This window comes from Staurois parvus, unplaced genomic scaffold (assembly GCF_062004578.1).
Source record: "Staurois parvus isolate SC_StPar_1 unplaced genomic scaffold, SC_StPar_1.0 ptg000467l, whole genome shotgun sequence".
Lineage (NCBI taxonomy): Eukaryota > Metazoa > Chordata > Amphibia > Anura > Ranidae > Staurois > Staurois parvus.
Genome location: NW_028318263.1, coordinates 4,225 through 131,009, shown reverse-complemented (window position 1 = coordinate 131,009; position 126,785 = coordinate 4,225). Strand labels below are relative to the sequence as shown.

The 126,785-nt window shown below is 45.0% G+C and overlaps 2 protein-coding genes across 3 annotated transcripts in view; both read right to left on the bottom strand.

The window, feature by feature from the left end:
* Positions 1-26,966: 26,966 nt before the first annotated feature.
* Positions 26,967-114,225, bottom strand: CCDC13 (coiled-coil domain containing 13). Of its 2 annotated transcripts, none has more exons than XM_089689023.1 (15): positions 114,154-114,225; positions 110,850-111,064; positions 99,121-99,269; positions 96,831-96,973; positions 88,383-88,472; positions 85,108-85,224; positions 80,455-80,559; positions 80,183-80,341; positions 65,702-65,878; positions 61,672-61,878; positions 51,761-51,897; positions 48,508-48,594; positions 39,213-39,469; positions 32,912-33,014; positions 26,967-28,097 (listed from the first exon to the last, which is right to left on the bottom strand). In XM_089689023.1, exons 2-15 carry the CDS (start codon positions 111,056-111,058, stop codon positions 27,932-27,934), a joined length of 2,106 nt encoding a protein of 701 aa, XP_089545149.1. In that variant the 5' UTR covers positions 111,059-111,064; positions 114,154-114,225; the 3' UTR covers positions 26,967-27,931. The 2 variants fall into 2 exon arrangements, with proteins under 2 accessions (XP_089545149.1, XP_089545150.1); XM_089689024.1 differs by having other exon boundaries at positions 48,508-48,591.
* Positions 114,226-124,628: 10,403 nt separating this feature from the next.
* The window catches only part of LOC149452736 (HIG1 domain family member 1A, mitochondrial-like), a 3,504-nt gene continuing 1,347 nt past the window's right edge, over positions 124,629-126,785 (bottom strand). The window contains exon 2 of the mRNA XM_089689022.1: positions 124,629-125,278. Coding sequence (XP_089545148.1) covers positions 125,229-125,278 — 50 coding nt within the window. The 3' untranslated portion in view covers positions 124,629-125,228. The remainder of the gene's footprint in view (positions 125,279-126,785) is intronic.

The window sequence follows — 126,785 nt, the reverse complement described above, 5'->3', positions numbered from 1 at the left end:
CTGTGTCCGCTCTGCTTATGCACCGCTGTTCTGACTGAACTACAAGACTATAAACTTTGTCTCCAGCAATGTATACAGCTGTACGACGTGGTGTTAAATTTATTCCTTGCATCGGGTCAGACAGTTTAACTCAATGAATAAAGTCACATGTTGAGGAAGTCAGATGAGGAAACCCATTTGAATGTACCGTTTAATGGAGAATAATCATAGGTAGAAAAACGTTAATGTTGTAAGCCTCGTGGAAAGATGCATTCAGGTAGACAGGATACACTGCAATGATTACAGAGAGAGGCAGGCGGGAGGAGTATACACAAGTACGGTGAGAGAAAGAACTCAGCTTAAACAGAAGGAGACAGCTTGAAGACACAGAGCAATAATAAACAAGTAATGGTCACAGAGAAATAATAATAAATCAAATAGTGTAACACAACAACCACCTTGTGCACAATAAAACTCTTATCAGAGCGAGAGGACTCTTTGTAGCAACAAAGGAGTGAAATTAACTTGTGTATCCGTGCGGTCTCTGCTTGGGATAATGAGCCTCCTCTGGATTCCACTACATCCACATTGGTGCCTCATCCACCGACAGGAGATATTCTGTTTCAATATTTTTATTAGGAAAGTTTTGTTTTTAAGAATATAACAAGCTCAAAATACGCCCTCGCAGGGGCAGAGCAGAACAATAACACATAAACAGAGACATCCTGCTGACTTGTATTAGTCAAAAAATGAAATGTCCAATGACATCAAGAAGGGACGGCAAAAAACCGAACCAAATAGCAGCAGTAATCCAACATAATATCGGAAAAGAAGAGAAAAGAAAAAAGGTTAGAAAAAATAAAACAAAAGGGAATCAGAAAGAAAACATGAAAGAAAGGAAACTAGAGGGATCACGGATCCGGGGCTATCACAGGCAGCAACTATAGGAGGCCAAAACTAGTAGGAGGCAAGGATGGCAAGGAATAACGTATCCAAGGTTCCCAAACCTTAAGGAATCTTGGATGAGAATCATGAAGAATGCTAAACATCTGTTCACTGAACAACATAGCATTCATCCGGGTCTTCACCCCCTGGAAGACTACCAAAGGGGTTCTCCAAGCTTGAGCTATAGCACGTTTGGCCAAAATGAATAGGTAGGATGCCAATTTCTGCTGAGACCTAGACAGACCCAAAATGGTGCAATGCAGGATGGCCACCTTTGCATCCCTACGGACCGTAATATGAAATAGCGTTTGTAGCAAACCAAAAACCCTAGACCCGAAGCCTATCAATCGCGGGCACGGCCACCAAATGTGCAAGACGTCCCCACGTAGACCACAGTTCCGGAAACACCTATCTCCGCCAATTGGATTAAAGTGAGCAGTCCGAGCCGGGACCCAGTACCACCGCAGTAGAACTTTGTAGGCTGCCTCAAGAGTGACTGTATTGAATGAACCAGGGGAGGACGGACAACTCATGGGGCCCCTGGGCAATAGGGGATCATGGGGCCCCTGTGTCCTTGCCCAAACTCAAAAAAGCCTATGAAAAAGGTACCAGGGGCATCTCATGGGGCCCCCTACTGACCCCGGGCCCTAATGGTCAGTCCGCCCCTGGAATGAACATTTCGCCACCATCCCCCAGGCCCTACGCCAATCCTCCGCCACAATCGAGACACCCAGATCTCGCTCCCATTGACGACAGGAGATATTCAACCATAACACAGGAAGAGAGCCAAGGGAGCCACATAGCGTAAAACCATATAGTAAATTTTATTAAAAAATACTAACCACTTCCAAAGTTAATAAAGAATATGCACTTATCTATAATAAACCAGTCCCAGGAATCAGACGAGCCGCCTCCTGATTGTGAGGTGCGTGATGACGTCACAACCTATAGCTCCTCCCTACGCGTTTCACCATATCTGACGTCATCGGAGGTGTGGCCAGATATATTTATATCTGCTACACAATTGATACTGATTGGTGTGCCAGCTGCTTGCCAGGCTTTTTCAGTGCAATTTCTCCTTTAGGTTTCATTAACATGAAAAAAATTGCAACTGCCGCCATTTTATTCCTCAGGGCCTCTGCTTTCAAAACATAGATCATTGTTTTGGGGGGTTAAATTTATTTTCTAGCAAAAGTTGAAAAAAAAAATTGTACCAATAGATAAGTGGTAAACTATGTTCTGGTTGGTGGAAACTACCTGCACATTTTTAATGAAAAAAAAAATATCAAAATAAAAAAATCTTTATAAATATTCCAGTTCTGTCTGCAAAACAGATTTGGCCGCAATGTTCTCACAAAAGGTGATAAGAGATTGCTTGAAAGAACTTGATAAATAAATGGAAGCGATGGAATTTATTGATTTTTTTTTTCCATGAGAACGGACAGCTATGTATCAATTCTGAGCTTTCATAAATAGCCATTGAATTCTATTCTGATGGCACATCCACTACAGTCTCATGACATGGGGGGGGGGGACATCTGCTAAAACATGCAACCACATGAAAGCTATTTTAGACGTGGGGGGAGGGGAGGGGGGGCACCTGTCCTGGCAATCACTTACTCTCTTGTCTTTTATTTAGGGAATCCCAAAGTGTACTACAACCTCAGATTCCCTTCCTTAACCCCTTACACCTCCCTTCTTGCAGCCCTTTAACTGGGGGGGCAGGAGGGACTTCCTGATCCCGTGATTACTGTGATTGGCTGTCAGATGATTGAGAGCTCATCCCGCCAGCTCATGATCATAACCAGGAGCTCTCTGTGTCAGCTCATTCACTGTGCTGGGAAACCTCAACCGCCATGGCTGTGTGGGTATCAAAGCCCAACCCCCTTACCGCTGCACAGGGGAGTCCCTAGGGTTGGTGTCACCCGGTGCGATAACACTTGGTGACACCCCCTCCAATGATCCCCGCAGAATGGATCGGATCTGTGTGACACCTACCGCACGGGGTGACACCGTACCCGCTCCACGAAAAGGTAAGTTGTAAAGCAAGCCGACGATCCCCGCAGGATAGATGGGATCTGCGGATTGGGGAGCATAATGGATCGGACTCCAATCCATTATGCTCAATCCACAGATCCCATCTATCCTGCGGGGATCGTCGGCTTGCTTTACAACTTACCTTTTCGTGGAGCGGGTACGGTGTCACCCTTTATAGGTTGCATGCTGACGATCCCCGCAGGATGGATGGGATCTGCGGATTGGGGAGCATAATGGATCGGACTCTGATCCATTATGCTCAATCCGCAGATGAGATCCATCCTGCGGGGATCGTCAGCATGCAACCTATACGGGGTGACACTCAATCTGCGGATTGAGCATGATGGATCAGACTCTGATCCATTATGCTCAATCCGCAGATCCGATCCATCCTGCGGGGATCGTCGGCTTGCTTTACAACTTACCTTTTCGTGGAGCGGGTACGGTGTCACCCAGTGCGGTAGGTGTCACCCGGTGTGGTGCGCACCCCCCCTGCACCTGCCTAGGGATGCCACTGCCGCTGCATGTGGTTGGCAAGAGGTTAAAACTGAACAATGGGCAAAAGGCTCTGTTGTGTTACCTGACAAATGATTTGTATTTCTATTCATCCAGTCCTGAGATGTACACAGCTCTGCCACACAGCTCAGCCTTATCTGGCAGGGCAGGAGACCTCTGATGCAGTTCAGTAGCACTTACAGGTCTTGTCAAATCCCCAGCCTGTGAATGGACAGTGAAAGGAGAAGTAGTAAACTGATGAGCTCATCTCTCTGCTCTCCTCCTATCAGCAAGTTCCTTGCACTGCAGCACAACTGATAGGCTCCTTGTACTGCTTCTCCCACTCTCATTCTGAGGTCTGCTGTAAAAGGACTGCTCCAAAGTCAAATTCAGGTAATTACACCGCTTGCATTAAAATAATAATGATGGCGTATGATTGAATACAGAGCTGCATTCAAATATTTTCTTCTATCTGTCTGGAGTTCAGCTTTAATGAAGTCTTGCTGATTTTTCACCCTGCAGCGCCCACTCACCCCCTGGCATCGCATCTACGGCCATCTTGGCAGCCGAGGGAACAGATAAACGGGGCTTGAATTGTGTACAGAACAGAGAACAATGTATCACACTGTCAGTGGACCGCTTTGCGGAGGATCTTGTATTTCCAAGTGACAAAAGCCAACACAATCATTGTAATGTGGGCCGCAGCATGTGAAACGGCACAGCTCACCGAGAACAGACAGAACATTGTGCCGGATGGTAACCACATCTCCGGAATAGAGAGGATCCGTATCCACCGCTGAGATTGTCTGAACATCAACCAGAGACTTCCTCCAATTACACCAGAATTGTACCAAACCAATCACACAAGGAAAACTCTGTTCAGGTCAACATAATAGTAACCAAGCTATTCTCTGTACAGACAGACCTGGATTCTGTCAGTGTCTTCCATGCTGATGATAGATAATAGATAGATAGATAGATAGATAGATAGATAGATAGATAGATAGATAGATAATAGATAGATAGATAGATAGATAGATAGATGGATAGATGGATAGATGGATAGATGGATAGATGGATAGATGGATAGATGGATAGATGGATAGATGGATAGATGGATAGATAGATAGATAGATAGATAGATAGATAGATAGATAGATAGATAGATAGATAAATGCGTATTTGCTCCCCTGCACACAGAAATGATCGGTCTAATAATCGAATGTTCGGTGTATTGTAACACTGAGAGACAGAATAGCAACAACAAATTCAGCAGAAATGCATGTCTAACAAATGATGACTGATCTGCATGTTCATGAGGGAAATAAGGATTTGATCCCCTTCACAAAACATGACTTAGTACTTGGTGGCAAATCCCTTGTTGGCAATCACAGAGGTCAGATGTTTCCTGTAGTTGGCCCCCAGGTTCGCACACATCTCAGGAGGGATTTTGGCCCACTCCGCTTGGCAGATCCTCTCCAAGTCCTTAAGATTTAGTGGCTGACATTTGGCAACTCAAACTTTCAGCTCCCTCCACAGATTTTCAATCGGATTAAGGTCTGGAGACTGGCTAGGCCACTCCAGGACCTTAATGTGCTTCTTCTGGAGCCGCTCCTTTGTTGCCTTGGCCGTGTGTTTTGGGTCATTGTCATGCTGGAACACCCATCCATGACCCATTTTCAATGCCCTGGCTGAGGGAAGAAGGTTCTCACCCAAGATTTGACAGTACATTGCCCCATCCATCATCCCTTTGTTGCGGGGCAGTTGTCCTGTCCCCTTAGCAAAAAAACCCCCCCAAAGCAGAATGTTTCCACCACCATGTTTCACAGTTGGGATGGTGTTCTTGGGGTCATAGGCAGCATTCCTCCTCCTCCAAACACGGCGAGTTGAGTTGATGCCAAAGAGCTCGATTTTGGTCTCATCTGACCACAACACTTTCAACCAGTCCTCCTCTGCATCATACAGATGTTCAGTGGCAACTTCAGATGGGCCTGGACATGTGCTTTCTTGAGCAGAGGGACCTTGCGGGCACTGCAGGATTTCAGTCCTTGTCGGCGTAGTGTGTTACCAATTGTTTTCTTGGTGACTGCAGTCCCAGCTGCCTGGAGATCATTGACAAGATCCTCACGTGTAGTTCTGGGATGATCCCTCACTGTTCTCATGATCATTGACACTCCACGAGGTGAGATCTTGCACGGTGCACCAGACCAAGGGAGACTGACACTTGTTTTGTGTTTCTTCCATTTGTGAATGATTGCACCAACTGTTGTCACCTTCTCACCAAGCTGCTTGGCCATAGTTTGGTAGCCCAGTCCAGCCTTGTGTAGGTCTACCATCTTGTCCCTGACATCCTTGGACAGCTCTTTGGTCTTTGCCATGGTGGAGTTTGGAATCTGATGGTTTGATTGCTCCTGTGGACAGGTGTCTTTTATACAGGTAACACAATGAGATTAGCAGCACTCCCTTTAAGAGACTGCTTCTAATCTCAGCTTGTTACCTGTATGAAAGACACCTGGTAGCCAGAAATCCTGCTGAATGATAGGGGATCAAATACTTATTTCCCTCATGAACATGCAGATCAGTCATCATTTGTTAGACGCATTTCTGCTGAATTTGTTGTTGCTATTCTGTCTCTCAGTGTTACAATACACCGAACATTCGATTTTTAGACATTATTTCTTTGTGAGGGGCGAACATTCAACATCAGCAGGGGAGGAAATACTTATTTGCTTTACTGTAGATAGATAGATAGATAGATAGATAGACAGACAGACAGACAGACAAGAGGTTCCATTAGGGAGGGTTAGGATTCCATGGAGTATTAGTGTTAGGGTTCAGGCAGGGAATGTTAGGGTTACAGGGTTTAATGTAAAGGTCAATGTGTATTATAGGGAGGGTTAGTGTTAGGATTAAATGGGTGTTAGTCTTACAGGGAGTATTAGTGTTAGGATTCAGTTATTGAAGGTTGCTGTTACAAGAATAGTTCATGGAAAGGTTGGTATGAGGATTATAGGGAGTGTTATGATTACACGGAGGATTAGTGTTGGCGGTATGGATACTGGGATTTTTTTTTTCACTAGTAATGGCGGTGATCAGCAACTTATAGCGGGTCTGCGGCGAACATTCTGACACTGGGGGGGGAACTGACTTGGTGTCACTGACATCCTCAGTGCTAAAAAAAAGTACTGACACTGTACTAATGGCACTGGGCAGGAAGGGGCAGCTCAGCTCCCCCTGCCCCTCCTTACCAGCAATGACTGAGTGGCTCAGCTCCCCCTGCTCCTCCTTCCCAGCAATGACTGAGCAGCTAAATTCCCCCAGCTCCTCCTTCCCAGCAATGACTGAGTGGCTCAGCTCCCCCTGCTCCTCCTTCCCAGCAATGACTGAGTGGCTCAGCTCCCCCTGCTCCTCCTTCCCAGCAATGACTGAGCAGTTTAGCTCCCCCTGCTCCTCTTTCCCAGCAATGACTGAGCGACTCAGCTCCCCCTGCTCCTCCTTCCCAGCAATGACTGGGCAGTTCAGCTCCCCCTGCCCCTCCTTCCCAGCAATGACTGGGCAGCTCAGCTCCCCCTGCTCCTCCTTTCCAACAATGACTGGGCAGCTCAGCTTCCCCTGCTCCTCCTTTCCAACAATGACTGGGCAGCTCAGCTCCCCCTGCTCCTCCTTCCCAGCAATGACTGAGCAGCTCAGCTCCCCCTGCTCCTCCTTCCCAGCAATGACTGAGCAGCTCAGCTCCCCCTGCTCCTCCTTCCCAGCAATGACTGAGCAGCTCAGCTCCCCCTGCTCCTCCTTCCCAGCAATGACTGGGCAGCTCAGCTCCCCCTGCTCCTCCTTCCCAGCAGTGACTCCACAGCCTAATAATGCAAACACAGAGCAAGATTTCTGGAATAAAAAGCAGAGAGAACAGACAATTGTGCTCTTCTAACCTTGTTGTAACAGTTTGGTGAAGACCCTTCTCTGTTCCACCATGACTGTGCTGCGTACAAAGCCAGCTTCATAAAGACATTGTTTGTCCAGTTTGGTGTGGAGGAACTCGAATGTCCCACACAGAGCCCTAAACTCAACCCTACTGAACATCTTTGTATTGGAACGCCGATTGTGAGCCGGGTCTTCTCATCCAAGATCAGTAAAACTGATACAAATGAGCGCAGAGAGGCCACTCCAGGTGGAAACATGTGATTAGTTAATCATGAACTCACCACTGCTGCCTTGTTAATCATATGCATGATGAAGAGAACTGGAAAAAAAGGCACTGTGGAAAATGCTCTCAGACAAGCACCTTAGTGAAGGTGCATCTTTCAAATCACCATCCCAGATTAATAAAATGTCGTCAATATAGCACCCAAAAAAAACAATATATTTGGCAAAGGGGTTGTTTACTTGTATATATTGTTTCTCCCAAAAGCCCATTGTGAGATTGGCGTAACAAGGGGTGAAATTCGCTCCCATCGCAGTCCCTTTAGTTTGCAAGTAAAATTGGTCAAGGAATGTAAAATAATTATGGGTAAGGCAAAATTATGTACATTCAATAATAAATTTGGCTTGGGTGGAGTTGATAGAACTTTCAGAAGATAAGAAATATTGAAGAGCCTGTAGGCCTATGTGGTGGGGGATTGATGTGTATAAGGAAGTTACATCAAGTGATGCCCAATGATACCCATGTTTCCACTGGTAATGGCTGAGGATTTCTATCACATGACTGGAGTCTCTGATGTATGACGGCAATTGTACAACTAGTGGTTGGAGGAAATAGTCAATGTATTTGGAAAGGCCATTAGTAAAACTATTGGTGCTTGCAATTATAGGACGGCCAGGGGGATGTGTAGTAGATTTGTGTATTTTTGGCAAATGATAAAAATATGGAGTACTACAAATAGGGGGAAGGAGGAAAGACTTTTCTCTCTTATTAATTACACTATCATTATAGCATTCTCTGATCTCAGCTCCCCTCAGAGCAGACGGGCCGTCCATTGGAGTCACACTGTCCACTTCAGGCTGGTCAATTTTATTATATTTGCTACTTTGTCTCACCCAATAAAGATGCACCTTCACTAAGGTGCTTGTCTGAGAGCATTTTCCACAGCGCCTTTTTTTTCCAGTTCTCTTCATCCAAGATCAGTACCTGACCTCACAAATGGACACCAATTCCCACAGACACCCTACAAAATCTAGCAGAATGGAGCCTGGTATGGCCAAAAAGGAAAGCCAACTCCTTATTTATGACATCAATTTTGGAATGGGATGTCCAGCAAGCCTAAATAGGTGTGATGGTCAGGTGCTAACAAATCCTTGAACATATATTGAGAAGCTCTTTGGGCTCATTCACACTCTGGATCGGGAGGGGAGGAGGTCTCCTCCAATTTGATCATCGTATGACAGGACAACACTAAGCCCTGGATCTCTCTCCAGTTTAGTCCCATATAGGAGTACCCACTAGCTATTTCATTTATTATGTTATAAACCGATTGTGACCACTAGATTGACATCAATGAAAGTGCATGGATGTCTTGTAACCCTTTCACTTAGTTATCTACGAAACGTGTTGACCGCGACTTTCTATCTGTGAAACGGGACATTAACCTGTATAGGTGGTCTTTGTCACAAAAAAAGGAATACTGTATTGAGAAAACTATGTGATTCTTTTAAAATTTTGTATGTGACCAAATATTTTATATACCTATTTGTTGAATCTGCACTCACCGACCACTTTATTAGGTACACCTTGCTGGTGCCAAGAAATTATCCTTCACACCATTACACCACCACCATCCATGAACTGTTGATACAAGGCAGGATGGATCCACCACACCATCACCACCATCCATGAACCGTTGATACAAGGCAGGATGGATCCACCACACCATGACACCACCAACACCAGCCTGAACCATTGATACAAGGCAGGATGGATCCACCACACCATGACACCACCACCACCATCCATGAACCTTTGATACAAGGCAGGATGGATCCACCACACCATGACACCACCACCACCAGCCTGAACCATTGATACAAGGCAGGATGGATCCACCACACCATGACACCACCACCACCATCCATGAATCGTTGATACAAGGCAGGATGGATCCATGCTTTCATGTTGTTTATGACAAATTCTGACCCTACCAGCTGAATGTCACAGCAACCAGTCTGCCCATTCTCCTCTGACATCAACAAAGTTCAAAGTCACTTAAATCCTCTTTCTTCCCCATTACGATGCTTGGTTTGAACTTCAGGAAGTCGTCTTCACCACGTCTAGATGCTTAAATTCATTGAGTTGCTGCCGTGTGCTTGGCTGATTAGAAATATGTGTTACCAAGCAATTGAAGAGGTCTACCTAACAAAGAGGCCGATGAGTGTACATCTCTGGATGCCATCCTAGGAAGTCCCTGATTTTTACCTTGTAGCAATTTGTTGATTTGGGATGATGGCACTCTAGGTCTTTTGTCCATTGTCAAGCTGCCTCCCTCTTCTCTATTTCTTTTTGAATTTTTGGCCATGTAGTGTGGCTGTGTTTACTCTTGCAATGTCTATCATTCTCCTAGATAGATGGTAGGTTAGGTAAATTTAGATATTAGCTCTATTGTAATCGGTTGAGCTGCTTGTGAATATTTTGGTCTGTTCTGTATCTCACTGGTTGCTGGGTTGATCAGGGGCGGACTGACCATTTGCAAAACTCGGGCACTGCCCGAGGGCCCGGAGTCAGTAGGGGGCCCCATGAGATGCCCCTGGTACCTTTTTCATAGGATTTTTTGAGTTTGGGCAAGGACACAGGGGCTCCATTGTCCCCTATTGCCCGGGGACCCCATGAGTTGTCAGTCCGCCCCTGGGGTTGACTGCTTCCCCCTGCCTTGTGGAGGGTTCTGGAAAGTAGTGGGTTAGGAGAGTTAAATCAGCATCTGAATATTTATGCAGTCCGAGCCAATCTTTGGAGGAGGTGCCCAGATGGTGGGTGGGAGGGAGCATAAATATTATGAGGCCTGGAACAGAAGGTGTCTTGTCCAGGAGGACGAAATCCCAGACTGAACTGCTGCTGCCCTATTGGGCAGTCCAACTGTGTTTTTCTACTGTTCATCAAGGTCCCAGCTATGCTAGCTGGGGGACCTACTCTACTGAACTCTACTGGAGCTGACCGAGGGATTTTGTTTTTGGGATCTGGTGAGCAGAATTCACAGGAAAGGTGAAGATACTGAAAGGAGGTATTCAATTATCCAAAGACATTAGTGAGTACAGACCAGTGTGTGAGATCCCAGTGACTGTGTGCTACTACTATCCCTCTTATATCAGAGTCAGCCTGTACTGAAAGTGCTACTAAACCCACAACAGTACAATCAGTCTGTAGATGCAGGAAAGCATGCTTGTTATACTTACTGTGAAACCTAAGGGGTTAATCATCCGCACTGTATAAAATGGCTGTTTGATCCTCTCTTCTCTGATCCTCCCCTTCTTCTACTGTCCCCAATCCATCTGCTGATAGAACAGAGCCTTGGAGGTAAGCTGCGCATGCTCCGTTTGATGTGTATAGCTAGAGAGTTCTCTTTTTCTTTTATTGGGAAGGTGCATGTGATCAGCACAGGGCCAATCAGCATTGTCCAGACAGAGGGTCAGGGGTTATGCAGCCTCATAGAACAATAAGGGGAAGATGAAAACTCCTCCAAGCTTTAACCAGTGCTCAGCTGGGCACTGATAGAAGTCACAAGACTGTTATATACTGCTGATGAGAAAAGGTATTTAACAGTTTATATTTACTAAAATAATTGCATTTCCATGTTCTTTGGATTGTGGAAGACCAGATATAGTGAATGCAGGGCCCTGGGAGGGGGGATATAGTGAATGCAGGGTCCTGGGAGAGCGGATATAGTGAATGCAAGGTCCAGGGAGACCGGATATAGTGAATGAAGGGTCTGGGGAGAGCGGATATAGTGAATGCAAGGTCTGGGGAGACCGGATATAGTGAATGCAAGGTCCGGGGAGAGCGGATATAGTGAATGCTGGGCCCGGGGAGAGCGGATATAGTGAATGCAGGGTCCGGGGAGAGTGGATATAGTGAATGCAGGGTCCTGGGAGAGCGGATATAGAGAGCGGATATAGTGATTGCAGGGTCCTGGGAGAGCGGATATAGTGAATGCAGGGTCCTGGGAGAGCGGATATAGTGAATGCAGGTTCCGGGGAGAGTGAATATAGTGAATGCAGGGTCCGAGGAGAGCAGATATAGTGAAATCAGGGTCCGGGGAGAGCAGATATAGTGAATGCAGGGTCCTGGGAGAGTGTATAAAGTGAATGCAGGGTCCAGGGAGACCAGATATAGTGAATGCAGGGTCCTGGGAGACCGTATATAGTGAATGCAGGGTCCGGGGAGAGCGGATATAGTGAATGCAGGGTCTGGGGAGACCAAATATAGTGAATGCAGGGTCTGAGGAGAGCGGATATAGTGAATGCAGGGTCTGTGGAGAGGGGATATAGTATATGCAGGGTCCTGGGACAGCGAATATAGTGAATGCAGAGTCCGGGGAGAAGGGATATAGTGAATGCAGGGTCCGGGGAGAGCGGATATATTGAATGCAGGGTCCGGGGAGAAGGGATATAGTGAATGCAGGGTCCGGGGAGACCAGATATAGTGAATGCAGGGTCCGGGGAGAGCGGATATAGTGAATGCAGGGTCCGGGGAGAGCGGATATAGTGAATGCAGGGTCCGGGGAGAGCGGATATAGTGAATGCAGGGTCCAGGGAGAAGGGATATAGTGAATTCAGGATCCTGGGTATAGTAACACTTTAAAGAGGAATTTCTTCATGGTGTCCCTGTGTAGCTCAGCCCATTATTCGCTACTGCAAGAACTGTGCTCAGAATCTCCAAGAGGAAGATAGGTGTCCTGAAGTTACTACTTCCCATTGCTGGAGTATCCCACAGTTACCCTGCACCCATCCAACTTCAAGTTGCTTTCAATAAAGCAAGAAAAAGAATACCCCTAGACTGATCACTGAGCTGGAGGAGTGACTGAGACGTGTTAGAACACCTATTGGGGAAACAACCTCGGGACCAAATCAGCAGACCCTAATGGGGGTGAGCACTAAAAATGTGTGATGATCACAGAAATCTGAAGGTTTTAAAGGATAAGTTTACCTTTTGGAGAAAAATAATAAACACACACTTTTTTTGCAGGTAAAAAAATGTGCATTTATTATTTTTGTCTACAGGAGCCTGGAACGCATTGCACCAGCGATCAGTAGATCGTTGATGCCATGCAGGTCTCCTGCAGACCTGTCAGGATATCTGCTTGGCCGTACAGACGTCCATGAATGAGTGACGTGTCCGTGTGGGCGGAGCCCTGTATGGCCACGCTGTTTTCAAATTTGATAGTATGTGGAAATTTCTCCCCGTAGTATCTGTCGGGGGGGGGGGGGGGGGCAGCGGGCCGAGGCCACGGCTGCAGCTATGGAAACATGTTACATGTTCCATCCTAAAAACAGGTGGAACACGTAACATGTTCCCAAAGGTGAACTTATCCTTCAAGCTGGAATCCCCTGTAATACAGCTTTTTTGTCTACCTGATCCTAACACATCTCTGACTCTTCATATCATTTCCATAAAAGTGCAGGAGAGACAGCGAATCGGCCCGAGGCAAGTTCACGTTCATTCCTAATTTCCCTTTTTATTGTCAGACTTTGTGAAATACAAGGGAGCCATTGTCAGTTTATGTTACGGAAAATGATTTATGGCTCCCTGTGTTCTGTAGTCAATAATCTGGTGTTATGCGGCATACATACACAATTATATTATCAGGAAAGTAAATGCATACCTGCTTATTTTGAAGAAACAGTCTTACAAAGGGGCGGGGTTTACTGAAATGGGTGGCACTTTGTTCAAATATGAGTTTAATGGGAGACATTGTGCCTTTGCCTATTCACTGCCTGCAGTCTAACCCCCACCTGCCCTTTGCCCCCTGATATGTATACTTATCACACAAAGCCTCCTGCACCACCATAGCCCTCAATAAACGAGCAGGCCTGTTCTACCTCCCCGCACCACCAAAGCCCTCAATAACCGAGCAGGCCTGTTCTAGCTCCCCGCACCACCAAAGCCCTCAATAACCGAGCAGGCCTGTTCTAGCTCCCCGCACCACCAAAGCCCTCAATAACCGAGCAGGCCTGTTCTACCTCCCCGCACCACCAAAGCCCTCAATAACAGAGCAGGCCTGTTCTACCTCCCCGCACCACCAAAGCCCTCAATAACCGAGCAGGCCTGTTCTACCTCCCCGCACCACCAAAGCCCTCAATAACCGAGCAGGCCTGTTCTACCTCCCCGCACCACCAAAGCCCTCAATAACCGAGCAGGCCTGTTCTACCTCCCCGCACCACCAAAGCCCTCAATAACCGAGCAGGCCTGTTCTACCTCCCCGCACCACCAAAGCCCTCAATAACCGAGCAGGCCTGTTCTAGCTCCCCGCACCACCAAAGCCCTCAATAACCGAGCAGGCCTGTTCTACCTCCCCGCACCGCCAAAGCCCTCAATAACCGAGCAGGCCTGTTCTACCTCCCCGCACCGCCAAAGCCCTCAATAACCGAGCAGGCCTGTTCTACCTCCCCGCACCGCCAAAGCCCTCAATAACCGAGCAGGCCTGTTCTACCTCCCCGCACCACCAAAGCCCTCAATAACCGAGCAGGCCTGTTCTACCTCCCCGCACCGCCAAAGCCCTCAATAACCGAGCAGGCCTGTTCTACCTCCCCGCACCGCCAAAGCCCTCAATAACCGAGCAGGCCTGTTCTACCTCCCCGCACCGCCATAGCCCTCAATAATCGAGCAGGCCTGTTCTACCTCCCCGCACTGCCATAGCCCTCAATAACCGAGCAGGCCTGTTCTACCTCCCTGCACCACCAAAGCCCTCAATAACCGAGCAGGCCTGTTCTACCTCCCCGCACCACCAAAGCCCTCAATAACCGAGCAGGCCTGTCCTACCTCCCCGCACCACCAAAGCCCTCAATAACCGAGCAGGCCTGTTCTAGCTCCCCGCACCACCAAAGCCCTCAATAACCGAGCAGGCCTGTTCTACCTCCCCGCACCACCAAAGCCCTCAATAACCGAGCAGGCCTGTTCTACCTCCCCACACCACCAAAGCCCTCAATAACCGAGCAGGCCTGTTCTAGCTCCCCGCACCACCAAAGTCCTCAATAACCGAGCAGGCCTGTTCTACCTCCCCGCACCACCAAAGCCCTCAATAACCGAGCAGGCCTGTTCTACCTCCCCACACCACCAAAGCCCTCAATAACCGAGCAGGCCTGTTCTACTTCCCTGCGCCACCAAAGCCCTCAATAACCGAGCAGGCCTGTTCTACCTCCCCGCACTGCCATAGCCCTCAATAATCGAGCAGGCCTGTTCTACCTCCCCGCACTGCCATAGCCTTCAATAACCGAGCAGGCCTGTTCTACCTCCCTGCACCACCAAAGCCCTCAATAACCGAGCAGGCCTGTTCTACCTCCCCGCACTGCCATAGCCCTCAATAATCGAGCAGGCCTGTTCTACCTCCCCGCACCACCAAAGCCCTCAATAACCGAGCAGGCCTGTTCTACCTCCCCGCACTGCCATAGCCCTCAATAACCGAGCAGGCCTGTTCTACCTCCCTGCACCACCAAAGCCCTCAATAACCGAGCAGGCCTGTTCTACCTCCCCGCACTGCCATAGCCCTCTATAACCGAGCAGGCCTGTTCTACCTCCCCGCACTGCTATAGCCCTCAATAACCGAGCAGGCCTGTTCCATCTTGTGGGAATGTCAGAGCTAATAATAACCAAGCCAGCCTACTCTACCTTCTTGAATTACCAGAGCTCTCAACAACAATGTGGGCCCACTCTGCCTCCCTGCACCGACAGAACCCTCAATAACAGAGTGGGCCCATTTAACCTTCCAGCACCGCTGGAGCCCTCAATAATGGAATGGGTCCACTCCACCTCCCTGCATAACTGGAGTCCTCAACAAAAAAGTGGGCTCAATCTGCCTCTTTGAACCATTCAGAGCCCTCAACAACAGCATGGATACATTCAACCTTCCGGCACCACAGGATCCCTCAATAACAGAGTGGGCCCATTTAACCTTCCAGCACCGCTGGAGCCCTCAATAATGGAATGGACCCATTCCACTTCCCTACACAACTTGGAGCTATTAATAACTGAATGGGCCCACTTCACCTTCCTGCATAACTGGAGTCCTCAACAAAAGAGTGGGCTCACTCTGCCTCTTTGCACCATCCAGAGCCATTCACAACACTGCCCCTAACTACCTTACCAACCTGATTTCCAGGTACCACCCTACCCGTACCCTTCGCTCTTCACAGGAGCTCCTTCTATCTTGCTCCCTGGTCTCCTCCTCCCACGCATGATTGCAAGACTTCTCCAGGTCCTCCTCCATCCTCTAGAACTCACTACCCCAATCCATCAGACTGTCACCTTCCCTCCTCACCTTCAGGCGCTCTCTGAAAACCCACCTCTTCGGGGAAGCCTACCCCACCCTCACCTAACAGCCGCTCTCCTTCATTCCTCCTACCACTCCATCCCCCACAGCCGTTTCCTCCTGTACCACTACCCCCTCCCTCCTAGATTGTACGCTCGAAAGAGTAGGGCCCTCTAACCCCTCGTGTGCTGTTTGTTGTTGCTGTACTGTTTCATGTATTGTCCCCCCCTCTATTGTACAGCGCTGAGCAAACCCTTTGGCGCTATATAAACTCGATGTAATAATAATAATAATAACTGGAGTCCTCAACAAAAGAGTGGGATCACTCTGCCTCTTTGCACCATCCAGAACCCTCAACAACAGCGTGGACACATTCAACCTTCCCGCACCACAGGATCCCTCAAAATATTTTTTAAATTATATATTTTTTAAAATATATTCTGCAGATTTTTTTTAACATATAAAAAAGTCATTTTAACATATATTTTTACATGTGTTTGTAATTGCATTCCAAGAAAGTAGATTTGTAAATGTAAATTTTTAAAGACGTACAGTATATTTGAAATGTATTTTTAAAAATATTTTTCATATATTTTGTAATAAAAACGCATTTCAACATGCAGTGTGTATATATATATATATATTTATTGAAATATATTGAATACGGCCAAAATTGTAGTATTTTAAATACATGGCAATATATTTGGGAAGAATATTTTTACAATATATTTCAAATATATTTTTCTTCCATGTGGGTTGCTTCACAGAAGACCCCTGACGCCTTCACCTGCCTGGCATGGACCCCTGCTCTGCTGCTAGCAAGACCTACATGCATTCATGCTACTCTGCCCTCCTGCTTCTTTGTTCACATTACCAGGGGCCCCAAGTCAGAGGTGTATGAGGGGCCTTACTCATCATATCAGGCTCTGCTACCAGGTACGTGATAACTGAGCCAAAAATAAAGTGTGAAACGAAAATGGAGAGGTTTTATTTAGAATGTAATTAACATGTTGACGGGGGCAGGGAGGCCAAAATATCAGCAAATTAAACTTTAAATTAAAATATTTGTAGATGTTTGTATATGAAATTGACATTTATCCCAACACAGGAACACCAGTGCTGAGATGTCTGTTTTGTAAGTGGAAGGTGACTTTGCTCGGATTAAGGATCGGCCTCCTAATTCCGCAGACAGCAGGTGCGGGTACAGAGAGTGGAGGTCCGAGCCCGGCCCCAGTAACTGTACACCCCTCCTGGCTCAGAGGAGCCTTAATATAGAGTGTGGAAGGGATCGGTTACACATCTAAATTCGTAGTCACCACTGTCTGCTGCTCTCCTTGAGAATGGCAGAGCATTTAAAGTGAACCTGTCACAACCTTGGGCAATTCAAACTGAGCCTAGCCTGAAAAAAGACTACTAAGTGGAGTTCACCATTGATTACAATTCTAAGTCAAACCATCAGTAGATCCTACAGCTATAGGTAGATGAAGTGAAATGCAAAATGTGTCCGTTCGGAGCTTTGTACTTTTGTCCCCTCCCACTTTCCAGGTCTTCCTATTGGTCATTCAGCTTGGCCCCCACATTAATGAACCAATAACTAGGACCATATGGTCTTATGCGTTAAAGGCCAAACTCCATCAAAATAAAAGTGCTTGCACAGCTGGTTTCACACTGATCCATTCTTCTGCTTTTGCGGAATGAAATGCGTGACCATGTATTCCTAAGGAACTCTTCACACTGATCCATTCTTCTTCCATGGAACGAAACATGTGACCATGTATTCCTAAGGAACTCTTCACACTGATCCATTCTTCTTCCATGGAACGACATGTGTGACCATGTATTCCTAAGGAACTCTTCACACTGATTCATTCTTCTTCCATGGAACGAAACGTGTGACCATGTATTCCTAAGGAACTCTTCACACTGATCCATTCTTCTTCCATGGAACGAAACGTGTGACCATGTATTCCTATGGGACTCTTCACACTGATTCATTCTTCTTCCACGGAACGAAACGTGTGACCATGTATTCCTAAGGAACTCTTCACACTGATCCATTCTTCTTCCATGGAACGAAATGTGTTACCATGTATTCCTATGGGACTCTTCACACTGATCCATTCTTCTTCCACGGAACGAAACGTGTGACCATGTATTCCTAAGGAACTCTTCACACTGATCCATTCTTCTTCCATGGAACGAAATGTGTTACCATGTATTTCTATGGGACTCTTCACACTGATCCATTCTTCTTCCACGGAACGAAACGTGTGACCATGTATTTCTATGGAACTCTTCACACTCATCCATTCTTCTTCCATGGAACGAAACGTGTGACCATGTATTCCTATGGAACTCTTCACATTTATCCATTCTTCTTCCACGGGACGAAACGTGTGACCATGTATTCCTATGGGACTCTTCACACTGATCCATTCTTCCATGGAATGAAACGTGTGACCATGTATTCCTGAGGAACTCTTCATACTGATCCATTCTTCTTCCATGGAACGAAACGTGTGACCATGTATTCCTATGGGACTCTTCACACTGATCCATTCTTCCTCCACGGAATGAAACGCGTGACCATGTATTCCTATCGGACTCTTCACACTGATCCATTCTTCTTCCACGTAACGAAATGTGTGACCATGTATTCCTATCGGACTCTTCACACTGATCCATTCTTCTTCCGCTTTTATGGAGCGAAACGTGTGACCATGTATTCCTATGGGACTCTTCACACTGATCCATTCTTCTTCCATGGAACGAAATGTGTGACCATGTATTCCTATGGGACTCTTCACACTGATCCATTCTTCTTCCATGGAACGAAACGTGTGACTATGTATTCCTATGGGACTCTTCACACTGATCCATTCTTCTTCCATGGAACGAAACGTGTGACCATGTATTCCTATCGGACTCTTCACACTGATCCATTCTTCTTCCACGTAACGAAACGTGTGACCATGTATTCCTATCGGACTCTTCACACTGATCCATTCTTCTTCCGCTTTTATGGAACGAAACGTGTGACCATGTATTCCTATGGAACTCTTCACACTGATCCATTCTTCTTCCATGGAACGAAACGTGTGACCATGTATTCCTATCGGACTCTTCACACTGATCCATTCTTCTTCCACGTAACGAAACGTGTGACCATGTATTCCTATCGGACTCTTCACACTGATCCATTCTTCTTCCGCTTTTATGGAACGAAACGTGTGACCATGTATTCCTATGGAACTCTTCACACTGATCCATTCTTCTTCCATGGAACGAAACGTGTGACTATGTATTCCTATGGGACTCTTCACACTGATCCATTCTTCTTCCATGGAACGAAACGTGTGACCATGTATTCCTATGGGACTCTTCACACTGATCCATTCTTCCATGGAACAAAAAGTGTGACCATGTATTCCTGAGGAACTCTTCATACTGATCCATTCTTCTTCCACGGAACGAAACGTGTGACCATGTATTTCTATGGAACTCTTCACACTGATCCATTCTTCTGCTTTTGCGGAACGAAACATGTGACCATGTATGCCTATGGGACTCTTCACACTGATCCATTCTTCTTCCATGGAACGAAACATGTGACCATGTATTCCTATGGGGCTCTTCACACTGATCCATTCTTCTTCCACGGAACGAAACGTGTGACCATGTATTCCTATGGGACTCTTCACACTGATCCATTCTTCTTCCACGGAACGAAACGTGTGACCATGTATTCCTATGGGACTCTTCACAATGATCCATTCTTCTTCCTTGGAACGAAATGGTGTGACCATGTATTCCTATGGAACTCTTCACACTGATCCATTCTTCTTCCACGGAACAAAACGTGTGACCATGTATTCCTATGGAACTCTTCACACTGATCAATTCTTCTTCCACGGAACGAAACATGTGACAATGTATTCCTATGGGACTCTTCACACTGATCCATTCTTCCTCCACGGAATGAAACGCGTGACCATGTATTCCTATCGGACTCTTCACACTGATCCATTCTTCTTCCACGTAACGAAACGTGTGACCATGTATTTCTATCGGACTTTTCACACTGATCCATTCTTCTTCCGCTTTTATGGAACGAAACGTGTGACCATGTATTCCTATGGGACTCTTCACACTGATCCATTCTTCTTCCATGGAACGAAACGTGTGACTATGTATTCCTATGGGACTCTTCACACTGATCCATTCTTCTTCCATGGAACGAAATGTGTGACCATGTATTCCTATGGGACTCTTCACACTGATCCATTCTTCTTCCATGGAACGAAACGTGTGACTATGTATTCCTATGGGACTCTTCACACTGATCCATTCTTCTTCCATGGAACGAAACGTGTGACCATGTATTCCTATGGGACTCTTCACACTGATCCATTCTTCCATGGAACAAAAAGTGTGACCATGTATTCCTGAGGAACTCTTCATACTGATCCATTCTTCTTCCACGGAACGAAACATGTGACCATGTATTTCTATGGAACTCTTCACACTGATCCATTCTTCTGCTTTTGCGGAACGAAACGTGTGACCATGTATGCCTATGGGACTCTTCACACTGATCCATTCTTCTTCCATGGAACGAAACATGTGACCATGTATTCCTATGGGGCTCTTCACACTGATCCATTCTTCTTCCATGGAACGAAACGTGTGACCATGTATTCCTATGGGACTCTTCACACTGATCCATTCTTCTTCCACGGAACGAAACGTGTGACCATGTATTCCTATGGGACTCTTCACACTGATCCATTCTTCTTCCACGGAACGAAACGTGTGACCATGTATTCCTATGGGACTCTTCACACTGATCAATTCTTCTTCCACGGAACGAAACATGTGACCATGTATTCCTATGGGACTCTTCACACTGATCCATTCTTCTTCCGCTTTTGTGGAATGAAACGCGTGACCATGTATCCCTATGGAACTCTTCACACTGATTCTTTGTGGGTGCATATTTTTTAAATCCTGCTTGCTTCATTTGTGGAAATCAATGAAAAACACAGCAAAAATGCATCAAAAAGGCACCTGCATATGACCACCCTCATGGTTCATGAGAAAATGTCGAGTGTCCTCAAAGATTCTCACCCTAGGTTCCTGAAAATTTGGAATCCTTGGTAGTCTTATGTTCCCAAATCAAGCTTGGGTACTTACCACTGTAAGGGGGGTTCTTGCCTACAGGTTCACTTGTCTCTAACTCTTCATTCTCTACTCTTTTCTCTAAGTGTACTTCTTTTCCCCTTGGCTTTCAGCTATGTTGTCTCCTCCCCCCCTTTTTTTTTATTCTTTTTTTTTTCATCCCTCCCTAGTCACTTATTGCTTTGCCCACAGCCCTCCGCCTAGATTTACCACTGCTGGGTATTTCACTCAGGTGTACATTACCCTATTTGGGGCACTCCTTGTTGACGGCTACTCTGTATATGTGTTGACTTTTTGTATTGTATATCTGACAGTTGGTCCCCTGCGAGGGACCTCATTACCTGAATGTCTGTACCTTGTTATTTTTACAAAAAAAGAAAACTAATAAAAAGTATTCTGCCAGAAAAATGTACCTGCGGTGTATTTTTGGGTCACATTCCTGTAAAAATGCAGTAAAAATGCAGCAAAATCACAGTTAAAAAAAAAAAGTGTTTTTGGTACACACACACACGTGTTATACTTACCTGCTCTGTGCAATGGTTTTACACAGAGCAGTTCCAATCCGCCTCTTCTTGGGTCCCCCACCGGCGTTCCTGGCCCCTCGCCCCTGCTGAATGCCCCCAGAGCAAGCTGCTTGTGTGCTCGCTCCTGAGCCGCCTCTGTGCGTCTAAGAGACGAGGGACCTCATTTCCTGAATGTTTGTACCTTCCTATTTTTACAAAAAAGAAAAAAAACTAATAAAAATGATTGTGCCAGAAAAATGAAGAATTTTTGGGTCACATTCCTGTAAAAATGCAGTGAAAATGCAGCAAAATCAAGGTTTAAAAAAAAAAAAAAAAAAGTGTTTTTTCTATAGATACACACATATACACACACACACATATATATATATAGAGAGAGAGAGAGAGAGAGAGTTGCTTATTGCTTTCCCCACAGCCCTCCGCCTAGATTTACCACTGTTGGGTATATATATACAGTGGGGATCGAAAGTTTGGGCACCCCAGCTAAAAATTTGTATTAATGTGCATAAAGAAGCCAAAGAAAGATGGAAAAATCTCTAAAGGGCATCAAATTACAGATTAGACATTCTTATAATATGTCAACAAAAGTTAGATTTTATTTCCATCATTTACACTTTCAAAATAACAGAAAACAAAAAAATGGCGTCTGCAAAAGTTTGGGCACCCTGCAGAATTTATAGCATGCACTGCCCCCTTTGCAAAGCTGAGACCTGCCAGTGTCATGGATTGTTCTCAATCATCGTCTGGGAAGACCAGGTGATGTCAATCTCAAAGGTTTTAAATGCCCAGACTCATCTGACCTTGCCCCAACAATCAGCACCATGGGTTCTTCTAAGCAGTTGTCTAGAAAACTGAAACTGAAAATAGTTGACACTCACAAAGCTGGAGAAGACTATAAGAAGATAGCACAGCATTTTCAGATGTCAATATCCTCTGTTCGGAATGTAATTAAGAAATGGCAGTCATCAGGAACAGTGGAAGTTAAAGCAAGATCTGGACGAACAAGAAAAATATCAGACAGAACAGCTCGCAGGATTGTGAGAAAAACTATTCAAAACCCACGTTTGACTGCACGATCCCTCCAGAAAGATCTGGCAGACACTGGAGTTGTGGTACCCTATTCCACTATAAAGAGATACTTGTACAAATATGGTCTTCATGGAAGAGTCATCAGAAGAAAACCTCTTCTACGTCCTGACCACAAAAATCATCGTTTGAACTTTGCAAATGAACATATAGACAAGCCTGATGCATTTTGGAAACAAGTTCTATGGACCGATGAGGTTAAAATTGAACTTTTTGGCCGGAATGAGCAAAGGTACGTTTGGAGAAGAAGGGGCACAGAATTTAATGAAAAGAACCTCTGTCCAACTGTTAAGCATGGGGTTGGATCAATCATGCTTTGGGGTTGTGTTGCAGCCAATGGCACAGGGAACATCTCACGAGTAGAAGGAAAAATGGATTCAATAAAATTTCAGCAAATTTTGGATGGTAACTTGATGCCATCTGTGAAAAAGCTGAAGTTAAAGAGAGGATGGCTTCTACAAATGGATAATGATCCTAAACACACCTCGAAATCCACGGGGGATTACATCAAGAGGCGTAAACTGAAGGTTTTGCCATGGCCTTCACAATCTCCTGACCTCAACATAATTGAAAATCTATGGATAGACCTTAAAAGAGCCGTGCGTGACAGACAGCCCAGAAATCTCAAAGAACTGGAAGACTTTTGTAAGGAAGAATGGGCAAAGATACCTCAAACAAGAACTGAAAGACTCTTGGCTGGCTACAAAAAGCGTTTACAAGCTGTGATACTTGCCAAAGGGGGCAGTACAAGATATTAACTCTGCAGGGGGCCCAAACTTTTGTAGACGCCATTTTTTTGTTTTCTGTTATTTTGAAAGTGTAAATGATGGAAATAAAATCTAACTTTTGTTGACATATTATAAGAATGTCTAATCTGTAATTTGATGCCTTTTGGAGATTTTTCCATCTTTCCTTGGCTTCTTTATGCACATTAATACAAATTTTTAGCTGGGGTGCCCAAACTTTCGATCCCCACTGTATATATATATATATATGTTATACTTGTCTGCTCTGTGCAATGGTTCTGCACAGAGCAGCTCCAATCCGCCTCTTCTCTGGTCCCCCACCGGCGCTCCTGGCCCCTTGCCCCTGCTGAATGCCCCCAGAGCAAGCTGCTTGCTCTGGGAGCACTCGTGTGTGCTCGCTCCTGAGCCGCCTCTGTGCGTCTAAGAGACACACAGAGCGAGGCTCGGCCCCACCCTCTGCTCCCTCCTCACTGGTTGTGACTGACAGCAGCAAGAACCAATGACGTCAATGAGGCGGTAGAGACCCTGGAGAGCAGGGGTGGACTGACCATTTGGAAACTCGGGCACTGCCCGAGGGCCCGGGGTCAGTAGGGGGCCCCATGAGATGCCCCTGGTACCTTTTTCATAGGCTTTTTTGAGTTTGGGCAAGGACACAGGGGCCCCATGATCCCCTATTGCCCGGGGGCCCCATGAGTTGTCAGTCCGCCCCTGCTGGAGAGCCTCTACTCCCGTGCACAGCGTTGGATCAGGATCAGGCTCAGGCTCAGATGAGTATTGGAGGGGAAGGAGCTGCACATAGAATGCATGAAGGTAAAAAAAAAACCCTTCAGGCTTTAGAACAAAACTCCTTTATGTCTAGGGGATGGTAAATAGATAACTTGAGCTACTTACACTCCCCCATGCTCCAGCAATGGACTATGGGCTATGGACCCTGCATTAGTCATGATGTCATGACTTAGATCTCCGAAGTTCAGGGGAGGTGAAGCTGCAGAGCTTGGTCTAACAGCATAGAGGAAACTGCAGATCAGGTAAGTAGAAGTGCTTTTCCAAATCCCACAGATGTTAATGAAAAGTTAACCCTTGCAGTCCAGCTGCAGCCTCACTGTATGGCATCAGCTTACTGGGGTTCAGCTTTAAAGTGGTTCTAAAGGCAGAAGGTTTTAGAACGCATTAAGGTAAAAATCCTACCCCCTCCCACTCGGTTTTGAGCATTTCCGGTTTCAGAGCTGTCATTCCCCCGCTGCTGTGCCTGAGGAAGCAGCTAATCAAGTACGATCTGTGCTTGATCATCTGCAGTGGAGACATTGTGGCTCTAATAGACCCAGGAAGTCTCCATAACGAGGACCAATCACCAGCCCAAAGCTATCACATAGGGGCTTGTTAGCAGCCTTGTCATACTAAAAAATTAAAGTTTAAAATATAAAAATTATAACATGGATTATAATCTAGATATTTTATACATAGCACATTGGCGCACTATGGACCAATGCAACTATGTATATACAGTACCATACCTGGCCGATGCCCCTGGAGGATGCTAAGCATTCGCTGATGACAGTGGAGTGTGTGATGTCACTGTCCCATCATCTCGTCCAATCAGAGAATGCTTTGTTCTGGGGGTTTGAAATAATTTTATACAAAAATACAGATGTGCAAAAAATGGCCAAAATGCACTAGAGGTGAGCTAGTTAAACCCACAAGTAAAAACCCACAGTAAAACGCAGTCTCTATATGTAGTAAAGCATGCTTGTTATACTCACTGTGGAACCTAAGGGGTTAATCCTCTGCAATGTGTAAAAACCCAGTTTGATCCTGACTTTTCTGATCCTCCCCTTCTTCCAGTGTCCCCTCTTATCTCCTGATAAGACATCTCGTGTGGTGTCACTCTGCACATGCTCAGTTTGGTGTGTATTGCTAGAGAGTTTTTTTTTCCTTGGGAGAGTGCATGTGATCAGCACAGGGCCAATCAGCACTGTCCAGACAGAGGTCAGGGGTTCTGCATCCTCCTGGAGCAAAATAAAAGCTCCTCCTACAAGCTTTAACCAGTGCTCTGCTGGATACTGATAGAAGTCACAAGACTGCAATATACTGCTGATGAGAAAAGGTATTTAGCAGTTTATATTTACTAATATAATTGCTCTTCCATATTCTGTGTACTGTGGGAGATCAGATATAATGAATGCAGGGTCCGGGGAGAGCGGATATAGTGAATGCAGGGTCCGGGGAGACCAGATATAGTGAATGCAGGGTCCGGGGAGAGCGGATATAGTGAATACAGGGTCCGGGAAGAGCGGATATAGTGAATTCAAGGTCTGGGGAGACCGGATATAGTGAATGCAGGGTCCAGAGAGACCAGATATAGTAAATGCAGGGTCCAGGGAGACCAGATATAGTGAATGCAGGGTCCGGGGAGAGCGGATATAGTGAATGCAGGGTCCGGGGAGAGCGGATATAGTGAATGCGGAGTCCGGGGAGAGCAGATATAGTGAATGTGGGGTCCGGGGAGAGCGGATATAGTGAATGCAGGGTCCGGGGAGACCAGATATAGTGAATGCGGGGTACTGGAAGACCGGATATAGTGAATGCAGGGTTCGGGGAGAACGGATATAGTGAATGCAGGGTCCAGAGAGACCAGATATAGTGAATGCAGGGTCCAGGGAGACCAGATATAGTGAATGCAGGGTCCGGGGAGAGCGGATATAGTGAATACAGGGTCCGGGAAGAGCGGATATAGTGAATGCAGGGTCCGGGGAGAACGGATATAGTGAATGCAGGGTCCAGAGAGACCAGATATAGTGAATGCAGGGTCCAGGGAGACCAGATATAGTGAATGCGGGGTCCGGGGAGAGCGGATATAGTGAATGCGGAGTCCGGGGAGAGCTGATATAGTGAATGTGGGGTCCGGGGAGAGCGGATATAGTGAATGCGGGGTCTGGGGAGACAAGATATAGGGAATGCAGGGTCCGGGGAGAGTGGATATAGTGAATGCAGGGTCTGGGGAGTCCGTATATAGTGAATGCAGGGTCTGGGGAGAGTGGATATAGTGAATGCAGTGTCCGGGGAGAGCGGATATAGTGAATGCAGGGTCCGGGGAGACCGGATATAGTGAATGCAGTGTCCGGGGAGAGCGGATATAGTGAATGCAGGGTCCGGGGAGAGCGGATATAGTGAATGCGGGGTCCGGGGAGAGCGGATATAGTGAATGCAGGGTCCGGGGAGAGCGGATATAGTGAATGCAGGGTCCTGGGTTTAGTAACACTTTAAAGGACAACTTGTGGCAACCAATCAGAATGCATCTTTCACTAGTCTGACCACAGTAAACTGAAAACAGATTGGCTGCTGTGGACTACTACACTTTTCTCTGTACATTGTTTTACTAAATAATCTGAATTATGATCTACTTTTTACATTCGTGAAATTTACAAACCAGCATCATATAATGGTCACTGTGTGCGGCGACAAGCGGGCCTGCGTCTCTAAAACTTACTTTTAATTTTGCATCTCTTTTACTCTAGTAAATAAAGGGACATTGTATCTGTTTTTTAATTTTTTTTATTTAAATACATGTTTTAATGACCTGAGTTTCATCACATCGTCACATCAGAATGGACTAAGATGTAATATATTTTTTCCATTAGAATGTTCTTTGACTCTGCTGGTATCATTGGGACATGAACAACAAGGTCTTCACATTCCCTAACTGCAGCACGATTCTCCTGGGGCTGCTGTGAGCTGCATTGTGCATCTGGCAGTTACAAGCAGGCGAGTGCAGCAACAACGTCTTCTGTATCCACGCAGGCTGTAATGAACTACCTGGAAGTGTTGAAGTTTTCCGGTTCAGAATTGCTTGGCATGTGAGCATAGAGGAAGCAATAAAAACTGCTGCAGGCATGTGAGGGCAACTCTAGACACGTGTTTTATTAAGTGCCGAGTCACTTTAAGTCACTATGAAAGCTTGACCTCTCCTTTATTATTTATTTATTTCAGGTACTTATATAGCGCCGTCAATTTACGCAGCGCTTTACATATATATTGTACATTCACATCAGTCCCTAACCCTCAAGGGGTGTACAATCTAAGGTCCCTAACTCACATTCATACATACACATACTAGGGCCAATATAGACAGGAGCCAATTAACCTACCAGCATGGAGTGTTGGAGGAAACCGGAGTACCCGGAGGAAACCCACGCAGGCACAGGGAGAACATGCAAACTCCAGGCAGGTGGTGCCGTGGCTGGGATTCAAACCAACGACCCGAGTACTGCCAGGCGGAAGTGCTAACCATTTATGCGCACTTCAACCAATCACAACAGGAGGATGCAGCAATATGCTGTTGGATCACATCTGCTAGATGAGGGTACCTCCAGAAAACCCGGTGTACCCAAAGTGCTTCTGTTGTGCTGACAACCTTCTGAGAGCCCATTGGTGGAAAGTTCTCTGCATGTGGCTATCCCCAACCAACCACCGCATGCCATGGGTGCAGCTGTCTGCGGAGACATTAGAGGGCGCCACGTTCCTGCTTGTGTTGGCGCAGAGCTTGTAGGAAGATCTGCTTCACCTGTGCCATCATCTCATTGTAGAGTTTCAGGTCATCCTCCTTCGTTTTCAAGGCGCTCTTTAGAGCCGATTTCAGAGCTTCGTTTTCATCTACTTTTATTTCCAGCCTGAAATGTCGAGGCGATATTCAAAATGAGAGAAATGGGTAAAGGCAGAGCAGCGGTATCCACAGCACGCTGAAGTGAGCATTGCATAAGAACTACAAAAAATTCCAAAAACAACCTCCTGCGCTTAAATGGAATCCTATCCTTCAAAAGCTGCCGACACCAAACTTATACCCAAGTAAGTGAATGATCAATTCAAATAAATAGTGTAGCGCTAATAATACTAACAAATTACGTGTTAAAATGCACAAACTCTATATACATCCCCTACATATATATATCCGAGGTGATAAATCAATACATAAATAATAAAATAGTAGTGTCATACGTGAATTCCCTCACGGGGAATATTTAGTGAAAAAAGTGACAAACACACTCCTATTTGCACATTGTGAAACAATATGTATACTGGTGCACAAAATTAGTGAACAAATAATCAATTCAAAAAGTCCAAAATGATATAATAATAATAATACGATAATTTGTGATGATCCTCACACTTCACTCTTCATGCAAGAATATATAATGTGCCGTATACGTGGTACACACGTGCCAATCCTTTACCAGCCAAAATACCCCCTCGCCTCCTTCATTAGACCCCACAGGGTCAACACGCTTTGAGGATCAAGTGATCCTATCAGAATGGATCCCTCTCAGGCTTTCCCCTCACGTCTCCAGCCTCCAACAGACTAACAGCCAGATCCTCACAGGATCATGATAAGATACAAGCAGAGACCCTCCATAGTGCAACCGGTTTTTATTGCATCAAATTTAAAACGACAATAAGTATTACACTCACATTTGCCCACGAGTTTTCCAGCTTTTTACCACATGCTATGGGTGTACTGCATGGGTGTACTCAACAGGGTGATCCAATATGGCCCCCACGCCGGAAATGACGTCACCGGAAGCTCCTCCCCACGTACCGACGCGTTGCGCCATGCCCACCTCGTGACTTCATCAGGGTCCCTGATATATTCTTGTATGAAGAGTGAAGTGTGAGGATCATCACAAATTATCGTATTACTATTATTATATCATTTTGGACTTTTTTGTCAAGGTCCTACCTTTTCCCTGAGGTTATGTTACTCCATGTGCTGGCGTCCATCTTGGATTCTGCTGTGCATGGTGGGAATCCTTTTATGCCTTCAGGTCTCTGTGGTCCATCCCCCAGAGGGGTGTGGCTGATGACATATAAGCCTGTGGCCCGCACATGCTCTTTGCACTTGTGTCTTGTGTCTTGGTGTTGCTATTACTCTGTTCTGAGTCTCGTGACTCTCCTAGTATCTGATTCGGCTTGTGACTTGACTATTCTTTGTATTCTCCTTTGATCTGACCCTCTGTTGCTGAACCCGGCTTGTGACCTGTGATTCTCGTCTGCTGTCCTGTACTGTTTTGTCCTGTTGTTGTTGACCCGGCTTGTCTGACTACTCTTTTGTCTCTTCCACCAGCTACACGCCATTGGCGGCGGCCATTACCGCAACTGAGGTGTCTCGGGGGCCGCGACCTGGTTCCTGGCTGCGTCAAGTCCATCCCCACCATCAGGGGCCCTGATGAAGGGCAGCCTGGGACTTAGACTCCGCGCCCTGAGGGACTTCGGTCTGTGGGTGGTGGTTGTCGTCAGCCAGTGCGTTACATTGTTAGGCCTGCCTGTCCGTTCATCGGCCCCTGCCCTGACATTTTTGAATTGATTATTTGTTCACTAATTTTGTGCACCAGTATACATGTTGTTTCACAATGTGCAAATAGGAGTGTGTTTGTCACTTTTTTCACTAAATATTCCCCGTGAGGGAATTCACGTATGACACAACTATTTTATTATTTATGTATTGATTTATCGCCTCGGATATATATATATGTAGGGGATGTATATAGAGTTTGTGCATTTTAACATGTAATTTGTTAGTATTATTAGCGCTACACTATTTATTTTAATTGCATAAGAACTGCAATCATTTATTTATTTATTGTTTTTATTTTTTATTTTAGGATTCCACTCCCCCCCCCCCCCCATCCTATATGGAAAATAAAATATTGCCAAACTCTGCTTACCTTCTCTATGCTCCAGCAGCCACTGGCTTCCTGCTTGGTCCAGCACCTCCTCAGACTTGCCCATTTCCTGTGAGCCCAGTCTGCACTTCCAGGGGGCATATCATCAAGCAGGCTGGGCTCACAGAACTTTAGGACTGAGCGGCACTCATGCTTCATTACAAGGGCACGGCTTCATCCTAGAAAAATGCCCCCACACATAAGCGGAGTAAGAAGCAGGAGCTGCAGTGATGTCAAGAGATGGGCTACATGCAGGAAAAAGGTAGGTACAGGGTTTCTGTTTTTTCTTAAATTAAAAAGGCGAGCGGATGATTCGGAAGATGGGAGAGGTAGGTGGTGGGTGACAGGCTGAAGTTGTGCTTTACGGCGCCTGACCCAGCTTTTTTCTTGCAGTATTGGTTGGTCACTGACCAGCCCTCAGCCTGCTGATTGGACGATGAAAGAGAAAAAAGCACACTGATAAAGTCATCATTCTGCTACAAGAATGGAGTGATAGGGGAGGGAAAGAAGAGTGAGCTTGTGCTCCTGGGGGAACGGGCATTAACGTGAACCTGAATGGGCAAAGCACAAAATGGCTTTTTTATTACAAAACGACCCGCACTGCAATTTTATATTATATTACAGTTCACAGCAAAGGGTGTTTAGCTTTCAGACTTTCTACATAAATTAAATTTGGTATGGACCTGTAGCACAGGGGAGGAGTCACTGCTGTGACTTACCCTAGGTTCACATCTGTGCGGGTGGTGCCGCTGCGGATCCGCACCACCCGCACAGAGAATTGCGGTTCCATGGGCGGGTGGCATTAGTTCTAATGGCATGCCGCCCACACTGGAAAACGCAACCGTACTGGGAACCGGGAGCGTTTTCCAAAGAAGTGCAGGGACTCCCTGCGTGTCACGGGCACGGGAGTCCATTCAAATGAATGGGCTCTCGTGCCTGTGCAAAACTCGTCTCGCACTGCCGCATAGGTGTGAACCGGGGGTAAGCTGTGTGTGTAATCTTAGCTTCAGGTTCCATCTCAGTGAAAAGGTCCCCTACTGCAAGGTACCCCCCTCCTCCTCCCTAAAGTGCTAATGTTTGCTAATGTCTTCTAAACGCCTTTCTCCTGGTATGAGAAAAAAATGCTCCTAAAGCCACGTTTTTGTAAACACGTTTAGACCCGTTTAGGCGCATCAAGCGCTTGAGAGTTAATTCATTCCATTGGCCAGAATATTTATTTATTCTATCCACTGAAATGAACTCAAGTGCTAAATGCACCTAGCGATAACGCGCGTTTAGACGCAATTATGTGCATCGGCATTTTTTAGCAGCAAAATGCTGCTCTCCTGAATGCACTGGCCCCGGTATGTTTTTCTGCTTTGAAATACCTATGTGTGCATGGACACATAGGGGTTGATTTACTAAAGGTAAAGTGACTGTGCACTTTGCAAGTGCAGTTGTTCCAGAGCTTAGTAAATGAGAGGGAGCTCTGCTGACTTCTATTATCCAATCATGAGCAAGCAAAAATGCTGTTTTTTTATGTTGCTTGCATGTGATTGGGTATTTTTTGCCTCATTTACCAAGCTCTGGAGCAACTGCACTTGCAAAGTGCACAGACTATTCGACTTTACTAAATCAACCCCATAGACTAACCTGGAGGGGCGTTTATAAAGAAAAAAACCCCAAAAAAAGGTCAAAAAACACTCTTAAAAGTGCATGAGGCCTAAAAGTACCTGTAAGTGGGAAATAGATAATATATTACTTTTCCTTGACTTCCTCCCACAGCGGCTAGGCGAAGGTGACGTCATCCTGCTTCTGGCCATATCTCTTGGAATTCTGAGTAGCACAAATCTTGTAGCACAGTGCAGGGTTATCTTCTCCTACTCAACATTCTCCAAGATCTGGGCAGAAGCAGGATGACGTCACCCCCGCCTAAGCACTGCAGGGGGAATTTGGGGAAAGGCAAGTATATTATCTGTGATGGGAGTCACTTTGGGTGCGGGACCCATGGAACACAGCTCACTTTAGAAAGGTGGGGAGACCCCTGTCTCAGCTCCCCATATCCCTATTATGTGTAAGTCACCCTGTGCCTGTTAGGGGTACAGGATGATCTGTTCTAATATTGGGGTAGGGGGGTTAATTGTTTAATGCCATGTGGTTGCATCCCATTGTTCTATTGTGTGTCTTGCTTGGGAGCAAACTATTATGGGATGTATGTGTTTATGTGTATTAGCTTAGTGGGAGGGTGTCTCCAGCAGTCCTCCCTCCTGATGGGACTGTCTCCTGGTGTGAAGATTGAATACCTGTGTGTCTCTTGTTGCTAAGTGTAGATTGCCCCGCCCTGTGACATTATGCAGGGAGGGGGGATTGCCCCCTGAGTGTATAAAAAGCCAGTTCGAGTTTCAAATAAAGAGTTCCATGTTCAGACAGACTGGTGTTGTCTAGTCTTGTTTGGTTGGCTGTGGTGTCTGTGGTCGGTGTTCGGACGGGGAAGCGGTATTATAACGGAAGTACCCAAGCGCAGACTGGGTCGGTTTCGTTACATTATCTATCCCTCCCCCCCCCACAGGTGAAGTGGAAGATTCGCTTGAAGCTATTCCATTCTGTAAAGAAAAGGCTCATTCATATGCAAAAAGGTTAAAAAAAGAAACCTTTTTAAAAGTTATTTTTCTGAGACCTAAACATAATAAAAAAGAAAATATCTAAAATATCTAGAATACATTCCCTTCACAACGTCACAGCATGAGCCCCAGAAACACAGACGGTGACGTAGCGGAGAGTGGACTTACTTTATGCTGAGTTCCTCAAGTTGCGTCTCCAGTGGCACACTGGAGGATGAATCGGAGATTTCATTGAAATTCAGAAAGAGTCGGGAGTTGCTGAGCGACTGTCCTGTGGAGAGAAAATTGGCTGTAATTCACAGGGAGCATTCAGTATATACAGGAGCGAGTAGACAATGGACACGGAGATTGCACACAAGGCAGCCTGTTACTTAAAGGGTACCTCCACTTTTGTGAGAAAAAAATTGCAAATAAAAAAAAAAAAATAGAGTGTAAACATTCAATTACAATATGATTTGTGTAACAATTGTAATCAAAAATGACCTTTCCTTTTCAATCTGCAGCTCTGTAATTTTCTGTAAAATACTATGCAATATATCAGCCTGGAGGCTTTCTGTACATGTATGGCATACAGAACGCCCCCCAGAAATGTCATTTCCTGCTTGTGTGATTGGCTCACTGATTTTCCCAGAAGTCTGCTCTAAGATACAAATCTGATTTTGTGCATCCCCTGCAACAAAAATGTCATTTCTGGTGAGATACTTCCAAAGAGAAATCAAGCCTTGAAGGGATGCAGACCCTGTCACTTTCCTCATTAGATCCCTGCAGGTGCAGCAGCTGATTGATAATTACAAAGTCACTCCCATAGAGATGGACTCAGACAAATAGCGATTTCTGCAGAACAACAAAAGGTAGGAATCTGCAACAAAGTTTGTTAAAATCCCTGCAATGTACACAGATCACCCAGAGAGGGAGATTTTTTTTTCTCAACAAAAGTGGAGTTACTCTTTAAAGTGAACCTGTTGGATATACCAGAGTTTTCGGATTCCCTAAACCTGGCCCCAGGGGCGGACTGACAACTCATGGGGCCCCCGGGCAATAGGGGACCATGGGGCCCCTGTGTCCTTGCCCAAACTCAAAAAAGCCTATGAAAAAGGTACCAGGGGTATCTCATGGGGCCCCCTACTGACCCCGGGCCCTCGGGCAGTGCCCGAGTTTCCAAATGGTCAGTCCGCCCCTGCCTGGCCCCATGCAGATCTGTCAGAACAATACCATTTACCGTCCATGTACTGTGAGGGCCCAAATAAGCCACCCACTGAGATTATATCAAGTTAGTCGGATCTCTGCCTCTAACCGCCTAATGAATGAGCAAAACAATGGAGGTTATTTACTAAAACCGGAGAGTGAAAAACTTGGTGCAGCTCTGCATAGAGACCAATCAGCTTCCAGGTTTTATTGCCAAAGTTTAATTAAACAAGCTGAAGTTAGAAGCTGATTGGCTCCCAGATTCTGCACTCTCCAATTTTTCTTCCACAATTAATTTAAAGGCTAAGTTCGCCTATACAGAAAAAATAAAAATGCATTTATTTTTGCTGGGAAAAGTGCATTTGTTATTTTTTCCAGCAGGAGCCGGGAAAGCATTGCACTTGCGATCAGTAGATCATGAGTGCAATGTCAGACTCCTGTAAACGTGTCCTCCGACTTTCAGCCCGTAACTCTGTAGGGGCTTTCTGTTTGTAACCCAAAGGACATTTTAGTGGACTATACAGTTCCTTTGGAAAAGTCTTCACACCCCTTGAAATTTTCCACATTATGTTGTGTTACAACCAAAAACGTCAATGTATATTATTGGGATTTGATGTGATAGATCAACACAAAGTGGCACATAATTGTGAAATGGAAGGAAAATGAGAAATGGTTTTCAACATTTTTTTACAAATAAATATCTGAAAAGTGTGCGTTCATTTGTATTCAGCCCCCTTTACTATGATACCCCTAAGTAAAATCTAGTTTAACTAATTGCCTTCAGAAGTCACCTAATTAATAAATAGAGTCCACCTGTGTGTAATTTAATCTCAGTATAAATCCAGCTGTTCTGTGAAGCCCTCAGAAGTTTGTTAGAGAACATTAGTGAACAAACAGCATCATGAAGGTCAAGGAACACAGCAGACAGGTCAGGGATAAAGTTGTGAAATTTAATACCGGGTTAGGTTATAAAAACATCTCACTGTTCAATCCATCACCCGAAAATGGAAAAAGTATGGCACAACTGCAAGATTTACCAGGACATGGCCGTCCACCTTAACTGACAGGCCGGGCAAGGAGAACATTCATCAGAGAAGCAGCCAAGAGGCCCATGAGAACTCTGGAGGAGCTGCAGAGATCCATAGCTCAGGTGGGAGAATCTGTCCACAGGACAACTATTAGTCGTGCACTCCACAAATCTGACCTTTATGGAAGAGTGGCAAGAAGAAAGTCCTTGTTGGAAGAAAGCCATTAGAAGTCCTGTTTGCAGTTTGTGAGAAGCCATGTGGGGGACACAGCAAACATGTGGAAGATGGGGCTCTGGTCAGAGGAGACTAAAACGGAACTTTTTTGGCCTAAAAGCAAAATGCTATGTGTGGTAAAACTAACATTGCACATCACCCTGAACACACCATCCCCACCGTGAAACATGGTGGTGGCAACATCATATTGTGGGGTTGCTTTTCTTTAGCAGGGACAGGGAAGCTGGTCAGAGTTGATGGGAAGATGGATGGGGCCAAATACAGGGCAATCTTAGAAGAAAACCTGTTAGAGTCTGCAAAAGACTTGAGGTTGGGGCGGAGGTTCACCTTCCAGCATAACAACGACCTCAAACATACAGCCAGAACTACAATGAAATTGTTAAGATCAGGGGTCTCCAAACTTTTGAAACAAGGGGCCAATTTACTGCCCTTCATATATTAGGGGGGCCGGACTGTGGCCAGCGAGAGTCGAAAATGCCTTGGTGGTCAGTGGGAGTAAAAAAATTACATCTCTTGTGCCATTTGGAGGAATAGTGCCCCATGTTTGGTACTAGTAATAGGAATAGTTCCCCATCATTGGTATCAGTGGGAGGAATAGTGCCCCATCACTGGTGTCAGTTGGAGGAAAATTCCCCCATCATTGTTATCAGTTGGAGGAATAGTGCCCCATCATCAGTGTCAGTGAGAGTAGTGTCCCATCATTGGTATCAGTGGGGGGAATAGTGTCCCATCATTGGTGTCAGTGGGGGGAATAGTGTCCCATCATTGGTGTCAGTGGGAGGAATAGTGCCCCATCATTGGTATCAGTAGGAGGAATAGTGCCCCATCATTGGTGTCAGTGGGAGGAATAGTGCCCCATCATTGGTGTCAGTGGGAGGAATAGTGCCCCATCATTGGTGTCAGTGGGAGGAATAGTGCCCCATCATTGGTGTCAGTGGGAGGAATAGTGTCCTATTTTTGGTGTCAGTGGAAAGACTAGTGTCTCATATTAGTGGAAGAAGTAGTGCTCCAAGGGCCAGATAAAGGCAAGCAAAGGGCCACATCCGGCCCGGGGGCTGCAATTTAGAGACCTGTGGTTTAGATCAAATCATATTCATGTGTCAGAATGGCTCAGTCATATTCCAGACATAAATCCAATTGAGAATCTATGGCCAGACCTGAAAATTGCTGTTCCCAGATGCTTTCCATCCAATCTGACAGAGCTTGAGCGATTCTGCAAAGAAGAATGGGCAGAAATGTCCTTCTCTAGATGTGCAAAGCTGGTAGAGACAACCCCAAAAAGACTTGCAGCTGGAATTGCCGCGAAAGGGGGTCCTACAAAGTATTGATTGCGGGGGGCTGAATAAAAATGTACGCCGCACTTTTCACAAATGTATTTGTAAAAAAATTTAAAAACCATTTCTGATCTTCCTTCCACTTCACAATTATGTGCCACTTTGTGTTGGTCGATCACATCAAATCCCTATAAAATAAATTTACGTTTTTGGTTGTAACATGACAAAATGTGGAAAATTTCAAGTGGTATGAATACTTTTTCAAGGCGCTGTAGTGTATCCATTCACAGGAAACTATGAATGAATGATGTGGCTGTGTGGGTGGAGTCGCTCACAGCCATGCTCTTTTCAAAAGGTGAAAGCGGGTGCGGGGAGAAGGACTCACACCCACTGGCACAGAGTAAGGGGGGAGAGGTGGCAGGAGTTGGAATGGGAGGGTAAGAGGGATTGGGGGAGAGGCGGCAGGAGTTGGAATGGGAGGGTAAGGGGGATTGGGAGAGAGACGGCAGGAGTGGAAATGGGAGGGTAAGGGGGATCGGGGGAGAGGTGGCAGGAGTTGGAATGGGAGGGTAAGGGGGATCGGGGGAGAGGCGGCAGAAGTTGGAATGGGAGTGTAAGGGGGATCGGGGGAGAGGTGGCAGGAGTTGGAATGGGAGGGTAAGGGGGAACGGGGGAGAGGCGGCAGGAGTTGGAATGGGAGTGTAAGGGGGATCGGGGGAGAGGTGGCAGGAGTTGGAATGGGAGGGTAAGGGGGATCGGGGGAGAGGCGGCAGAAGTTGGAATGGGAGTGTAAGGGGGATCGGGGGAGAGGTGGCAGGAGTTGGAATGGGAGGGTAAGGGGGATCGGGGGAGAGGCGGCAGAAGTTGGAATGGGAGTGTAAGGGGGATCGGGGGAGAGGTGGCAGGAGTTGGAATGGGAGGGTAAGGGGGAACGGGGGAGAGGCGGCAGGAGTTGGAATGGGAGGGTAAGGGGGATTGGGGGAGAGGTGGCAGGAGTTGGAATGGGAGGGTAAGGGGGATCGGGGGAGAGGCGGCAGAAGTTGGAATGGGAGGGTAAGGGGGATCGGGGGAGAGGCGGCAGAAGTTGGAATGGGAGGGTAAGAGGGAACGGGGGAGAGACAGCAGGAGTTGGAATGGGAGGGTAAGGGGGATCGGGGGAGAGGTGGCAGGAGTTGGAACGGGAGGGTAAGGGGGAACGGGGGAGAGGTGGCAGAAGTTGGAATGGGAGGGTAAGAGGGATTGGGGGAGAGGTGGCAGGAGTTGGAATGGGAGGGTAAGAGGGATTGGGGGAGAGGTGGCAGGAGTTGGAATGGGAGGGTAAGAGGGATTGGGGGAGAGGTGGCAGGAGTTGGAATGGGAGGGTAAGGGGGATCGGGGGAGAGGTGGCAGGAGTTGGAATGGGAGGGTAAGAGGGATTGGGGGAGAGGTGGCAGGAGTTGGAATGGGAGGGTAAGAGGGATTGGGGGAGAGGTGGCAGGAGTTGGAATGGGAGGGTAAGGGGGATCGGGGGAGAGGTGGCAGGAGTTGGAATGGGAGGGTAAGGGGGAACGGGGGAGAGGCGGCAGGAGTTGGAATGGGAGGGTAAGGGGGATCGGGGGAGAGGTGGCAGGAGTTGGAATGGGAGGGTAAGGGGGATCGGGGGAGAGGTGGCAGGAGTTGGAATGGGAGGGTAAGAGGGATTGGGGGAGAGGTGGCAGGAGTTGGAATGGGAGGGTAAGGGGGATCGGGGGAGAGGTGGCAGGAGTTGGAATGGGAGGGTAAGGGGGAACGGGGGAGAGGCGGCAGGAGTTGGAATGGGTTCCATGTTTCATCCTTAAATATGGGTGGAATGTGTAACATGTTCTGAAGGTTATTATCCTTTAAAGAGGATCTTGCCTATTAAATTTGAAGTTCGATCTGCTTATATTTTACATTCTCTGCTTCTTCCCTGTCACGTCAACAACATGCTAGAAATTTTAAATAAAACATTTCTAATTTTAGACTCATCAACAGATCTCTATGCAATGCAGGCGATTCCTGGCTGGTGGCCACTCTCTAAGTTGAAATGCAAGTCCTCTGCTTCTACTCCTCCCCCCCCCCCACTACCCCTGCAGCAGTAATCTCCTGGTGCTGCGGGAGCTATTACAGCTGCTGGGCTGCTCATAGACACCAGCTATGCCCACCATAAGCACCGAAAGATTACCGCTGCAGGGAGATGGGTCTGATTTCAACTAAGACAGCAGCCACCAGCACAAGGGACACGTCTAATGCAATGTAAGTACAGTCCCTTGTGCTGATTAAATTTTTTTTTATTAAACTTGGCTTTAAGTTGTTTAAAGCGAACTTTTTGAAAGTAAAAATCCTGCCTAACAGAAGATGCCGCAAGGTTCCACCCTTCAGAAGGAAACCCTGCCCACTTATTACCCTCCTATCCAGTCAGAGTGACTTAGTGGGGAATTAGGGCGCAGTGATAGCGGGGTGATGAATACGAAGAGCTTACATCTACGAGAAATAACCAGAGTCGAGTATCTGGCTGCTCAAGAAATTGGAACCCTTAGCAACAAAGTGAAACCAATATCAGAGGAGAGGATCCCACTGGCTCTTCAGAGCAGGCACCTCCAATGACTGACTCTTAGGCAGGAACTCAAACTAGTGACAGGTTCTCTTTAATGATCAATGATGAGAAGTTGAGTTCTTTTGTTTTGAGTGAAGCAGAGGTAAGAACAGCAACCAACAACCATGTCAGGGCCCACCACTGGGCTGTCATACCGGCTTTGCCACGAGCAGACATCTTTTGGGTGGCACCATTCTTCGCGGCGTCCATCTTTGTCTTCTCCAGCTGTTGCTCCAGGTGAACGCAGCGTCTCCTCTCTTCCTGCAAAACCTTCTCAGCTTCCAGGACCTTCGTGTTGCTCTCCTCCGCCCTCCTCTGCAGAACTGACACCAGCTCCATCAGCCGATCCCTTTCCACCTCAGCGGCCTGACACAGCGCCCTGTACTCCGCGTTCTGCGCCCGCAGTTCCGAGCTGTCGCACACAGGGCAGGAAACTTAGAACATGCAGCAATGTACATACAGTCATGGCACCATTCAGAACCAGGCTTCTAGATTTCAGTCCAGTTTATGACTGCATTCCCCCTTGTACAGGTCACCCTAAGGCAGGGGTGGGCAACTGTGGCCCTCTAGCTGTTGGTGAACTACAAGTCCCATCATGCCTCTGCCTTTGGGAGTCATGCTTGTAACTGTCAGTTTTGCAATGCCTCATGGGACTTGTAGTTCTACAACAGCTGGAGGGACACAGTTGCCCAGCCCTGCCCTAAGGCAATATTAAACCAAAAATGTAATCAATTGCAGCTTACCAATCATCAGATGTGGCGGCGACTGTGTTAGTTTTCTTTTTTTCTGTCCTCACCTGGTGATTTAACCAGTAACACACCTGCATTAGAGCGCCCCCACTCTGGATGAAGGAGCACTGGAGGCACCTTTGGAGAGCACCATTGCCAGTTTGGGAGGAGGGGCATGTTGGATGGACTAGCAGATTCAAATACACTACCAAATTGAAGGCAAACTCCAGTTCACACTTTATATTTAGTTACAGCAAACAGTTTTTTTCCTTTGGGGATAAAGTTTTTACAAAAATAAATAAACATGATCATTGTAAGCACCCGTCACTGCTAAATGGTTTTTCTCATCTCTGTAAACTGATCCATCTGCAGGTCAGCATGTTCTTTTGAAAAACAACAGACTTACTGGCCAGATCACCAGATGAAAATAGAAGAAAGAAAGCCAAAGAAAGAAAACTAATGCAAACGCCACATCTAAGAATTGGTAAGCTGCAAAATAATAAAAATGTACTTTTGGGTTTATTATTATTATTATTATACAGTATTTATAAAGCGCCAATAGTTGGCTCAGCGCTGTACATTACAGAGGGGGACAGAACATGTGACAGAACAATACCAATACAATGCAAAACATGAGGGGATCGAGGGCCCTGCTCTTTGGAGCTTACAATCTAGGAGGGAGGGGATGGTGGCACAGGAGGGGATAGCTGTGGGGGATGGAGTGGTGGGAAGAGTGGAGGAGGTCGGCAAGTTAGCAGGGGGTGGGGTAGGCTTCCCTGAAGAGATGGGTTTTCAGGGTGCGCCTAAATAACCACTTTAAAGCAAACCTCATAGTCACATGGTTGGTAAGGTTGAATATAGACCCCAGTCCATCCAGCTCAACCTATGTGGGTGTGTGCTCATGTCAAAAATCATATCCCTGTATATTGTGTTCAGGAAGATACCCATCTAAGAGTTTTTTCATTAAACTATCAATACGTCCCACTGATACCACCAATTGTGGAAGGGAGTTCCACATCCTCAGCACTCTGACAGTAAAAAAGCCTCTACACAGTTTGAGGTGAACCCGCTGCTCCTCCAGTTTCATTAAGTGGCCCCATGTCTGATTATACTCCCTTAGACTGAATAGTCTATTCCCTATACTAGAATCACCATTGAGGTATTTGTATATCGCTTTCATATTCCTTCTCAAGCGTCTCTTGTCCAGGGAGAATAAGTTTAAAGTGTTACTAAACCCCCAACAGTGCAATCAGTCTGTAGATGCAGGAAAGCATGCTTGTTATACTCACTGTGGAACCTAAGGGGTTAATCCTCCGCATTGTGTATAAAGGCTGTTTAATCCTGACTTCTGGGATCTTCCCCTTCTTCTACTCCTCAATCCATCTGCTGTTAGAATAGAGCCTTGGGGGGTGCTGCACATGCTCAGTTTGGTGTGTATTGCTAGAGAGATTTATTTTTTTTTTCTTGAGAGAATGCATGGGATCAACACAGGGCCAATCAGCACTGTCCAGACAGAGGGTCAGGGATTATGCAGCCTCAAAAGACATTGACAGAAGAATGAAAACTCCTTCTACAAGCTTTACCAGTGCTAAGTTGGACACTGATAGAAGTAACAAAACTGCTCTAACTGATGATGAGAAAAGGTATTTAACAGTTTATATTTACTGAAATAATTTAATTTCCATGTTCTGTGTACTGTGGGAGACCGGATATAGTGAATGCAGGGTCCAGGGAGAGCGGATATAGTGAATGCAGGGTCCGGGGAGAGCGGATATAGTGAATGCAGGGTCTGGGGAGAGTGGATATAGTGAATGCAGGGTCCGGGGAGAGCGGATATAGTGAATGCAGGGTCCGGGGAGACCGGATATAGTGAATGCAGGGTCCGGGGAGAGCGGATATAGTGAATGCAGGGTCCGGGGAGAGCGGATATAGTGAATGCAGGGTCCGGGGAGACCAGATATAGTGAATGCAGGGTCCTGGGAAAGCGGATATAGTGAATGCAGGGTCCAGGGAGACCGGATATAGTGAATGCAGGGTCCGGGGAGAGCGGATATAGTGAATGCGGGGTCCGGGGAGAGCGGATATAGTGAATGCAGGGTCCGAGGAGAGCGGATATAGTGAATGCGGGGTCCGGGGAGAGCGGATATAGTGAATGCAGGGTCTAGGGAGAGCGGATATAGTGAATGCAGGGTACAGGGAGACCGGATATAGTGAATGCAGGGTCCGGGGAGACCAGATATAGTGAATTCAGGGTCCGGGGAGACCGGATATAGTGAATGCGGGGTCCGGGGAGAGAGGATATAGTGAATGCGGGGTCCGGGGAGAGCGGATATAGTGAATGCAGGGTCCGGGGAGACCGGATATAGTGAATGCAGGGTCCGGGGAGACCAGATATAGTGAATTCAGGGTCCGGGGAGACCGGATATAGTGAATGCGGGGTCCGGGGAGAGAGGATATAGTGAATGCGGGGTCCGGGGAGAGCGGATATAGTGAATGCAGGGTCCGGGGAGACCGGATATAGTGAATGCGGGGTCCGGGGAGACCGGATATAGTGAATGCAGGGTCCGGGGAGACCAGATATAGTGAATTCAGGGTCCGGGGAGACCGGATATAGTGAATGCGGGGTCCGGGGAGAGAGGATATAGTGAATGCGGGGTCCGGGGAGAGCGGATATAGTGAATGCAGGGTCCGGGGAGACCGGATATAGTGAATGCAGGGTCTGGGGAGACCGGATATAGTGAATGCAGGGTCCTGGGAAAGCGGATATAGTGAATGCAGGGTTCGGGGAGACAGGATATAGTGAATGCAGGGTCCGGGAGAGCGGATATAGTGAATGCAGGGTCCGGGGAGACCGAATATAGTGAATGCAGGGTCCGGGGAGAGCGGATATAGTGAATGCAGGGTCCTGGGAAAGCGGATATAGTGAATGCAGGGTTCGGGGAGACAGGATATAGTGAATGCAGGGTCCGGGAGAGCGGATATAGTGAATGCAGGGTCCGGGGAGACCGAATATAGTGAATGCAGGGTCTGGGGAGACCGGATATAGTGAATGCAGGGTCCGGGGAGACCAGATATAGTGAATTCAGGGTCCGGGGAGACCGGATATAGTGAATGCGGGGTCCGGGGAGAGAGGATATAGTGAATGCGGGGTCTGGGGAGAGCGGATATAGTGAATGCAGGGTCCGGGGAGACCGGATATAGTGAATGCACGGTCCGGGGAGACCGGATATAATGAATGCAGTGTCCGGGGAGAGTGGATATAGTGAATGCAGGGTCCGGGGAGACCGGATATAGTGAATGCAGGGTCCGAGGAGACCGGATATAGTGAATGCGGGGTCCGGGGAGACCGGATATAGTGAATGCAGGGTCCGGGGAGACTGGATATAGTGAATGCAGGGTCCGGGGAGACCGGATATAGTGAATGCAGGGTCCGAGGAGACCGGATATAGTGAATGCAGGGTCCGGGGAGAGTGGATATAGTGAATGCAGGGTCCGGGGAGAGTGGATATAGTGAATGCAGGGTCCGGGGAGAGTGGATATAGTGAATGCAGGGTCCGGGGAGAGTGGATATAGTGAATGCAGGGTCCGGGGAGAGTGGATATAGTGAATGCAGGGTCCGGGGAGAGTGGATATAGTGAATGCAGGGTCCGGGGTTTAGTAACACTTTAATGTTTATAATCATTACTTGTAACTGAGGTCATCCAGTCCCCTTATAAAGTTTGTTGGCCTTCTCTGGACTCTTTCCAATTCTTCCCATGGACTGATGACCAGAACTGGATGGCATACTCCAGATGTGGCAGAAGCAGAGTTTTACAGTGTCAGGAATATTGTCTTATCTCTGGAGTAAATACCCTTTTATATGCATGCTAATATTCTTCTAGCTTTGCTTGCTGCAGCTTGGCGTTGCATGCCGTTCCCTCCCATGGCAAATAGCAGTTCTGCATTTTAGCCAGAACCCCCCCCCCCCCCCCCAACACAAAGACAAACCATTCACCCAAAATGAAAATTCAAATCTCCACCCTGGCCTCCTGTGAGGCATGATTAACGCCACCGTTTCCCGGCAGAGTTGGAAGCTGGAGATCCTGCAAGAGTGCACACCTATCCATTGCAAGACTGTATTTTCATGGGATTTTGAGCTCCCAGCTCTTTATGGCCCCTTTCATAAGAGTGGACTCCGCTCAGTGGGGGATCTGTCCGCTGATTACCGCTTAGCAGGCAGATGACAGGTCTGTGTCTGCTCCGCTTATGCAGAGCGGATACAGACACAGCCCGCTTTCCTCTATGGGCGGTCGGATGTAAACAGACTCCGTTAGCGGCCAGAAAAGCATCTGATCAGATCGATCTGTGTCTGATTGGCTGCATTGGAGGCCAGGGGAGAGATTTGGGGTCTAATAGATCTCAGATCTCTCCACAAAAATTATGTGCATCCCTTGTGAAAGCAATAAAGTTGATAGAAAAAAATTAAAGAGACAGCGTAAAACAAAATTTCAAATAAAAATAATGTAAGTGCCCCCCCCCCCCCGTGTAAATGCATACGCAATTCCCATGCGCATATGTAAATGGAGATCGCACCACACTTATCGTCACGAACGTCAGAGCGAGATCAATAATTCTATTTCCAGACCCCCATGTGTAACTCTGAACTGGTAACCTGTAAAGGCTTTTAAAGCTTCGCCTATGGAGATAGGTACCAATTTTAAAGCTTGACATGTTTGGTATCCATTTACTCGGAATCTTTTATATTTTAACAAAAAAATAGATATTATATAGTGTTTTTGTGCAATAAAGTTTACTTTTTCCCCAAAAAAGAATTGCATTTGAAAAACCACTGCGCAAATACCATGTGACAAAAAAAATGGCAGCACCCACCATTTTATTCTCTAGGGTCTCTGCCAAAAATATATATAATATTGGGGGTTTTAAGTCATTTTCTAGCAAAACAATTATTATTTTTACATGTAAGAGAGAAATGTCAGAAATTGCCTGGTAGGGAAGTACTTAAAGCGGAGTTCCACCCAAAAGTGGAAGGTCCGCTTGTTTGCCTCCTCCAGGGCCATGGATAAGGGGTTACCACTGGTCCTCCTGTACGGGGCTCAAACTAGCAGGGGGGCCCAAGCAGCTGGGTGAATCGGATGTGGGCAGAGAGGGTGATCTGCACAGCAGAGGGGAGGGGGGCAATTGATGGAACTGATCTCCTGTATGGCTCTCTGCAGCACCTCCTGGTGCACCATACATTTCCCCATACTGCCCAAGTCCCCCCCCCATAATGCTGTCGGCTTCTCTCCTTCCCAGCTGCAAACACACTGTAGGATCCTTAGGATGAAGAATGGGGGAAGGGTCCACAAATATGTCACATTTACCAGCCACTTGCTTTCCTGAATGAATACGAGTGATTAGCACCAATCACTCACTGTGTTCATTCATAACTGAAGCATAGTAAACTGTGTTTATTTGGTTGACCTGTCACCTTGGCTGTATGGGGCCCCGTAGTTTCTGACAGCAGCCCTGACCTCCTCCCCCCCTTCACTGACATATTTGGCACCTTTTGGTGGGGGAGTGGGTACCTGTCAAAACTTCGGGCTCAGTTGGCCCCCCCTCCTTCCTCCCACCGTCTCCTGGGAACTTTCACAGGTCCCAAAAGACTGCCGGACCAATGAGGAGGTGCAGCGCGACTTGCGCATGCACAGTGGGCTCCCAGCTATGTAAGTGTGTTAATTAAAAGGTAGTAGCTACAAAAACTGTAGCTGTTGACTTTTAATAAACACAAAAATGGCTGGAACTCCACTTTAAATGTGACAGTGGCTGCGAAGGAAAAGAACCCTTGCCCACTGTCGTGGAGAAGGGGGGCTCAGGGGGTGCTGGAAAATGCTACATGTTACACCCTAAGGGCCAGTTCACACCAGTATGCAGTGCGGGAAACCCATGCTCTGGGCATGTTTCCCACACCGCGTTCAAAACGCACTGCACTTGTGATCTGCAGTGGGTGTCAGTATCAAATTAACACCTGGATTGTGCACAGGTTGCAAACGCAACGCATTAGACTGCACCGGATAACAGGACACAATCCAGTTCCTGTGCGTTTTATAAAGTAATTTCAGCCCATTCAAATAAATAGGGTGAAATTGCACTGCACCTAGATTGTGTACGAATCACGCAGGAACACACAGCACATTCTTGTGCGATTCATGGTTTGAACCGGCCCTAAACACGGGTGTACCATACTCCTTTAATGTGCATTTGTTGCCTAAATTCCTTAAACAACTCCATCGCTGTTTGACCCCTTTGTGTCCGGGGCAATTTTTACAATTTTCACACACAGGTTCAAATCTACATTTTTTCTTACATAATAATTAGAACCCCCAAACATTATATATTTTCTGAAAGAAGAGGCCCTGGAGAATAAAATGGTAGCAGCTGCATTTATTTATGTTGCATGACATCTGCAGAGTTGTTTATCAAACGCATATTTCTAGGAAAAATATAATATAATACATTTTAATGCACAGTAACACACTATAATACCCAGATGTTGGTAAAATATAAAAGATGAGGTTGCGTAGAGTAAATAGGTACCCAACATACCAAGCCTTGTGTGCGCCCGTGTTCCTGGGTTTAGATACACTTCAATCGATCATGAATACTGCTGCCAGATTCATCCACCTTACTAACCATTCCGTTTCAGCCATCCCTCTCTGCCAATCCCTCCACTGACCTCCACTCAGTGTGCTCCACCCCTCTCTGCCAATCCCTCCACTGGCCTCCATTAAGTGTCCTCCACCCCTCTCTGCCAATCCCTCCACTGGCCTCCATTCAGTGTCCTCCACCCCTCTCTGCCAATCCCTCCACTGGCCTCCATTCAGTGTCCTCCACCCCTCTCTGCCAATCCCTCCACTGGCCTCCATTCAGTGTCCTCCACCCCTCTCTGCCAATCCCTCCACTGGCCTCCATTCAGTGTCATCCACCCCTCTCTGCCAATCCATCCACTGGCCTCCATTCAGTGTCCTCCACCCCTCTCTGCCAATCCCTCCACTGGCCTCCACTCAGTGTCCTCCATCCCTCTCTGCCAATCCCTCCACTGACCTCCACTCAGTGTCCTCCATCCCTCTCTGCCAATCCCTCCACTGGCCTCCACCCCTCTCTGCCAATCCCTCCACTGGCCTCCATTCAGTGTCTTCCATCCCTCTCTGCCAATCCCTCCACTGACCTCCACTGAGTGTCCTCCATCCCTCTCTGCCAAACCCTCCACTGGCCTCCACCCCTCTCTGCCAATCCCTCCACTGGCCTCCACTCAGTGTCCTCCATCCCTCTCTGCCAATCCCTCCACTGGCCTCCACTCAGTGTCCTCCACCCCTCTCTGCCAATCCCTCCACTGGCCTCCATTCAGTGTCCTCCATCCCTCTCTGACAATCCCTCCAATGGCCTCCACTCAGTGTCCTCCATCCCTCTCTGCCAATCCCTCCACTGGCCTCCACCCCTCTCTGCCAATCCCTCCACTGGCCTCCACTCAGTGTCCTCCATCCCTCTCTGCCAATCCCTCCACTGGCCTCCACTCAGTGTCCTCCACCCCTCTCTGCCAATCCCTCCACTGGCCTCCATTCAGTGTCCTCCATCCCTCTCTGCCAATCCCTCCAATGGCCTCCACTCAGTGTCCTCCACCCCTCTTTGTCAATCCCTCCACTGGCTTCCCATTTCCCAAAGGATAAAATTCAAAACATTACCAATAACATATAAAGCCGTTTATAACTGCCCCAAATTACATCACCGATCTTGTCTCCAAATATCACCCAAACCATACTCTCCGCCCCTCACAAGACCTCCTGCTCTCTAGCTCCCTTGTCTCCTCCTCCCATGCTCGTCTCCAGGACTTCTCCAGAGCTTCCCACATCCTCTGGAACTCTCTACCCCAGTTTATCAGACTATCGCCTACTCTGCTCACTTTTAGGCGATCTCTGAAAACCTCTCTCTTCAGGGAAGCCTATCCTGCCCTCAGCTAATAATGGAATCTTCTATTCCTCCTACCAGTCCATCCCCCACAGTTACTACCTTTTGTACCACTAGCCCCTCCCTCCTAGATTGTAAGCTCCCAGGATCAGGGCCCTCCTATCCTTCTTGTATAGAACTGTATTGTTGCTGTATTGTCTCTCACTATATTGTAAAGCGCTGAGCAAACTGTTTGCGCTATATAAATCCTGTATAATAATAATAATATATAAATCCTGTATAATAATAATATATATAAATCCTGTATAATAATAATAATAATATATATAAATCCTGTGTAATAATATTAATATATAAATCCTGTATAATAATAATATATATAAATCCTGTATAATAATAATATATATAAATCCTGTATAATAATAATAATATATAAATCCTGTATAATAATAATATATATAAATCCTGTATAATAATAATAATAATATATAAATCCTGTATAATAATAATATATATAAATCCTGTATAATAATAATAATAATATATATAAATCCTGTGTAATAATATTAATATATAAATCCTGTATAATAATAATATATAAATCCTGTATAATAATAATATATATAAATCCTGTATAATAATAATAATAATAATATATAAATCCTGTATAATAATAATATATATAAATCCTGTATAATAATAATAACGACGGTCTCATGAACACAACAGTGCAAATAGAGAATTCCCAGCAGTACTTGGATGTGATGTGTTCGTATCGCACCTTCCAGATGAAGACGCCATATTGAGGACAGAAGGTGAAGCATCCACAGCCTCTACTAGCTCGTGTCCCAGTCTGGAAACTGTCCTGCTTTCGGAGATAAAATAAGAGGTAATATAAAAATATCAGAGTGGACTCAAGCAGAATCAGCATATTCTGTCCTACAAGTCATTACAAGGGAATAGAAATAGGTGGACTTTTATTTGGGATAGATTGGGGGAGGGTTGGAAACTCTGTCAGGTATTTATTACTGCCTGTGTCCCCACTGGGTAGATGTCGCCTTACTTCCTCTCCTCGTGATTGTGGGGATATCTCTAATGAGACACAAACATTATTATATAAGTCAGAAAGGGTTAAAACCTTGCAGACCCAGACAGCAATAATACATGACAGAGGATCAACCCTTCGTCATTCTTTCAAAAAAAAAAAAAAGAAATACACTTGGAAGTAGTTATATAAACACAACAGCTAAAATTTCACCAAAATCTCATATAATCCAATGAAGAAATAAAGAAAATGTAAAGCCCAACTCCAGGAAACTTAAAAATGATTCTATTTATGTGGGCAGTAAAGAATGGGCAGCTGAGCCATGATTTACCCCCCAATTGCCCACTGAAACTGTACAATAACAGCTGGATGGAGCTGTACACATGCCTCAGCTGCAATGCTTTGCTACACATCTGCAAATGTTTTCATTCGGATTGCAGAAAGCACTGCTTATCAGACTCGCACACGGAGTTCAACAAGGCTGTGCCACAACCGCGTCCAATACGGCGCTGATTTGTGGAATTATAGGGTTGAACCAGGCGCCTCTTCACTGCTTGTCAAAGGCCATCTGAAAAGAGAGCCAAACATGGATCACTCTTCATTTCATGCTCATTTAGGTGTCTACGGGAACATAGAAAAGGAGATCTACTTATTAGATCCTCCGCACTGTTAGACCGGTGCCCGCATCTTCTTCTCCACCCAAGTTCCAGCACACTAAGGTCCTGATATCAAGACCAGAGCAGGGTCCATAGCCCTGCATTCTCCTCTCAGAGCTGAGGTGGATAAAGAGTTTAGAACTAAAGAAATATTGGAGAAATAAAAAAATTATGGGATGGAATATATTTATAGCATCAAAATTCTATGCATAGCTTTCATTTAATTTAAACTGCTGAGTTTCTGACCTGAAGAATATGTAAGCAGTTGTTACATTGTTGTTATTTTCATGAGTTTTATTTTTATGATGGTTACAGTTTTGTTACTTTGTATTCTGTTTGTTTTTACAACTAAAAATATCTATAGGCCTGCACTTGTCGTGATGATGTTGAACGACAGTATTGGGGAGCTCCGTCTGCTGGGGGAGTGGAGGATCAGGTAAGTAAAAGTGATGTTACTTTCCCCTAGACTAATGCAGGCCATAGATGGGTCGAAAATCGGCCGATTTTCGGATCGTTAGTGGCTTAATTGTTCGGCCGTTTTTTTGGTATTTTGGCAGATTTTTTTATCAGTAAAGTTGGAAAAAGATCAGCCGATTTTCGCGGCAATTATGAGCAAATTGGCCGATCTTTTTACCGATAAAAAAATCTGCGCATGAGCAGTGAACTGCAAGAGGAAGACAAAAAGAAGAAGCAAAAGAAGAAGAAGAGGATGAAGAAGAAGAGGATGAAGAAGAAGAAGAGGATGAAGAAGAAGAAGAGGATGAAGAAGAAGAAGAGGATGAAGAAGAGGATGAAGAAGAAGAGGATGAAGAAGAGGAAGAAGAGGATGAAGAAGAAGAAGAGGATGAAGAAGAAGAAGAGGATGATGAAGAAGAAGAGGATAAAGAAGAAGAAGAAGAAGAAGAAGAGGATAAAGAAGAAGAGAATGAAGAAGAGGATGAAGAAGATGAAGAAGATGAAGAAGAGGGTGAAGAAGAAGAAGAAGAAGAGGATGATGATGAAGAAGAAGAGGAAGAAGAGGATGAAGAAGAAGAAGAGGATAAAGAAGAGGATGAAGAAGAGGAAGAAGAGGATGAAGAAGAGGAAGAAGAGGATGAAGAAGAGGAAGAAAAGGAAGAGGAAGAAGGGGAAGAAGAGGAAGAAGAGGAAGAAGAAGAGGATGAAGAAGAAGAGGATGAAGAAGAAAAGGAAGAGGAAGAAGGGGAAGAAGAGGAAGAAGAAGAAGAAGAGGAAGAAGAAGAAGAAGAGGATGAAGAAGAGGAAGAAGAAGAGGAAGAAGAAGAAGAGGATGAAGAAGATGAAGAAGAGGAAGAGGATGAAGAAGAAGAATTCCAGTCCGGCAAAAAGTGTCTCTGCAGAGAGCTCCGCTATTTCTTTGACAGTGCTTTGACGTTTATAGCGGTTGCAACAATGTATCTATTTGTTTCCGAATAAAAACATCTGTATCCGAAATGGATACAAATAGATACATTGTTGCAACCGCTATAAATGTCAAAGCACTGTCAAAGAAATAGCGGAACTCTCTGCAGGGACACTTTTTGCCAGCTGTAGACGGGATGAAAATCGGCCGATTTTTTTACCATTCCTGGTAACGTCGGCCGTTTGAACGACCGATTTTTCGCTTTTTTAAAGAAAAATCATCCGGTTTTCTCCCCATCTATGGCCTGCATAAGTCAACAGTTGACCCTTGCAGTGCAGGCGCAACCCCACTCCAAGAAGGAATTTTCACATTTCCCAGAGTTGGAGAAGTCATTTTCAATATTTTAAATCTGCAACTTTCATTTGAATAATCTCTGGTGATCCCGCCATGAATGTCTTTGCTCTGGTGTTTCCTCTTTTAAAGTGACAACACCCTGTCCCTGTCCACCAGTTGTGCTCCTGCATTCTCAATGGCCCATGCGGACAAATGCGGCAGAAAAGCTCATGCACATTATTGAGCTTACAGCTTTGTACATTTTTTGACCACATGGTTTGCTGCATTTGTTGTGCATTTTCTTGCCCGAAAGAGTACACATCTGCTTGCTGTGTTTGGGTGCCATTACCAATGAGTAAGTGTACAATCCAACGCACACGTTCCTCTGTTAAAAATGGCTGTGTGTATAAGTGGGTGCTGCAGCGACCGTCGGCTGGAACCGAACAGAGAGGGAGAATGTCACCAGCACACCGAGGATCACCAATATGGGTCCAAACGTTTTAATGAACGATCACATTACCAATGAGTAACACCCCAAGCAACACATTTTTTCACGAATGAGTGCAAAGTTGAGCGATTGTAAGCACGTTCTCACACTACAGTGAATGCAGCCTTAGAGAAAGAACTCCAGGATTGTTACCTAGCAGAGGCGGCCATGCCCATGTGATCGCCGATGTCAGACAGTGACCTCGCCGGCAGCCGTTTGTCCATCCTGACCCCATCTTCTGACTGTTCAGCTCCAAAAAATTTCATACTGGACGGCCTTCTCGGGGAACTCTAGACACAAAATGCCTATTGTTAGGAATTATACTTAAATATAGAAAATATTTATTTGTGTAAATACCTGGAATGCAGGAAAGTTGCCTATCCAGGCCATTTTTTGCTATACAGCGCTGCGCTACTTTAACTGGCAATTGCGCAGTCATGCAGTGCTATACCCAAATAAAATTTAAATAAATTTTTCACACAAATAGATCTTTTTTCTGGTATTTGACCACACTGGGTTTTTTTATTTTGTGCGATATAAATGAAAGAAGACCAAAAATTTTGAAAAAAAAACATTTTTTTTACTTTCTGCTATAAAACACATCCAATAAAAAAAAAAAAAAAAAAAAAAAAAAAATCACATTTCTTTATAAATTTTGGCCAAAATGTATTCTGCTACATGTCTTTGGTAAAAACGACCTCCAATAATTGTAGATTGATTGGTTTGCGTGAAAGTTATAGCATCTACAAACCATGGGATACATATTGGAGTTTTTATTTATTTGGGGTTTTTTTTATACTAATGGCGGTGATCAGCGACTTCTAATAAGCCTGAGAGGGAAATCTGACACTAACTGATGCTTGGGGGAACTGACTAGCTGCCATTGACATCACAAGTGATAGTAATACAGTGATCAGTAATAATACTATACACAGTACTAATGACACTGGCTGGGATTAACAGGTCGATTAGGGGTTAATGTGTGTGCCCAACAATGTGTAATGTGTATACTATGTACTGCTTTACTAAGTCATCTCTTTGTTTCCTATTTCTGTTTTGCAGAGATAAGAAACAGAGAGATTGTTTCCTCTGTACAGAGCTCTGCGTTGATTGTCAACACAGAGCTCTGGGCTGTGATTGGACAAAGCCGATCAGCAGGTCCCGGCCATGAATCATTGGCCGGGACCTGCTGACTAACTCCTGCTGTGTACAATCACAGCGGGTGTGGGCGAGGAAACGCACATGTGCACGCCCTAAACCAAAAAGCAACGTACGACTACATTGCTTTGCATACACAGGCCGCCCATGTGCATTACATTACGGGCAGGTGGTAATGCACCAATCAGATGTTAGCTTTTTTTTGCTGTTTAGCACTGCCACTTTACTGTTGTGTCATTTTAACCACTTGCCCTCCAGAGGATTTACCCCCCTTCCTGATCAGGCCATTTTTTGCGATGCCACTAAATACTAATACAAAAACGCTGAAAAATGCACGTTTTTAACGGAAGTGCTAACCATTAAGCCACTGTGCTACCCCTAACATGCATAATATGCATAGAAAAGGCAGCTTCCTGTGTAAAGTATTGTAAGAGTTAATTCGCACATGAGGTTGGGAAGCAGTAACACTGTAACTGAGCTGCAGTTTTACCACCTCCCAACCATTACCCCTTTAGCTGTAGAGCCAGCAGCCAGAGCTGTACATATGCTGCAGTTGAGATGCTTTGCTTCAGGGCATAGCAGAAATTATACCCCCTGTTGGTTGCAGCAAGCATTGCGCCCACAAGATGCGACCCATTCAAGTGAATGGGGGCCACTTTGCAAGCACCCCAAAATCACATTCAATGCACATGGTTGCAGTGTGCTAAAATGGAATTCAAGAGAGTAAAGCAAATGGTGGAGAGCCCATACAGCGCCTCCTAACCGCAAGTGAAATGCTCTATGAACAGCAATCAGAATGCAGATTTCTCTTCAGAGTGCAAAGCTCATGTGAGCGAGCCCTTATAGTACTGTAATATGATGGGTTGCGATGTATATACAGGTGAAACTCAAAAAATTTGAATATGGTGCATTCATTCATTTATTTCAGTGCAGCAACTTAAAAGGTGAAACTAATACATGAGATAGACTCATTCCATGCAAAGCAAGATAGTTCAAGACGTGATTTGTCATCATTGTGATGATTATGGCTTACAGCTCATGAAAACCCCAAATCCACAATCTCAGAAAATGAGAATATTCCATGCAATCAATAAAACAAGGATTGTACATAGAACAATATCGCACCTCTGAAAAGTAGAAGCATGCATATGTACTCAGTACTTGGTTTGGGCCCCTTTTGCAGCAATTACTGCCTCAATGCGGAGTGGCATGGAAGCTATCAGCCTGTGGCACTGCTGAGGTGTTATGGAAGACCAGGATGCTTCAATAGCGGCCTTCAGCTCTTCTGCATTGTTCGGTCTCATGTCTCTCTTCTTTCTCTTGGCAATGCCCCATAGATTCTCTATGGGGTTCAGGTCAGGCGAGTTTGCTGGCCAATCAAGCACAGTAATCCCACGGTCTTTGAACCAGGTTTTGGTGCTTTTGGCAGTGTGGGCGGAGCCAAGTCCTGCTGGAAAATGAAGTCAGCATCCCCATAAAGCTGGTCTGCGGAAGGAAGCATGAAGTGCTCCAAAATCTCCTGGTAGACGGCTGCGTTGACCCTGGACTTAATGAAGCACAGTGGACCAACCCCAGCAGATGACATGGCTCCCCAAATCAACACAGACTGTGGAAACTTCACACTGGACTTCAAGCATCTTGCAGTGTGTGCCTCTCCATTCTTCCTCCATACTCGGGGTCCTTGGGCCTCTCCATTCTTCCTCCATACTCGGGGTCCTTGGGCCTCTCCATTCTTCCTCCATACTCGGGGTCATTGTGCCTCTCCATTCTTCCTCCATACTCGGGGTCCTTGTGCCTCTCCATTCTTCCTCCATACTCGGGGTCCTTGTGCCTCTCCATTCTTCCTCCATACTCGGGGTCCTTGTGCCTCTCCATTCTTCCTCCATACTCTGGGTCCTTGTGCCTCTCCATTCTTCCTCCATACTCGGGGTCCTTGTACCTCTCCATTCTTCCTCCATACTCGGGGTCATTGTGCCTCTCCATTCTTCCTCCATACTCGGGGTCCTTGGGCCTCTCCATTCTTCCTCCATACTCGGGGTCCTTGGGCCTCTCCATTCTTCCTCCATACTCGGGGTCCTTGGGCCTCTCCATTCTTCCTCCATACTCGGGGTCCTTGGGCCTCTCCATTCTTCCTCCATACTCGGGGTCCTTGGGCCTCTCCATTCTTCCTCCATACTCGGGGTCCTTGGGCCTCTCCATTCTTCCTCCTTACTCTGGGTCCTTGGTTTCCAAATGAGATGCAAAAGTTGCTCTCATCAGAAAAGAGGACTTTGGACCACTGAGCAATAGACCAGGTCTATTTTTCTTTAGCCCAGGTAAGACGCTTCTGACGTTGTTTGTTGTTCAGGAGCGGCTTGACAAGAGGAATACAACATTTGAAGCCCATGTCCAGGATCCATCTGTGTGTGGTGGCTCTTGATGCACTGACTCCAGCCTCAGTCCACTCCTTGTGAAAGTCCCCAACACTTTTGAATGGCCTTTTCCTGACAATCCTCTCCAGGCTGCGGTCATCCCTGCTGCTTGTGCACCTTTTTCTTCCACACTTTTCCCTTCCACATAACTTTCTATTAATGTGCTTTGATACAGCACTTTGGGAACATCCAACTTCTTTTGCAATTACCCTTTGAGGCTTTCCCTCCTTATGGAGGGTGTCAGTGATGGTGTCAGGTCAGCAGTCTTTCCCATGATTGTGATTCCTACTGAACCAGACTGAGAGACCATTTAAAGGCTCAGGAACCCTTTGCAGGTGTTATGGATTAATGAGCTGATTAGAGTGGGACACTTTGAGCCGAGAATATTCCACCTTTTCACAATATTCTCATTTTCTGAGATTGTGGATTTGGGGTTTTCATGAGCTGTAAGCCATAATCATCACAATGATGACAAATCACGGCTTGAACTATCTTGCTTTGCATGTAATGAGTCTATCTCATATATTAGTTTCACCTTTTAAGTTGCATTACTGAAATATATGAACTTTTGCATGATATTCAAATTTTTGGAGTTTCACCTGTATTGTATGTAAATTGTACTGCTATCAGAGGGCAAATATCAAAATAACCTATATGTTTAAAACGTTTATACACATACCGCAGCCTTTCTTGACCAAGGTTCCATGGATCCCTAGGATTCCTCTGGAGGTTGCTAGGGATTCATTAAGCAATGAGCAATTTCTGCCTCTCAGATAAGTTCCCACTGACACCATTGAACTTTGAGATACACTATATTGCCAAAAGTGGGACACCCCTCCAATTCATTGGATTCAGGCCACTGGACTCTAGAGCAGTAGACATGTTCTCTGGAGTGATGAATCACACTTCTCTGTCTGGCAATCTGATGGACGTGTCTGGGTTTGGCAGTTGTCAGGAGAATGGTATTTGCCTGACTGCACTGTGCCAAGTGTACAGTTTGGTGGTGGGGGGATTATGGTGTGGGGTTGTTTTTCAGGGGTTGGGCTTGGCCCCCTAGTTCCAGTGAAGGGAACTCTTAAGGTGATAATTTGGACAATGTCATGTTCCCAACTTTGTGGGAAGAGTTGGGGATGGCCCCTTCCTGTTCCAACATAACTGCGCACCAGTGCACAAAGCAAGGTCCATAAAGACATGGAGGAGCCAGTTTGGAGGGGAGGAACTTGACTGACCTCAACCCCATAGAACACCTTTGGGATGAATTAGAGCGGAGACTGTGAGCCAGGCCTCCTCCCCCGACATCAGTGCCTGACCTGACAAATGTGCTGCTGGAAGAATGGTCCAACCTTCCCATAGACACCCTCCTAAACCTTGTGGACGGCCTTCCCAGAAGAGGTGAAGCTGTTATAGCTGCAAAGGTCGGGGCCAACTCTATATTGAACCCTACGGACTAAGACTGGGGGCCATTAAAGTTCATGTGCGTGGAAAGGGCGGGGCCAACTCAATATTGAACCCTACGGTCTAAGACTGGGGGGCCATTAAAGTTCATGTGCGTGGAAAGGGCGGGGCCAACTCAATATTGAACCCTACGGACTAAGACTGGGGGGCCATTAAAGTTCATGTGCGTGGAAAGGCCGGCGGCCCGATACTGCGGGCATTATAGTGTATCTGTAACTGCGCACCGTCTAGGGAAAAGCTAAGACTTGCAGGAGGCACAGACCCTTCTGTGTTACTTCATACAGGATTTAAAAAAGGAAGACGATTATTGTTTAATTTATTATGTGTAAATGTCAATCCCACCCTATAGAGGAATGTATAATGCAGAAGGTTATGGTGGACAGGGATTAAAGCAGGGGTCTACAAAATTTTCAGATCAAGATCTACACTGTAGATTTTAAAAACATTCACAGGCTGAAAAAAACAAATTTTATAAATGAATACATTTTTTAAATCAGCACATGATTTAGAGCAACAGACTCCGCATCACAGCCTCCTTACATCAGAGTCCTCCCTTATATGAGAGTCCCCATCATAGTCTGCTTTTACATGGGAGTTCCCATCAAACTCCTCTGTTATATAAGAGTCCCCCTTACACAATAGTCCCCATCAGTATCCTTTCTTATATCAGAGTCCCCATTACAGTCCCCACTTACACCAGAAGGCTGGATAAAATCTGGCATCTGGCCTTATATGACCCATGGGCCGTAGTCTGGAGACCCCTGGATTAAAGGAACCAAAAAGCCCTCCACTGAACCCGTGCATAGCACAGTAAAGCCTTTTAAGGTCAGAAGGTGTTCACATCTAGTGCCATCATATATCCTAAAAATAAAATATGAGGACTATTCCTCATTTTGGGGGCAGCACAGCACAGTGGCTAAATGGTTAGCACTTCCCCCTGGCAGAACTCGGGTCGTTGGTTCAAATCCCAACCCTGGCACCTTCTGCCTGGAGTTTGCATGCTCTCCCTGTGCCTGTGTGGGTTTTCTCTGGGTACTCCGGTTTCCTCCCACACTCCAAAGACATGCTGGTAGGTTAATTGGATCCTGTCTAAATTGTCCCTAGTATGTGTATGTATGAATGTGAATTAGGGACCTTAGATTGTACGCCCCTTGAGGGTTAGGGACCTTAGATTGTACGCCCCTTGAGGGTTAGGGACCTTAGATTGTACACCCCTTGAGGGTTGGGGACCTTAGATTGTACGCCCCTTGAGGGTTAGGGACCTTAGATTGTACGCCCCTTGAGGGTTAGGGACCTTAGATTGTACGCCCCTTGAGGGTTAGGGACCTTAGATTGTACGCCCCTTGAGGGTTAGGGACTGATGTGAATGTACAATATATATGCAAAGCGCTGCGTAAATTGACAGCAATATATAAGTACCTGAAATAATAAAATACATTTTAAGACAGTGGACGGAGCCATGCAAATCATTCCGTTATGCCCTAATGACTAAGAGCTCATGTACACGGGGCATTAAGAAAACTCTTCTGACCACTGGAAACTGACAGCTAGAAAACATAGGTTAAAAAACAACAGTTTAGCTTTGTTTGCATACCACGTTTATGCGCATTTAGTTGCGTTTAGAAGTGTTTTTTAAAGATAACCTCAGGACACCTTCCAAAATGCCCAGATTGCACTGAAAAATAGTAAATAAAAAACTGTTTCAGACATTTTGAGAGAAATAGAGAGCAGAAGCAGAGAGAGCAGTATGTGTTGAGATGACCGGTCTTTTCTGGTTGTATTCACTATGGATCCCATCATGAGCAGAATGCAGCGCTGGTGTACCGGGTCCATTTGAATACGTGGAAAACACTTTGCATGCATTTCTGATGAAGAAAAAAGGCTTTGGACAGCATCTGGATATGGACCTGTCAAAAAACGCATCTAAACGCAAACGCTTGTAAACACGGTCAACCGCGTTTACAAGTATTTGAAACGCCGGTAAAATCTACTCCTGAACGCAATTTTAGTGCATTCAAGAAAACGACTGTAAACTCAACTGCCTGTAAACGACTGTAAATGACGATGTGTACATGGACACATAGGAAACCATTAGAGAGAGTTCAGGGGCTGCTGAAAAAAAAACGCTCAACAGCTCCTGAACGTCAGTTCAGCAGCTGCAGTGTGAATGAGCCCTAAATGTACAGCCAAACCTGCTGGAGATTACTATAGATAAATTGCTCTATAATATTAGGCTCTATTTCAAACTGCTCCATCCACTACCCTGAAATGAAGAATAATCCTCTTATTTTGGGATATGTGATGGAATGAGACATGCGACTACCTTTTGTTCTAAGAAGGTTTTATTGTGCGTCATTTTACCCTATAGTAAGAGTTTAGCGTCCTCTAGCTGAAGGTCATGGTTCACACAACAGACATAACATACACAACCATGGGCGCATCACATGTCTCCAAAGGGTCATTCACACATTATTATTATTATACAGGATTTATATTACTATTATTATACAGGATTTATGTATAATTATTATTATACAGGATTTATTATTATTATTATTATTATTATACAGGATTTATATATAATTATTATTATACAGGATTTTTTATTATTATTATTATTATTATTATTATTATTATTATTATACAGGATTTATATATAATTATTATTATACAGGATTTATATATAATTATTATTATACAGGATTTATATATTATTATTATTATACAGGATTTATATATAATTATTATTATACAGGATTTATATTATTATTATTATACAGGATTTATATTATTATTATTATACAGGATTTATATATAATTATTATTATACAGGAATTATATATTATTATTATTATACAGGATTTATTATTATTATTATTATTATTCAGGATTTATTATTATTATTATTATTATTATTATTATACAGGATTTATATAGCGCCAACAGTTTGCTCAGCGCTTTACAATATAACGGGAGACAATACAGCAACAATACAGTTCAATACAAAAGGGATAGGAGGGCCCTGATCCTGGGAGCTCACAATCTAGGAGATCTGAGGATCAGGGCCCTCCTATCCCTCTTGTATTGAACTGTATTGTTGCTGTATTGTCTCCCGTTATATTGTAAAGTGCTGAGCAAAGTGTTGGCGCCATAAATCCTGTATAATAATAATAATAAAAATCCTGTATAATAATAACAACAATAATGTGTGAACAGGGGCGGACTGACAACTCATGGGGCCCCGGGCAATAGAGGATCATGGGGCCCCTGTGTCCTTGCCCAAACTCAAAAAAGCCTATGAAAAAGGTACCAGGGGAATCTCATGGGGCCCCATACTGACCCCGGGCCCTCAGACAGTGCCCGAGTTTCCAAATGGTCAGTCCGCCCGTGTGTGAATGACCCTTTGGAGACATCTGATGCGCCCATGGTTGTGTATGTTATGTCTGTTGTGCTTGTGTGAACTAGGACCATTGTACATAGACACCAAAATCTGAGTGTTCATTGCCATAATGTAGTATATATCACTGCAATGGTGTACATTTCACATGAGGTTTAGGGTCAGAGTAAGGGGTTGGGCGTAGTTTAACGTGAACCTGACCTGACCACACATTTATGACGGCAGAGACCTTATACTGACTGAAAGTGCCTGTGTTTGGCTATGTTAGGATGTGTAGCTAAGTGGATCACTTTTCAGAGGTGTAAATGATGCACCACTGCGCTGCAACCATTTGCATTACACATAGTTGCAGTGTGGTTGTGGCAGCAGCCCCATTCTTATCTGAAGACCAAGCATGGTAGGTATAACACTTACCGTATTTATTACCTCTCACAGAGATCACAGTACTTCCCCTGACAACACCTTCATCTGCTTTTCTCTCCTGGAGAGAGCCATCTTTGTTCAGGTATCATCCAGGGTCACTATCTACTTCCTAGACTGAGATGCTGGTTCAGAAATGACACAGTCATGTAAATCCTGGTACCTGTGCAGTTCTTGGCTATGTTCACAAATGTCTGACACAGATCAGCCCATGCTGCGGCTTCTCACATTGTGACTTGCTACAGAGTTACAATGTACAGCCTAATCACTGGGGGAGGGGAGACTGAGGAAATGCTTACTGCTGCCTGCAGCAAACTGATGACATAATTTTAGCCTAGGCAATGTCAATGGACTGGAGGTCAAGGATGGATATTTAAAGTGGAGCTCCACCCAAAAGGGGAAGTTCCACTTTAAGGACTGCTTGGCCACTCCCCATTAAGGAATGGCACCTTTGGGGAGCAGGTACCCGAATTTGACAGGTACCCTCTCCCACTTCCGCCTAGGTCAGTGGTTCTCAACCTGTGGGTCGTGACCCCTTTGGGGGTCGAATGATCCTTTCACGGGTCGCCTAAGACCATCGGAAAACACATATTTCCGATGTGTAAAGAGCAGCTACTGTGTAGAAAGCAGCTGCTGTGCTGAAAGCAGCAGTATTGGAGGTAAAACGACACTTCATGAATTATAATTACTGGGTAAATAATTTTAGGATTGGGGGTCACCACAACATGAGGAACTGTATTAAAGGGTCGCGGCATTAGGAAGGTTGAGAACCACTGGCCTAGGTGATCGGAAACAGAAGGTGTTCTCCCTTCCTGTAGTCTTTTGGGACACGTGACAGGTCCCAGAAGACTACAGGACCATTCATGAAGAGCAGCGCTACTCGTACATGCACAGTGGGTACCTGGCTGTGAAGCCGCAAGCTATCACAGCCGGGTGCCCACACTGAAGATGCCGGCCTCCTGGAATAGAGGACGGCCGGTGAAACGGGCTGCGGGGGACACACCACGGGGCAGAGGGACAGGTAAGTGGCTGTTTTTTAAAAGTCAGCAGCTACAGTTTTTGTAGCTGCTGACTTTATTTTTTGACAGGTGAGTGGAACTCTGCTTTAATGACAAAAGGTGGAGCTTTTATGGAAAGTGATACACTGGTTGTATATTGTGACATGTCAAAAATGTATCCATGCAGACTTTTATAGTTACTAGGAGGTCCACCTAAAGTTTTACCTTTGTGGTCAGTTGCTGGATTTCCACCTCCAGCTCTTTCACCTTTGTCTCCCTCTCCGCCACCATCTGTTTCAGCTGAGCGACCAGCGAGTTCTGCTTCTGGCTCTCGTTGTTTAGGTGCAGGCTCAAGGATTGCTGAGAGTCTTTGTGTTTCTGATCCTGCTTGCTCAGGTTGGTTAGGATCTCCTGCATATTCTTCTGCTGGACCTGAAAAAATGTATGAAGTGATTGTAAGAAGTTGTAGCCCTTTAGTTTTCAGTTGCACAAGCGATTGTTACCAGCTGCATATGATCATAGGAATGAAAAGTCTGTTCAGTGTACATGTACAGTAAATGTAAAACTTATTAAAATGGACCACCACCCACCGCCATTCTCGCACAGGTGAGAAGGACACATTCCTGCTGCCTTGAACCCCTGGGATTCCACATCACCTATCCCAGAAGGCTGCAGGAGCAGGGAATAACAGCGGCTGGTGGGCAGAGCCGTGGTTGTCATCGCAGGCCGGCTAACTGAACTCGAAAAAGGTAGCCAGCTTCCAATGACTGAAGGGGACCAAGATGCTGGACTGCTGCACCTGATTAACGGATCGCAGAAGGACACCACTGGATCCGCTGGGCAGGTGAATATTGATTCCGTGACAGGTAAGTGTGGCCGTGAGCTTTCACATCCAGGGTGAGCCATCGAGTCCATATATATATATATATATATATATATATATATATATATAGTGGGGATCGAAAGTTTGGGCACCCCAGCTAAAAATTTGTATTAATGTGCATAAAGAGCCAAGGAAAGATGGAAAATTCTCCAAAAGGCATCAAATTAGTGATTAGACATTCTTATAATATGTCAACAAAAGTTAGATTTTATTTCCATCATTTACACTTTCAAAATAACACAAAACAAAAAAATGGCGTCTGCAAAAGTTTGGGCACCCTGCAGAATTTATAGCATGCACTGCCCCCTTTGCAAAGCTGAGACCTGCCAGTGTCATGGATTGTTCTCAATCATCGTCTGGGAAGACCAGGTGATGTCATTCTCAAAGGTTTTAAATGCCCAGACTCATCTGACCTTGCCCCAACAATCAGCATCATGGGTTCTTCTAAGCAGTTGTCTAGAAAACTGAAACTGAAAATAGTTGACGCTCACAAAGCTGGAGAAGGCTATAAGAAGATAGCAAAGCGTTTTCAGACGTCAATATCCTCTGTTCGGAATGTAATTAAGAAATGGCAGTTATCAGGAACAGTGGAAGTTAAAGCAAGATCTGGAAGACCAAGAAAAATATCAGACAGAACAGCTCGCAGGATTGTGAGAAAAACAATTCAAAACCCACGTTTGACTGCACGATCTCTCCAGAAAGATCTGGCAGACACTGGAGTTGTGGTACACTATTCCACTATAAAGAGATACTTGTACAAATATGGTCTTCATGGAAGAGTCATCAGAAGAAAACCTCTTCTACGTCCTCACCACAAAAATCATCGTTTGAACTTTGCAAATGAACATATAGACAAGCCTGATGCATTTTGGAAACAAGTTCTGTGGACCGATGAGGTTAAAATTGAACTTTTTGGCCGGAATGAGCAAAGGTACGTTTGGAGAAGAAGGGGCACAGAATTTAATGAAAAGAACCTCTGTCCAACTGTTAAGCGTGGGGTTGGATCAATCATGCTTTGGGGTTGTGTTGCAGCCAGTGGCACAGGGAACATCTCACGAGTAGAAGGAAAAATGGATTCAATAAAATTTCAGCAAATTTTGGATGGTAACTTGATGCCATCTGTGAAAAAGCTGAAGTTAAAGAGAGGATGGCTTCTACAAATGGATAATGATCCTAAACACACCTCGAAATCCACGGGGGATTACATCAAGAGGCATAAACTGAAGGTTTTGCCATGGCCTTCACAATCACCTGACCTCAACATAATTGAAAATCTATGGATAGACCTTAAAAGAGCAGTGCGTGACAGACAGCCCAGAAATCTCAAAGAATTGGAAGACTTTTGTAAGGAAGAATGGGCAAAGATACCTCAAACAAGAATTGAAAGACTCTTGGCTGCCTACAAAAAGCGTTTACAAGCTGTGATACTTGCCAAAGGGGGCAGTACAAGATATTAACTCTGCAGGGGGCCCAAACTTTTGCAGACACCATTTTTTTGTTTTCTGTTATTTTGAAAGTGTAAATGATGGAAATAAAATCTAACTTTTGTTGACATATTATAAGAATGTCTAATCTGTAATTTGATGCTTTTTGGAGATTTTTCTATCTTTCCTTGGCTTCTTTATGCACATTAATACAAATTTTTAGCTGGGGTGCCCAAACTTTCGATCCCCACTGTATATATATATATTTATATATTTTTTTTTAATTAAATACTCTATTGGATATATTAAAGTTGTTTGGTAATTGTACAATTTTCCTTTGATATATCTCTAGACTGCCTCGGCGGTAGAAATTTCTTCAAAAAAATCTCCCCTGAGGAAGCCAGTGAGGGCGAAACATGTAGGGAGTAACTACAATTACATAACCAAGTTTCAATCTCAGTTTTACTCTTAGAACTGAAATAGTTTTTTTTATGTTTCTGTATTTTTTCCTAAATTACAAAAATACAAAATAAAAATTATATAATAATAATAATATAACTTTTTAATATGTGTGGTATTCATGTTCATGCACCCTGAAAGTCCCATCTTCTCTATTGAATATTTGCAATTTTAAGGGATGTGGTGCAATAATCATATCTGGTCACCCGCTCGCCACTTCACTGTTATTATAAAAATCAGAGGAGCGGCTGAAGTTCCTCTTAGATGTGATGCCCTACACCTTTCCTAGCCCTGGTCCCGGCTCCATTTATCTGGGTGATAGTTTTACTGTCCATGCAGCCCAATGCAATGGTTCTTGGGTCATCACAGTCATGTGCCAGTGCTGAACAATCAGAACCGCTCTGATATATACTGGCATTTGTAGAGAAAGAATAGGAGCAATGGCGCAGTTTTCAAACCTCAGGACAGTTGCACCAGGCTGCATGAACAGTGAAACGTTATCACCACTAGAGGTACGTGCAGCAGGGACCGAGGTTGGGATGGGGAGGGTGTTATTTCTCCTTTTCATTAACTAACTTTTTAAAATGTAATAAATGTATATGGAGACAGACATATTTATTAATTACATATACAGGCTCTGCTTCCTGCTTTTTCAGTTTGTGTTGTAGACTAAAACCAAATCACTACCCGAGCAGCAACTATCTCACCTCTGTGTTGTTAAAGAGCATCTAAACCCAAAAAACAAAAACAAAAAAAACACCTTTACTCAGGTTTCATTGAGGGACTATATAAATGCATGTAAAAATGTATGGAATAAATATAGAAATGCATGTTCAGGATCTGTAGGAGGAGTTCCGTCCTACTCTCTGCTGCCGACTGCTGAGACGGGATGGAGGGGGCAGAGATGAGCCACTCTGCGGCTGCATGGACAAGCACATGATCTGGCGGTGAAGGTGGAGGTGGAGTCGAAGGGGGTGCCACAGCTGCAAGTGCCACATGAGATGGCCCGGTGGGCCTGATTTGGCCCGCGGGCATTGTGTTTGGCACATGTGCTGTACACAGTGGCGTCCCGAGGCAGGTGCAGGGGGTGCGCGCCGCTCCGGATGACACCGGACCCGCTCCACAAAAAGGTAAGCTGTAAAGCAAGCCAACGATACCCGCAGGATGGATCCGATCCATTCTGCGGGGATCGTCTGCTTTCTTTACAACTTACCTTTTCGTGGAGCGGGTCCGGTATCACCCCGTATAGGTTGCATGCCGACGGTCCCCTCAGGATGGATCAGATCTGCAGATTGGGGAGCATAATGGATCGGACTCCGCAGATCAGAACCATCCTGCGGGGATCGTCGGAGGGGGTGTCACCAAGTGTTATCACACCGGGTGACACCAACCCTAGGGACGTCTCTGGCTGTACATCATCCTGGTCTCTTTTGCAACTAAAAACTAAAAAGACTATTCGTTCCCTTTAAGAACAATCAACACAAAGTACCAGCAGGGCATCTATGAGTTCATCGTCATGCTTCCCTTTATCCAGCAGTGTCGTCATCTGCAACTTGAGGGTCTTCAGATCATTGGACAGAGATCGGTTCCTGGCTTTGGAAGCCTCAAACCTCTTTTTCAGATCCTCATATTCTTTTTTAAGATTGCCATGTTCTCCGGTCAGTCTCTAGGATTATATCAACAAGACAACATGGAAGCAACAAGAAGAGGAATATAGGAATAATAACAAAGCTACTATTACAAAATGACACCTTCAGTATGTGCCGGTTAGCGTATTACCAATTAACACACAGTAACCAAGATAAGTTCTAGGAATTAGTGCCGGCAGGAGACCCGAGAAGAGGAGGATCCTGTTTGTGCAAAACCACTACACAAAGCAGGTAAGTATGACATGTTCGTTATTAAACAAAAAAAAAAGGCTTTACAACCACTTTAAAGTGGAGTTCCACCCAAAAGGGGAAGTTCCGCTTTAAAGATTGGTCCCCGTTCCCCATTAAGGATTGGCACCATTGGGGAGCGGGGGGAACGGGTACCCGAATTTGACAGGTTTCCCGCTTTCGCTACGATTGCCTAGGCGATCAGAAGCGGAAGTTGTCCTCCCTCCCCAAAGTCTTGTGGGACACGTGACAGGTCCCAGAAGACTACGGGGCCATTCAGGAAGTGCAGCACTTCTTGCGCATGCGCAGCGGGCACCCGGCTGTGAAGCCGCAAGCTTACCCTACCCGACATTAAAGATGGGTCACTAAAATTACAAGTATCCTCCTGCGCTCAATACAGGCAAGGTCCCTATCTCAACAGCTGCTGTCACTTTACCTTAAGCCATTAAGTAGCCAAATATATACTATAAAATAGTGAAGCGCTAAATAAATAAATATATATATATATTAAGGTGCCAACAGTGAGTGTAAGTGCTATAGTGTTAACAGTTCCTTGTTAAACACTGGAACATTATAACCAATAGTGTATATTAAATAGAAAAAATCAAACTGAATCCATAATATATCAGTGATGATAAATAAATAAACAAACCAGTGACAAATAATCTTATATCTCCAAAAAATTCCTTCTCCTCATTCACTATTTAAAGTGAAGAGTGCTCATCAATAATAAAAGGTGAACACGTGTATACAAAAAAAACCTTTTTTAAGTGCATATATAGAAAATATATATATGTATAAATAATATATCATATATATATATAAATAAATAGAGTCCATGCAAGTGTAACTTGTGATAGAACGGTGGTCTTCACTTCTAGTGCTCAAACACAAATCCTCAAATGGCAGCAGTGCCTGCTCACCTCCCCGCACTGACCCTCAAGGGGCCAAAAGGCTACTGATCTCCTCTATGGCCAATCTTTTTTTCCTCCTCCTCTCGGTAGCTCAGCAGGTGATCACAGGGTCTCCACTTCTCCTCCACTCATATGTCATATAGGACACAAAACAGAGCTTCCCATAGTGTAATATTGTTTAATATAAGCCACTTCTATTACATATCGGTTGTACTCACATTTGATTTCCTGGTTACAAAAGCCTTCCACCTCATCCCATAGGTGTATCTCATGAACACAGGGGGAAACCAATATGGCCGCTCCGTTCGGACATGCGTCCCACGTGACCGGAAGTGACGTACTTCCAAACCGGATATGGCGTACCGACGCGTTGCGTCACGTGCGTCGTGACTTCATCAGGGTTAACGCCCACCAGTGACTGAATGCATTTAAATAGGATCCAGCCTAAAAATCTCTTCCCAATTGAAGGGCGGGCTCTCGGCGGCCATTTTCCCGAAGCCCGCTATCTTCACTATACAACACGGAGGAACATTAACATAATGTCCCCCTATGGGGAAAAACTCGATCTATGCCACTATTTTAATACCGCAGTATATTAAAAATCTCTTTAATTTATTAAAAACCACTTTAATACACATATGTAATTTTATTAAATAGCCAACAATTAAAAAAAATATATATAAAAAAACTAAAAACCGTATACAAAAAATATATATGTATATATAAATACATATATTTCCACATTTTATTAAATTGCCCTTCTACAAATAGAGACAGCCTAGGTTTTAATATACCATATATTTCAATTATATAACCCTCAAGGAAATTAACCTTAATATTAAAAAAGAAAACATTTATACTTTAACCCCTAATAGAAACATCTCTACTGTATATAAGAACATCTCATATACATAAAAGGAATCATGTTGATACACCTATAGCTTGAGTTTACAGTATTCCTCATATTATATATATAAACCTTGTATTCATCCTTTTTGTTATATCTCATATATTAAAACAATTAAACTAAACAACATATCAATACACTAATAATTCAAATAAACTCGTAATGAATATATATTTAACTAAACTACTTTGTACTCCCGTCTATTCTAGCACTAGACCCAAAGTTTATATTAACACATGTTCCGATGTAAGATATATACATATATATCCATTCATATCCGACTACCACCACTAGGAGCTTCCTAAAAAATTATAAATAATCTTAAAAAATTTAAAAGTCACTAATAAAACAATTTAAATCAAATTCCACATTGAGTCCAAAAGGTGCCTGTGTATGCATAGTAAAAATCCATCGAGATTCCGCCTGGCTCAAAGATTTAATCTTATTACTTCCTCTCCAGTGTTTGGTATATTTTTGTATCCCCCAGAACCTCAAACCTGAAGGATCCTTATTATGTTTTTTTAAAAAATGTTTGGATACACTGTGTTTCGGGAAACCATTTTTTATGTTCTGAACATGTTCCCTAATACGTTTCCAGAGCGGTCTTTTTGTTCTGCCTATATATTGATAACCACAGTCACACTCCAAACCGTAGACCACACCTTCTGTACGGCAAGTAATAAAATCTTTGATTTTAAACTCCATTCCATCAACATTACATTTAAAGGTTTTACGTTTCACATTTTTTCCTCTCGTTTCCCTGCACCCATAACAATGTCTGCACGGGAAAAAACCTATTTGATCCAAAAATGTTGATTTTTTCTTCCTATCAGGTGGATCTAACACACTCTTGACTAACCTCATCCTTAATGTGGGTGCTCTTCTATAAATAAATTTTGGACAATCATCTAATATTGGGTTCAACACAGGATCAGATTTCAAAATTGACCAATGCCTCTTAAATATTTGTTCTATTTTTTTGTAGTGGACATTAAAGTCCAGCACAATGGCCATCTGACTATCAAAATTCTCGTCCTTCTTCTTGTCCAATATTAGCGAATTCCTCTCCAGATTCCCGACTTCATTAATCTTTTTTTCAATTTCCTGTTTTGGGTACCCTTTATTTATAAATTTGTTCCCCATCACTTCCGCTTGTTTGTTATACTCTTCTTGGCTTGAGCAGTTCCTTTTTAGCCTAACCAGTTGCCCCTTTGGGATATTATACAGCCATGGAGGAAAGTGGCAACTGTCTACTGGTATAAAGCCGTTCCTATCTACTTCCTTAAAAAACGTTTTAGTAATAATTTTTCCTCTTTCTATTCTAATATTAAGATCTAGAAAGTTGACTTGACAGTTATCATATGTCCATGAAAAATTTATATTTCTATTATTGATATTCATTCCATTCAGAAATCCTAGTAGTGACTCACTATTTCCTTTCCATATAATGATCACGTCATCTATATATCTGGAATATAACATAAGTTCCTCGGGGGTTTGATGATAAATCGCCTCTTCCTCCCAGTGGGCCATATACAAATTGGCCACACTGGGGGCATACTTAGCCCCCATAGCGACCCCTTTTATTTGCTGAAAGAAGGTCTCATCATGCCAGAAATAATTCTGTTGGAGGCCAAATTCTAAACATTTTAATAAATATCTTCTTTGTGGCCATCCAATATTAGTATATTGTCTCAGGCCCCAAGCAGCTGCCTCCACTGCTCCATCGTGATCTATAATAGTATATAAAGAAGTTACATCCGCACTTGCTAGAATAACTTCCGAATTTATCTCTATTTTATCCAGTAGTTGAATTAGGTGCTTGGTGTCGCGTAAATAGGCTCTGGTCTTTCGAACTGCGGGTTGTAAATAGAAATCCACATATTGACCTAATCTCGCCAAAATGGATTGTATTCCATTTACAATGGGTCTACCTGGAGGTTCCCTCATATTTTTGTGTATCTTGGGAATTGTATATATTATGGAAAAAATGTGAAACGAAAAACCTTTAAATGTAATGTTGATGGAATGGAGTTTAAAATCAAAGATTTTATTACTTGCCGTACAGAAGGTGTGGTCTACGGTTTGGAGTGTGACTGTGGTTATCAATATATAGGCAGAACAAAAAGACCGCTCTGGAAACGTATTAGGGAACATGTTCAGAACATAAAAAATGGTTTCCCGAAACACAGTGTATCCAAACATTTTTTAAAAAAACATAATAAGGATCCTTCAGGTTTGAGGTTCTGGGGGATACAAAAATATACCAAACACTGGAGAGGAAGTAATAAGATTAAATCTTTGAGCCAGGCGGAATCTCGATGGATTTTTACTATGCATACACAGGCACCTTTTGGACTCAATGTGGAATTTGATTTAAATTGTTTTATTAGTGACTTTTAAATTTTTTAAGATTATTTATAATTTTTTAGGAAGCTCCTAGTGGTGGTAGTCGGATATGAATGGATATATATGTATATATCTTACATCGGAACATGTGTTAATATAAACTTTGGGTCTAGTGCTAGAATAGACGGGAGTACAAAGTAGTTTAGTTAAATATATATTCATTACGAGTTTATTTGAATTATTAGTGTATTGATATGTTGTTTAGTTTAATTGTTTTAATATATGAGATATAACAAAAAGGATGAATACAAGGTTTATATATATAATATGAGGAATACTGTAAACTCAAGCTATAGGTGTATCAACATGATTCCTTTTATGTATATGAGATGTTCTTATATACAGTAGAGATGTTTCTATTAGGGGTTAAAGTATAAATGTTTTCTTTTTTAATATTAAGGTTAATTTCCTTGAGGGTTATATAATTGAAATATATGGTATATTAAAACCTAGGATGTCTCTATTTGTAGAAGGGCAATTTAATAAAATGTGGAAATATATGTATTTATATATACATATATATTTTTTGTATACGGTTTTTAGTTTTTTTATATATATTTTTTTTAATTGTTGGCTATTTAATAAAATTACATATGTGTATTAAAGTGGTTTTTAATAAATTAAAGAGATTTTTAATATACTGCGGTATTAAAATAGTGGCATAGATCGAGTTTTTCCCCATAGAGGGACATTATGTTAATGTTCCTCCGTGTTGTATAGTGAAGATAGCGGGCTTCGGGAAAATGGCCGCCGAGAGCCCGCCCTTCAATTGGGAAGAGATTTTTAGGCTGGATCCTATTTAAATGCATTCAGTCACTGGTGGGCGTTAACCCTGATGAAGTCACGACGCACGTGACGCAACGCGTCGGTACGCCATATCCGGTTTGGAACTACGTCACTTCCGGTCACGTGGGACGCATGTCCGAACGGAGCGGCCATATTGGTTTCCCCCTGTGTTCATGAGATACACCTATGGGATGAGGTGGAAGGCTTTTGTAACCAGGAAATCAAATGTGAGTACAACCGATATGTAATAGAAGTGGCTTATATTAAACAATATTACACTATGGGAAGCTCTGTTTTGTGTCCTATATGACATATGAGTGGAGGAGAAGTGGAGACCCTGTGATCACCTGCTGAGCTACCGAGAGGAGGAGGAAAAAAAGATTGGCCATAGAGGAGATCAGTAGCCTTTTGGCCCCTTGAGGGTCAGTGCGGGGAGGTGAGCAGGCACTGCTGCCATTTGAGGATTTGTGTTTGAGCACTAGAAGTGAAGACCACCGTTCTATCACAAGTTACACTTGCATGGACTCTATTTATTTATATATATATATGATATATTATTTATACATATATATATTTTCTATATATGCACTTAAAAAAGGTTTTTTTTGTATACACGTGTTCACCTTTTATTATTGATGAGCACTCTTCACTTTAAATAGTGAATGAGGAGAAGGAATTTTTTGGAGATATAAGATTATTTGTCACTGGTTTGTTTATTTATTTATCATCACTGATATATTATGGATTCAGTTTGATTTTTTCTATTTAATATACACTATTGGTTATAATGTTCCAGTGTTTAACAAGGAACTGTTAACACTATAGCACTTACACTCACTGTTGGCACCTTAATATATATATATATTTATTTATTTAGCGCTTCACTATTTTATAGTATATAAAGATGGGTCACTACTACTTCCAAGCTGCGGGGGACACACCACGGGACCGAGGGACAGGTAAGTGGCTGTTTTTTAAAAGTCAGCAGCTACAGTTTTTGTAGCTGCTGACTTTTATTTTTTGACAGGGTGAGTGGAACTCCGCTTTAAGTTCTGAAAAAAGGAAAGTGTTGAGCCCCCAATGCACGTTGCCTTTATTATGTGGTCATATGAGGGCCAATATTCATATTAAATATCTTTGGACTTTCAGACTGTTTGTTTGATGTGCTCATTAGACTTTTTACATGCGATCCTTCAAATCTGGACACCCTGTTTGAGGGCCACCTTGTTTCTTCCAGAGCAACCTAAACAGCGTCATTGTACATTGATCCAATCTAAGAATACATTTGAATCCAGCATCTCATTTCTACTTGCTCCAGCAAAAAATACATTAAGGATGGGGAACAATATCTTCCACTGACAGCAATGATAGGGCACTATCCCTCCCACTAACACCAACAATGGGGCACAATTGCTTCTACTGACACTATACCTCCCATTGTCACCAATGTTAAAGCACTATCAACAATGATGGGGCACTATTCCTTCCACTGACACCAATGATGGGACACTATTCCTTCCACTGATACCAATGATGGGGCACTATTCCTCCCACTGATACCAATGATGGGGCACTATTCCTTCCACTGACACCAATGATGGGGCACTATTCCTCCCACTGATACCAATGATGGGGCACTATTCCTTCCACTGACACCAATGATGGGACACTATTCCTTCCACTGACACCAATGATGGGGCACTATTCCTTCCACTGACACCAATGATGGGACACTATTCCTTCCACTGACACAAATGATGGGGCACTATTCCTCCCACTGACACCAATGATGGGGCACTATTCCTCCCACTGACACCAATGATGGGACACTATTCTTCCCACTGATACCAATGATGGGACACTATTCCTCCCACTGATACCAATGATGGGGCACTATTCCTCCCACTGATACCAATGATGGGACACTATTCCTCCCACTGATACCAATGATGGGGGCACTATTCCTCCCACTGACACCAATGATGGGGCACTATTCCTCCCACTGATACCAATGATGGGGCACTATTCCTCCCACTGATACCAATGATGGGGCACTATTCCTCTCACTGATACCAATGATGGGGCACTATTCCTCCCACTGACACCAATGATGGGGCACTATTCCTCCCACTGATACCAATGATGGGGCACTATTCCTCCCACTGATACCAATGATGGGGCACTATTCCTCCCACTGACACCAATGATGAGGCACTATTCCTCCCACTGACACCAATGATGGGGCACTATTCCTCCCACTGATACCAATGATGGGGCACTATTCCTCCCACTGACACCAATGATGGGGCACTATTCCTCCCACTGATACCAATGATGGGGCACTATTCCTTCCACTGATACCAATGATGGGGCACTATTCCTCCCACTGACACCAATGATGGGGCACTATTCCTCCCACTGACACCAATGATGGGGCACTATTTCTCCCACTGACACCAATGATGGGGCACTATTCCTTCCACTGATACCAATGATGGGGCACTATTTCTCCCACTGACACCAATGATGGGGCACTATTCCTCCCACTGACACCAATGATGGGGCACTATTCCTCCCACTGACACCAATGATGGGGCACTATTCCTCCCACTGACACCAATGATGGGGCACTATTCCTTCCACTGATACCAATGATGGGGCACTATTCCTTCCACTGACACCAATGATGGGGCACTATTCCTTCCACTGATACCAATGATGGGGCACTATTCCTCCCACTGACACCAATGATGGGGCACTATTCCTCCCACTGACACCAATGTTGGGGCACTATTCCTCCCACTGACACCAATGATGGGACACTATTCCTCCCACTGACACCAATGATGGGGCACTATTCCTCCCACTGACACCAATGATGGGACACTATTCCTCCCACTGACACCAATGATGGGGCACTATTCCTCCCACTGACACCAATGATGGGGCACTATTCCTCCCACTGACACCAATGATGGGGCACTATTCCTCCCACTGACACCAATGATGGGGCATTATTCTTCCTATTGTCACAAATGTTAAAGCATTAACAACAAACCCGCAGCAGGGCTGAAGGATAAAAAAAAAAAAACGACCTGCCTGGCATCCGGAACTACATGTCCCCAGCATCGGGTGCTATAAATTCAACATCCCTGACTTATCATAGACACTGGGGAATTTTTTTTAATTCCACTGACCAATGAGCCTGGCACAACTTTCCTAAAGTCTTAAACCTTTCACTGCCAAAGCAGTTTTTACATTTTTTGCACACATTTAGAAAATCATTTTAGGCCTGAAAATGACACAAAACCCCCAAAACATTATATATGTTCTGAAAGCAGACATCCTAGATAATAAAATAGTGGTCATTTAAATTTTTTTATGTCATGCGATAATACTGCAAAATTTCTGTAAAAATCTGAATAAAGTGCATTTTAGTAAATGATCCAAATTTTTGGTAAAATATAGAAGATGAGCTGGCGCCGAGTAAACAGATACCCAACATGCCAAACCTTAAATTTGTGTGCGCCTGCGAAATGGCCACAGACTTCAGTCCCCCATATTTTCTATAGGCGTTGCTTCAAAAGCCCCTATAGGTCATCAGTTTAGTGTGAGAGCAAAAGATCCGTTCCAGGCGAGTGCCGAATCTGCATAACCCCTCCACAGACACGCAGGTGCTGGCCCGATCCGTGATCACAGATGCAATGGAAAAACAGAATGGTTGGCCGCACAAACAGCAATGTGGTGAAATGATTTATTGGAATCCTCTGCAATTGCACGTAAACGATTCCAATAAATCATTTCATCCACCACATTGCTGTTTGTGCGGCCAACCATTCTGTTTTTCCATTGCATCAGTTTAGTGTGACAGAGGAGGTGCTAGAATTATTGCACTCACTCCGGCGTACGCGGCGATATGTAACATGTGTATCGCAATTGACGTTTTCACGTGTAGGCACCATGACGTGTGCCTTTACATTCATACGTGCGTATATGTGGGGATGGGGGGAGGCCTTAAAATGTTGTTTTTTTTTTTGGGGGGGGGGGGTTTGTGCTTGGATGTATCTTTATTTTTTGCAATAAAGAATAAAAAAATCATCATCACATACTAGTGGGACACAAAGTTCTCTATATGATGATTTTTAGGCGACAGGTTCTCTTTATTGAGACATGCAGGGTCTAAAAGACCCCCAACGTCTCCTCTGGGCTCCACTCAATGTATTGCCATGCAGACCGCATTTCAATACATTGCTTCAAGGCTGTGCTAGCTGAGAAAGTGACAGCCGTGACCCCCGAAGAGACGATGCCTTCCAGGTCACAGAAAGATGTTCGCCCGCTCTCCTCTTTCCCCTCCACCCACCGGGACCTGCCATGGCGCTCACCGGGCCAAGCAGGGCCCGGATACACGGCGACAGGCTTCCACGATTGCTTCCACCTGACAGGCTGCAGTCTGCCTGTCATTTTTATACACAATCTTGGTAGCTGCAGCCACCGGATTGTGTATAACCCCCCCCCACCCCCACCCCCGCTGTCAGGTTCGTACCATTTATGGCCCTGGCACTGAAAGGGTTAAAGTGCTTCTAAAAAAAATGTTTTTTTTTCTTTAAAATAACAAACATGTTACATTTACATGGTTTTGCACAGAACAGCCCTGATCCTGTTATTCTTGGGTCCTCTTGCTGGCGCTCTGAGCTCCACCCCCCTGTCAAGTGGCTTGCTATTATGGGGGCACTTGTGCCTGCTCACTCCCGAGCCGGTGTGTCCATTGACACACAGAGTGTGTCTCGTCCCTACCCTCCACCCTATCCTCACTGGCTGTGAGGAGAGAGAGAGAGAGAGTAAAGAGAGACGCTGCTCTTGTGCACATCACTAGATTGAGGAATGGAGGAAGCTGCATACAGAAGGCTTTTACCCCCGGTTCACATCTCTGCAGCCGTGCGGGCCGCATTTTGCAGGGGCACGAGAGCCCATTCATTTGAATGGACTCCCGTATCCGTGACACGCAGGAAAAGAAGTCCCTGCATCTTCGTTCCCAGTACGGTTGCATTGTCCAGTGCGGGAGGCGTGCCATTAGAACTAATATCACCCAGCCGCGGGTCTGCAATTCTTTGTGCGGCTGCATAGATTTCCGTGCGGATCCGCCGCGGCACCACCTGCACAGATGTGAACCCAGGGTCAATCCTAATGCAGAGAATGCATAAAAGTGGTTGTAAACCCTTCCATATTCCCAGTGAAGTGACTGACCTCAGATACACAGAGATTAAACAAATCCTCCTACAAACATTGTACCTGTTTATCTATAGCTGTCTTTCCCCTACAACCATTCAAAGTACAGAATTTACACAGGATCTCTCAGATATGAAAAGCAGGGAGAGGAGAGGTGAAGTTACATCAGTGAGGAGAGCTCTGAGAGCCGGCTGGAGGGAAGGGAACCCCCTTCCCTCCACACAGCACGCAGGAACAGAGCTAAGGCTGTCAATCACAGGTTGTGCCCTCCCGTCACCATTTTTCTCTTGGTGTCAGGAAAACTTGTCAGACGTGACTCATGCTGATAGCAGAGGAAGGAGGCAGCAGACAGAACTGACAGTGCTCTGGACTGAGACAAGTACACACTATAGAGGGGTATGCTTTGTTCATATTTCATGTCTGAGGTTTACAGCCACTTTAAGATATAAAATCTGCCTTTAGAACCACTTTAAGGACAGTGAGCTGGACAGAATATTTTGGAAGGAGAGGAGAGTTTCAGTCACCTGAACTATGCTTTTATTGTGTTACATGTATAATAAAATGATTTCCCTAATATTCTAATAGAAAGAATCTCAGAATAAAAAGACAATGTCAGTATCTGAGTATTCTGTGAAGGATGGGAACTGTTATAGATCTCAGCAATATCAATGGATGGGGCTTCCCAGCACATAACTACTGGCAGTGATTTCTGTCAGCTGCAGGTATAAGATGACAAGTGTGCGGGGTGAAAGCAGCACTTGTCTTCTCATCAACCTTCATTTCCACATTCAGCGGTGGCCCATCGGGAGTAATGTTCAAGTAAAAATAGTCATTCTGCTTAGAGCAGGCAAACTGATAATAGCTGATATCATCATAAAGGAGGTTAGAGGATGGAAACAAACATCTGGAGAAATGTGCTGAAACCTCAAAGACATTCTGTAACGGACCCCAGACACCCGCGACTGGGTATCTCCGTCAAGAAGCTGCTCCTCAGGCTCTGGAACACGAGAGCAGTGAATCTGGCTATTGCTACCCCAAGAACCAGAAGACACCAGATTTGAAGTAATCCAGAAGGTAGACTAGTTTATTTTTAACACAGATACAAGATATATACACTCAAGGGAACAATCCCCCCTCCCTGCATAATGACACAGGGCGGGGCAATCTACATTTAGTAACAAGAGACACACCAACAGACATCAGGAGGGAGGGCTGCTGGTGACACCCCCCGACCAAGCCAATACACATAAACACATACATCCCATAGTAGTTTGCTCCCAAGCAAGACACACAATCAAGGGCGGACTGACAACTCATGGGCAATAGGGGATCATGGGGCCCCTGTGTCCTTGCCCACACTCAAAGCACACCCAAAAAAGCCTATAAAAAAAGGTACCAGGGGCATTTTATGGGGCCCCCTACTGACCCCTAGCCCTCGGGCAGTGCCAAAGTGCTCAAATTGTCAGTCCACCCCTGCACACAATAGAACAATAGGATGCAACCACACAACACCAAACAATCCACAACCCCCACCTATCTCCTAGCCATGTCGCACAATATTAGGACAGATCACCCTGTACCCCTAACAGACAGAGGGTGACTTACACATAATAGGGATATGGGGAGCTGAGACAGGGGTCTCCCCACCTCTCCAAAGTAAGTTGGGTTCCATGGGCCCCCCACCCAAAGTGACTCCCATCACACATTCATTCTGATTTTTTTTTTTTGCTTCACTAAATACCAATCAGCCATAACTTTGTGAACACTGACAGGTAAAGCTAATAACTTTGATTGTCTTGTTACAATGGCACCCAAAAGCGGGTGGGATATATTAGGCAGCAAGTGAACATGTTCTCCCTGAAGTTGATGTGTTGAAAGCAAACAAAAACAGATCAGCGTAAGGATCTGAGCAACTTTGACAAGGCTACAGGAGTGGGTCAGAGCAACTCCAAAACTGCAGCGCTTGTGGGATGTTCCCAGTCTGCAGTGGTCAGGACCGACCAAAAGTGGTCCAAAGTAGGAAAACCGACAAACCGGGGACAGGGCCATGAGCGGTCAAGGCTTACGGGGAGCGAAGGCTTTAAGGAGATTCTTGATGTTAAGAAAGGCTGCCATCAGGGGCGGACTGACCATTCGATCACTCGGGCACTGCCCAAGGGCCCGGGGTCAGTAGGGTGCCCCATGAAATGCCCCTGGTACCTTTTTATAGGCTTTTTTGTGTGTGCTTTGAGTGTGGGCAAGGACACAGGGGCCCCATGATCCCCTATTGCCCGGGGGCCCCATGAGTTGTCAGTCCACCCCTGGCTGCCATAGACAAAGAAAGGATCCCAGCTTTTGCTTTTTTTCCCTGAGTAGCTTACACAAGTAACATGGGGGCTGGTTTACTAAAACTGGAGAGTTCAAAAATTGGTGCAGCTCTGCATAGAAGCCAATCAGCTTCCAGGTTTTATTGTCAAAGCTTAAATCGAACAAACTGAAGTTAGAAGCCAATTGGCTACCACTTGCAGCTCCTCCAGATTTTTCACTCTCCAGTTTTAGTAGATCAACCGCATGGTGTTCACAATATTTCATCCACCCGGAAACATCTTGGAGACTAGATCTGTAGATTTATATTAGTTCTAAAGCCTTACGGGTTTTTTTTTGTATACCTTAAAGTGACTGTAAAGGCAGATTTCTTTTTTAAATAACAAACAAGTCATACTTTCCTGCTCTGTACAGTGGTTTTGCACAGAGCAGCCCTGATCCTCCTCTTCTCGGGTCTCCCGTCGGCACTCCTGGCCCCTCCTTCCTGCCAAGTGACCCCACAGCAAGCAGCTGGCTATGGGGGCACAGAAGCATACTCGCTCCTTAGCCACTGCTCTGTGTGTCCAGTTACTCACAGATGAGGCTTGTCCCTGCCCCCTGCTCTCTCCTCATTGGTCACTAGCTGTGATTGACAGCAGCGGGAGCCAATGGCTCCCGCTGCTGTCTCAGCCTGTGAGGAGGGAGAGGCCTGGGAGAGCCGAGGCTCTCATGCACATCACTAAATTGAGATGGGACGCAATGGGTAAGTATTGGGGGGCTGGGAAGGGAACTACTGCACAAAGAAGGTTTTTTACCTTCATGCATAAAACCACTTTAATGTATTCCCTTAGTTAAAGTAAAAAACCTTCTGTGTCCAGGATCCCCCTCTTATACTTACCTGAACCTGATCTCAATCCACCGCTGTGAATGAGAGTAGCAGCTCTCTCCGCTCTCACCCTCCTCACAGGGAAGATTGATGGCAGTGAGAGCCACTGGCTCCTGCTGCTGTCGATCAAACCCTATGAAGGGCAGGGGAATGGGGGGACATGCCCCGCTGTTTCTATGAATGTAGACATCAAGGCCCAGGAGTGAGCCCTAATGAGTGCCCCTCCTTAGCATGAGGCTTGCAAGATGGGCTTCTCGAAAGGCCAGAGGAGACAGGAGACCAAGGGGGGGAAGATCCCATAGAAGAGGAAGATCAGGGATGCTCTGTGCAAAATCATTACACAGAGCAGGTAAGTATAACATATTTGTTATAAAAAAAAAACTTAAGGTTTAAAAATCACTTTCATTCTTGAATCAAATTCCACCACGGCAGGGTCTCCCTTGTATGAAATTTGCAAGTTCACCCCATATTTATTGAATTGTGCCAGGGAAACCACACAAACCTGCTGCTGGGTCAATCGGCATATCAATTTAAAAGATTTTAGGCTCCTCAAACTGATATGCATGGTGTTATGCACATTGTAAAACTCTTCGGATTGTGCTGACTGTATAAGATAACAAATATGAAAGACATTCGTGATATTGTCCTGCAGCTCTCACAATATCATAATTGTCTGTATTACCTCCAATGATTCTTTCCTCTCTTTCTCCAACGTTCTTAAGCGAAACAAGTTCTTCTCCTGAGCAGGCAATCTCCTGGATGTACCCAACATCTCTTCCTCCAGACTGTACTCTGACATGGGACTCCTCATCTGACCCAGCTGGCTCTCCAGCTCCCGGACCTGCACAGAACATGGACACCATTACATTGGTTTCATTTCGGAAGGTGGTACTCATATGGTACCATGGAGAAGTAAGTTCTACAGGAATAACAATTCACAGGTTTTAGACTCACCCTGCCCTGCAGAGCTAGAATCTGCTGTGCCCGGCCTCTCCAACTTCCGGATGAGGAAATTAGCTGAGGAATATTCACATCCTCTCCAATTTCATTGATTAGAACCTGCAAATAGCATGCATTATTAGAAAGGGTTGGCATGTTAGATTGAGCTAAAAAGAGAAGACTCTCTATTAAACCAGACACCCCTACTTCCAGCATAGTGCCTGGGCACCTGATAAAGGGTAGCATGTTCACCTCTACAACAGATACGGCTCAGCACACACCGGCCTGGGCACCAGATAAGGCTCAGCACACACCGGCCTGGGCACCAGATAAGGCTCAGCACACTGGGCACCAGATAAGGCTCAGCACACTGGGCACCAGATAATGACTCAGCACACACCGGCCTGGGCACCAGAAAAGGCTCAGCACACACCGGCCTGGGCACCAGAAAAGGCTCAGCACACACCGGCCTGGGCACCAGAAAAGGCTCAGCACACACCGGCCTGGGCACCAGAAAAGGCTCAGCACACCGCCCTGGGCACCAGATAATGACTCAGCACACTGGGCACCAGATAAGGCTCAGCACACACCGGCCTGGGCACCAGATACGGCTCAGCACACTGGGCACCAGATAAGGATCAGCACACTGGGCACCAGATACGGCTCAGCACACTGGGCACCAGATACGGCTCAGCACACTGGGCACCAGATAAGGATCAGTATACTGGGCACCAGATAAGGCTCAGCACACTGGGCACCAGATACGGCTCAGCACACTGGGCACCAGATAAGGATCAGCACACTGGGCACCAGATACGGCTCAGCACACTGGGCACCAGATACGGCTCAGCACACTGGGCACCAGATACGGCTCAGCACACTGGGCACCAGATAAGGATCAGTATACTGGGCACCAGATAAGGCTCAGCACACTGGGCACCAGATACGGCTCAGCACACTGGGCACCAGATACGGCTCAGCACACTGGGCACCAGATACGGCTCAGCACACTGGGCACCAGATACGGCTCAGCACACTGGGCACCAGATAAGGATCAGCACACTGGGCACCAGATAAGGCTCAGCACACTGGGCACCAGATACGGCTCAGCACACTGGGCACCAGATAAGGCTCAGCACACTGGGCACCAGATACGGCTCAGCACACTGGGCACCAGATACGGCTCAGCACACCGGCCTGGGCACCAGATAAGGCTCAGCACACTGGGCACCAGATACGGCTCAGCACACTGGGCACCAGATACGGCTCAGCACACTGGGCACCAGATAAGGCTCAGCACACTGGGCACCAGATACGGCTCAGTATACTGGGCACCAGATAAGGCTCAGCACATTTGTTTAAACAGAAGATAAGTCCCAGGTCTTTTGGTGCCCAGCACATTGGCTTGGGCACCAAAAGAAGCTCAGTACACAGACCTGGGCACTAGATAAGAATCAGCACACAAGGCTGCACATCACATAAGGCTTGGCACACTGGCCTGAGCACCAAATATAACTCAGCACACTGGTCTGGGCACTATATAAGGCTCAGCACACTGGTCTGGGCACTAGATAAGGCTCAGCACACTGGTCTGGGCACTAGATAAGGCTCAGCACACTGGTCTGGGCACTAGATAAGGCTCAGCACACTGGTCTGGGCATCAAATAAGGTTTAGCACACTGGTCTAAGCTCAAGGTAAGGTACACTGGCCTGGGCATGAGATAAGGCTCCAAACATCAGTTTGGGAATCAGATAAGGCTCAGCACACTGCTTTTACATCATGCAGTGGCCTGGAAACCAGATAATGCTCAGGGCAGAGCATGCGCACCAGAAAATGTTTAGCAGCTTGGTCGGGGCAGCAGACAAGGCTTGGAACACTAGCTTGGTTATCAAGTGAGGCTCAGTATATCAACCAGGGTATAAGATAAGGCTCAGCATACCAGCCTGGTCATCAGGTAAGACTTTTCAAGCATGAACACCACAAGAGGATCTAAAAATTATAAAGGTTATTAGATATTCAGTCTTTTACTATATTAGCCATTTTTTAATGGAAAAAATTTTGGAGTTTAAGTGATACCTTTTAGCAAGCATTGGTAATCGTATAAAGTCTAAGGACAGACCCTAATGTGCCCTCAAAGTCTGCATAATAGATCTTGTAAACGGCCTTCATACCTTTCATTATATACAAGCAATACATACAAGAGAGACAGTCTGCATCAGGGTGGATTTGATTTAAATCACGATTTAAATCACTAGTCAGTAAGGCTTGATGTAAATCCTAGTTTTCTACATAAAGACTAATTCTTGCTGGTATAACTTTAATATGCAAGTAGATAAAGATTTTTAGAATAACAACTTTTCATATTAGTTTTTTTATCCCCAGTTTAACCACTTCCCAACCGGCCGTTGCATATAAACGGCCAGACGGTGGCAGTGCAGGGTCGGGTGGCCGTTTATAAACGGCCTCCCCGCACCCTGCTTGTGCGCGCTCCCTGGGAGCGCGCAGCAACGCGATCCGGTGCCCGCTGTGTCCACACCGATCGTCGGACGGGACCTCTGTACGAGGTCCCGATCGTGTGATCACTGATTGGCCAATCAGTGATCACATGCAGAGTAGTAAGCAAGATGTCACTTGTGACATCATTGCTTACTACGTGTGAAATCTGTGAATGATCACAGAGGTCACATGGTACAAGCCTATTCACAACAGGCTTGTACCATGTGACAAGCTGTGACCAATCACAGCTCACTCAGTACTTCTCAATGAGTGCAAGAATGCACACAGAGAGAAAGAGAAATCCTATATGGGTGTAAAAGCAATGTGTAAAACAAAAAAAAAAAAAATCTTCATCACCCCCCACAAGTAGTACAGTGTCACCATGGTGACACTGTACTGCTAGGGTGACAGTATGTAAAAAAATAAAATAAAATAAAAAATAATAATATAAAAAAATAAAATAAAAATGTAAAAAGAAATGTTTAAAAATTATAATTTTTTGTTATAAACTAATTTGGATTTTTTTTTTACTAAAAAGATAACGGAATAAATTTTAGCAAAGATTTATGATGAAATATTATTTATTTGCAAAATTTTATAAAAAAAACCACTTTTTTTCAAAATTTTTGGACTTTTTCATTTACATAGCAAAAAAAATAAAATCCCAGCGGTGAATAAATACCACCAAAATAAAGCTTTATCTGTCTCAAAAAAATGGTAAAAAATTCATTTGGGTACAGTGTTGCATGACCGCGCAATTGTCATTCAAAGCGTGATAGCTCTGAAAGCTGAAAATTGCCCTGGTCAGGAAGGGGGTAAAAGTGTCCGGTTTGGAAGTGGTTAATAGGTTAATCATTCATATTTGGACAACTTTTCTGTTGTACTTAGGAAGGAGAAAAATAATCATTACCTTAATAATAACAATTTAAATAGATTTATTCAACTGAAACAATAACATTCCAGCATATGTGATTCGCTTAAACATCCATGTTTGTTAACTAATTTGGCTAAACAAAATATAAATATTTGAAGAAACTTAGACTGTTGGCCCCTCCCTCCTCACACTGTCGGCCCCTTCCTCCTCGCACCGTCAGCCCCTCCCTCCTCACACTGTCGGACCCTTCCTCCTCACACTGTCAGCCCCTCCCTCCTCACACTGTCGGACCCTTCCTCCTCACACTGTCAGCCCCTCCCTCCTCACACTGTCGGCCCCTCCCTCCTCACACTGTCGGCCCCTTCCTCCTCACACTGTCGGCCCCTTCCTCCTCACACTGTCAGCCCCTCCCTCCTCACACTGTCGGCCCCTTCCTCCTCACACTGTCGGCCCCTTCCTCCTCACACTGTCAGCCCCTTCCTCCTCGCACCGTCAGCCCCTCCCTCCTCACACTGTCAGCCCCTCCCTCCTCACACTGTCAGCCCCTCCTCCTCACACTTAGTTTCACTTTCTTCTTGTGCAGATCTATTCCACTCCAAACAATCAGAAAAATATTTTTTCTATTCTATTCACTGAACTTCTTGAAACTTAGCACTGAAGGGGTTGATTCTGTATTCAGAGGTTTGTAGAAGTTAGGATGAAGGTCTTTTTCTTAACTCTGTTCATGTTATAACATTTTTGCTGTGAAGAAGAGGCCTGTGATCTCCGCTGAGTCAAATTCAGTTTTGAGAACTGCAAAAGTAAACCAATCATCTGTGATAATATCTTGTAGGCAGAGAAACTGCCCAATAATCTTACAGAAACCTCTGGAAGAGCATGACATCGTGAATGGATTCATGGAATTTATTTACCAAAAAAATTAAACATATACAGCCTTCTTCTACATAATTAAAAAACAAATCTTTATTTCATGATGGAATAACCTTTGGATGGTAATATATTTTCCTCAAAAAGCATTTTATTCAAAAAAATCCAATTTAAATAAAAAAAATCTTATTTTAATAAAAAAAATCCGATTTAAATAAAAAAAATCAGATTTTTTTGATTTTTTTAAAAAAATCATTGATTTTTATCCACCCTGGTCTGCATGGACCTGACTATGCATTTGAGGGAAGACGAGGCACATAGTCCACTAAAAATGAAATATGTTTCTGCTGCTTCAACAGTTTTTAATAAAATATCCACAAAGCTGTCACATCTTTTGCACCACATATAGAGAATAGATGCTGTGCTATACCTTGTGAGCCATTTTCAGCTCTTGTTTTGTGGTCTGGATTTGGTTGCGATATTCTGTCAACTTTAGATTAGCAGCTGCCAGCTTCTCTTGTAACGCTTTTATCTCCGAACTTTCTGCCTGTAAAGAGAAACAGTTGAGAAGGTTCTGCTAGATGTTATTTCACAATCATTTCTCCATAACAAGCTAGCTACATGGAGACCCATCTACATAGAGTGATGGGATAAACATCTAACAAAGGTAGACATGTAGAGGATGAAAGTAGATCAGAAAAATCTATAGAGAGGCTTGTAAAGCCTATGTGGACACATTAGTAATGTAGGGGTTCTGTTAATAGGGTCTTAAATATTGCATTTATAACACTTCATAAAGACCACCTTTTGGGCCCAGTTATAGCAGATATTACTATCTCTTCTATGCACCACAGTATTACTCTACAGCATGGCAAGCATTTTACAGCCCATTTATAAAATACAGGCTGAGGTGTGGAGCCTGTTTTATATTACAGAATTGTCTCAGCTTAAAGCCCAACTCTGGGCAAAAAAAGTTTTCTCTTGCAGTGGGGCTGCGCCCGCACTGCACATTTTCAGTGCTTGTTTTTGTCTAGGGCAGTGGTCTCCAAACCAGGGGCGGACTGACAACTCATGGGGCCCCCAGGCAATAGGGGATCATGGGGCCTCTGTGTCCTTGCCCAAACTCAAAAAAGCCTATGAAAAAGGTACCAGGGGAATCTCATGGGGCCCCCTACTGACCCCGGGCCCTCGGGCAGTGCCTGAGTTTCCAAATGGTCAGTCCGCCCCTGCTCCAAACTGTGGCCCCTTGCTAACCTTTATCCGGACCTTGGGGCACTATTCCTCCCACTGATCTGAGGCACTATTCCTCCCACTAATCTGAGGCACTATTCCTCCCACTGACACAATCATTGGTTACTGTGGGAGGAATAGTGCCCCATCAGTGGTATTAGTGGGAGGAATAGTACTCCATCATTGGTTACAGTGGGAGGAATAGTGCCCCATCAGTGGTATTAGTGGGAGGAATAGTACTCCATCATTGGTTACAGTGGGAGGAATAGTACTCCATCATTGGAGTACTATTCCTCCCACTGTAACCAATGATGGAGTACTATTCCTCCCACTGTAACCAATGATGGAGTACTATTCCTCCCACTGTAACCAATGATAGAGTACTATTCCTCCCACTGTAACCAATGATGGGGCACTATTCCTCCCACTGATAGGGCACTATTCCCCCCACTGATACCAATGATGGGGCACTATTCCTCCCACTGACCCCAATGATGGGACACTATTCCTCCCACTGATACCAATGATGGGGCACTATTCCTCCCACTGACCCCAATGATGGGACACTATTCCTCCCACTGATACCAATGATGGGGCACTATTCCTCCCACTGATACCAATGATGGGGCACTATTCCTCCCACTGACACCAATGATGGGGCACTATTCCTCCCACTGATACCAATGATGGGGCACTATTCCTCCCACTGATACCAATGATGGGGCACTATTCCTCCCACTGACACCAATGATGGGGCACTATTCCTCCCACTGACACCAATGATGGGGCACTATTCCTCCCACTGACACCAATGATGGGGCACTATTCCTCCCACTGACACCAATGATGGGGCACTATTCCCCCCACTGATACCAATGATGGGGCACTATTTCTCCCACTGTTAGCGATTATGGAGTACTATTCCTCCCACTGACACCAATGATGGAGTACTATTCCTTCCAGTAATACCAATGATGGCGCACTATTCCTCTTCCTACCGACTACAGGCACTATGTAATTGACCACCAACCCTAAGGCACTGTTTATTCTCATCGATGCTGGGCCCAGGACATTTTATACTCCTGCTTTATGATTAGACTCAAAATGTAGATGAAATTCCCCCTCTCCTAGTACTTAAACCTCACCCACTATACCTCCCGCCAAGCATAAATTTCTTCCTCCTGGTACATCATCCGCACCAATTATACCCTCTGCCCAGCAGTTTTTAAGATACAGCAGAATTACCCACTTCCGTGAAATTAAACCCCCACCCAGTTCCCTCCTCCAAGCAACTTTCAACACATATTAGAAATTCCTTCCTTCCAATACTTCTCTCAATCCCTAGTAATCGGCTAGCACTCTGACCACTATTTACAGCAACCTACCTGCTACTGCATTGCTGGGATGCTTGCATTGTGGTCCGGGAAAGCAGCAGTGTGGACAGCATACAGAGAAAGCTAACTCATCCTCTCCATTGACACGGATGTTGAGAGGAGGGTCAGCATCTCTGATCTCTCCTTCGGTTTCTTTCCCGCTGTGAATAAGTGAATACAATACCAAAGCTCTACTGTTGGTGATGCTATCCAAAGCTATAAACTGGTGCTCATTGCTGCATCAATACTTTAAATGTAGATAGATATAAGCCAGAAATTTGGTGAACTCAAATTCTGAAAATCTTTTTTGGCTACACAAGTACATCCAGTAAAACAATGCTAACGCATTTCAGCCGCTATGAGGAAGGCTACAGTGGCAGAAACACGTTCGCATTGTTTTACTGAATGTACTTGTGCAGCCAATAAACATTTTCAACATTTGAGTCCACCGATTTGCCGGCTTATATCTATCTTCTTTCCCACTGTCTCTGAACCCTGCTTTGTAGCAGAACCTAGGCGACTAAGCCCCTGGTCACATCAAAGCCGATTTTGAAATCGTGCGACTTAGAGTGAAGTCGCACGATTTCAAAATCGGGTGACCTGCCGATTTCAGTTGCGATATGCAAGACATCTGACACAGATGTCTATGCAAATCGCAACAAAAGTAGTGCATGCACTACTTTAGAAATCGGTGAAGCTCCGACCAAGTCCGAACCGCACCGATATGACTGCTCTAATAGCAGACAATAGGATACGGCTTGGCATACGACTTGCAAGTCGCAGGGCATGCAAATCGCATACCAAGTCGCACCCAATGTGACCGGGGTGTAATAGCAGAGTAAGACCAGGCACTGCCATTACTACATGCAGGTGGGTCGGGGAACAAGCTCCCCTCTCTCTGTTTTATGCTTGAAAGCAGGTGCCCACTTGCACTGTGGAATGATAGTGCACTGGGACCACCCACAAGCAGCCCCGCCAAGCCCAGGCCCCCCTGGTTGACCCTATGGGACCTTGGCCCCGTGTGGAAGTACTGCCTGTTCCACCCTTCCAGAATCAACACCACTGTATAATATGGTTAGATCTTTGCACGGAAACAACTTACTGGAGTTACTTCCATGGACCGGATCACATTCATTCCATTTCTTGTGTCTTTCTCAGGGAGTTGCGGAAATTTTGTCATGACTGTATTCAACTGAAAAATAAATCAACATTTCTGCAACAAACAAATAATAAGTTATAATGTAAAAAAAAATGCCTGAGATTATCCATGTATATAGGCTCCATTTATGACCGTGACAATTTTACATGGTTTACCTCTTGCCAGACGGCAAGGCTGGCTCTTGGTCATGTGAACCCTGTGACAGCCAGCCAATCACAGTGGTCACATGACTGCCGATTCTTCACCCCCCACCCCGTGCTTATAGACCCTATTTATAAAGGCTGGGGTTAAGCTGGCCATAGACGGCTTACTTTTTTTAGTTCAGCCAGCATGCTGAACAAAAAAAAAAGGAACAGATTTCTCCATCCACACAAGGTAGGTGGATAGAGGAATCTGTCCCCGCCGGGCCACTGTATTCTGACAGTGGGACCTGGGGCTACCAAAATACACTGATCACATCCTGCAGCTGCTGATCAACAAAAGTTTTCCAGCATGTCCGTTTGACAGGTGACTTCTGTAGAAAAGGGATGGTCAGTGATTGTCTATGGCCAATTTAAGAGATAGTGCCACCGTCTGTCATACCTGCCCATTGAATTCAATGGGGTCGCAGCGCAACCGTGACTTGAATGCTCGTCTCACATTTGCTGTACAGTGCCACAATGTAAAATTGTCATTCACCAGTTCAAAAAAACAAAAGTAAAAAAACAAACAAACAAAAAATACCAGGTGTTCAGGAGGCAGCAGTAGCACCTCCTGAACACCTGTCAGCAACTACTATGCTGCCATCTGAGAAGCAAGGTTTTGACTACTAGAAACTTTTGCTAGGACTTTCTTAACCTCCCTAGCGGTCTGATTATGTCAGTATTTCTGTGCTCAAAGCGGTACATTGTTTGCAATGGAAATATGTTGTTTTTTTATTGTAGGCCTGTAATCCTTAGGAATAACTGAAATCTGTCCGAGTCTAGTAAACATCCCGGGTATAATAACATTTGAAACACAAAATCATAAATTATAATTTAATAAATAATCATAAAAAATAATAATATAATAATAATAAATTTAATTCAATAATATAATCAAACCAAAAACACTGAAATGTGAAATATAGCGCCAAGTTCGCACATCGCTGAGCTCAGTCGCAGAATCGTTTTCAGTGTCTGATGAGGAATTTCCCCCACGAATCATTATCACTCAATTCTGCAAGTGGTTCTGATTTACTATCGCTGTTCTCTAGCCGATCTAAAACCGCGTCTGACCTAAAGGGACGCTTTTTGGACGCCATGGACGTTTCTCAGTTTCCAGGCAGAAAGAACAGTAAAAATGCAGGCAGGGCGCCGGACAAAGCACTCGGGACAAAATGTATGTGAAATGGTTTGATACAGGAATGGAATACTATGTGATTTTAGTGTATTTAGTGAATGTAAAATGTTTACATTTTTGAAATTCCCGCCGGTCCCGCCCCCCGTACGTCCCGATGCTCGCAGAGAACGAAACCCAGAAGACAGATGCTGGCATCAGCCGGAGAAAATTGCCGGGGACACTGCAGAAGGGACATCGTGGGAGCGAAGGACAAGGTAAGCGCTGGAGGGATCCCAGAGCAACGCTGCAGTGTATTCCCGAGTGTAGCTCGGGGTTAACGCTTCTAGTACACTAGAATACGCTTCTAGCTACACTCGGGAATACCACCAGGGGGGTTAAAGCTGAACTCCAGGATAAGTAAATAATAGCCAAATACATTTGTCTTGTGTATTCTTCTTCAGTCTCGGTGTGCTTTGTTTTTTTCTTCGAGATCTGTGCAGTAATCCAGTGTGAGACTTCCTGTAACAAAGACCGCTCACTGCTGCTTTCTCTCCTTGAGCAGGGTGACTGGTCTTGTCTCCGCCCCCTCCTGTAATTTTCTGTAGGCAGCCTATAGTGGGTGGGGTCTGCTGGGTCCCTCCCCCAGCTCTGTTCTCGGCACAGGATATGTACAGCACAGTAATGATGTCACACCTCCTTATATCAGCTGAGTTTGCAAAGACATTTGGTGCACACAAAGCAGATTTATATCCTTTGTGGCTATTGAGGAATATATTCAAATGAATGTTTTTTTGCCCGGAGTTTAGCTTTAATAAGACTGAAATAAATTAGAGCATTAACAGATGAATGAGTGTAATGGAACCGGACCCCAACTGCACTAGGGTATTTCCGTTAGACTCCCGCTTCCCTGTCCGAACACAGATCCACGGACACCACCGCTGACCATACAAGACAAGACACACCAGACTTATCTTAAAACAGGAAATGGACTGGTTTATTTTAACATACACACAAGATATAAACATTCAAGGGAACAACCCACCAACCTGCATAAGGACACAGGGCGGGCAAACCAAATTTAGCAACCAGAGACACATCCCAACAGACAGTCCCATCAGGAGGGCTGCTGGAAACACCCCCCACCAAGTCAATACACAAACAAATAATAGAACAATGGGACCACATGGCAGTAAACAATGAACAGCCCCCACACCCCACCTATACTCGTTTGCATGATATCAGGACTTTTCACACTGTACCCCTAACAGGCACAGGGTGACTTACACATAAGAGGGATATGGGGAGCTGAGACAGGGGTCTCCCCACCTCTCCAAAGTGAGCTGTGTTCCATGGGCCCCCCACCCAAAGTCACTCCCGTCACAATGAGGATGTGCTGAACAATTTGCCTGGCCGAGCACTTTGTGAATGGACACCACTGATCGCTCACTCCAGAAATTCTTTCATCAGATCCTGAGCTGAGGATGAGCAGGCTTTTTCCTTGCAAAATGAACCTGGGGAGGGAGAATTAACCACTTGCTTACTGGGCCAATTCTGACACTTTTCTCATGTATGTAAAAATCTAAATTTTTTTGCTAGAAAATTACTTAGAATCCCCAAACATTATATATTTTTTTTTAGCAGAGGCCCTAGGGAATAAAATAGCGCTCATTGCAATTTTTTATGTCACACAGTATTTGCGCAGCGCTTTTCAAATGCAATTTTTTTGGGAAAAAATACACTTTAATTAATAAAAAAAATACACAACATATACCCCAATTTCTTTGTAAAATATGAAAGATGATGTTACGCTGAGCAAACAGATACCCAAAATGTCATGCTTTAAAATTGCGCATGCTTGTTGAATGGTGCCAAACTAGAGTTCTTAAAAATCTCCATAGGCGACGCTTTAAACATTTCTACAGGTTCCCAGTTTAGAGTTAGAGACAAGGTCCAGTGCTAGAATTATTGCTCTCACTCTGATGTTCACAGCGATACCTCACATGTGGGATTTGAACACTGATTACGTATGTGGACTGATCACTGTACTGGTGTCACTGGGGATGTCAGTGACAGTCAGTTCCCCCCCAGTGTCTGAATGCCCGCCGCAGTCCCGCTATAAGTCGCTGATCACCGCCATCACTAGTATAAAAAAATAAAAATTCAAGTATATATACAGCCATTTGTAGATGCTATAGCTTTCACGTAAACCAATTAATTCACATGTATTGGATTTTTTTAAGCAAAGACATGGAGCAGAATACATTTTGGCCTAAATGTATGAAGAAATTAGATTTTTTAAATTTTGTTACTGGACATGTCTTATAGTAGAAAGTCAAAAATATTCTTTGTTTTTTTCTAAATTGTCAGTCTTTTTTTGTTTATAGCGCAAAAACTAAAAAACGCAAAAGGTGATAAAATACCACCAAAAGAAAGCACCATTTGTAGGGAAAAAAAGAACATAAATTTAATTTAGGTGCAGCGTTGCATGACCACGCAATTATCAATTAAATTAACGCAGCGCCATATTGAAAAAAATGGCCTCGTCAGGAAGGGCGGTAAATCCTCTGGAGGGCGAGTGTTAATGTAGTGCATGCCACGTGTAACAGTTTCATGTGCTATTATATTTCCACAGGGAACTTAACCCCCCCCCCAACCCAGGGTGGCAGTGTGTGCAATGCACATTCTTGCCTTTCCAACAAGGCAACAAAGAAATAGCTTGTGGACTGCCTCTCTCTAGCTCAGGGGTCTCCAAACTTTCTAAATAAAGGGCCAGTTTACTGTCCTTCAGACTTTAGGGGGGCCAAACTGTGGCCATTGGGAGTAGAAAACGTCCCAACGTCAGTAAGAATAGACAATACCCCATCAAAACAGCGCTCTCAACCTATAACTATATATAGGTATCATATACCAAAAATAAAATATAAAATAAATTAAATTTAAATTAAACTGCCACCAAATAAAGTGCAACTAAGTGCAAAAAAAACATAAGTCAGTGTATATCAAACATATATAGACTCCAACATAAAGCCCATTTAAATAAAGTCCATATTAAATATATGATCTTCCTTCAATGAAAATATGGAATCTTTCTTGCATATAAAATATTCCTCCACAAATGTGTATATTTCAGTGCTCAACACCCCATCAAAGTGCAAACTCACCAGATACTAGTGATAAACCAGCATATCTTTCAAATATCAATGGATGTGGAAAAATCAGCAGCATATCGATAATACTCATTCATCAGATGATCTCAATACTCTCCATCATGGTAATTATAAGCCTCATGTGAATAGATAGAAAACCCTCGCCATAGCGTAATACCGTTTAAATGTTTATTCATCAGAATTCCCCCTGTAAAACCACACTCACATTGTGCAAGTAAATATAAAGCCTTTTAAATGTAAAAGCCGTTTCCAGCCTGGGTGTGATCAGCAGTGGGTTACGCTAGCTCTTTTAGAGCCGCTCGTTCTCCCATAGGATACCATTAATTACCGCACTGATACCCTCTAATGAGAGAACACATGATGACCTATACTCCACTAATTGCCTGTACCAGACATCTTTACAGGGGGGAACCGTATAGATACTCCTTGCTGCCATCCATCTCATCATATCACGACTCGACTACTGCAACTCCCTCCTCACTGGCCTGCCTCGCCGCTGGCTATCCCCGCTTCAGTCCATCCTGAATACGGCTGCCAGACTCATTCACCTTTCCAACCGCTCCATCTCCGCCACCCCCCTCTGCCAATCCCTCCACTGGCCTCCACTCAGTGTCCTCCACCCCCCTCTGCCAATCCCTCCACTGGCCTCCACCCCCCTCTGCCAATCCCTCCACTGGCCTCCACTCAGTGTCCTCCACCCCCCTCTGCCAATCCCTCCACTGGCTTCCGATTGCGCAACGGATCAAATTCAAAATCCTAACACTGACGTACAAAGCCGTCCACCATACTGCCCCGAACTACATCACTGACCTAATATCCAAGTACCACCCAACACGCACACTTCGCTCCTCACAAGACCTCCTTCTCTCTAGTTCCCTGGTCTCCTCCTCCCATGCCCGCCTCCAGGACTTCTCCAGGGTGTCACCCATCCTCTGGAACTCCCTTCCCCAACCCATCAGACTATCACCTACTCTCCTCTCCTTTAGGCGCACCCTGAAAACCCATCTCTTCAGGGAAGCCTACCCCCTGCTAACTTGACCGACCTCCTCCACTCTTCCTACCACTCCATCCCCCACAGCTATCTCCTCCTGTGCCACCATCCCCTCCCTCCTAGATTGTAAGCTCGAAAGAGCAGGGCCCTCGATCCCCTCATGTTTTGCATTGTATTGGTATTGTTCTGTCACATGTTCTGTCCCCCTTTGTAATGTACAGCGCTGAGTGAACTATTGGCGCTTTATAAATACTGTATAATAATAATAATAATAATAATAATCCTGTGTTCAATCACCATAATGTCAGTGCCATCTTTTAAAAAATTAATAATAACAATAATACAAATTAATCATCCAAACAATATATACCAATATAAGTATATCAAAATCATAGTAATATAATATTAAATAAATTAAAATAAAATACATAATTCAAAATTAATTAATAATCACTAATAAAGCAATTCAAATCTAAATCAACATTAAGACCATTGGGGGTCAGAGCATCAGTCAAATATATCCATCTGGTTTCACATCTACATAATTCTCTTATTCTGTTTGACCCGTGCCACATACGAGGACAATATATTGTCTCTGTGCACTTTAGAAAATACCATAATCGAGATCCTTCCTGTATAAAATTTTGGGGAATGGATTCCATTCCTCGTATGTGGCACGGGTCAAGCAGAATAAGAGAATTACCTAGATGTGAAACCAGATGGATATATTTGACTGATGCTCTGACCCCCAATGGTCTTAATGTTGAATTAGATTTGAATTGCTTTATTAGTGATTATTAATTAATTTTGAATTATGTATTTTATTTTAATTTATTTAATATTATATTACTATGATTTTGATATACTCATATTGGTATATATTGTTTGGATGATTAATTTGTATTATTGTTATTATTATTAATTATTTAAAAGATGGCACTGACATTATGGTGATTGAACACAGGATGGCAGCAAGGAGTGTCTATACGGTTCCCCCTGTTAAGATGTCTGGTACAGGTAATTAGTGGAGTATAGGTCATCATGAGTTCTCTCATTAGAGGGTATCAGTGCGGTAATTAATGTTATCCTATGGGAGAACGAGCGGCTTTATAAGAGCTAGCGTAACCCACTGCTGATCACACCCTCGGACGAAGTCGTGTGATGAAACGCGTTAGCGCATGATCGAGCAATGACGTTATCACGCACGCCGTTATCACGTGACCGCAACCATGTCATCTGTTGTAGGCTGGTGAGACACCACTGTGTGTGCTGGGAGCAGTGTACTGTGTGCTGCAGGCTGGAAACGACTTTTACATTTAAAAGGCTTTATATTTACTTGCACAATGTGAGTGTGGTTTTAAAGGGGGAATTCTGATGAATAAACATTTAAACGGTATTACGCTATGGCGAGGGTTTTCTGTCTATTCACATGAGGCTTATACTTGCCTTGATGGAGAGTATTGAGATCATCTGATGAATGAGTATTATCGATATGTTGCTGATTTTTCCACATCCATTGATATTTGAAAGATATGCTGGTTTATCACCAGTATCTGGTGAGTTTGCACTTTGATGGGGTGTTGAGCACTGAAATATACACGTTTGTGGAGGAATATTTTATATTCAAGAAAGATTCCATAATTTCATTGAAGGAATATCATATATTTAATGTGGACTTTATTTAAATGGACTTTATGTTGGAGTCTATATATGTTTGATATACACTGACTTATGTTTTTTTTGCACTTAGTTGCACTTTATTTGGTGGCAGTTTAATTTTATTTATTTTATATTTTATTTTCGTTATATGATACCTATATTTAGTTATAGGTTGAGAGCGCTGTTTTGTTGGATTTCACACATTTTGTTACATTTAATTTAATTTATTTAAAAATAGCAGCTCTAATTAAATAATTTCTTGGGAATATTACATTCATAATGTGCGATGTTATAGGCTCTGGGATATATTGATAGTTCTATCGATATCATCCTTTTGCCTGTATATCTTACATTTACATAATACCCCATCTTTGGTGTCAGTGGGAGGAACTGTGCCCCGTAGTTGGTGTTATTGAGCGAAATTGTGCCCCATAGTTGGTGTCATTAGGAGCAATTGTGCCCCATCATTGGTGTCATAGGAAGGAATTGTGCCCCATCATTGGTGTCAGTGGGAGGAATCGTGCCCCATCATTGGTGTCATAGGAAGGAATTGTGCCCCATCATTGGTGTCAGTGGGAGGAATAGTGCCCCATCATTGGTGTTATAGGAAGGAATTGTGCCCCATCATTGGTGTCAGTGGGAGGAATAGTGCCCCATCATTGGTATCAGTGGGAGGAATAGTGCCCCATCATTGGTGTCAGTGGGAGGAATAGTGTCCCATCATTGGTGTCATAGGAAGGAATTGTGCCCCTTAGTTGGTGTCATTGGGGGGGAATTATGCCACATTGTTGGTATCAGTGGATGAAATAGTGCCCCAAGGGCTGAATAAAAGCAAGCAAAGGGCCGCAGTTTGGACACCACTGCTCTGATACTTCATACAGAACTTTATCAATTAGATACAGGTAGGGATATGTATCTTCTTACTGGACTCTATCTGCTGAATAGAGATGAAGGCAGGGGATCAAATTACTTATCTTTACTGCAATGCAGTAAAGAGTTGCAAAAAAACCCTGCAGTCAGCAAATGTTATAGCGCCACCAGCTGTGTGCATTTAGTAACTATTAAATAGCCATAAACAACCATTTATGTTAAAGATTTATGTTAATGTAACTAAAAAGAAGACATAATAAATACAAACACAAAATATTGCTGTAAATGATTTGCTAATAAATGTATTAATTGAATAAATAGTGTTTTGTTTTTTTTGCATCTTATTGGTATTCTGCTACAAGTCAGCAGCACCAGAAGGCCCCGTGCAGGAATTATTGTTGTTACCTCTCTCTCCAGCTCTTTCACTTTGCTATTCAGCTGTTTCACTTTGGTCTTCTCACTCTCCAGCTCAGCGCTGAGCTCCCGATTCTTCTTGGACAATTCCACAATTTTTGTTGCTGCAACATCTCCTGCTATCCCGGCTGTTCCTGAGAGCAGACACACCAAGGGGGGGGGTGATTTATGGTACATCAAGATTAGTTTTACTGTATATTACATTAAAGGGGAAGTATGGGATTTTAAAAAAGTAAACATACGTACATACCCCCATGCTGCAGCATCTGTGTGATGCTGCAGCTGTCCCATATTGACTCTGAGCCCAAGAACTGAGCGCTCACCCAGAGCAGAGACTGGTTTCTGTCAGGCATTGCTGTCCGCTATTCTCCTCCAGCACTCACTGGAGTGCCAGGCTGTGGAGGGGGTAGGAGCGGCTGTCAATCAGTCAGTGGGGTGGATCATGACAATATTGTCATGATGTTCCCTGAGCCTGGAGCAGCTCAGCTCCATCAGCTGATAGTGGGCAAAAGCTTGCTTTCAGCTGACTCTGGGTCACAAGAGGACAAAAGTAAGTGCATTCCTGTGACCCACAGAAGTATAGACAAAAAAGGCTTTGACCATACTTCTTTTTTTTAATGCCTCCACATGTCTGTCATAGTTCATTCAGAATTGTGAATTCTCTGAATAGTTCTAATACTTCAAGTGCATGTCAGGGTAAAAAAAAATAAAAAATAAAATTATATATATATATATATATATATATATATATATAAAAATAAAAGTGCATCTCTGCAATACATGCACATTTTCCTCATTTACGCATTGAAAGCACAAAAAAAAAATCATTGAGAGAGTTCCTAATGTCTTGTTTGGTCAGACAACACAGTGCCTCTGCTCCAATGACATCTGGAACAGCATGGTCAGCCCTGCCTGTTGGACTACAAAACTCCTCCTATCCCTCATCACTCTCTGTCCCTCTCCACATGTATAGCCCCTTTGCGCCGGTGCCTCCGGCCCTTTAAGAGTTTCAGAAGCCGGGAAGCGGGGCTTTAGGTTCATGACCATCGTGATTTGCTGTCACGGCGGTCACATGATTGGAAAAGGTCCCGATCGCATGAGGAGATCGGGACCTTTCCGTGAGTCACGGACATATGTGCTGTGCTGGGAGCGTGCGCTTGCAGCACATATATATTTTCAAATGGTATGCAAATATGCAGGCGCTCGGTGTCAAGGCCCAGACGCCGAGAGGCCGCATATTGGCGGGCGCTCGTCGTCTATAGATTTATTTCTATCCCAAGCAAATCAATGCTGTTGCCTTGACTCCCAAGAGTCAGAGAAAGGGCTCTCGGGAAATGTAGTTCTGGGGTGTGCCTGTGTTAATAGGAGCTGCCCTTGCAAGAATTTAAAGCTCTTTTGGCTGTACTTCTGTGGATGACAAGAGTGCAGTGCGTTCTATTTGAACACCCTGCGATTTTGCAAGTTCTCCCACTTAGAAATCATGGAGGGGTCTGAAATTCACATTGTAGGTGCATTCCCACTCTGAGAGAGAATTTAAAAAAAAAATTCAGGAAATCCCATTGTATGGTTTGTAAAGAATGTATTTGTCTTGCACTGCTGAACAGAAGTATTTGAAGACCTAAGAAACAGCAAGAATTCTGGCTCTCAAAGACCTGTTACTGCGCCTTTAAAAAGTCCACCTCTACTCCACTCATTAATCTAACTTAGTAGCACCTGTCTGAGCTCTTTAAAGACACCTGTCCACCCCACAGTCAGTCAGACGCCAACTACTACCATGGGCAAGATCAAAGAGCTGTCAAAAGACACCAGAGACAAAATTGTGGACCTCCACAAGGCTGGAAAGGGCTGCGGGGCAATTGCCAAGCAGCTTGGGGAAAATAGATCAACTGTTGGAGCAATTGTTAGAAAATGGAAGATGCACATCTAAAGGGATGCCAGGAATGTGTTCTTTCATATATCTCTTTAGAAAGAAGATCTAAAGCAGGGTCCTGTGACATTTACAGGTGCCTTCTGGCCCCTCCCAGTAAACTCAGAGCAAAGACCTGCATACAGGCCAAAGAATGACATCACTGGGTCTCAATAGAGTTATTTTTTAAAAATCGGACAATTCCTCATTGCACGTTGTATATGCATACATTACACTTCAGCTTTGAGTTGTAATGCTGGTCACAGCTACTGCTCAATTCAAATGTGCTTGCACCTGCATCTATTTGCAGATAATTGACATGAAAATAATTATAATAAGACATATTGTTCTATACTTCATAGGTTTGGGGATTACCGGCCAGTGCCACCTTGTCATCTTCTACTTTCCTCCTGAGGTGTCGAATCTCAAACTCTTTTTCTTTCAGAAGTTTGTGCAATCGTCCGTTTTCATCCTGCAGTTCTCGTATTTGTCCCTGCAACTGCTCATTCTCATCCTCCAGGAGCCTGTTCCAAGAGAAGAACTCTGCAATTAAATCCCAAGCAACAGTAAAATGTCTTCCCAGTTACTGCTCAGAGCCATGAAGGATTTACAGTGATGAAGAATGATAAAGACATAGATGTTCCCATCGTGTACTGATGAGCTCATTTCCCGGTCAATCGGATTGGCTCCCTGTGCTGCTTCTACATCTCCTAGTCTGCCCTCTGCTGTACATGGGGTTCATACCACGAATTCTGTACTTACACTGCTTGCATGTAGAATAATACATTCAGGGAAATTCTTCAACCACTTTAATACTGGGCCAATTCTGACACTTCTTACATATATGTAAAAATCTTAAATTTTTTGCTAAAAAATTACTTAAAACTTTCAAACCAGAGGCGTACCTACAGGGGTCGTAATGGCAACCCAGCCCCATGCTCCAGGAGGCCCGTGCAGCCCCTATGTACACCTGGATAGGAGGAGTAGCAGTGGCAGCTGCATACAGAGGAACCGATCTCTCCATTTTCCTCCCGTGGGCATTCAGCGGCTGGAGGAGGAATGTTAAGAGATTGGTTCCACTGTATGCAGCCGGCCCCGCAGCTCCTCCAATCCTGCTTCTTTCTGCTGCCCACCTGCATGCTCTACTGCCCCCTGTGCTCTTTCCTGGCCCCTCTGTGCTCTTTCCTGGCCCCTCTGTGCTCTTTCCCGGCCCCTCTGTGCTCTTTCCTGGCCCCTCTGTGCTCTTTCCCGGCCCCTCTGTGCTCTTTCCTGGCCCAAGCTCATCCTCTGTAGCTCTGCCGGGTTCCCCCCTCACCTTTCCTCCCGGCTGCTGCGGGGGGATGCTGTCAGGATGGAGTGTGGGGAAGGGGCTGATTAATGTGTCATTTACCGGCCCCTTCCTTGTCTTAACCACTTGCCCCCTAGAGGATTTCCCCCCCCCCTCCTGACTAGGCCATTTTTTTGCGTTATGGCGCAATGGCAACGCTGCACTCAATGTATGTCCTTTTTTCCCATAAATAGAGCTTTCTGTCGGTAGTATTTGTTCGCCTGTGCGGTTTTTATTTTTGCGCTATAAACAAAAAAAGACCGACAATTTTGAAAAAAAAATATTTTTTTTACTATTTGCTATAAAACATGCCCAGTAAAAAAAAATGTAAAAACTCAAATCTCGTCATAAATTTAGGCCAAAATGTATTCTGCTCCGTGTCTTTGCCAAAAAAAAATTCCCAATACGTGAAAATTAATTGGTTTATGTGATAGTTATAGCGTTTACAAATGGCGGTATATATACTGGGATTTTTTTCTTTTTTTTTTATACTATTAATGGCGGCGATCAGCAACTTATAACAGGACTGCGGCAGGAATTCTGACACGGGGGGAGGGGGAACTGACTAACTGCCACTGACATCCCCCGTGACACCAATACAGTGATCAGTGCTAGTGAAAAGCACTGACACTGTACTAATGGCACTGGGCAGGAAGGGGTTAACATCTGGGAACATCAAAGGGTTAACTGTGTGCTGTGTGTGTTTTACAAGGGAGACATGCTGTTTTGTATGGGTCTGCTATGCAGAGCCATACAAAACAGTGTGCTGGAGCTGACAGGGGAGAGATCTGTATTGTTTACATACAGACCTCTCCCCTGTCAGTGACACTCGGTGATCGCCGGGTGTTGGCAGGAAATCTCCATCCGGGACCCGGTGATCGACAGCTGTAGCCGCCAATGACGGCGTGGGTAGGGCGCGCGCGCGCCCCCTACTACATGGATATACAAAATCTGTATATATATATATATACACACACACACACATATATATATATATATATATATATATATATATATATACTGTGGCAGTGCGGTATCCTGCCATGGTGGAAATCATGATGGAGACACAGGATTCTCAACTAAACAGGTTGAGGGGCTCCAGGCAGTTCTCACAATGCAGAGGAAACTGATTTATAAGTTTCCTCTTTGGTTTGTAAAGCCTGTTTTGGGACCTGTAGCCTGGAGATTTCTTAGAGATTTGGGAGGGATGAAATCTCCAATCCTGGGCCCATATTTTGGGAGCAGCCAGCGTGCTGATTGCACAGGTGTGTGCAGGCCTTTTAGTGGAGGCCAGGCCATGATTCTGGGCTCCACCCCGGCAGTTAGGAGGGCGCCACCCAGGCAGACGGGAGGTCTCTGCCGTGGAGTCAGGTGGGCTACACCTAGGAGAGGTGGAAGCCAGACTAGCTGTGTGCTAGTGCCATACTTTGGGAAGAGTCTGCAGGAGGCAGACTTAAAACTGCGTACAAGCCAGGAGGCTGCATATTGTTTTGCTTGATGGTGGATACCCCTGCGTGGGAAGCATTTTTGTTGTTTGAACTTTCTTAAATAAAAGTGGGCAAAAAAGCCCTGAAAAGAAAGCGAGTTGCTGTGTGCTTTACAAGAAGAGCTCTACCCTTTGAAGCGAGTTCCCACATATGGTGGGAATGCGGGCATAATTGGAGATCCCTGCAAAAGTAAGTTCATCAGTTATATGAACTGTGTTTCTGTGCAATGGACAGCACAATTTGGTGTGTGTGCAGGTGAGGAGAACCTGCCTTAAAGAGGCAGTACTTCATTTCTTTGTTGCTGGACTGTGCAAAAGTGTTGTGAAGTGACTGAAGATGGGACGGTCAAAGCAAAGAAAAGAAGAAAGATTTGCTGCAATGAGAGACCGAGCCCTGTGGCTGGAGGGGTTATCCCCAGAACGAGCCCCATACATGGATGAACAGTGTTTGCCAAAGTGGGAAGTGCATGTTGTTGCCGCTGGCAACACTGGTGAAAGGAGACCAGCTATGAATGTGCAGAGTCCTAAGCTGGAAAAAGGCTGCAGTGTTGGAAGTTTGGCCAAGATACTGCCGCAAGAGCGCTGTTTGCGGTGCAGTGAATGGTGGCACACTGTCTCCAAGTGCCCATTATCCCAGCTTCCAGTACGAGGTGACACAACCAGACAAAGGTCTGGGTATGCAATTGGGAAGCCTGCTTGGAGTTCCAGGAAGGAGCAGCCGGCTCCCCAAAAGTTTCAGAAGATTGTGGTTGCCCATAGCAACACATGTGACTTCAGGCCTGCTGACCCTGTGAGAGAAGAGTCGTCTGCAGAGGATTGTGGCAACGCAGAGATGAGAGTTCAGCGCATCTGGAGGAACCCACAATGTTCAGCTGGGAGAGTGCCATCTCCCATAGCAACAGGAGAAAGCTTGGCAACCAGGAGAAGGGGCTACAAGGGAGATGTTGTTCCGTATCCCAAGAAGGTTATCGGTGGAACCATACCCTGCCTGGAATGTGGTCAGTTTGGGCATGGTATCTTTTCCTGCCCCAGATTATGGAATACCACTGATGAGGGTGCTACTGAGCAAAAGTCTTCATCTGCAAGCCCAGATTCCTTTTTAAAAATGTTGGCAGCCACCTCTGGCAACAGTGAAAAAGTACCTGTTGTGCCTGCAGGGGGTGCCAAGGAGTCAGAAGTGCCTGCCACGGTATCATCCTATAGCTGCATGGATGAACTGGGTGGCCAAAGCCAAGCAGAGGAGAGACAACGCACTCAAGTGAAGGCTATGACACCTGCTGCAGGAAATGGTAAGACTGTTTCAGTTTGTGGGACTGATTCCAAGGAAGTGAGAGTGTGTCCTTCAGGGAGTTCCAAAATACAGATGGACATGGACTGGCTGCTGTGTGCTACCCTGAGTAGTGGGGAGGCACAGGGAGAAGCCCAACGATTAGGACTAAATATGGAAAAGGACATGGGGACTCTGCATGTGCCTGCTATAATCCAGCAGAAGGCTGGGGAAGGTAAACTAGGGGTGACCAAAACTGTCATGGCACCGTGTTCCCTAGTGCCAGGTGCTGCAGAGATGCCCAGGGAAACCTCCCAGGAGCCCGCAGTGGCGGAGCAGAGGATTTCCCAGGTCAGCTATGGAGCTGCTAAAACTGAATATAGTGTCCCTTTAAAGAGAGAGAGTGCTGTGAGGCATGGCTCACAGGCTGCTCAGCTGGGTAATAGCCAGGGATTACCCGCAAAAACCACAGTGATGTCTATATGCAATGAGAATGCTGATGGTCATGCCGACAAAAGTGTTACTGTTGGTAAATATAATGTTATGGTTGGTGATGAGCTAGCACAGCTCACTAAAGATAATAGTGTTTATATGAATATGATTGAAGATATGTTGTTGCCCTTGGCAACAGTATCCAAGGCTGCAAAGGTGTCCATGGAAACCTCCTGGGAGCTCCGTGTGTTGGAGCCAGAGGTTGCCTTGGACAACTATGGTGCTGCTCTGGACAAGAGAGTACTTGATAATTTAAATGCTAAAACTGGAATTTTTGAAAATGCTCCTGGTGATAATGGGTTAATGGAGTCTGTCAGTAATGACAATAGGTATGGAAGTGTTCATGAGGTGAATGAAGCGCCACCAGAGTACGGTGGTGAGGGTGTGGTATTGCAACCTGTTGAGGTTAAAAATTTAGTGCCACAGTTTTGGTTGAACAAAAGTGATATATGTGATGTGTCTGCTGAGCCACTCTGTCCTGTGTCTCCTCCGACAGTTGGTGCGGTACTGCGTAGTACCTCTGACTGGAGCGCAGAGAAAGTAGACTGGGACAGATGGGCTGAAAACCTGTTGGCTTTGTTAAAAGGGACCTCTGCTTCCAACAGTGGAGTGGACATGACTTCTGCTGTGCTAAATGGAGGGCCTGCAGAGCAGCTCATAGACAAGGGCACACTTGCTGTTGCTGCAGATGGTCTCCCTCCCAATATGGACGGGCCAAGTGAGATTGAGCACATAGCAGAGATCGTGCCCACAACCCACAAAGGATCCAATGGTGTAGGATCGAATAGTGTGATACCAAATGAGCCGGTGTTGGTGGAAGTGTCAGATGGCACAAATCAAGTGATTGGGGTCAGTAAACCAAATGTGGAATTGTGTTATGACCGTCAGGTGTCAGGACAGTTGCTGGAAGAGGTACATGTGCCAGTGGAGCTGGTGGATAGCGACGTTGCCATGGGAGACAACCACTCCACGCTGTGCACTTGGTCTCCAGACACTGCCCTGCCAAACTTTGAAATTAATTCTGACAAAGGTGTGGATGTTTCTGGCCAGGAGGAAAAATGCAAGACCCGTGTAAATGTTGATGATGAGGAAAAGTGCGATGCACTGGTACATTGTAAATATAATGATGTGGTAGACACAGCTGAGGAAAAAGCTGCAGTTGAATTAGGCCCCCTACAGGTTCAGGAGGGTAGTCTGGGAAGGGAAACTTTAAATGGCTTATCTGCCCAGAGGGAAAACTTTAAGGAAGTGGATTATTTAAAGAGGTCCCCTGACATAAAAACATCTGAAGAGCAAGACAATCGGTCTGTCCTTCAGAAGGAGAGTAGGACATTGCTGTCATCTGAGACTGTCAGTGACCAAAGGAAGCATGCAGTGTACGGGGGGAAACCAACCGAGCTAGGTTTTGTCAGTAAGAAGATGCCTGTACATAGAATGCAGCGAGGGTCTAAGGTAACCCCAATAAAAGAGCCCGCACTTTTTGTATTTAAAAGCGTGACCCCTTCAAAGGTAAAGGGAAACCGGCGGTTGAGAGTGCAGCGTAGCTGTAATGTTATCCAACACCTAAAACTCAGGCGTCAACCTCATCCTCAGAAATGTACCAAGTTTTGGAAGTTCCTTAATGGGAAGGTGACTTGGGTGGCCCCAAGGAAAATAGAGAGGCAACGCTTTTGGAAGCGTACCCGTAAAAAGGCACGGAGTCTTTATAGGGCCCAAGTCCATGTAATAGAACACAGGGAAAGTCGTCTCATAAGACAGGAAGGAAAGTTTCCCTTAGAAAGCAAGGTCAGTCAGGAATGGGCTCATATAGGTGAAAGCTGGCACAGAGGTGCCAAAGTAAAGAGTTTGGGCTTGTGTGTTCTGCCCCCTACGGGATCAAAACAAAGGGGGGGGATATGTGGCAGTGCGGTATCCTGCCATGGTGGAAATCATGATGGAGACCCAGGATTCTCAACTAAACAGGTTGAGGGGCTCCAGGCAGTTCTCACAATGCAGAGGAAACTGATTTATAAGTTTCCTCTTTGGTTTGTAAAGCCTGTTTTGGGACTTGTAGCCTGGAGATTTCTTAGAGATTTGGGAGGGATGAAATCTCCAATCCTGGGCCCATATTTTGGGAGCAGCCAGCGTGCTGATTGCACAGGTGTGTGCAGGCCTTTTAGTGGAGGCCAGGCCATGATTCTGGGCTCCACCCCGGCAGTTAGGAGGGCGCCACCCAGGCAGACGGGAGGTCTCTGCCGTGGAGTCAGGTGGGCTACACCTAGGAGAGGTGGAAGCCGGACTAGCTGTGTGCTAGTGCCATACTTTGGGAAGAGTCTGCAGGAGGCAGACTTAAAACTGCGTACAAGCCAGGAGGCTGCATATTGTTTTGCTTGATGGTGGATACCCCTGCGTGGGAAGCAATTTTGTTGTTTGAACTTTCTTAAATAAAAGTGGGCAAAAAAGCCCTGAAAAGAAAGCGAGTTGCTGTGTGCTTTACAAGAAGAGCTCTACCCTTTGAAGCGAGTTCCCACAATACACACACGCGATTTTGCGCAGCCCTGCCCCCCTGTAGCAGTATTTGTGCTATACCGCGACGGGGAAGCGGTTAATGGACTTCATAACACATCTGCTTTTGTTCATTGAGATTACAACAAGGTGTGGAAGGCCAACACTGATTTTTCTTTCATTCAGCTCACAGAAAGTGACAAGGATGTAGCATTTTTGTCAGATATTTTCAGTACTTGCTGAAAATATTCTCAGCCTGAAAAAAGAAAACTAGTGCAGCCACCACATCTACACTGCAATATGTTTTTTTTTTTGCGTTTTAAATTTTGGTTACGCTTTAGGCCCCTTTCACACGGATGTTCCAATCGGGTCTGCCTGCCCGTTTTTCAGGTGGACCCGATCAGACCCTCAATTCTCCTCTATGGAGCGTTTACACCCGCCGGCATCCAATCCGCCAAAATGAGATGGGTGGGGATCCCCTTCCATTCGTCGGATCGGATCAGATGGCAGTCGAATGGAAATGCGGAGAGGCGGCTTGTTTCCATACAACCCCCATAGAGGACAGCAGGCTGTGCCCATGTTGTCTCTGCATAAGTTGAGTGGACACAGATCTGTCATCTGCTTGCTCCATGGGGATCAGCAGACAGATTCCCCCACTGAGCAAGCAGATCCATTAATGGGTCTGCCCCATGTGAAGGGGGCCTTATGAAAAAAAAAGGACCATTGATGTCAGTTTTAACTTGTGTCCATTAGATGGCGCTAGAGCTCCACAGACTAACAAATACCTGTTTCACAACTGTGACATATTATGACCATAGAGGGAACTTTACCCTCTCTAGCAACTTTCTATCATTTTCCTCCCCCCCCCTTCTCTAACAGAACTTGAATGTCGTCTTTTTTTGGACGGGGGGGGGGGGTTCTTTTCTTTACACTTCCTTATTTTTTGCCTAGGCTACAAAGATATGTATTGAGCCCACAGCCTCCCAGGATGCCCCGTCACAGGTCCCAGGAAGCTGAGAGATACTCCATGGTGCAGGCTGAGATAGCTGTTGTATGAACTGGCACTCCCAATAGACGATTTCTATGTAGAGCACATAAAGCACATGTGCGCCAGCAAGGAAGGTGGACCTTAATGCTCGCTTGCAGCATATACATTCACAGAGGCTAAGATCTCTATACTGAGAGCAAGCTCCCAGCGCAGTGACCGAGCTGTCACAGACAGCTCCCAGCCTCTAATAACGCACTTGTGTGCCCAGGGGCGGACTGACCATTTGGAAACTCGGGCACCGCCCGAGGGCCCATGGTCAGTAGGGGGCCCCATGAGATGCCCCTGGTAGCTTTTATAGGCTTTTTTGGGTGTGGTTTGAGTGTGGGCGAGGACACAGGGGCCCCATGATCCCCTATTGCCCGGGGGCCCCATGAGTTGTCAGTCCGCCCCTGTGTGTGCCAGCAGGAAGGTGGACCTTAATGCCCACTTGCAGCATATACATTCACAGAGGCTAAGATCTCTATATTGAGAGCAAGCTCCCAGCGCAGTGACCGAGCTGTCACAGACAGCTCCCAGTTTCTAATTATGATTGGAAGCTAGAAGGATGGCCTACCAATCATGTGACCATTGTGACAGCCAATCACATGATAAGGATGTCTACCCCCCCAATAATAGATGAATGTAGCTCAGTATCTATCATGTGCAGAGCAGTAGTGTTGTATGGAAAGTCTTCACACGTATGTCTGGGGGAAGGTACAATATACAGTGGGGATCGAAAGTTTGGGCACCCCAGCTAAAAATTTGTATTAATGTGCATAAAGAAGCCAAGGAAAGATGGAAAAATCTCCAAAAGGCATCAAATTACAGATTAGACATTCTTATAATATGTCAACAAAAGTTAGATTTTATTTCCATCATTTACACTTTCAAAATAACAGAAAACAAAAAAATGGCGTCTGCAAAAGTTTGGGCACCCTGCAGAATTTATAGCATGCACTGCCCCCTTTGCCAAGCTGAGACCTGTCGGTGTCATGGATTGTTCTCAATCATCATCTGGGAAGACCAGGTGATATCAATCTCAAAGGTTTTAAATGCCCAGACTCATCTGACCTTGCCCCAACAATCAGCACCATGGGTTCTTCTAAGCAGTTGTCTAGAAAACTGAAAATAGTTGACGCTCACAAAGCTGGAGAAGGCTATAAGAAGATAGCAAAGCGTTTTCAGATGTCAATATCCTCTGTTTGGAATGTAATTAAGAAATGGCAGTCATTAGGAACAGTGGAAGTTAAAGCAAGATCTGGAAGACCAAGAAAAATATCAGACAGAACAGCTCGCAGGATTGTGAGAAAAACAATTCAAAACCCACGTTTGACTGCACGATCCCTCCAGAAAGATCTGGCAGACACTGGAGTTGTGGTACACTATTCCACCATAAAGAGATACTTGTACAAATATGGTCTTCATGGAAGAGTCATCAGAAGAAAACCTCTTCTACGTCCTCACCACAAAAATCATCGTTTGAACTTTGCAAATGAACATATAGACAAGCCTGATGCATTTTGGAAACAAGTTCTGTGGACCGATGAGGTTAAAATTGAACTTTTTGGCCGGAATGAGCAAAGGTACGTTTGGAGAAGAAGGGGCACGGAATTTAATGAAAAGAACCTCTGTCCAACTGTTAAGCATGGGGTTGGATCAATCATGCTTTGGGGTTGTGTTGCAGCCAGTGGCACAGGGAACATCTCACGAGTAGAAGGAAAAATGGATTCAATAAAATTTCAGCAAATTTTGGATGGTAACTTGATGCCGTCTGTGAAAAAGCTGAAGTTAAAGAGAGGATGGCTTCTACAAATGGATAATGATCCTAAACACACCTCGAAATCCACGGGGCATTACATCAAGAGGCGTAAACTGAAGGTTTTGCCATGGCCTTCACAATCTCCTGACCTCAACATAATTGAAAATCTATGGATAGACCTTAAAAGAGCAGTGCGTGACAGACAGCCCAGAAATCTCAAAGAACTGGAAGACTTTTGTAAGGAAGAATGGGCAAAGATACCTCAAACAAGAATTGAAAGACTCTTGGCTGGCTACAAAAAGCGTTTACAAGCTGTGATACTTGCCAAAGGGGGCAGTACAAGATATTAACTCTGCAGGGTGCCCAAACTTTTGCAGATGCCATTTTTTTGTTTTCTGTTATTTTGAAAGTGTAAATGATGGAAATAAAATCTAACTTTTGTTGACATATTATAAGAATGTCTAACCTGTAATTTGATGCCTTTTGGAGATTTTTCCATCTTTCCTTGGCTTCTTTATGCACATTAATACAAATTTTTAGCTGGGGTGCCCAAACTTTCGATCCCCACTTGTATATGTAAAGCGTGTGTAAATTGATGGTCCTATATAAGTACCTGAAATAAATAGATAATTTTAGGGCACAAAAACGCAATTAATTATTCTTTGGTAAAATATAAAATATGAGGTTGTACCGAGCAAATACATACCCAACATGTCAAACCTTAAAGCGGAGTTCCACTCACCTATCAAAAAATAAAAGTCAGTATCTACAAAAACTGTAGCTGCTGACTTTTAAAAAACAGCCACTTACCTGTCCCTCGGTCCCGGTGTGTGTCCCCCGCAGCCCATTCCACCGGCCGTCCTGTATTCCAAGCGCCGGCATCTTCAGTGTGGGCAACCGGCTGTGACAGCTTGCGGCTTCACAGCCGGGTACCCACTGCGCATGTGCGAGTAGCGCTGCACTTCATGATTGGTCCTGTAGTCTTCTGGGACCTGTCACGTGTCCCAAAAGACTACAGGGAGAACACCTTCTGTTTTTGATCGCTTAGGCGATTGGACTGGAAGTGGGAGTGGGTACCTGTCAAATTCGGGTACCCGCTCCCCCCCCTGCTCCCCAAAGGTGCCAATCCTTAATGGGGAGCAGGGGACCAATCTTTAAAGCAGAACTTCCCCTTTTGGGTGGTGCTCCGCTTTAGGGGCCAGTTCACACTCCATGGGTTTCAGTTGCATTTTTCTGCATCCAAAACGCACAGAAAGTAGGTGATATGGTTGTCAGTGTCATAGTTCACATCAGTGCTTGCAGTTCCAGTGTGTTCTGGTTGCGGAAAAAACAAGTAAATCAGGCTGCATTTTTCCTGCACATAACTGTACTGGAACGCGGTAAAACGCATAAAAAACGCACTGAAATGCACAAGTCCTTATTTAAATTGAAGAAAAAGAAAGGGGAAAAAATGAACTGGAAGGTGTGTAAAACACAACAAAAAACGCACATTCAGAAACACATCCGGAACACATCTGGACTGTGTTTCTATAGTGTGAACCGGCCCTTAATTTGCGTGCACCTGTGAAATGGCGACATACTTCAGTACCCTATATTTTCCATAGGTGACAATTTATAAGCCCCCCCATAGGTCATCAGTTTAGCATTACTTGACTTATTGATCTCACTCTGGCGTGCGCAGCGATATGTAACATGTGTATCGCAAACAACGCTTTCATGCGTAGGTGCCCCGATGCATGCGTTTACAACTCAAACATTTTTTTTGGAGGGCAATTTTATATGTTTGGGTGCAACTTTGTTTGCTTAACTTTATTATTTTTTTGGTGACAGGTTCTCTTTATCGAGACATCTGGGGTCTAAAAGACCCCTGATGTCTCACCTGTCCTCCAATGAATCTAATGCAATGCGGACTGCTCTGCATTACATTCTTTCCTGGCCATGCTGGGTCCTGGAAGTGACGTTTTAAAAGTCACTTCCAGGTCAGCAACAAGAAAGGGAGGAGAGCGGACGCAGGGGTTAACCCCCAAAATGCCAACCCACCGCATTGCAGCAATCCCATTTACTTGAGTGGGTGGCGATTGGCGGTGGTACCACCTGACAAATGCGACCTGCCATTTAATTTTTGCCACAGTATGGGTACAGCCCTGAGTGGCTGCATTGCTGCGTTTAGGTGGGCGGTTGGGTGGCGGTAAAACCCGCAGCTCACCCGCCTGCGTCTACCATCCCCCGGCTGACCGTGTGATCAAGCTCTTAGTGAGTCACCTTTTCCCCAGATCGCTGGAGGAGTCCCGATCCAGGCGGAGGAGATCCAGCTGATCCTGAACACCGAACGCATCGGCTTTCCTCTGCTCCGGCTCGCCCTGCTTCTCCCTCTTCCTCTCCATCAGTCTTTGGAGACGTTTCTGTTGCTGTTCCTGGAGCGCCTTGAACTGCTGGCGCAGGTTTTCATTTATCATGTCGTCAGATTCCATGGTGGCCTGGAAGACAAGAAAACCCAACCGAACCCGGATTATATACGGATATCCATGGGCCACCTGACCCCACACAGCTCCGACGGAACGCCCATTGGTCTGGCTGGGAGTAGGAAATCCACAGGGAGCAGATCCTACGATCTCCTGGATATGGGAAGAAACGGCTGATAGACTTTCATTCATCATAAATCCCATTCAATGGAGAGATGACCTCAGAGACAGGTGACCCCGGGGCCCCACAGAGGAGGGTGTAATTGTTTGGTGGCATTAAAGATGAAGGTGATTGGATGTGTGGTTGGATGGGGGATAAACACTTGTGCCCAGAAGTCTCCCCTTGGTTGGTAATATACAGTACGCAACATTTCTATAGAGAACACAAGTGAGCCGGCAAAACCCATTTCTTGTATTTCTTGTGGGATTCATATTCTGTACCTGGAGGTGATAACAGAATGGGCCAATCATAAAACAAGACACGGCAACAAGTAATCCAATGAAATGCCCCCCCTGTTCAGTAGTCTGTGTCCCCTTAATAGCGGTGCAGTAGTAGAAGTGTAGTAGCAATTTAGTCATGGTATAGTGACAGTGTAGTAGTTGTGGTGTAATAGTGGTGTACTAGTTGTGTAGTAGTAGCGATGTAGTTGCAGTGTAGACATGGTATAGTGACAGTGTAGTAGTGATGTAGTAGCGATGTAGTTGCAGTGTAGACATGGTATAGTGACAGTGTAGTTGCAGTGTAGACCTGGTATAGTGACAGTGTAGTAGTGATGTAGTAGCAATGTAGTTGCAGTGTAGTAACGGTGTAGTAGTGATAAGACATGGTATAGTAGCAGTGCAGTAGTTATGTTGTCATGGTATAGTGACAGTGTAGCAGGGGCGGACTGACAACTCATGGGGCCCCCGGGCAATAGGGGATCATGGGGCCCCTGTGTCCTTGCCCACACTCAAAAAAGCCTATGAAAAAGGTACCAGGGGCATCTCATGGGGCCCGAGTTTCCAAATGGTCAGTCCGCCCCTGCAGTGTAGAATTTATGTAGTAGTGATGTAGTTTCAGTGTACTAGTTGTGCAATAGTAGCAATGTTGTGTAGTTGCAGTGTAGTAGCGATGTAGTCGTTGTGTAGTTGCAGTGTAGTAGCGATGTAGTTGTTGTGTAGTTGCAGTGTAGTAGCAATGTAGTGGTTGTGTAGTTGCAGTGTAGTAGCGGTGTAGTCGTCGTGTAGTAGTAGTTGTGTAGTAGTGATGTAGTCGTGTAGTAGCAGTGTAGTAGTGATGTAGTCACGGTGCAGTAGTAGTAGTGATGTAGTTGTGTAGTAGCGAATCTAGCGATGTAGTCATTATGTAGTAGCAGTGTAGTAGCGATGTAGTCGTCGTGTAGTAGTGATGTAGTCGTCGTATAGTAGCAGTGTAGTAGTGATGTAGTCACGGTGCAGTAGTAGTAGCAATGTAATCATGTAGTTGCAATGTAGTTGCAGTGTAGCAGTGATGTAGTGATGTAGTCGTTGTGTAGTAGCAGTGTAGTAGTGATGTAGTCGTTGTGTAGTAGTAGTGATGTAGTCGTTGTGTAGTAGCAGTGTAGTAGTGATGTAGTCGTTGTGTAGTAGCAGTGTAGTAGTGATGTAGTCACAGTGCAGTAGTAGTAGCGATGTAGTCGTCGTGTAGTAGCGAATCTAGCGATGTAGTGGTGTAGTAACAGTGTAGTAGTGATGTAGTTGTTGTGTAGTAGCAGTGTAGTAGTGATGTAGTCGTTGTGTAGTAGCAGTGTAGTAGTGATGTAGTCGTGTAGTAGCAGTGTAGTAGTGATGTAGTCGTTGTGTAGTAGCAGTGTAGTAGTGATGTAGTCATTGTGTAGTAGCAGTGTAGTAGTGATGTAGTCACAGTGCAGTAGTAGTAGCGATGTAGTCGTTGTGTAGTAGCGAATCTAGCGATGTAGTAACAGTGTAGTAGCAATATAGTCGTAGTGTAGTAGAGATGTAGTTGCAGTGTAGTAGCGATGTAGTAGCGATGTAGTTGCAGTGTAGTAGCAATGTAGTTGCAGTGTAGTAGCAATGTAGTAGTGATGTAGTCGTCGTGTAGTAGCGAATCTAGCAATGTAGTGGTGTAGTAACAGTGTAGTAGCAATATAGTCGTCGTGTAGTAGCGATGTAGTTGCAGTGTAGTAGCGATGTAGTTGCAGTGTAGTAGCGATGTAGTAGCGATGTAGTTGCAGTGTAGTAGTGATGTAGTCGTCGTGTAGTAGCAGTGTAGTAGTGATGTAGTCGTCGTGTAGTAGCGAATCTAGCGATGTAGTGGTGTAGTAACAGTGTAGTAGCGATGTAGTTGCAGTGTAGTAGCGATGTAGTTGCAGTGTAGTAGCGATGTAGTTACAGTGTAGTAGCGATGTAGTTACAGTGTAGTAGCGATGTAGTAGCGATGTAGTTGCAGTGTAGTAGCGATGTAGTTGCAGTGTAGTAGCGATGTAGTTGCAGTGTAGTAGCGATGTAGTTGCAGTGTAGTAGCGATGTAGTTGCAGTGTAGTAGCGATGTAGTTGCAGTGTAGTAGCGGTGTAGTAGTGATGTAGTGGTGTAGTAGCGAATCTAGCGATGTGGTCGTGTAGTAGCCATGCTATATACAGAGTTTTCCAGCTCCAAGCTGATCGATCTATGGGACCACGTGCTACAAGGCTGAGATGCGATCACGGTGTGGGGTCTATGGAGCACAGTAGAGGGGATGGAGCCGAGTCCTGTACACGGATCCCCGGAGTTCAGGGCTGTAGAGGACATGTGACCCTCTCTTCCCTCTCCTGTGTGATCACATCTGTCAAACACCAGGCAGGACCTTTAAAAAGCGCGCTCTCGTTACACGGGGAAGTTTTCCGCCAGGTGTCAGTGTTTTGTGCGCGCGCCGCTCTGCCGGTCTAGTCACGATCACTCGACCATAACTGAATGATCCGGCGCATGCGCAGTAGTCACCGGGATAAGGCATTTGTTACCACTCCGGATCATCCCATCACCGCAATGTCATTATTACACAGAAATATCTTTAGACGTCCCCAGACTTCCCCTGATACTGGCCGGCCATGCTGGGACATGTAGTTTTCCCGCCTCTCCGGTCACTTACCGATTTGCTGGTCTCTCCCGGAACTCTACGAGCTTTCGCCTGCAGAACGCGTCACCCAGGCAACCGGCACCATGGAGACGGCGTTGTGTTGACCTCATCACGCTGCCGGCTCCGCCCTCTCACCCTGAGAGCCCCCGCCAGTGAGCATGAGCAGTCCTGAGCGCTTTGTGGTGTCACGTTTTGTGCAGTGTCTCCAGTCAGATAAAAGTCCCTCATGCACATATATAAATCTCCCCTCGCCTCATGCGCAATCCGCCACAACACCTCTCCGGTCTGTTATCAATAAATCTCCCCTCGCCTCATGCGCAGTCCGCCACGACACCTCAGTCCGGTCTGTTATCAATAAATCTCCCCTCGCCTCATGCGCAATCCGCCACAACACCTCTCCGGTCTGTTATCGATAAATCTCCCCTCGCCTCATGCGCAATCCGCCACAACACCTCTCCGGTCTGTTATCAATAAATCTCCCCTCGCCTCATGCGCAGTCCGCCACGACACCTCAGTCCATTCTGTTATCGATAAATCTCCCCTCGCCTCATGCGCAGTCCGCCACGACACCTCAGTCCGGTCTGTTATCGATAAATCTCCCCTCGCCTCATTCGCAGTCCGCCACGACACCTCAGTCCGGTCTGTTATCGATAAATCTCCCCTCGCCTCATGCGCAGTCCGCCACGACACCTCAGTCCGGTCTGTTATCGATAAATCTCCCCTCGCCTCATGCGCAGTCCGCCACGACACCTCAGTCCGGTCTGTTTTCGATAAATCTCCCCTCGCCTCATGCGCAGTCCGCCACGACACCTCAGTGCGGTCTGTTTTCGATAAATCTCCCCTCGCCTCATGCGCAGTCCGCCACGACACCTCAGTCCGGTCTGTTATCGATAAATCTCCCCTCGCCTCATGCGCAGTCCGCCACGACACCTCAGTCCGGTCTGTTTTCGATAAATCTCCCCTCGCCTCATGCGCAGTCCGCCACGACACCTCAGTCCGGTCTGTTATTGATAAATCTCCCCTCGCCTTATTCGCAGTCCGCCACGACACCTCAGTCCGGTCTGTTATCGATAAATCTCCCCTCGCCTCATGCGCAGTCCGCCACGACACTTCAGTCCAGTCTGTTATCGATAAATCTCCCCTCGCCTTATTCGCAGTCCGCCACGACACCTCAGTCCGGTCTGTTATCGATAAATCTCCCCTCGCCTCATGCGCAGTCCGCCACGACACTTCAGTCCAGTCTGTTATCGATAAATCTCCCCTCGCCTCATGCGCAGTTCACCATGACACCTCAGTGCGGTCTGTTATCAATAAATCTCCCCTCGCCTCATGCGCAGTCCGCCACGACACTTCAGTCCAGTCTGTTATCGATAAATCTCCCCTCGCCTCATGCGCAGTCCGCCACGACACCTCAGTCCGGTCTGTTTTCAATAAATCTCCCCTCACCTCATGCACAGTCCACCAGGACACCTCAGTCCGGTCTGTTATCGATAAATCTCCCCTCGCCTCATTCGCAGTCCGCCACGACACCTCAGTCCGGTCTGTTATCGATAAATCTCCCCTCGCCTCATTCGCAGTCCGCCACGACACCTCAGTCCGGTCTGTTATCGATAAATCTCCCCTCGCCTCATGCGCAGTCCGCCACGACACCTCAGTCCGGTCTGTTATCAATAAATCTCCCCTCGCCTCATGCGCAGTCCGCCACGACACCTCAGTCCGGTCTGTTATCGATAAATCTCCCCTCGCCTCATTCGCAGTCCGCCACGACACCTCAGTCCGGTCTGTTATTGATAAATCTCCCCTCTCCTCATTTGCAGTCCCCCACGACACCTCAGTCCAGTCTGTTAGGAATAAATCTCCCCTCGCCTCATGCTCAGTCCGCCACGACACCTCAGTACAGTTGTTAGAAATAAATTCCCCCTCTCCTCCACCCACTGTGTATACAGCATACAGTACAAGGCATATAGGACCTGATATGTCAGCCTTATTAGTTATAGAACCATCCAGAACCTTCCCTCACCTCCAGGACTTCTCTTGTGCTGCTCCACCTCACAGAACTCCCTTCCATTCAGGTCTCTGGGTGTCTTTATATTAGAGTTGCCCTCTGGAAAGCATTCTGCGGCGGGGCGCTTGGTCATACAGGCCGTTTTACCTCTAAAAATCCCACATGCTGCATTTTTCTCGCACTTCATGGCAGCTCCGAGGTGCGATCAGGGCACAGGGAAAACAATTGTTATCCATGTCCCCCAGCTTTTCGCTGTCAGAGCCGTTTTTGCATACAATTCAAAAATCATTTTAAGGCCTGAAGATTAGTTAAAACCCCAAAACACTCTATATTTTCTGAAAGCAGAGACCCTGGAGAATAAAATGATGGTAGGTTAAATTTTTACTTTACGCAATATTAGCACAACGATTTATAAAACGCAAAATGTCAGTAAAAAATACACTTTTAGGGCACATAAACGCAATACGTTACCTAATTTTTGGTAAAATATAAAAGACGAGGTTGCACCGAGTAAATTGATACCCCACATGTCTAGACTTAAAATTGCGTGTGCCCGTGAAATGGTGACAAACATCCGCACCCTACATTGTCCATAGCTTTAGAAGGCAGGTCATCAGTTTACTTGTAGAATAACGAATGAGAATTATGGATGTCACTCTGGTGGGCACGGTGATATGTATCTCTTACAGGTACGTCACATCAATTCCTGAACCCAAGGTGTTTACAGTCCCTAACGTTTCAGAATTGAAATTTTCATACGTACACTCACAGGCCACTTTATTAGGTCCACCTGTTCAATCGCTTATGCAGGCCATAGACGGGGAGAAAACCAAACTTTTTTTAAGAAAAAAACGAAAAATCGGTCGTTCAATAGGCCAACGTTACCACCAACAGTAGAGAAAATCGGCCGTGTTTCTTCCCGTCTACGGTCGGCATTTAATTACTTCTGTCCCTGCAGAGAGCCCCGCTATTATATTTGACATTAAAAAGTATTGCACTTGCAACATTGTATCCATTTGTATCCATTTCGGATACAGATGGTTTTATTCGGATACAAATAGATACATTGTTGCAACCGCAATAATTTTTAATGTCAAATATAATAGCGGACTGGAATTCTTCCTCTTCTTTCTCCCTCTTCTCTCTCCTTCTTCTTCTCCTTCTCTCTCTTCTTCTTCTCTCTTCTCTTCTTCTTCCTCTTCATCTTTCTCTTCTTTCTTCTTCTTCATCTTTCTCTTCTTCCTCCTCTTCTTCTTCTTCTGCTTCCTCTTCTTCTTTGTCTTCCTCCTCTTCTTCTTCTTTTTTTTTCTTCTTTGTCTGGCAGGTCACGGCTCATGTGCAGATTTTTTATCGGTAAAAAGATCGGCCGATTTTCCCATCATTGTCGCAAAAATCGGCCGATCAGCAAAATCGGCCGATTTTTTTCCAACTTGACCGATCAAAAAAATCTGACAAAATCCAGAAAAACGGCCGACCAATTACCCATTAACAATGTGAAAATTGGCCGATTTTAGACCCATCTATGGCCTGCATTAGTAATACAAATTGCTAATCAGCCAATCACACTGCAGCAACTCAATGCATTTAGGCATCTAGACGCGGTGCAGACGACTTGCTGAAGTTCAAACAGAGCATCCGGACGGGGAAGAAAAGGGGTTTAAGTGACTTTGAACATGGGAGGTTTGCTGGTACCAGACGGACTGATCTGAGTATTTGCTGCATTGTCACCTTGACTTCCGATGGCGACTACAAGTGGCCTTTCCAACACACATTATACACTCACCAGCCTCTTTATTAGGTACAACCGTTCAACTGCTTGGTAACTCAAATTGCTAATCAGCCAATCACATGGCAGCAGCTCAATGCATTTAGGCATCTAGACACGATGAAGACGACTTGCTGAAGTTCAAACAGAGCATCAAAATGGGGAAGAAAAGGGATTTAAGTGACTTTGAATGTGGCAGGGTTGTTGGTGCCAGATGGGCTGGTCTGAGTATTTGCTGCATTGTCACCTTGACTTCAGATGGCGACTACAAGTGGCCTTTCCAACACACATTATACACTCTCCAGCCACTTTATTAGTTACAACCGTTCAACTGCTTGGTAACTCAGATTCCAAATCAGCCAATCGCTCGGCAGCAGCTCAATGCATTTAGGCATCTAGACATGGTGAAGACGACTTGCTGAAGTTCAAACCGAGTAGCAGAATAAGGAAGAAAGGGGATTTAACCACCTCCCATCCGGCCATCCTGCTTGTGCGTGCTCCCAGGGAGCACGAAACACCGCAGTCCAGTCCCCACTGTGTCCTCTGGACACAGTGGAACACCGATCGTCATACAGGACCTCTCTGCGAGGTCCCGATCATGTGATCACTGATTGGCCAATCAGTGACCACGTGAATAGTAAGCAAGATGTCACTTCTGACATCATTGCTTACTACTTGTGAAAAATGTAAAAAAAAAATAATATAAAAATGTAAAAAATTTTAAAATTATAATTTTTGCTTTATAAACTAATTTAGGTTATTTTTTTTTTTTTACTAAAAAGATAACGGAATACATTTTGGTCAAGATTTATGATGAAATATTTTTTACAAAATTTTATAAGAAAAACACTTTTTTTCAAAATTTTTGGACTTATTAATTTACAGAGCAAAAAAAATAAAAATCCCAGTGGTGAATGAATACCACCAAAATAAAGCTTCATCTGTCTCAACAAAATTCTAAAAAATTCATATGGGTACAGTGTTGCATGACCGCGCAATTGTTATTCAACATGTGATAGCGTTGAAAGCTGAAAATTGGCCTGGGCAGGAAGGGGGTGAAAGTGTCCGGACTGGAAGTGATTAAGTGACTTTGAATGTGGCATGGTTGTTGGTGCCAGACGGGCTGGTCTGAGTATTTCTAAAACTGATCTACTGGGATTTTCATGCACAATCATCTCTAGGGTTTACAGAGAATGGTCCGAAAAAGAGAAAGTATCCAGTGAGTGACTGTTGTGTGGACAAAAATGCCTTGTTGATGTCAGAGGAGAATGGGCAGGCTGGTTGGAGTTGATAGAAAGGCAACAGTAATTTAAATACCCACTCGTTACAGCCAAGGTATGCAGAATACCATCTCTGAACGCACAACACATCCAACCTTGAAGCAGATGGGCTGCAGCAGCAGAAGACCACAAAGGGGGACACTCCTGTCAGCTAAGAACAGGAAGCGGAAGCTGCAATTTGCACAAGCTCACCTAACTGGACAATAGAAGATAGGAAAAAAATATGGTCTGATGCGTCTCAATTTCAGCTGCGACATCAGATGGTAGGGTCAGAATTTGGCGTAAACAACATGAAAGCATGGATCCATCCTGCCTTGTATCAATGGATCGGGCTGGTGGTGGTGTCATGGTGTGGTGGATCCATCCTGCCTTGTATCAGTGGTTCAGGCTGGTAGTGGTGGTGTCATGGTGTGGTGGATCCATCCTGCTTTGTATCAATGGTTCAGGCTGGTGGTGGTGGTGTCATGGTGTGGTCGATCCATCCTACCTTGTATCAACGGTTCAGGCTGGTGGTGGTGGTGTCATGGTGTGGTGGATCCATCCTGCCTTGTATCAGTGGTTCAGGCTGGTGGTGGTGGTGGTGGTGTCATGGTGTGGTGGATCCATCCTGCCTTGTATCAATAGTTCAGGCTGGTGGTGGTGGTGTCATGGTGTGGTGGATCCATGCTGCCTTGTATCAATGGTTCAGGCTGGTGGTGGTGTCATGGATCCATCCTGCCTTGTATCAACAGTTCAGGCTGGTGGTGGTGGTGGTGTCATGGTGTGGTGGATCCATCCTGCCTTGTATCAATGGTTCAGGCTGGTGGTGGTGTCATGGTGTGGTGGATCCATCCTGCCTTGTATCAATGGTTCAGGCTGGTGGTGGTGTCATGGTGTGGTGGATCCATCCTGTCTTGTATCAATGATTCAGGCTGGTGGTGATGGCGTCATGGTGTGCGGGAGATTTTCTTGGCACACTCTGGGCCCCTTAGTACCAATTGAGCATCGTTTAAACACCACAGCCTCCCTGAGTATTGTTGCTGACCATGTCCATCCCTTAATGACTCCAGTGTCCCCATCTTCTGATGGCTCCTTCCAGCAGGGTAATGCGCCATGTCACAAAGCTCAGATCATCTCCAACCAGTTTCTTGAACCTGAAAATGAGATCACTGTACTCCAATGGCCTCCACAGTCACCAGATCTCCATCCAATAGAGCACCTTTGGGATCTGGTGGAACGGGAGATTCCCATCATGGATGTGCAGCCGACAAATCTATAGCAACTGCGTGATGCTATCATGTCAATATGGATCAAAATCTCTGAGAAATGTTTCCAACACCTTGTTGAATCTACACCACGAAGAATGAAGGCCGTTTTGAAGGCAAAAGGGGGTCCAACCCGGTACTAGCAAGGTGTACCTAATAAAGTGGCCGGTGAGTGTAGGTGCCCTTGATGTGTGCATTTAGGGTCATACGGGAGGGTAGGGAGCTCAAAAATTGTTTTGGGAGGGATTTTAAGTGCTTGTGTGTAATATAAAAGATGAGGTTGTACCGAGTAAATACATACCCAACATGTCAAACCTTAAATTTGCGTGCGCCTGTGAAATGGCGACAAAGTTCAGTACCCTATTTTTTTCATAGGTGACAATTTAAAAGCCCCCCTATAGGTTATCAGTTTAGAATTGCGGAGGAGGTCTGGTTCTAGTTATTGCTCTCACTCCAGTGTGCACAGCAATATGTAATGTGGATTGCAAACGAAGCGTTCAGGTGCCCTGATGCATGCATTTACGTTTTTTTCGCGGGGGGGAGGGGGGGGAGATTTTATGTGCTTGGGTGCAACCCAAAAGTTTACTTAACTTTTTTTTTTTTTTTTTTTATAAAATCACATAGGGGACAAAAAGTCCCCTATATGATTTTTTGGTGACAGGTTCTCTTTGAGACATCTGGTGTCTAAAAGACCCCTGATGTCTCACCTGTCCTCCTGTGAAGCTAATGGAGTGCAGACAGGCAGTGATGAGCTGTTGTATTCAGGGGCGGACTGACTATTTGGAAACTCAGGCACTGCCCGGGGGCCTGGGGTCAGTGGGGGGCCCCATGAGATGCCCCTGGTACCTTTTTCATAGGCTTTTTTGCATTTTGGCAAGGACACAGGGGCCCCATGATCATGATTGCCTGGGGGCCCCATGAGTTGTCAGTCCACCCCTGGTTGTATTGCTTTAACCCCTCGGGGTCTCACACTAGTGCATTACACCTGGTTGTGGCGCTGTTGCAGAGTGGCTGCATTTACTTTAATGGGTCACAATCGGTGGGTACGACTGCCTGCCAAAAGAGACAGGGGTATAGTTTCAAGCAAAGCATTGCGACTGCAGCATGTGTACACCCCTGGCCACTGCCTCTGCAGCTAAAAAGGGGGCGTGGTAAAACCACAGCCTTTTACCACCCACCAACCACTCGTGTGAATGAGCTCAAAACAGCGAGTTGGGGTGCCAAACTGAATGGCAGTGCAAAGCAGGCACAGAGGTGCAGATTACCACGTTTAACAGTAAGGCACAGTTTACAGCGCTTTAAGCGCAACACAAAATTATGAAAACTAAGCCATTGTGTGGCCCTCTGGACATGGTAGGGGCCACACTCGAGGCCCTCTATATTAACCAAGTTGACCATCACAGTTTTACATTTTCATTTCTTTTAGGGTTGGTACACATCTGAATCTCACAGGAGTGTGATCCGCATCCCTGTGTGATTCTGTGCGATTTTCAGCCCATTCATTTGAATAGGCTGAAATCGCACCAAAAAGCAGTGAATGCGCTACTTTTAAAAAATGCACTGCAACCGGAACACATGGTTCTGCGGTACCATGCGATCAGGTGCAGGCAAACGTACTGCGTTTTGCGATCTGCGTTTGGGGTGTCATTAATCACTTCAAGTCCAGACACTTTCACCCCCTTCCAGTCCAGGCCAATTTTCAGCTTTCAGCACTATGACACTTTGAATGACAATTGCGCGGTCATGCAACACTGTACCTGTATTAATTTTTTAGCATTTGAGACCAATAAAAAAAAACCAACTTTATTTTGGTGGTATTTATTCATCACAAGGATTTTTCTTTTTTTTGCTATATAAATTAAAAAGTCCAAAAATTTGGAAAAGTGTTTTTCTTATAAAATTTTGCAAATAATCTTTCTTCATAAATCTTGGCCAAAATGTATTCAGTTATCTTTTTAGAAAAAAAAAAATACCCAAATTAGTTTATAACCAAAAATTATAATTTTTCAAACATTTTTATTTTTTATGTTTATTTTTTTATTTTTTTTTTTTACATACTGTCAACCTAGCAGTACAGGGTCACCATAGTGACCCTGTACTACTTGTTGGGGGGGGGGGGGGGGGGTGACAGTTTTTTTTTTTTTTTTTTTTTTTTTTTTTTTTTACACGGATTGCTTTTACACCAAGGCTGTAAAAGCAATTATTTCTCTTTTTCGATGCATTCTTGCAGCCATTGAGAAATACTGTGAGAGCTGTGATTGGTCACAGCTTGTCACATGGTACAAGGCTGTTGTGAATAGCCTTGTACCATGTGACCTCTGTGATCATTCAGTTTTCACACGTAGTAAGCAATGATGTCAGAAGTGACATCATTGCTTACTACTCTTCATGTGATCACGGATTGGCCAATCCGTGATCACATGATCGGGACCTCACACAGAGGTCCCATATAACATCCGGAGGACACAGCGGGCACTCGGATTGCGGTGCTGCGTGCTCCCAGGGAGCACGCACAAGCAGAGAGGACATATTGAAATGGCCACCCGACCCTGCACTGCCACCGTCCGGCCGTTTATATACATGGGCCGGGTGGGAAGGGGTTAAGAATACATTGACACCTATAGCAGATTGCACACCCAATGCGTTTTGAACGCAGTGCAAGAAACGCACACAGAATGCAGGATTCCCGCACCGTGTTCTGGTGTGAATGAGCCCTTAAGCGGGAATCAGATTCCTGTTTATTCTGACTCAGATTGTTGTGATAGCAATTTAACCCTTGTAAGACCTCTATGCCTAGCCTGTATAAGCAGATATAATCACTGTGGGCAATCCTTATCAGATAGCTTGAACTCACCAATACTGTGTTCATCCAGAAGTTGCTTTATTCTGTACATGTGACAACAGGATACAGCAGAATGAATGGTTTCCAGTATTATGCGGTCAAAAGATGATACTTTCTGTAGCGTACTATGCAGAATACATGTGAACTGTTAGCTGCATCCATGACACAGGAAGTGCTGTACTCAAGAAGGGAGGAGCTTCATATGCAAAGGAATTGTGTCAGATCTCAGGGAGGTAATATGAAAACAAGTGCATTACCAAATAAGGCCACTGGATGGCAGCATAACTAACTATAGAAATGTCCATAGGAAATGGTACAAAGAATGAACTATATGAATTCTCATGTACATTAACATAAATATTACTGATTAGTGTATCAGCATACGTTACTTGATGTATTCTGTACCATGTTCTGTGCTCTGCCTATCCTCATATTGTACAGAAGTGGTATGTTGCCCACTACTAGAATAGTAAATCGGGGTCGTTATACATAAATGAACGGCACCGCAGTGCATTCACAGTGGTGCAGGTATCATACGTTGCAGTAAGACCCTCATTTTGTACAGAGCTGCTATGGATAGATCAGTTGTGGGCAGCACAGTGGCTAAATGGTTAGCACTTCCGCCTGGCAGTACTCGGGTCGTTGGTTCGAATCCCAACCAGGGCACCACCTGCCTGGAGTTTGCATGTCCTCCCTGTGCCTGCGTGGGTTTCCTCCCACACTGCAAAGACATGCTGGTAGGTTAATTGGATCCTGTCTAAATTGTCCCTAGTATGTGTATGTATGAAGGTATGTGTATGTATGAAGGTAAGTTAGGGACTTTAGATTGTACGTTCCTTGGGGGCGGGGACTGATGTGAATGTAATATATATATATATATATATATATATATATATATATATATACACACACACACACACTTCTCCAGGGTGTCACCCATCCTCTGGAACTCCCTGCCCCAACCCATCAGATTATCACCTACTCTCCTCTCCTTTAGGCGCACCCTGAAAACCCATCTCTTCAGGGAAGCCTACCCCACCCCCTGCTAACTTGCCGACCTCCTCCACTCCTCCTACCACTCCATCCCCCACAGCTATCTCCTCCTGTGCCACCATCCCCCCCCTCCTAGATTGTAAGCTCAAAAGAGCAGGGCCCTCGATCCCCTCATGTATTGCATTGTATTGGTATTGTTCTGTCACATGTTCTGTCCCCCTTTGTAATGTACAGCGCTGAGCGAACTATTGGCGCTTTATAAATACTGTATAATAATATATATATATAGCGCGTTTTGTAAATTGACAGCGCTATATATAACTGTAATAATAATAATTATAACAGACACACTAGTGGGTGAGATTGAGATGTCCGATTTATTGCCAACAAAAACAGAAAATACACAGAAGTGGAATGTAACAAAACAAATCCAATCGCCCTACAGAGCAGATGTCTGTAATCGTTTTTCTGTTTCGCCGAATTCCGAGGGTTCCACAGGGTTAGGCGGAGAACACATTGTGCCTGGTGAGGTGGCAGCGGCTTTGGGAGAATCTTCTAGACCACCATTTTTTCCTTTTTGTAATATTACAGAAAAAGGGAGGACAAATTTAAACTAAACCCCTCTCTCAATGGGTTATTGTCAGATGTGGCAGCCCAAAGACTAAGATATAAAACCCCATAACAGCACCAATGACCCTAAACTGTCCCTATTCAGGTTTTAAGTTATAAAATAAGAAAAATAAATAGACTCTAAACATGTTCATTTACAGAAATGGATTTACGTGTCTTTTTTGAAAGCGAAGCAAAAATGTTCGATCCCTAAGCTGCCGGATATGTCTGCAATGTATTCCAGGGTCTTCCTGCAGTAAAGGTGCTGTATGCAACTAAATAAAAGGCCACCCCAATGTGAGGTCCATATCGTCACTCTGTGCCGAGGGAATTGTTTGGTGCTCGTCGTCTACTCCTGAGGCTTGGCCAGATACTCCTTGTACATGGAGTACAGAACGCCTGCAAAAGACAGGAACAGTGCGACAAAGGTAAGAAAACGATTCTGCTAAATATACTAAACACATTTTACAGCGAAGTAACCACTTCAAGTCCAGACACTGTCACCCCCTTCCCGTCCAGGCCAATTTTCAGCTTTCACACGTTGACAATTGCGCGGTCATGCAACACTGTACCCAAATTAATTTTTTAGCTTTTTTTTAAATTTTTTTAGACAGATAAAACTTTTGGTGGTAGTTATTCACCGCTGGGATTTTAATTTTTTGTGCCATATAAAATGAAAAAGGCCAAAAATCTTAAAAAAAAAAAAAGCGTTTTTCTTCTAAAAATTTGCAAATAATCTTTTGTCATAAATATCGGCCAAAATGTATTCAGCTATCTTTTTAATAAAAAAACTAAAACAAAATTAGTTTATAAAAAAAAAAAAAACAACCTAATTTTTTCCCAAAAGATTTTTTTTACATTTGTATTTAAATTTTTTTATATTGTTGTTTTGGTTTTTTTTACCTAACCTAATTTTTCCAACAAATTTTCTTACATTTGCATTTTATTTCTTTTATATTAAATGTTTTGGGTTTTTTTGTACATACAGACCCAGGGTTCTCAGTGACACCCTGGTCTTTGTGCCGGGAGAGCGCCCCGGGTTGATCATTAGATCCTTCTAAAGGCCCCTTTCACACGGGCGTTCTGTTCTTGCTTGGAAAAAACATGACTGAACTAATGAAAAAAAAAGAAAAAAAAACAAAAAACGGAACGCCTGTGTGAAAGGGGCCTTAGAAAAATCTAATGATCAACCCAGGCGTGCTCCCAGCACAAAGGCCAGGGTGTCACGGAGAGCCCTGGGTCTGTATGTAAAAAAAACCCCCAAAACATTAACCACTTCCCGACCGGCCTTTGCATATAAACGGCCGGACGGTGGCAGTGCAGGGTCGGGTGGCCGTTTATAAACGGCCTCCCCGCACCCTGCTTGTGCGCGCTCCCTGGGAGCGCGCAGCACCGCGATCCGGTGTCCGCTGTGTCCTCCGGACACAGTGAAACACCGATCGTCGGACGGGACCTCTGTACGAGGTCCCGATCATGTGATCACTGATTGGCCAATCAGTGATCACATGCAAAGTAGTAAGCAAGATGTCACTTGTGACATCATTGCTTACTACGTGTGAAATCTGTGAATGATCACAGAGGTCACATGGTACAAGCCTATTCACAACAGGCTTGTACCATGTGACAAGCTGTGACCAATCACAGCTCAGTCAGTATTTCTCAATGAGTGCATGAATGCACACAGAGAGAAAGAGAAATGATTGCTTTTACATCCTATATGGGTGTAAAAGCAATGTGTAAAAAAAAAAAAAAAAAAAAAATCTTCATCACCCCCCCACACAGTAGTTCTCAATGGCTGCAAGAATGCAGCCAGAGAGAAGGAGAAATGATTGCTTTTACAGCCTTTATGGGTGTAAAAGCAATCAGTGTAAAATAAAAAAAAAAAATCTTCATCACCGCCCACAAG

Excerpts from the sequence above, each read along its gene's own strand:
- CCDC13 (XM_089689023.1), bottom strand. The coding sequence starts at position 111,058 with ATGGAATCTGACGACATGATAAATGAAAACCTGCGCCAGCAGTTCAAG. Across the intron at positions 65,879-80,182 it reads AGAGGAAAGAATCATTGGAG|AGACTGACCGGAGAACATGG; the intron begins GTAATACAGACA and ends ATATAATCCTAG. Across the intron at positions 51,898-61,671 it reads TCCAGCAACTGACCACAAAG|AGTTCCCCGAGAAGGCCGTC; the intron begins GTAAAACTTTAG and ends TTTTGTGTCTAG.